This window comes from Lolium perenne, chromosome 5 (genome assembly GCF_019359855.2).
Source record: "Lolium perenne isolate Kyuss_39 chromosome 5, Kyuss_2.0, whole genome shotgun sequence".
Classification (NCBI taxonomy): domain Eukaryota; kingdom Viridiplantae; phylum Streptophyta; class Magnoliopsida; order Poales; family Poaceae; genus Lolium; species Lolium perenne.
The window spans coordinates 46,489,987-46,634,165 of NC_067248.2; the positions used below are offsets into that span (position 1 = coordinate 46,489,987).

Genomic DNA, 144,179 nt, shown 5'->3' on the forward strand with positions numbered 1-144,179 from the left:
CCAACCTCATCGAACTGGATGGGGTCGTCCAAGATCTCCTCAGGATACGCGTGCTTAACTAACTCGATACGCGTGTTCTCATGGAACCACTCGAGGTAGTTGTTGAAAGCGGCGAAGTTGTGAGGCACAATCTGCTCAGGGCCAGCATTCTGTGCCGCTTGCAAACAGTGTTGGAAGCAATTTGCGATGTGGCCGCTATGATGGACTGGCCAATTTGTGATCTTCCTCTGCCGCTGCCTATCAAGCCTGCAAGAATCAACAAGTTAGTTTGTACCTCTTCTATCAAGAATCTTCCATCGCATGATTCCAGAAATTTACCTATGAAGCGCCTTGTCCGTGTCTTGCCACTGAGGTGGGCACTCCTGATACAGCCCAAACTGTCTCATCACTCTTTGCGGCTGGTGGTGTTCAACAAGCCACATGCATATGAGTGGGCAGCGCATACGCCAGAACCGCGCCTCCTCCGTGCACTTGTGGTTGAGGTCAGTCATCGACGCGCCAATACGGTAGTAGCTACCATATGGCTCCCATTCCACCTGCAGCATACAAATATCTCAGAATTTAGAACATGCCAGTAGAATCAATGAAAACTAGGATTGCAAAAGAGTGATCGGTTACCTGCTCAGCGGTAAGAGTGTCCAACTCCGCAGTGTACTGCATGTACATGATCTTTAGATCGCCCGCCATCTCCGAGACATTGTCCCAAAGGTATGCCCAAGTGGGCTCCCGATCAGGAAAGTGAGGGTGATGAGGCCATGGCCTCTCGTTGAGTACCCTAGGCCGCCCAACTGATAGGCGGTCCCAGCTCCATACGGAAAGTAGGAGCATGCATCCACCAATACCACTGCTCCCAGACCTGCGACAAGCTTCGTCCAACTGCGCACATAAGACATTTGGTTAGTACTTTGTCTAGCACACTACTATAGGAAAATAGTACATAGAGCAAATCATCACCTGCCGGTAGAGGTAAGCAAGTGCCGCTGTTCCCCAACTCCACCGGTTATCCAACACCGTAAGCACCTTCAGCCAACACCAATGGGCCAGCTTCCCCCCACTGTCAGGAAAGAGAGTCCTCGAAATCATGTACCATAAGTACACGCGGGCGTACGTCCTCCGAGTGTCCTCGTCGGCCTCTTCCGGGCATTCTCCAAAGTTAGTCCTGATCCATTCGAAAGACGCGCCGGCGGGAGCTCTCTTCTTTGGTTCTGTTGGCAGCGGAGGAGCCATGCCAATAAGCACCTGCATCTGCTCGCGCCACCCATCAGAAGCTGTGTTCATACACAGTGGCTCGCCCTGAATAGGTAGTCCAAGGATCATGGAAACATCCTGGAGAGTAGGGGCCATCTCGCCGGCCCTCAAGTGGAAGGTGTGAGTCTCCGGCCTCCACCGGTCGACAAGGGCGGTGAGTGCCGAGGGGTTCATGAGTGGCCCCCCACGGCTTACAAGGGATATGAACGGCATAAGACCGGTAGGCCGGATGAACTCCGTGTACCTCTCGTCATACGGTATATCCGTTGTGCCATGGTAACAAATCTTCAAAGGGTGAAGATCCGTTCCCCTCTCCGTCATATGAACAGCCCGGTGCACCTTGTCGTACTCTTCATCCAGAAGCCACACCATCCTACATGTTTACACAAATACAACATATTATGAGCCATTCATACCAAATATGAGCAACACATACATGAGAATATATCCAAATAAGCCATCACACATACATTCCTAACAAATATGAGTTATTCCATCAAGAATACTAGGCATATGTAACACATTTGAATGCATTTGCTAGGCAAATATTAGGCATTTCAACACATACATACATAGAATTTGAACAAATCTAGGGTTCATATCCAAATCCACTAACATATCTAGGGTTCCTACACATACACATTCAACACATACATACCCATTTCAACACATACATAGCCATTTCAAACATCTTTGGTTCAAACACAACCAACATTTCAACACATACATACATAGGATTTCAACACATACATGTAAAATTTCATATCTAGGGTTCCAACAAATCTTTGGTTCAACACACATATACTACAATGTAGATTCCACCAACATAAATTTCTACATATCCAAATCCAAGAAATCTACCAAATCTAGGGTTCATACCCAAATCTACCAAATCCACCAACACTATTGGATGAATCGGAGGGAATCGAAGGGGAATACCTTGAGGAATGGAGGAGGAAGGAGTTGGCCGGATAGATCTGATGATTCCTTGGTTGATTTGGTGGGGGGGGGCGAAGGGGAGGCGTGCGGCGGCGGCGGTTGGGGAGGAGAAGGAGAGAGGAAGAGAAAGAAGAAAGAAGGGTCGGGCTGGGCGCGGGCGCGGGCGCCACACTTAAGTGGATGTGTGGCGCCCGTGGCATCGGCGCCACACAGGCTAGTGTGGCGCCCGTGGCATCGGCGCCACACATCGAGCCTCGCAAAACGGCTAAGTCCCAGAGGAATTGTCTCACTGTATGTTTTGGGGGATTACAAGTGCATGTGTGGCGCCGTTGGGAGGGGCGCCACACATGATGCCACGTCGGATGGGCGCACCAGCTCAGCGGCGAGGGGGCCACGTCGGCTGGGTCAGTGGCGCCGGCAGGAGGGGAGCCACATGGGCATGTGTGGCGCTCGTGTGGGGGGCGCCACACAAAAGGGTTAGATTGGTGAAATAGTTTCGCCGGAGGGTCATTCTGTGCTTTCCTTTCACTTTTGGGTTATTTTTGTGTAAATCGTCATTCTTTTTAGACCCGATTTTTAAAAATTATTTTAGTTTTTTATGAAATTTTAATATTTTTAAATTTGAACATTTTCAGATTGGAACAATTTTCAAATTGGAACAAATTTTGAACATTTTTGAGAATGGACAGTTTTTTTTCAAAAATTCGATTTTTCCCAAAATTTGAACGTTTTTCGAAAATGAACATATTTTAAATTTCAACATTTTTTCGATTATGAACATTTTTCGGATATGATTTTTTTTAGCTTTGAACAATTTTCGTTTTGAACGCTTTCCAAAATTTGGAATTTTTCAAATTTAAACTTTTTCAAATTCGAACTATTTTCAAATTTGAAATTTTTCGAGTTTGAACAAAAATAAAAATAAACAGATAAGAAAGAAAACTAAAAAGAAAACAGAAAAAAGGAAAAAAACAAAAACAAAAACAGAAAACAAAAACGAAAACAAAAAAAAGGAGAAAATGGGTCCGGCCGTGCGATGCCTGGTAGGTACCGACTTAGTCGGTGTATAGGATTTCCGGGCCAAGACTGCCATACACTCGCCTGGGATGCAGATGTCTCGCCAATCCACCACGCAACTTCGCATGGCCTTTGTAAGCGGCAAAGCATCAGTCATTATCAAAGTGCCTTGTCGACAAAATATGGTCTTTAACAAACAAATGCACCATATACCTAGTCATGCAATTATTTCAACGCCCACGATAAAGTATGCTCGTACATGTTTGCTGTATGTTGAAGTGCTCATGAACATAGTCTCGAAAAGGAAGCGTTCATGAGGATCTTTAAGAGTAGAGAAGTCATGCACGAAAGAAAACACACCTTTTGGAGATTTACACAACTTTTGGAGATTTTCTCTGAAGTTATGCAGCCCAATACGAAATGAACACGATCTTCTTTTGGAACCTTTATCTCTGATGTCTGAAGTATCCTCTGTCGGTCTTTTCTTTCCGCAATCAGTTCCCCAATCCAACAGCTTATCTCCATCAGAACTGCAGACTCCAGATTAGCCAGGAAACCTGCACGTGAAAAAGCATCATCATTCCATCTTGCGGCACAAAATCAGACAGCAAGACTTCTCAGTTATTAGGCAAGTAACTACTGAAAGTTACTGCCCAACGTTGTGAAGGAGATGTCAGTGTCATGCCAAAAGATACCAGCCATGCTAGAAAGATACCGGCTAATGTGGACACGAGATTGAGTTAGCATCAAAGTATGAATATCATGGAGGCAGGCCTGATAATTCCATTTTTTTGCTGGCACTTCATGCCAACCACTCTCTGTACTTTGGCTGTTTGGCAGCACCAAACATGCACGTCGCCACCTGATGTCTCGTTCCTCGCCTTCTTTCCCATACTTCTAGACCTATGTGAGGTATCATTCAGGACGCCATAGGTGTGCTGTTGTGACCAAACATGATCAAAAGTAGGAACCCTTTTCTCATGGCTGCATGCATCTCTGCTATCATCATCACCCTCAGTGCGATGCATGATGAGTCACCAATCCAGTAGAAGAGATGGCAGACAACAGTGATCAACCATCACAGGGAACTGCAAGGGGAAGCATGGCTTTTAGGGCTAGGAGATATGGTTAATCCTCTTCATGTGCTCCCTGAGAAGCTTGTGCTAATTTACCACATGTGAATGGGCTGGTTTCGAATACAGATGTCTAATCAGTTTGGGGAGCTTGTGTGGCCAGGTTGTAGTTCCTCCCTTCACCCTGAAGAAAGGAATATCTGAATAAATAGGATTTCTCGTCGTCACATTCAGATTTTGTACTATTGGATACCTTGAATGAGCTCAGCATAGCACTTGCAGTTCCTGGAAACAAGTCATGTGTTCCAGTTTTAGGCCAGAGAAAAAGCAGTGATCAGGAACAAGGTTAGGACCAAATAGAAACAGGGGGAGAGTGGACAAAGGAAGGAACAAGATACCAATGGGTCCCTGGTAAATTATGCTTGGAAAAAATGCACATAGATCTGCATATCTGACGGAAAGCGACGCATGTTGGTACTGCCCCCTGCAGATATGGTTAACTACGTGGGAGGAAGCTAGGTGCCTCTCCTTTTCTATCTTGATCAAGTTGACTCAGTATCAAATTGCAAGCTCTATCCATCCCAATAAAAGCATCCCGATGCTAACATCATCATCAACACACTTGCGCAAACAGAGGAAAACTAGATGGCAAGAACTCAGCTTCCATCTCCCACAAAAGACTACCTAAAAAGTACAGGCGGACCTCTTCCGGTGCACTTGTGACAGCAACAGTCTCCCACTAAAGCAAACAAATGTGATGATGCCTAACAAGCTAACAGCATATGGCCACAGCAATTTCTACAGGTATATGTATATAACTCAATTATTGGCTCTTGAAGGGATAACATGATGCATAAAACAATACTATTGGCCTCACCGTTCTGACTCAATTTGTCATGTTAGTTCTCACTTTTCAGATCAGGTAACAGAGGTGCAAAAAGGATGTATGTTTTTACCAGCACTATCTTTGAATAAGAAACTCTTCAAACAGTCATAAGATCAGCTGCTGGCGCCTATTGATATTGCTTCTTGTGAGTTCTGACCTAACCATCATGCTTTTAGTGCAAGTAGTTAATTTACAGAGAAAAAAGGTAGCTATAGTACAGATATGGGGTAAATGAAAAGATTGTACACAACTACCAGTACAACAGTATCTGTCAAACAGTGTTCACAAGTCAATAATATAGGATTACTTCTTATGGCCTAACCTAACCAACATTCTAGAGCCTGGAACTGTGGGCTTTCCTGAATAGACTCAACCACAATCCTAACAAGATTCATGACTTTCTTATTAATGTAGAATCGCTATCATCACCCCACCTGCCAAATAGTCAAATGGTGCCTGTGCCAGGCATGCTTGCAAATGGAAGAAAGCTTGTCATGGAAACTTCATGCCTTGTACTGTGATTCTTGTTCTCTTTTAGAAAAAGAGTAGGAGTACACACAGCAGCAACATATATGGTGTGAAACTAGATATCAAATCACCAAGGAAAGTACAGGAAAAATGACAGAAGCATGCATTGCCTTGTATTGCCCCCTGGAGTATGTAGCATCTCTTAGTATATATGAATGGGCCAGGTAGGAAAGAAGAGATATAATCAAATAAAGATAGATATCCACTAACTCCAGACAAAGTTCGTTACCTCCTGATTCCGCACAAGGGCCTCTCCACAAGCCTCAATTATTAGCCCAAAATATTCCCTGCACCTCCCAACCTAGTCCCCCTTTATAAGGCAAACTGCAAACTGGAAGAGATGCACCAAACATGAGCTGCAAACAAACCTAGAGAGAGAACCAGGAGAAAATTCATGGTAGGAGATGGAGCAAGCAGACGAAGCATCATCAGTGAACAAGGAGAGCCCAGAGAGGCTTACCATCGACCAGGAAGACGGCGCGGCATGGCTGAGCCTCACGCTAGGCACGAATGGGTCACCAGAGGAGGCAGCAAACTGCTCGGAGCCTGACCCTGATCCCAAGCCTTCTGCCCCACACAAGGTCTTCTCATGTAACTTTTGCATGCGAAAGTTCTTCAGCTCACAGGCGCTGGGTGGCCACCAGAACGCCCACAAGCGGGAGCGCAGCGCTGCCAAGCGCTCCTACCATGCACAGAGGATGGTGATGGGCCTTCCTCTTGAGGCACATGCCGTCTTTGTGCAATCCCTGAGAGTTAACCAGAGTTCAGTGATTCAGAAGTCAAGCCAACAAGCACAGATCAGGACGACGCCGAGGTTTCATGAAGGAGGGATGACCTGGGAAACAGTTCCCTGCGAGGAGGTGCAAAATTCCATATGGCCAGGAAGCTTCAGATCAAGAACACAACCTTCAGACCAACCATCAGAGCAAAGTAAGATAGACTTGAACCTCAGGCTTTGATAGATTGATGTATCAACTTTGACCACTACAGAAGTCCACGTCGAGTTTGACCTTCTGAATAAATGGTTTGAAGAAGTGATCAATTAAGTTCATCTCGCCATCAGAATCAGTGAAAAGCATTGATGGTACTGAACTCTGAAGATACGATTGTTCTTTTTGAATTCATGGTGACATTGCTGCAATATTTTTGTAGCAAGATACTTAATATGATTATGTTTAGCCTAGTTGACACCGCTGTGAAGGAATCCACGGATTTTTGTACTTACTAGAAGCAGCATATATATTGTCATCATCATATTACAAGCTCTGTAAATTCTTGTTTAACCTGCCTAAGTGAAGCTCCGATAAAAACATACCTTGGAGTGTATAATAGATTTTTTTGATAAAGTGGAGTAATATAATAGACAGGTGGAGAAATATTAGTTCTCATACAGATAAACCAAATAGTTAAGAAAATCTCAGGAAAATGTGCAAACTAACACATAGTTAAGTGAAGCTCTGATAAAAGAAAGTTGCGAATTTAACATAAACCCCTGAAGCTGGAAAATGCAGTTGACAGCAGTAAGTTCATCTAACTTAGCTTATGTTGTACTCGTATATAAATTCCTCCGAGCAAATGTGGCATCTAAATTACTCCCTCCCTGGAATACAGGGCATATTTTGCCTTGAACTTTGACCAAGGAAACATTGAAAAGGACTAAACTGCCCCAAAATTATTATCACTGAAGTACTGCATTTAAGGCATGCATGTAGGGAACACAAAGTATACCTAGATATTCTTTAGGCATGCAGAGGGAATAGCACACTTCTTTTGCATTGGAGTATGAAATACACCTTGTATTTCTAAACTAGGGAGTCGCCTAGAGCATAGTATTGCACACAAAGACATTAGCAAAAATAAACACATTTAATCATTTATAACAAAGAAAAGCAATATCAGGAGCTCTCAATTGCATCAATTGCCATCAGAGAGGAAGTATCTTGCAAGGCATTGCACTGTTGATATTGGTACTCCAGGTCTTGATGCATACTGTGAATGGAAAGCAAGTTCAGAATTTCTTATACAGCTATACCTAGAAACAAGTGACCATCAACAAACTAATCATGCATATCTCTTCTCAGCCCATATGGTGAGACAAAGGTCCAAAGCAATCTATACCAGCAAAATCTTATTTTTCAGAGATCAAATCAACAGACACTGCTTAAGTAATATTACATTGTCAAAAATCACCATGAAAGCATATGACGGTACTGAACTCTGAAGATACTATTTATTTATTTTTTGAATTCTTGCTGACATTACTGCAATATTTTTGTAACCAGATACTTAATATGATCATATTTAGTCTAGTGGACACCATCGTTTAGGAATCCACTGATTTTTTTAACTTGCTAGAAGCAGCATATATAATGGCTCGTCAGTCATCCTCATATTACATGCTTTGTAAGTTCTTGTTACGTTAACATGTGATAACCTGGAGTAGATAGTGGTTGGATAGAGAAAATACTAATTCTCAAGCAGATCAAAATAAATAGCTAAGAAAATCTCAGGAAAATGTGCAAACTAGCACAAAGCTAAGTGAAGCTCTGATAAAAAATAAGTCTCAAATTTAACAGAGAACACTGAAGCTACAAAGTGCAGTTGACAACAGCAAGTTCATCTAACATTAACTTATGTTGTGTTGTAGAGTAGTATATAAATACCTCAGAACAAATATGGCATTTAAATTACTCCCTCCCTGAAATACAGTGCATATTTTAGCTTGCACTTTGAAAACATTGAGAATGGCTAAAATTCACTAGAATTATTGTTACTACAATCAATGCATGTATGTAGGGAACAAGTAAACCTAGATATTCTCTAGGGGTAGTGGGGTACAGAGCAAATAGCACACTCTTTGCACCAGAATATGAAATACACCTTCTATTTCCAAACCAGGGAGTTGTCACAGTATTGCATACAGTATTAGTAGTTGTGACTATTCATAAGAATGATATTATCAAGAATAATCATATGTAATCATTTATCACAGAGAAAAAAACAATACCAGGAAGTCTCAGCTGTGTCAGTTGCCATCAGAGAAGAATCAAGGTATCTTGCAATGCATTGCACTGTGTATATTGGTAGTCCAGTCAGATGCATATGATAAACGTAAAGCATGTTCAGAGCTTCTTATACAGCTATAGGCAGAAATAAGTGACCATCAACATACTAATCGTAGATATCTCTTCACAGCACATTCCGGTACAAAGGTCCAAAGCAATCTATAACAGCACAACATTATTTTTGGGGCATCCAATAAACCGAATCTGCTTGAGTAAGGTTATATTGTCAAAAATCCATCTGATAATTTTGAAAACTGAACAAACAAGCAGACATAACACATTACCTCGGTATCAAATTAAAATACTCTAAGAAGATAACTTTATTCACCAGGCTGATGAACACCAAAGTTACATATGAAATCTTCTTCTTCGAAAAGGGGGTAGACTCCCAACCTCTGCATCAATAGATGCACACAACCATTCACCTGGAATCATCTGGCTTGTTTATTACTCAGTATGTACTTTTAGTGCTACACAGAAGAATTTCTTTGGTGTGCTGGCCAATTTATGTCATTCAGAAGTTAACACCACATAGGCATGAAATGGTTTTATCATTCACAGGTGATGTCTCAGACCTCTAGGGTTTTGATTCAACAAGAATCATCACACTAGTAGAGAATCAAGGCAAGTTAAACAGCAAAAAATAAGCAGCATGCCAAGTATGATTACTTGTGCAAGCTATGTTACTTAGGCCCATTTTCAAATACAGCCCCTTAAGAGAAAGGTGGAATATTGTAAGTGCACTGCTTGGTAACAGATCAAAACAAAAAAGAATCAGCAAAGGCAATGGATCAGCATATATCAAACATTACAAATATGTTGCCAAAAAGATCCAAGGCACAATATTCTAAGATATGATACAGAGGTACAATTCTACAAACAAGAAAATGCCTAATCTCCTACTTGTGATTGACTAGCTCCTAGACAAACTCGAAAAGCTCCTGCCTAGGCTTTGAAACCTCCAGCATCCTAACTTGACTGAGAACTTGCTCTGAAACTGTAAACTGTCCCTTATCCACATGAGGTCGAGATGAGCTCTTATTATCTTTACAGTGGAGCAGTCCAAGAACAGCTACTCTGTTAAGTCTTGGAAGTATGATGCAGGGATCTCCACAGGAGGGAGCAACGTTGACACAGATTTGAACTGTTCCAAATGATTTCAGAATTAGACCAACACTACCAGCAAAACAAATGTCAGAGGAAGAATACATAACTGTAGGAGTTGAGCATACCCTGTGTTGCTTATACTTGTCCCGAATCGCCGACAAGTATGGACCCTTTCTATTGAGTTGCAGTTCGTGTATGGCTATGATGCAGTCCTTGAGTTCTGATGGCTTGTAGCCTGTCAGTTTCTGCATTTCCTTGCTCTGCAGCCACATTAGCATAGGATAGTTTGTTTCAGCCTTTGAGAAGTTGAAATATCAAAAGCAACATTCTAAGCTTTGAGGATCTACTTCGCTGCTCTTACCCAAGGATTATTGTCAGGTGCAATGGTCAGCCTGGCAAGAAAAATCGATGAAGCGGCAACTACTGATGGCAAGAAGCGGAGACAGCTGTAGTCCAGAAGACTCAGCTCAGCCAGATAGCTACCCAGGAACTCGAGTTGCAAGCTGGAGCGCTGTAACAAGCATGGAAGAATAACTTCAGGTGTCGGTATAGTACACTGGATGCAATGGAGGAAAAATTAAGTCGAATGGGCACGAATTTGAAGGATTGGCAGTCACCTTTTTGTCTTCTGGGCTAGATTTCGTGAACCGCCTGAAATTAGCGAAACAAGGGGAACAAAGATTCGGTTAGTTGCAGATTCAGAATGGGCAGAGATTGTGAACTTTTTTGGGGGCTGAGTGTATGGCACCACCTGAGGAACGTCTTGATGGTGGGGCTGCCAATCTCGAAGTCGAGGAGCTTGAGTATGTCGCTCTCCATGGTGAGTAGCTCCAGCCTGGTGTAGGTGTTGTCGGTGATGTAGCAGAAGTCCTCCACATGCGGCGGGCTGATCTCCTCGTACTTCCTGCGAGCGGCCTCAATCCTCAGAATCCTCTTAATAATAAACTAAATGCTGTGGAGGCAATGGTAGCGAACGGATGGGGGGTCGGTTGCGCTTGCTTACGCAGCGATGAGCATGGCGGCTACGCCGAGTAGCTGCAGCCGCTTGCGGCCGAGCTGGTTGGCGGAGAGGAACCGGTCGACGTACGCCACGGTGAGGTAGAGCGTGTCCGCGACGAGCTTGTACTCCTCGGCGACCTCGACGAGCCAGTCGACGAGGATGGCGCGCATGTTGGGCGTGACGTCCGCCTGCACCGCCTCGATGTAGTCCGCCGCCGGCCGGCGCGCCGGGTCCACCTGCACCCCGCGGTAGAGGAAACCATCATCAGATCGGCTGCGTTAGAGGACCCAGCGCCAGCGCATCGAACCGCACTGCGGGAAATGGGGATCGTGTTTCGGGAGTAGTGGGGTAGTAGTACCTCCATAGTGCGGAGGTAGGTGTAGATGTCGGAGGCGTAGGACCCACAGAGCGGGGAGTCGTCGTCGTCTCCGCCGCCGCCGCTGCTGGCGGAGGCGGGCGGCGAGGCGGGTGCGCATCTAATGTCGTCGGCGGGCTTGGCGGGGTGCGGCGGCGAGGGGAGGGCCGCGGCGTTGGAGAGGGCGATGGGGAGCTCGCTGAGCGCCACCCGCTTGCGCTTGGCGCCGCCGGAGGGGCCCCCGGAGACGGCGGAGGCGGCGCGCTTGGCGGCGGCGCGGGTGAGGCGGGGCCCCGAGGCCGCGAGGGGGGCCGCGTTCTCCTTGTCGGCCATCGTCGGCGCTGCGCTTGGCTCCCCGGGGCGGGCGCGCGGTAGGTAGGGTTTGGGATCCGGAGGCGGGGACGGCGAGGGAGGAGGAGCTCGGCGGCGGCGGTTATGTAGAGAGGATTGGAGATTGGAATGGAGGAATGGGAGGGAAGGTGGCCGCCAAATCGCGCGAATTCGAACGCGGGGAGAAGAATGCCGCGCTGCGCTGCGGTGGTTTTGCTTGGGCAGCTCGAGTCGGGTTTCGTTTTGGTTTTGCTTGGGCAGATTGGGGAATTTTGGAACGAGTGGAGCGCACGTGGGGAACAGTCGGGCGGTAAAAAGTTTTAAAATAATCCGGAAATCCCGCGGCGCGCCAGTCGCCCGCGTCCGCGTGTCGCTCCAAAATTCAACCTGGGCCTACCCAGTTCCCGCACGAAGCCCGCACTCAAAACATCAAGTCAGTACCACGTCGAAAATATACGCTTTTAGAGTACCAAGGCCTACAAAATAATATTACCTCTACATCTATAAATAATAGATATCACAATTTATCTAAATTTAGATGTATCTAGACACTCTTTAGTGTATTCATAGATCCGAATTTAGATGCATCTTCGACACTTTTATGGACAACGGGAGTACTTCGTAGGTAGCAGCTTATAGGACTAGTTTTTACTATTATTTGCATTGTTTTATCATTGTTTATGTATTTTTAGATAGTTTTCGAGACTTTCCTACAAAGTTCTTTTTAGTGGCATTTAATTTTTTGGGAGGCAGAAAACATCTTTTTTCGTATTTTGTTGTTTCAAGGACCTTCTAAACATAAATAAATCTGAGAAAAATTACCACCGAAATTTTTCATCGGGAGAAGGACTGACAACTTTGAAGTCACGCGAGGGGGGGGGGGGCACGAGGGTCGAAAGGGCCTAGGTGGCGTTGCCAGACCTATAGGTCGCGCCACCCATACTCTTGGCGCCTCGAGCATCGCCTCGGCCCTCCCTTTTTGTGGACACCTCTGTTTTGATAGAAAACATACGTAATATTTTTCCCACGATCTACAGAGGCAGCGAAGGCGAAAGTCCTCTCCAATTCCGGGAGAGGGCAGATCATGCTGCTCTAAGGCCTCCGGAGAGGGGGAATCGAAGCCATCGTCATCACCACTCCTCCTTCGCATAGGGGGGGCATCTCCATCAACATCGCCATCGGCAAGGCGGTAGGAAGGGACGGAATGACAGAAACCGTTTTACAATTCTTTGAGTTGCGATAGGAGGATTTATATCAGGACCTTAGAACTAACTATTGTGGTCGGAAATTTATGTCTTAATGATTCCAGGGTTTGTGCGGTGATCCAGCATACCACTGCATGGTGTAGCATGCAAGTCGTTGACATAACACCAATAAAACATTGTTCCACTAGTATTACATCCCTCCGAGTGGTAAACAGAAACATATGCGAGTCCAATGTATGTCTATAAAAGTACACACTAACTGTTTACAGAAGATCAACACAGCCTCCTACTTTACAGTGAGGGAAAACTACGAATAAAGCTTCAAAAGAACAAGTCGTAGTCTAACTTATTACTAACTCTAGCTCTAGAGATACTTGGCTTGCTATAGAACTCTAGATACTTAGGTGCTAAGAATTAGGAAAATGATTGCCTTCAATTACTAGTCTAGGTTTCCACCCTAGTTGATGTAGGAGTTGACTCCATTGACTTCATCGATTGGGTTCCCCATCTGATTGTAGTTGACTCCTTTCTTTTCGAGTTTCACGGTAGTTTCTTCTTTGATGACTTTAAATCTAAGCAAAGAGTTCAAAGAAGGGTGAGTACAAGCGTACTCAACAAGTTCGTTATAGGGAAATAGGTGTTTAATGCGCTAGCTACAGCCACAGACCAGAAAGTCATAGGCAATATTTTTGTAAACATTTCTTCAAAAGGTTGCTTTTATTCTGAAAAACTATTTTCGTCACAGGTTTACCAGAACTTCATGGAGTTCCTTTCCTGCCGCGTTCGCGGTTCCTTCCTAAAACAGGGAGTGACAGGTCACAATTAAATACACTCTGCAGAGGTATGTTACTTTACTCATAAGAGATCTTATCCTTGTTGCCAACCGGGCACGTTATTCCCGTCCACACTTTCTTGGTGTGAGACCCAGTATAAGATCCAAGTCAATCGTTGTCCTTCTCCGCGACCCCACATACCCACCCTCTTGTATTCAGCGGGTCTTCGATCACTCGATCCATGACCATGATACAATCCATCATAGACGGTACATCTCCCTTCATCCAGGTGGATGGGGAGATTAGGTCCATCCCAAACTACTGTGTGTTCACCAACAAACAACCATGCTCTATCAAGTCTGTTGATATGCGACAGGAAAAAGGTATAGCTAACTTCTCCAACCCATTAAAGATCCTATGGTTAACCGTTTAACACGTAATATACGACGCTAGAATCATTGGACGACATTTGTTGTTAATCCTAGGTGAATACCTTTCCCAGTTGATGGAACCTCCACCATCATCTCAAACCATGGTTCCATTTCCCACCACATAGTCATATTCATAATTGTAAAAAATAATATTTTGATTTTTAATGCAGGAGTGATAAGTATATTATTTTGCAAATATTTTGATAAACATAATCAAATGCCATGAGCAAGTGATGACTTGCCTTTCTTGACTGCAACATTATGCAGGTAAAAGCTTCCATACGTGATAACTCCAAATTCTGAAATATCATCATCGTTCGGTAAGGATGATGTTTAAATAACTAGCAAAGATGCTATAATGCATAGTATGAGATGTAATTGCTCTAAGCGTAACCTACCCCCGATGATTTAGGATTCATGAGTTGTAACGAATTCTTTAGTGTGTGTTGTACTTTAGAGATGGTTTCACAAACAAGGTTCTTATATTAGGGTTTGGTTCACTTGGTATCATATACAAATGGTATAGTGCATCACGACAATTATACTAACACACAATGGAATAGTAGTTCGCATAATCTTAATATGTAAATAGCAGTTATCAGTTTTAAGTCATCTAAGACATGGTTAATGATTATTTGTTATTTACTTCAAAAGAATAACTTTTGAAGAACATGTTTCTTAATAAAGAATAATTATAACAATTAGGGTTGTTGAGTTCTAGGGTTTACTATTCCTTTGCAATGGTTCCACTAAGTAGGTATTAGATGGGTCTTAAACAAGATGGTTTCATAATCATGTAGTAGTTTCATGATTTAGTTAAGCATGAGCAAATAAAGTGAATCACTACTTAGGGTTGCTAGTTTAGTTGATCCAGGTGGTGTGATACTAAGTAGTGATGGTTAAGGGTGATAATATGAAAGCAACAAATTAGGGTCCACCATTAGGTGGTACTAGTTGGTTATATAAGGTCTTATGCAAAATGAAGACATGTAATCATAACTCTATTTGCATATGAACTGGTATTATCTTACTAGATCATGAGCATGCATTATTTTTCTTATTATGGATTTATGAGTAAGGATGAAGTTCATATGATTAAACTTTATAGGATCCTAGGGTTTTAGAGTTTCACAAGGAATATTGAAGTTAGGGTTTAATGCATGGTGGAATTAGGGTTTCCTATTTCTTATTAATTTTAAAGTAATAACTTGTTGACTAAAAGGTTGAAGTGAATAAATAACTTTTGAGTACAAAGTAATATTAAGTTTCGTGTAAGTAAATAAAACACAAGTAAAAATAAAATGAGTAAAACTACATGAAATAAAGTAACTAAGTAAAAGTTGTAAAGGGGTTGATTGTTTTTGGTGTTTTAGATGCAAATAAGAAAAGTAAATATTTTTGTATTTTTGGATTAAAATAATGTAGCAAATAGAAAATAAGATAAAATCGACATAAAGGTGTTTCTTATGATAAAAAGTGGATATGGGTTCGTGGGTTCACTTGACTATTCTCTTTTTTAAGTTGTGGCAGATAAAAAGTAAATCATCAATGAGATATGAGGATGCAAAATAATAATATGAGTAAGATAAGAATTCATATGGGCATCACGTGCTAACATAGAGATGATGCAACACATCTCTCTTATACTCCACAAGAAAGGGAAAACTCATGCAATCTTGTACTAAGAATTAATAGAGTATAGCCATAAGTATTTTGAAATGATGTTTGAATATCAAATATACTACCCTGACCAAACAAGATCATCACTATTGTCGCGTGATGAACATAGCACATGCATTCACTTTATCCCAAGTGAGGTAGCAAACTAAAATGCAAAACCATAATAGATCATGAATTTATTATCACTATACAATCATTAAAACTACGCTACTCCATCTAATACACACATCACCCCGCACACGCTCTTACATAGATGTTGGATCAGAACAAATACTTAAGAAAGGGTACATAATATGCATCTATCAATACATCTTACAAATAATACGATCAGATATCATAGCATAATATCATAGAATAAAGATCCACCACATCGGTATTACAAAATATGGCCATAATCATGTGAGGCTGCTCATATGGCACTAAGAACTATGAAGAACATGAGAGAAATAGATCAAACTAGTGCCACGAACTCATAGCCCAGAGGTGTACTACTCTCCCTTGATCATGGTGATGATGATGATGAAGACGTTGGAGAAGGTGGAGATCCCTCCGGTGGTGATCCCGACGGAGTTTCCCCCTCCAATCTTCTTTGTTGCAGCCTTCGTTTTCGTGTTTCTGTCTTTCTGCGGCGCTCTCATCCCGAGAACACTTCAGGGCCATAGATAGTGATTTTTATGTCAAAATGCTTCGGTGGGCGAAAAGATCACGCGATTTGGACGATCGACTGCCGAAAGAGCACAGGTGGCGCGCCCTACATGTTTGGTCGAGCCACCTGATGTCTTTTGGGCCTCAGGCCCATCCAGGTGTGCTTCCAGGTCCCTGATATGTTGCAAACGTATCTGTAATTTTTGATGTCCCATGCTTGTTTTACGAAAAATTTATATGGTTTGCTTACACTTCCTTGCACTTTTATACATTTTACGGTACTAACCTATTGATAAGATACCACAGTACCAGTTCCCTCTTTCTGTTGTTTTGTATTTCAGAAAAGTTGTACATGAAATATTCTCGGAATTGGACGAAACAAAAGCCGAAGTTGCTATTTTACCGAAATGAAGACGGAGTCTAGAGGAGAGACGGAGGGGGCTAGGAGCCAGCCAGACCAACCCTAGGTGTGGCCTGGCCTTGGCCCACGCCTAGGGGTGGTGTGGGCCCACCTAGCGCCCACCGACCTTGCCCTTCCGCCTATAAATTGCCTCCGACGCGAAAACCCTAAAACATCCAGCCTCCGTCCACGAAAAGTTCTGTCGCCGCTGTCATCGTCCAGACAAGTTTCGGGGGTCAGAAGTTCCTGTTCCGGCACCCTGCCGGGACGGGGATTGACCCCCAGAGCCATCTCCATTGACTCCACCGCCTCCACTTTAACTCCATGATGGTTCGTGAGTAGTTCGCCCCTGGACTACGGGCTCTCGTCTGTAGCTAGTTGGTACTCTCTCTCCCATGTACTTCAATACAATGATCTCATGAGCTGCCTTACATGATTGGGATCCATATGAATTGGTGTTGTCTTTGTTTGGATCCGATAAATTGTGGAATTGTGATCATATTTTTCATCATATTATCATACTACTGTTATTTAAGCTTGCATGCTCTCCGGTACTTGTAGTTACCCTGATCAAGTAGTTGTCTGTATCTCCAAGAGGGAGTATTTATGCTCGATAGTGGGTTCATGCATGTAGTTTCTAGAAGAGTGATAATAACTTCTAAGATTGTAGATGTGTTGTGGCTACTAGGGATAAAATAACAATGTTTTGTCTAAGGATAATTTTATTGTTTACTTTACACACATTGCTTAATGTGATAATCTGCTGCTTGCAACTTAATACTGGAAGGGGTTCGGATGATAACCTGAAGGTGGAGTATTAGTCATAGATGCAGTTAGATTACGGTCTATGTATTATTTTGTAATGCCCAATTAAATACTACAATAACATTTATCTTATCATAGTATGCATTGTCATGCCCTCACAGTAATCAATTTCCCAACTGTAGTTTGTTCACCCAATACATATTATTTGTAGAGTTACCACTAGTGTACATAGCTGGGAACTCCGGTCCTTCTGTTATCATCATTGCTTTACAGTCAACTCCGCACTGGAATATTTTCCGGTGCCATATCCTCTGTGCTACTGCTGCTATGTTACTATTGTCATTGCTCTCATATTAATGTTGCTTTCACATCACCCCTGTTACTAGTGCTTTTCCAGGTGCAGCTGAATTGACAACTCCGCTGTTAAGACTTATAAGTATTCTTTACCTCCCCTTGTGTCGAATCAATAAATTTGGGTTCACTTCCCTCGAAAATTGTTGCGATCCCCTATACTTGTGGGTCATCAAGAGTATTTTCTGGTGTCGTTGCCGGGGAGGCATAGCTCTACTCATAAGTTCACCTGGAAGTACACTTTACCTGTCTCTCTGTTTTTATTTTATTTTGTCTTGTCTACTTTATTTGTTCTTAGTTTATTTCTGTTTAGTGATGTTTTGTTTAGTTTTCTTTCGTCTAGTTTATTTTTGCGTTGTTTTATTTTTCTTATATACCCGAAAATCCATAAAATTTGAAAAACAGAAAATCTAAAAAATTGTTGCTATGGAAGAACCTGCTAGAAGATCTATGGAACTATTTATAAAGTATAGAGAATCATATAAGGGTAAAGTCATGAGAGGCGTGTTACAAAAGTTGGATCTAATTGCTAAAATTTTGCTTAAACGCCATTATATAAATTGTTGCTCTGAACAGGAGACTAAACATCTTAGATTCCAATGTGGCTTTATTAAAGAAGTTTTAATTGTGAACTATCATTGGAATAATTATATTCATCTTTGGTTTGAAGAAGTAGAACAATTTGTCTTATTTATGGGAGCTTCTGAAATAGAATCCTTCATGTCTAAAAATTATGAAACCTATGTCGCTTGTAAAGACCTTACAGATATGGTCTCTTCTTTCCTTGATTATTGCATAGAATTTTTTAGCAATAATTGTTATATCATTGATTATAAAGAGAGACTCATTCATGCACAAGAACGTATCCACATTTTGCAGGAACCTGTGGAAGAGAGAATTGTTGAACCTAAAAGATCATTAGATGAAGAAGAGGAGGAGAGTGATGTACAAAAGGAGGAAGAATGGATTAGCTACCCATGCCTACCTTCTAATTAGAGTAACTCTTTATCCCTTACATTATTTGATTGTCCCCCATGCTTACCAAAGGAGGATGAATGTTATGTTCATGTGGATTCTCTTGAAATTTTTACTATGCGTAAAACTTGTGATAATAATTATGCTCATGTTATCTATGATAATCCATGCTATTTTGATAAATCTTATGATAATCCTTTATTTGTGCCTAATTTTGAAATGCATGGTACTAAAAAGTTTTGCTTAGAAAATATTTATGATAAATCTCTAGATGATGTTCCTATATTGGTTGATAATATTTATTGCACTAGTATTGAAAATAAGATTGGAGGGGTCTTGACTTTATCTTGGAGCCCCATACCTCTTAAGAATGATCAATCATATTGTTATAAAGTTGCTAAAAATGGGTTTGAATGATTTAATCCCACTATTTTTGAGCTTGATAAATTTTTTGTGTTTGTAGATCATGAAAAGCATGCTGTATGTGATAGTTATATTGTTGAGTTTATTCATGATTCTACTGAAAATTATTATGAGAGATGAAAATATGGTTTTATAAGTTTTCATGGTACTAAAACAACTCTCTATATGCTGAAAGTTTTGAAGGTACTCTTGTTTTATCTTTCTATGCTTGTCACTTTATTCTTTGTGAATTTGTTTGTATACAAGATTCCTATGCATAGGAAGTGGGTTAGACTTTTTTTTATTTGCTTCTTGATGCTCTCTTTTACTTCAATTCATATTTCTTACGTGAGCATCCTCTCAAATTACCGAGCCTAGTTAAAAGGCATTAACCAAAAAAGCGCTTATGGAAGACAACCCATTGTTTTATTTCTATAATTTTTCTTCTATGTTGAGTCTTTAAAGTTTTTACCTCTGTAATAACATATTCTTATTATTTTATCTTGTTTTTGTGCCAAGAATATCCTCTAATAGGAAGAAAGTAAGATTTGGGGAATCTGTTGTCCTGAAACAGATTATGTGATGTCACCATAAAAATTCGTACGAACAGCCAGCGTGGCATTTTGAGCTGCCATTTTTTGTGCATATGCCCCGGGTTATTATCTAACTTTCGTTAGTTAAATACTTTTCGATCTGAACAACAGAAGATTTTCACAAAAACCGATCTTTACCTGTTGTTCTGTTTTGACAGATTTCTATCACCATTTGCATTTGCTTCTTGATCTCTTTCTTATTTTTTGAGTTCTTTTGAGAGAAAGAGCTTTTTCAAATAAATTGCTACAATAGATAAATGTTTTAATGGATGTTTGACTTATATTATAACTGAACCAAGTGGATTTGTTATTTTGATTATATTAATGATGCTAATGAGAATTGTGTGAAGTTTCGTGTGAAGGAAGTTTTCAAGTGTAGGGAGAGAAGAATGATGTGATGAAATGAATGATGGACAAAAGCTCAAGCTTGGGGATGTCCATGTCACCCCAGGAAATATCCAATAGGTACAAGCATCAAAGCTTGGGGATGCCCAAGGTATCCCCTTCTTCATCAACAAAAATATCAGGTCATCTTTCAAGACACTATATTTTTATTGCTTCATATGTTATGTGTTGATCTTGGAGCGTCTTTGTTTGAGTTTTTAGTTTTATTTTGTTTTGTTTACTTTATCATATGGTTGGACCCCAACATATTTCTTTTGGAGAGAGACACGCTCCGTTTTCATTGCATATAACACTCTAGTTTTCACTCTGATTGTTCTGCGGGTGTTCTAATTTGCTAGTACTGCGTTTAGCTCTTGTTCTTTCACTCGAATTATATTTAGAGCTCGTTAGTATTCTTTATTTATGTATGATTAGCTCTCTGGTATATATTAATTTTCATCTCCGAGAGCTATTTCAATTAAGTTGATTGGTGTTGGAGATGAGTAAAATGTTTCACGCCTATAGTGATGAAAAAAGAAGCTTGTTTAGACTGTGGCATAAACTTTAGCATGTGATGTTGGATGTTATTCTCATCATATGCTTAGTAATTATTGTTGTAGCATTACTTGTCTCAAATATCTGAGAGTGCTTAATGCGCCATTGAAAGAATCATGTGTTGTTTCCATCATACAAAAATATAGTATTGTGGTATTCTCCTTTGATGTTGTTATTGGGTCGACTTGGCACATGCTTGCACCATGTTATGACTACAAACCAGTCACCTAAATCCTCTATGATCATTTAGTTTTCGACTTGTAATATCACTTTATGCTTTGATTAATAATATTTTGTCGCTATGCATAATTATGGTCATTATTGCTCTCTTAGTTGGTCGATCCCAATCTTTTGCTAGCCTTCGCATGTACTGAGTATGAGCTTTACTCTGCATCCAACTACCGAAAATCAAAGTTGCCAATTCTGTCCACCATACCTACCTATATGTGGTATTTCACCGTCACTCCAAAGTAAATTGCTTGTGTGCTATCTTTAGACCTTCAAAATTATTACATATGTTGTGCTTTGTTTTAGCTCATGAGGAAGTATTGAATGGTTTATTGTCTTTTCATGACTTCACACCTTGACTAACAAGCATAATGTGCTAAAGTCCTTAATATTGCAAAAAGTGTAGGATAACGTTGCATAGAAAACAAAAAATTTCCTACCGCGAGAACGCAATCCAAGCCAAGATGCAATCTAGAAGACGGGAGCAACGAGGGGATGATCAATTCTCACCCTTGAAGAGTTCCAAAGCCTACAAGATGAGGCTCTTGTTGCTGCGGTAGACGATCACTTGCCGCTTGCAAAAGCGCGTAGAAGATCTTGATCACGGCGCCACAATTGGGCAGCACCTCCGTACTCGGTCACACGTTCGGTGTTGATGAAGACGACGTCCTTCTCCCCGTTCCAGCGGGCAGCAGAAGTAGTAGCTCCTCCTTGAATCCGGCAGCACGACGGCGTGGTGGCGGTGGCGATGGAGAACTCCGGCGGAGCTTCGCTAAGCTTTGCGGGAGAGGTGGAGGAGAGGGGGCGGCTAGGGTTTGGGAGAGGGAGAGGTGGCCGACCACTTGAGGGGGTGCGGCCACAATGGCTTTGGTGTGGCCGGCCCCCTCCCCTTGCTCCTCATTATATAGGTGGAACCCCCAAGAGTTGGTCTACAAGTCTTCGAATAAGACCCCAACCCAAAATTTCCATGTAGTAGGGAAACCTACCCAAGGTGGGACTCCCACCCAAGTGGGATTCCCACCTTCCCATGGGGGGAGGTGGCCGGCCACCTTAGGTGGAGTCCACCTGGGACTCCACCCCTAGGGTTGGCCGGCCATGGGTGGTGGAGTCCTTTTGGGACTCCGCCTTCCAAAGTGATTTCTTCCGAACTTTTCTAGAACCTTCTAGAACCTTCCACAAATGCACCGGATCATTTCCAAACTTGGAATATGACTTCCTATATATGAATCTTATTCTCCGGACCATTCCGGAAGTCCTCGTGATGTCCGGGATCCCATCCGAGACTTCGAACAATACTTCGAACTCCATTTCATATTCAAGTTCTACCATTTCAACATCAAACCTTAAGTGTGTCACCCTACGGTTCGTGAACTATGTGGACATGGTTGAGTACTCTCTCCGACCAATAGCCAATAGCGGGATCTGGAGATCCATAATAGCTCCCACATATTCAACGATGACTTAAGTGATCGAATGAACCATTCACATACGATACCAATTCCCTTTGTCACGCGATATTTTACTTGTCCGAGGTTTGATCATCGGTATCACTCTATACCTTGTTCAACCTCGTCTCCTGACAAGTACTCTTTACTCGTACCATGGTATGTGGTCTCTTATGAACTTATTCATATGCTTGCAAGACATTAGACGACATTCCACCGAGAGGGCCCAGAGTATATCTATCCGTCATCGGGATGGACAAATCCCACTGTTGATCCATATGCCTCAACTCATACTTTCCGGATACTTAATCCCACCTTTATAACCACCCATTTACGCAGTGGCGTTTGATGTAATCAAAGTACCTTTCTGGTATAAGTGATTTACATGATCTCATGGTCATAAGGACTAGGTAACTATGTATCGAAAGCTTATAGCAAATAACTTAATGACGTGATCTTATGCTACGCTTAATTGGGTGTGTCCATTACATCATTCATATAATGACATAACCTTGTTATTAATAACATCCAATGTTCATGATCATGAAACTATGATCATCTATTAATCAACAAGCTAGTTATACAAGAGGCTTACTAGGGACTCCTTGTTGTTCACATAACACACATGTATCAATGTTTCGGTTAATACAATTATAGCATGGTATGTAAACATTATCATAAACACAAAGATATATTATAATAACCATTTTATTATTGCCTCTTGGGCATATCTCCAACAGTCTCCCACTTGCACTAGAGTCAATAATCTAGTTTATATTTGTAAAGATATAACACCTTGGCTTTCCGGTGCTTTATCATGTATTGCTCACGGAAGAGGTTTTAGTCAGCGGATCTGACACGCTCAGAAACGTATGTATTTTGTAATTCAGTTGCGTCTCAACGCATCACTCATTTTCCAAATGAGTTGGCATTAAATATGTTTGGTCTTCTGGTGGAACCTTAATTCCGTAGTCTGAAATATGTCACTAATATTGTCACACACAATATAGCTTCAAAGTTCTGACACTATCCGAACTACACCAAGTTCTCAAAGAACTTCTTGACTTAACATCATTATTCATTGTCAAAACAATGACATACTCTGCCTTCGTTTGTAGAATCCGTCACAATATTTAGAATTCTTCTAAATCTAGCATAGACAACTTCTAGCTCATTGTGCTACCTTTTAAACAACACTTAGTCTAATTTGAGATTGAAGTATTATTTTATATGTGACAAAACAAATATCGGTGCAACACCTTACAGCGATTTGTTTGTCATTTTTACATACAAAACTATATATATATATCCTTGGTTCTTCTAAAGCACTCAAGGATATTCTTACTGTTATCCAATGATCATCATATGAATCATTCTGATATATGCTCATAACACTTTAGAGCACAGGACATCTGATTTTGTACATATTATTCGTGATCTAAAATCACTCATGTGTTTTTACTCGTCGAGTGTCAAATACACTCAAGTCTTGTGAAACCTTCACATGAAAAGAACACCTTCTTAATATTTCTATATTGAACTACTTCAATATCCATTCTATGTACTTTAACTTAAACTTATTATGTGTTTCAATCTATCTTCATAGATCTTGACACTAAATAGGTTTTAGTTCATACCCTTTTCATTGAAATTAATTCTCAATGAAACCTTTTATAATCAAGCATATAATTACATCATTTATAACCAACTATATGTCATCTACATAAAGTATTATAAATATGTCTCAGCGCTCCCACTTAATTTTTTGCAAATGCAAGCCTCTTCATCGCCTCTGATGAAATAAAAAACTCTTTGATTATTTCATCTGGTGAAGATTCCAACTCCGCGATACTCACTTCATCCAATTGAAGTTTGTATACCTATCTAGTATTCCATGGACCAGCAAATCTCTTGGTTGTATCTTGTATACACCTTTAATACACACTTCTGTTAAGTAATGTATTTTGCCATCCTACTACCATATCTCATAAAAGAAATATGTACCGATTTACTAGAATAATCCACATAGACTATAAGCATTGCTACGTAAGATCTTATCTTATCGTAGTCAACTCTTTGAACTTTGTTGTAAACAACTTTTCAACAAGTCAAGCTTCTTCAAGGATATTTCATCCAAGTCCATCAATTTTATAGATCCATTTATTTTCAAAAATTATTCATCTATCTTGGATTTCATGGCGCATAGCCATTTTAACGGAGTTAGGGCTCATCATAACTTCTTTGTATGTAGTTGATTTATCATTGTTCAAAAAAACAATCCTTTGTCCACAAATCATTTATTTGATCACAAAGCAAAACATACCTACAAGGTTCAATAGGTACTTTGATCTCCATGGCTAAAACACTTTGTAGTCATGGGAGCCATGATCGTCGTGACTGCTTCCGAAACCAATTCCGATGCTGCGCTACTCTGATCATTATGCTCAGGTTCATAAACCTTATCAATTTCTATTGTCCTCCCACTCAAAAACTTCACTAGAAACAATTTCTTGGAAATAAATAAGAAACATCGACAAACACTTTTGTCTTTGTATCCATAGTGAAAAGAATTCCCAATCAATACTTTGGGATAACAAACAAAGACATTCAACCGATTTTGGTTGTAAACTTATTTACTTATGCTATGCATACCAAATTTTAAGAAAGGACTATCAGGGTTCATGCCCATGCCATAACTCATATGGTGTCATTTCAACGGATCATGATGATGCTCTATTCAGTGTAAAAGCGGTAGTCACTAAAGCATAATCCACAAAAATATAATGGCGTCATAATATTTTATCTCATCATTAATCCAACAAGGTATGGATACATCTCTCAGATACTTCATCATCGATATGATACTCCAAGAAATGTGAGTTGTAGAACAATTTCATAACTCTCTTAGATGTTCGCTAAAACTAGTAATTCAAATATTTCCACTATGATCCAATCATAGATATTTGAATTTTCTATTACGATGATTTCCACTTCATGCTGAAATTTATTTGAATCCATTCAAATGTTTCAAACTTCTTCCTTATCGAATATATCCACATATATATACTCAATTCATTGTTGGAAGTTTTCATGAAGTAGAAGAATCTTCCGCACACAACTATGCCTAGTGAACCACATACATCATCATGTATGTTTTCACTAAGTTAGTTGCCCGTTCAACTGTTGGCCTATGAACGATATTTTAGTCATTCTCTTTTAGAAAAGATTTGCAAGCGCCAAATGATTCAAAAATCAAATGACTCCAAAAATCCATTTGCATGGAGTTCCTTCATGCGTTCTTCTCTAACATGACCTAAATGGCGGTTCCACAAATAAGTGGAATTCAAATCATTTGCCTTATGGCATTTTAGCGTCAGTATTATGTGTGTGTGTTTCACCATTAAGATTTATAATAACTTATCCATCGTACATGGAGTAATGTCATAATTTGAACAACTCATTGTTTTCATTTGACTAGAGCAAAATAACAATTATTAAGTTCTTTATTATAAATTCTAAGGGCTAGGTAGAATGCCAACGACAAACATGATAACACTTTATTATGTTCCAGACGTGCATTATTACCATATTCCTTATTAGTCACTTAGGCCATCGTATTCTTGTATTGCGTTGTATTGTATGACATCTCATACCAACCAACCTGGTACAAATACCCAAGAATTTCTTTATGTGATCAAACAAGGAATACATCCATAACATGTATATCATTTATATACACCTGAGCTAGACTTTCTAGTCTTTTCTTTCTTTCTGCCAAAAAATCTTTTGTAGTTTCTCTTTTAGCTTTCCTCATTCTCAGAAAACACTTCACCTTCAATAACTTCTAGGTTTGTTGGTTAAATACCAATAACCTTGAGGTTCTTACTTTGAAGTTGATCATCATATGACAAGTGTTTCAGATTTCACTATTAGTAACTTTGTAATATGATGAACAATTTCACTCATAATTTTATCCATTATTTCATGACGACTTTCCGAGACCATGTCTGTACATGCTAGGCTCGTAAAGTTTAACCTCAGTATTCGCAAGTGCAAATCTGGCTTGTACCCGTTGTAAGCTCACGTAGAATCTATACCTCAGTATTTGAAACGACGAGTCTTAGCAACGGTGCATACTAAGGATGATTACTTCATGGATGTAAGAATATCGTTAGTGCCCCAATAGTTGGAGGATTGGGACGCCTTGCGTCTTCAACCTTCATACATTCCCATAAAATTTATGAGTTTATGTAGTCTCACCAAATTATATTCTGTTATCTTGCAATAAGGTCTTAGATATCAAATATATCTCATACCTTGATTATTTCTGAAAACTAAATTTCCAGCTCCTTACTTTTCCAACAGATTTCAAGTTTCACGGAGACAAGATAACTTTAGGTACTAATTGAAACCATAGTTCTTTGAATCAACAATGTGAGGTTTACTAAAAGTTTGCAATAGGACTTAATCATTTCTTGATTCTTTAACAATACGGTACCAGTCCGTAAAGTTTATAGTCAGATTTTAACAGTATTTCTATCTCAATTACAAGAGTAGCGCATGGTAGAAAACGGATGCCAATACTACAAAATTAATTCAAAATACTACTCAGACTATGTTTATGATAATTAGTTCATGTTTTAATCTAATTACTAATGAACTCCCACTTAATACAACATCCCTCATAGTTGTTAAGTGGTACACGATCCAAATTCACTACACCAAAACCGATCATCACGTGAGATGATGTAGCTTCAATGGTGAACATCAACATGTTGATCATATCATCCATATGACTCGTGTTCAACCTTTCGGTTTCCGTTGTCCCGAGGCCATGTCTGTACATGCTAGGCTCGTCAAGCAAACCCAAGTATTCCGCGTGTGCAACATGGCTTACACCCGTTGTTTGTGAACGTTGAGTCTATCACATCCGATCATCACGAGATGCTTCGAAACGACAAACTGTTGCAACGGTGCATACGAGGGGAGAACACTTTATTATCTTGATATTAATGTGAGGGATCATCTTATAATGCTACCGTCGCGTTCTAAGCAAAATAAGATGCATAAAGGATTAACATCACATGCAATTCATATGTGATATGATATGACCCTTTAGTCTTTGCGCCTTCGATCTTCATCTCCAAAGCACGGACATGATCTCCATCATCAACGGGCATGATCTCCATCATCGTTGGCGTAGCGTCAAGGTCCATGGCGCCGTCTTCATGGTTGTTCACATCATGTAGCAACTATTACAACTACTTTGAAATACTACTCAACATGAAATTTAAAGACAACCATAAGGCTCCTGCCGGTTGCCACAATACAATAATGATCATCTCATACATATTCATCATCACATCATGGCCATATCACATCACCAAACCCTGCAAAAACAAGTTAGACGTCTCTAATTTGGTTTGCATATTTTACGTGGTTTAGGGTTTTCGAGAGAGATCTAATCTACCTACGAACATGAACCACAACGGTGATACTAGTGTTGTCAATAGAAGAGTAAATTGAATCTTCACTATAGTGGGAGAGACAGACACCCGCAAAGCCACTTATGCAATACAAGTTGCATGTCGAGCGTGGAGCAAATCTCATGAACGCGGTCATGTAAAGTTAGCCCGAGCCGCTTCATCCCACTATGCCACAAAGATGCAAAGTACTCAAACTAAAGATAACATAAGCATCAACGCCCACAAACCATTGTGTTCTACTCGTGCAACCATCTATGCATAGACACGGCTCTGATACCACTCTAGGATAACGTTGCATAGAAAACAAAAAAATTCCTACCGCGAGAACGCAATCCAAGCCAAGATGCAATCTAGAAGACGGGAGCAACGAGGGGATGATCAAGTCTCACCCTTGAAGAGTTCCAAAGCCTACAAGATGAGGCTCTTGTTGCTGCAGTAGACGATCACTTGCCGCTTGCAAAAGCGCGTAGAAGATCTTGATCACGGCGCCACAATTGGGCAGCACCTCCGTACTCGGTCACACGTTCGGTGTTGATGAAGACGACGTCCTTCTCCCCGTTCCAGCGGGCAGCGGAAGTAGTAGCTCCTCCTTGAATCCGGCAGCACGACGGCGTGGTGGCGGTGGCGATGGAGAACTCCGGCGGAGCTTCGCTAAGCTTTGCGGGAGAGGTGGAGGAGAGGGGGCGGCTAGGGTTTGGGAGAGGGAGAGGTGGCCGGCCACTTGAGGGGGTGCGGCCACAATGGCTTTGGTGTGGCCGGCCCCCTCCCCTTGCTCCTCATTATATAGGTGGAACCCCCAAGAGTTGGTCTACAAGTCTTCGAATAAGACCCCAACCCAAAATTTCCATGTAGTAGGGAAACCTACCCAAGGTGGGACTCCCACCCAAGTGGGATTCCCACCTTCCCATGGGGGGAGGTGGCCGGCCACCTTAGGTGGAGTCCACCTGGGACTCCACCCCTAGGGTTGGCCGGCCATGGGTGGTGGAGTCCTTTCGGGACTCCGCCTTCCAAAGTGATTTCTTCCGGACTTTTCTAGAACCTTCTAGAACCTTCCATAAATGCACCAGATCATTTCCAAACTTGGAATATGAATTCCTATATATGAATCTTATTCTCCGGACCATTCCAAAACTCCTCGTGATGTCCGGGATCCCATCCGAGACTTCGAACAATACTTCGAACTCCATTCCATATTCAAGTTCTACCATTTCAACATCAAACCTTAAGTGTGTCACCCTACGGTTCGTGAACTATGTGGACATGGTTGAGTACTCTCTCCGACCAATAGCCAATAGCGGGATCTGGAGATCCATAATGGCTCCCACATATTCAACGATGACTTTAGTGATCGAATGAACCATTCACATACGATACCAATTCCCTTTGTCACGCGATATTTTACTTGTCCGAGGTTTGATCATCGGTATCACTCTATACCTTGTTCAACCTCGTCTCCTGACAAGTACTCTTTACTCGTACCGTGGTATGTGGTCTCTTATGAACTTATTCATATGCTTGCAAGACATTAGACGATATTCCACCGAGAGGGCCCAGAGTATATCTATCCGTCATCGGAATGGACAAATCCCACTGTTGATCCATATGCCTCAACTCATACTTTCCGGATACTTAATCCCACCTTTATAACCACCCATTTACGCAGTGGCGTTTGATGTAATCAAAGTACCTTTCTGGTATAAGTGATTTACATGATCTCATGGTCATAAGGACTAGGTAACTATGTATCGAAAGCTTATAGCAAATAACTTAATGACGTGATCTTATGCTACGCTTAATTGGGTGTGTCCATTACATCATTCATATAATGACATAACCTTGTTATTAATAACATCTAATGTTCATGATCATGAAACTATGATCATCTATTAATCAACAAGCTAGTTATACAAGAGGCTTACTAGGGACTCCTTGTTGTTCACATAACACACATGTATCAATGTTTCGGTTAATACAATTATAGCATGGTATGTAAACATTATCATAAACACAAAGATATATTATAATAACCATTTTATTATTGCCTCTTGGGCATATCTCCAACAAAAAGAGCAAGGCAACCGTGTGACCATCCCAAATAAAATATAAAATAAATAAATAAATAAATAATGCTTTGCACATTATGTACTGGAGAGATCCTAAATAATGGTGTGCATGGAGAACTACATGGGAGCTGCTCTTGAGGTCAGTATATGAAAGGATGATAGATTGTTTGATGCCATTCGTTGACATAGACATGCATACCTCTCAAAAAATATTTTTTCAACATTCCTATTGCATTCAAAATAAAAAGCTCTAGCACATGAGTAATCTTGCTTCCCTCTGCGCAGGACCTTTCTTTAACTTTTATGTTGAGTCTTCATCTTCTTACTTTATGCACCACTAAGAGAGCATAGTTGTCATTCTAAGTATAATGTGCATAGTCCCAAAATTTATTATTGATTGATTCATAATTATGACTATTGTTTGTTCTCAAATTATTTGTATCTAGTCACCCTCTAAACTTTAAAGGTATCCTGACATTTATGTTTTGCTCTTCATAAAGGACAAGCTGAATACCACTTTGCTATGTTTTATCTATGCCCATAAACAAACAGTTGCTTTCGGTGCATTATTATTCATGATCTTTTATTTGAGTTACTTCTCTTGCTATAACATAGTTGCTACGCTCTATTGTTAGAATTATATCTATCATGCCTATGTTTAGAGTACTTTGATCCTAGCTCACAACACTTTTACAATAACTTGATCACGATTGTTTTGGCTTCATGTCACGTAAAAAATTATTTTTGTTATCACTTACCTACTCGAGGACGAGCAGGAGTTAAACTTGGGGATGCTGATACGTTGAAAACGTATCTATAATTTTTTATGCTCCATGCTTGTTTTACACTAATTTTATATGTTTTTCTTACACTTTGTTGCACTTTTATACATTTTCCGGCACTAACCTATTGACAAGATGCCACAGTGACAGTTCCCTGTTTTCTGTTGTTTTGTATTTCAGAAAAGTTATACAAGAAATATTCTCGGAATTGGACCAAACAAAAGGCGAAGTTGCTATTTTATTGAAGTGAAGACGGAGTCCAGAGGAGGGACGGAGGGGGGCCAGGAGCCGGCCAGACCATCCCTAGGCACGGCTTGGTCTTGGCCCGTGCCTAGGGTTGGTGTGGGCCCACCTGGGGCCCACCGGCCCACGAAAAAGTGGCATCACCATGGGGCGTCACGGAAGCTCTGTCATTGATTCTTTTATAGTGATGGAATACAAATTTTTTGTCACGAAAGATTGAGCTTCGGTGACGACCCTTACACCGTCACCTAAGATGGGTTATCGGTGATGGACGGGTTTCTATCACCTAAAATAGGAAAAAAAATCATTATTTACCATACTTGATGATAAAAGAGAGTGGATTCGGTGATCAGGTGGGTACGTGTGCATGCGTTTATTACCGTCGGATGTATGCCAAGGCCGTTGGATGGGCTGACAGTCGGTTAACGTCCGTTTGTGCATTTTGTGTTGTTGTCAGCGACGTGTCATTTCCTGGCTGGGATGAGTTGGTGATTTGGCGCTGGGTAAAAATGTGAGTCAGATCGCTACAGACAAGACGCATGGGTCGTGTTGGAATCCCAATCCCCCACCGCCAGACCTAGACCAAGTCCTCCGCCGCCGCCCGCACCTCTCTGCTCAGGGCACCGACGCCTCAATCCCGCATCTCTTCCCTGCACCCACCTCTCTCTCTCTCCCTTACCGACGAGGCCCCGACAAGCTCCAACCTGCCTCCGTCCCTTTCCCGGCGACAACCCGACGAGCTCCACGGACACCTGCGGCGGCTGCTCGCAAAGCAGCTAAGACGATGGCGCGCTGTGGTGGTGTGAGAACGACGGAGAAGCATGGATGATTATGGTGGCCAGTTAAGGATGGACGGCGCCGCCCCTCGACTTCCTCTGCGTGCCAGACATCATTCTCGGTCGGCGAGGCGCCGTCCGCGCGTTGGGCCGCCTCTCAACTCCCTGTTGAGCCACTCGTCGGCAGTAGGTCGCGGTGTCCCCCACCTCCTTCCGTGCCCTGAGCGGCGCGAGGGCAGAGGTCAGGCGCGGTGGGCTCGCCGGCCGTGGGGGACAGGGGCTCAGCAATCTCCCCAATCCCATCATCTCCCGTCCTTTACCAATCTCATCAATCCCATCACGAGCGGAATCGAGCACCACCAATGCTACCTTGATCGATTTCGTATAGGTGAAGTACGACGCTGGAGACGAACGCGGAGGAGGAGGCAGGGACGCAGCTGGCCATGGAGGCGGGCGCGCGCGCTCGCGCTGGAGGCAGACATGCGGAGCGACGGCCGTGACTCGCCGAGGGGAGCCACCTCGCCGCCGGCGTGGGCTCCGATTGGGCGCGCCAGGTCGGAGTGACGCGGACGGCCTCATCCTAGTGCTGGTGGCCTCCTCCTGGAACCTAGCGGCGGGGCTCTGATTTCTGTGGTAGTTTCAAAGATAGAGAGATTGAGTGGTCGAGAGTGCCTCACGGGAGCGGCGGAGGAGATAATACGATGATGGTTTGTTTTGACACGATGCTTTTCCTATTCCTAATTTTGAGGCGTCGTACGGGGCGTGTTCACGGACAACTAACGCCGTCGGACACGTGGCAGTCTGTTACCGCGTGCTCACGTACCCCTCTAGTCACCAGGCTTCATCCGGATGATAAAATATGCCATCACAAAAAATGTACCATCACTCGGATTCTAGCAGGTGGGACCCACGATGTGGTCCCACGTTGCTAACGTGGCTGCTGGCAGGTGGGTCCAACTACAGTGACGTGGCAGCCAGTAGTTGGGACCCACGACGAGGATATGACATCTGCATGTGGGTCTCGTGATGCTTACGTGGCATTAGGTGGGACTAGTTCGGAACAACCATGTGGGCTTGACTGGGCCATGGCCTGGTGAGTAGGGCCAAAATTGGGCAGATCTGTATTGTGGCCAGACTGGGCAAGGGCCCATCCAGTTCAGCCCAATACAGTGAATGCCCAGGGAGAATTTAGCCCGTAAAATAGAACGAATTGATATCATCTTTGGGCTGGCCCGCCCAAAACTTTCGTTGCAGGTAAGCAAGTGGGTCGTCACAACTTTTGGTTTCACATTTCAATTTTTAATAAATTTGAAATTTCGCTTAAAATATGAAACAAAATTAAATGGAAAAGTATTTGAAATGGCAGAAAAATGATAAATTTGCATTTAATCACACAAACTTTAGAATTCTGGCACACTGAAATTGTTGTATCACAAAATATAATGACAAAAAGAATGAAAAAAATGAACACAAAATATTGAAACTTTTGTTTTCACATTTCAATTTTTAATAAATTTGAAGTTGCACTTAAAATACGAAACAAATTTATGTTCCTACTCTTGCATACTTCCCCTCATCTCGCGTTGAACCCATTCAATTGCATTTGACGATTTTTTACTCTTGACTTGATAGATTTTCTTCTAACTCACGGATGCGACCAACTGAGACGGTAGACCTCTTGAAGATCCACCACATAGGAATTACATATATGACCATAATCATGTTGGGAACCTCATATGGTACTAGATCTATGAAGAACAAGACCGGGAGAGATCAAGCTACTGCCACAAACCCATAATCCAGAGGTGGACTACTCTCCCTTCATCATGGTGATGATGGTGGAGAAGTTGGAGAAGGTGGAGATCCCTGGGCGGCTCCGGCGAAGTTTTCCCTCCAATCTTTGCTGGTTCTGGCTATGTATTGGTGTTTCTACGACGCTCTCGTCGAGGAAGCCTCGTGAAGTCCTTTTTATAGGGTTTTTAGGTCAAACAGAGTCCGTGGGCAAAAGAATGAAGCGAATTAGACGATCGAGTGCGAAAAGAGCATAGGTGGTGCACACCCTAGCTGGGCGTGCCACCATGCCTCTTTCGGTCCTCCTGGTGACAAGAGATTAACTTATCAATGCCTATGTATTGTAGACTAGGGTTTATTTAGAAGTAGAGGGCAAGTAGATCTCGAAGGTTTCAGCCTAAAAGTACTCGACGATTATGAAAACTAGGGTTGTGTGGAACAATGAATCGATGCTTTCTTTGTCCCTCGACTCCCCCTTATATAGGAGGAGGAGCCGAGGGATTCGTAATATACGAGTTTACAGAGTCCGGGAGGGTTTCTAACTCGTCCCGTAAAATTACAAGTCTATATTTTCTAATACAACTCTAACTTTCCTTAGTACCAACTTGGGCTTCCAATCTTCATATTCTTCGACTTGTGGGCCTTTGGTAAACCCCGGTGACATGGGCATACCCTTCGGGTACCCATTATTAGTATACCTGGCTCGGCCCAATATGGAGAAGACCCAATATGGAGAAGGCCCAACAAGGCAACCCGAAGAAGTAGTCGACTAGGACTCTTGTAAAACCCTAGGCTGGTTGCATATATAAAGCTAGCCAGGGCACCCGAAATAAGGAGGAGAACAGATAGATAGAATAGGGACAACATAGATCCGCCTATGGCGACACCCTGTAAACATACATATGATATTATACTGGATTGCTAGCAGCACGTAGGGATTAGGCACACGACATACCCAGCTTCGGGTCCCCTCGGTGGAGGATCCCTTGCGTAACTTCTTGTCGACATTCCTTGTCTTTGTAGAATCATCCAGTTCTAGCTTCTCTTCCTCCTCTTCCTGAAGGTGGAGAAGTCGAAGAACGGGTTGTTGTCACCGACGACAACCAGGGTACTTCTCGCCCTGAGAGTGAAGTTGTGGGTTCTCACAAATTTGCGGCTTCCTCTGAAAAAGAAGTTGATTCTGAAGCCACCGAGTCGGCACACTCCCTCCCGTCTGCTGTTTCTCCAGGGAACAAAAGAAAAAGGGACGAAGTTGCCGATTCCGGCACCTCCAAATCCGACGCACCTCCTGCCGAAGAAGTTGTTCCTACTGAAGAAAGGACAACTTTCAATCCTTACGAAGATGCCCTTGTCAGCTCGTAAGTTCTTGTTGCTCTTTGTTATTTGCTCTCGATATTTTGTTTATGTTGTTTCTTATATTGTCGACTAATTATTGCAGTGGTGACGAGGATGAAAATCCACCTATTGACGCGGCTGCTCGAACGAGTACGTCTCGTACTGTAGTTGTCTCTGAAGCTCAACCTGACGGGGATGAAACCTCACCTCCTCATCACGAGATCATCACACCCGTTGTATGCACATGTAGAGTCTATCACACCCGATCATCACGAGATGCTTCCAAACGACAAGTCTTAGCAACGGTGCATACTAAGGATGAACACTTTATTATCTTGATATTTAGTGAGAGGGATCATCTTATAATGCTACCGTCGCGATCTAAGCAAAATAAGATGCATAAAAGGATTAACATCACATGCAGTTCATAATGTGTGATATGATATGGCATTTCTTCTTTGTGCTTTTGATCTCCATCTCCAAAGCACGGACATGATCTCCATCATCACCAGCATGGCGTCAAGGTCAGTGGCGCCGCTTCATGGTTGTCCATCACTTATAGCTACTATAACAACTACTTGAAATAAAGCTATTACATGATGAATAGACACGCAGGTCTTTAACAAAAATTAAAGACAACCATTAGGCTCCTGCCGGTTGCCATAATACAATAATGAACATCTCATACATCAAATATAATCATCATCACATCATGGCCATATCACATCACCAAACCCTGCAAAAACAAGTTAGACGCATCTAATTTGGTTTGCATATTTTACGTGGTTTAGGGTTTTCGAGTAAGATCCAATCTACCTACGAACATGAACCACAACGGTGATACTAGTGTTGACAATAGAAGTGCAAATTACAATCTTCACTATGGTGGGAGAGACAGACACCCGCAAAGCCACTTATGCAATACAAGTTGCATGTCAAGCGTGGAGCAAGTCTCATGAGACGCGGTCATGTAAAGTTAGCCCGGGCCGCTTCATCCCACCATGCCGCAAGAAGCAAAGTACACAAACTAAAGCAACAAGAGCATCACCGCCCACAAAACCATTGTGTTCTACTCGTGCAACAGATCTATGCATAGACATGGCTCTGATACCACTGATGGGGTTCGTAGCATAGAAAACAAAAAAATTCCTACCGCAAAGACGAATAAATCCAAGATCTAATCTATGGAACACCCAAGATCTAATCTACAAGATCGAAGCAACGAGATGGAGATGAGACTAACCCTCGAAGATTCCAAAGCCTACGAGATTAATCTCGTTGTTGGTGTAGACGATCGTCCCCGGTGCTGCAATCCGGCAGCACTTCCGTACTCGGTCACGCGTACGGTGTCGATGAAGCTCCTTCCTCTCCCGTTCCAGCGGGCAGCGGAGGTGTGGTAGATCTCCTCCAAGTTCCAGCAGCACGACGGCGTGGTGGTGGTAGTGGAGGAAGAAAACTGCAGGGCTTCGCCTAAGCCGGAGCAGCGTATGGTGGAGGGAGAGGCGGCCAGAGGAGGAGGCAATGGATGGGGGGTGTGGCCGGCCACCCCCTCCCCTCTTTATATAGGGGGCCAGACGGCCAAGGTGGCCCCCTTCCCATCTAGGGTTGGGGGGGGGGGGGGCGGCGGCCAAGAGGGGGGAGAGGGCTTTCCCCTCCCCCAAGTTGATCCCCCCTAGGGAAACCCTAGGGGTTGGCCGGCCTGGGCCTTGAGGGCCATGTGCCCCTGGCCCATTAGGCCAGGGAGCATCCCCTCGGCCCATGCTAGGCCTCCTAGGTCGTGGGCCCCATGATGGACCCCTCCGGAACCTTCTAGAACCTTCCAGTCAACCACCGGAAAAATCCCGAACTTTTCCGAAACCCAGAAATCGACTTCCCTTATATGAATCTTATTCTCCGGACTATTCCGGGCCTCCTCGTGACATCCTGGATCACATCCGAGACTCCGAACAACCTTCGTCTCCATACCATATTCAAATCTACTTATGCGACATCGAACCTTAAGCGCGTCACCCTACGGTTCGCGAACTATGCAGACATGGTCGAGACTCCTCTCCGAGCAATAACCATTAGCGGGATCTGGAGATCCATAATGGCTCCCACATATTCAACGATGACTTAGTGATCGATTGAACCATTTACATACGATGTCAATTCCCTTTGTCACACGATATTTTACTTATCCGAGGTTTGATCATCGGTATCTCCATACCTTGTTCAACCTCGTTACTGACAAGTACTCTTTACTCGTACCGCGGTATGTCATCCCTTATGATCAAATCATATGCTTGCAAGCTAATCAGACGACATTCCACCGAGAGGGCCCAGAGTATATCTATCCGTCATCAGGATGGACAAATCCCACTATTGATCCATATGCCTCAACTCACACTTTCCAAATACTTAATCCCATCTTTATAACCACCCATTTACGCAATGGCGTTTGATGTAATCAAAGTACCCTTCCGGTGTAAGTGATTTACATGATCTCATGGTCGAAGGACTAAGACAACTATGTATCGAAAGCTTATAGCAAATTGAACTCAATGACTTGATCTTATGCTACGCTCATTTGGGTGTGTGTCCATTATATCATTCAACCAATGACATAACCTTGTTATTAATAACATCCAATGTTCATGATCACGAAACCATGATCATCCATTAATCAACAAGCTAGTTATACAAGAGGCTTACTAGGGACTCCTTGTTGTTTACATAACACACATGTATCAATGTTTCAGTTAATACAATTATAGCATGGTATGCAAACATTTATCATAAACATAAAGATATTATAATAACCACTTTATTATTACCTCTTGGGCATATCTCCAGCAGTCTCCCACTTGCACTAGAGTCAATAATCTAGATTACATTGTAAGGTACCTAACACCCATAGCATTCTAGTGTTGGTCATGCTTTGCCCTAGGGAGAGCTTTAGTCAACGGATCTGCAACATTCAGATCTGTGTGTACTTTGCAAATCTCTACTTCACAATCTTCGATGTACTCGCAAATCGAATGAAAACGCAGCTTGATATGCTTCAGCTTCTTGTGTGACCATGGTTCCTTTGCATTGGCGATGGCACCCGTGTTGTCACAATAAATGACTAACGGGTCCAATGCACTAGGAACCACACCAAGCTCAACAATGAACCTCTTCATCCATACCACTTCCGATGAAGCCTCTGAAGCCGCTATATATTCAGATTCTGTTGAAGATTTCGCCACCGTGCACTGCTTGGAACTGCTCCAGCTTACTGCTGCACCATTCAATAGAAACACGTACCCAGACTGAGACTTAGAGTCATCAGGATCGGTGTTCCAACTTGCATCGGTGTAACTGGTTACAACGAGCTCTTGGTCACCGCCATAACAAAGAAACATATCCTTAGTTCTTTTCAAGTACTTCAGGATATTCTTGACCGCTGTCCAGTGTTCCATTCCTGGATCACTTTGATATCTGCTAGTCAAACTAACAGCATGTGCGATATCCGGTCTAGTACACAACATGGCATACATGAGAGAGCCTACTGCCGAAGCATAGGGGATCTTGCTCATCCTCTCTCTTTCATCTGCCGTAGCTGGACCTTGAGTCTTACTCAAGACCTTACCTGGCAACATAGGCAAGAACCCTTTCTTGCTTTCATCCATTCTAAACTTCTTTAGAATCTTGTCCAGGTATGTACTCTGTGAAAGGCCTATTAGGCGTCTTGATCTATCTCTATAAATCTTGATGCCTAAAATGTATGCTGCTTCACCAAGGTCTTTCATTGAAAAACACTTATTCAAATAACCTTTAACACTGCTTAATAGTTCTATATCATTCCCAATCAATAATATGTCATCTACATATAATATCAGGAACGCTACAGAGCTCCCACTCACTTTCTTGTAAATACAGGCCTCACCATGAGTCCGTATAAAACCGAAGTCTTTGATCACTCTATCAAAGCGTAGGTTCCAACTCCGGGATGCTTGCTTCAGTCCATAAATGGAGCGCTGAAGTTTGCATACCTTGTCAGCATTTTCAGGATCGACAAAACCTTTGGGTTGTACCATATACAACTCTTCCTCAATATCACCATTGAGGAACGCCGTTTTGACATCCATCTGCCAAATTTCATAATCGAAAAATGCAGCTATTGCTAACAAAATCCTCACAGACTTTAGCTTCGCTACAGGTGAGAAAGTCTCATCGTAGTCAACTCCTTGAATTTGTCGGAAACCCTTTGCGACAAGTCGAGCTTTATAGACAGTAATATTACCATCAGCATCTGTTTTCCTCTTGAAGATCCATTTATTCTCGACAGCCTTGCGGCTATCAGGTAAGTCTACCAAAGTCCATACTTTGTTATCATACATGGATCCCATTTCGGATTTCATGGCTTCTTGCCATTTGTTGGAATCTGGGCTCATCATTGCTTCTTCATACGTCGCAGGGTCCTCATCATTGTTGTCCACAATCATGACATTTAGACAAGGATCATACCAATCAGGAGTGGTACGTTCCCTCGTCGATCTGCGAGGTTCAGTAGCTTCCTCGTTCGAAGTTTCATGATCATCATCATTCGCTTCCTCTCCTATCGGTGTAGGTTGCGCAGGAACTTCTTCCGACACTGCGCTACTCTGATCTATGAGAGAAGGTTCATTAACCTCGTCGAGTTCTACTTTCCTTCCAGTCACTTCTTTAGTGAGAAACTCCTTCTCAAGAAAGGATCCGTTCTTGGCAACAAAGATTTTGCCTTCGGATCTGTGATAGAAAGTGTACCCAATTGTTTCTTTAGGGTATCCTATGAAGACGCATTTCTCCGCTTTGGGTTCTAGCTTATCAGGTTGTAACTTCTTTACATAAGCTTCGCAACCCCAAACTTTAAGGAACGACAGCTTAGGTTTCTTCCCAAACCATAATTCATACGGTGTCGTTTCAACGGATTTAGATGGTGCCCTATTTAAAGTGAATGCGGCTGTCTCTAATGCATAACCCCAAAACGACAACGGCAAATCGGTAAGAGACATCATAGATCGAACCATATCTAAGAGAGTTCGATTATGACGTTCGGACACACCATTGCGCTGTGGTGTTCCCGGTGGAGTCAACTGTGAAAGTATTCCACATTTCTTTAAATGCATGCCAAACTCATAACTCAGATATTCGCCTCCACGATCTGAACGCAGAAACTTAATCTTCTTGTTACGTTGATTTTCTACTTCACTTTGGAATTCCTTGAACTTCTCAAAAGTCTCGGACTTATGTTTCATAAAGTAAATATATCCATATCTACTCAGATCATCCGTGAAGGTTAGAACATAACGATAACCACCGCGCGATGCTACACTCATTGGTCCGCACACATCGGTATGTATGATTTCCAATAAGTCTGTAGCTCGCTCCATTGTACCAGAAAATGGAGTCTTAGTCATTTTTCCCATTAGACATGCCTCGCATCTGTCAAGTGACTCAAAGTCAAGTGACTCAAGAAGTCCATCGGAATGGAGTTTCTTCATGCGCTTCACTCCAATATGACCAAGACGACAGTGCCACATATAAGTAGAATTATCATTCAATTTAATTCGCTTAGCATCAATGTTATGAACATGTGTATCACTACTATCGAGATTTAACAAGAATAAACCATTCGACTCAGGTGCATGGCCATAAAAGACATTACTCATATAAATCGAACAACCATTATTCTCAGACTTAAACGAATAACCGTCTTGCATTAAACAAGATCCAGATATAATGTTCATGCTCAACGCAGGTACCAAATAACAATTATTAAGGTTTAAAACTAATCCCGAATGTAGATGTAGAGGGAGCGTGCCGACGGCGATCACAACGACTTTGGATCCATTTCCAACGCGCATCGTCACCTCGTCTCTTGCCAGGCTTCGTCTATTTCGCAGTTCCTGTTTCGAGTTACAAATGTGAGCAACCAAACCAGTATCAAATACCCAGGCACTACTACGAGAACCAGTAAGATAGACATCAATAACATGTATATCAAATATACCTTTCTTTTTGACGTGGCCGCTCTTCAGATCGGCCAAGTATTTGGAGCAATTGCGCTTCCAGTGCCCCTTCCGCTGGCAGTAATAGCACACAGTCTCAGGTTTAGGACCAGCCTTAGGCTTCTCAGGATGCGATGCAACTTTCTTGCCGCCCTTCTTGAAGTTACCATTGTTAGGCTTGCCCTGCTTTTTGAAACTGGTGGTCTTGTTGACCATCAACACTTGGTTCTCCTTCTTAATCTCTACTTCAGCAGACTTCAGCATGGAAAAGAGTTCAGGTAAATCTTTATTCATGTTCTGCATGTTGTAGTTCATCAGGAAGTTCTTGTAACTTGGTGGCAGTGATTGAAGGACACGATGAATATCCAGCTGGTTAGGGATCATCATCCCCAAGTCACTGAGCTTCTTCGCATGTCCGGACATGGCGAACATGTGCTCACTAACGGAGCTGCCCTCTTCCATCATGCAGCTAAAGAACTGCTTCGAGGCCTCATAGCTCTCCACGGCCGCATGAGTCTCAAAGATAAGTTTGAGCTCACGCATCATCTCATAGGGGTCGTGGTGCTCAAAACGCTTTTGGAGCTCTGCCTCTAAGCTGCACAAGATGGCACACTGAACTTCGGAGTACCGAGTTGCCCGAGTCTCATAAACATTCTTTATGTCCTCGGACACTGCAGGAGGTGGTGGGGGACCTAGCGGTGCATCGAGCACATATTGCAGGCTTCCACCAGTGAGGAAAATCCTCACATGACGGAACCAAATCGGTGAAGTTGCTACCATTGCCCTTAAGCTTTTCTTTCTCTAGGAACTGGTTAAAATTGATGGAGGGGGCGCCATGATCTACAACATATTTGCAAAGAGTTTAGACTAAGTTTATGATAAATTGAGTTCAATTTTAATTCTGAAATTAACTAGGTGAACTCCCACTTAAAACAACATCCCTCGCATTGTCTTAGTGATTACACGAACCAAATCCACTACACCAAGTCCGATCTTCACGAGAAAAGATGTAGCTTTAAAGGCGAACACTCAAAGTGTTCATCATATCATTCATATGACTCATGCTCTACCTTTCGGTACCCCGTGTTCCGAGACCATGTCTGTACATGCTAGGCTCGTCAAGGCAACCTTGGTATCCGCGTGTGCAAATCTGGCTTGCACCCGTTGTATGCACATGTAGGGTCTATCACACCCGATCATCACGAGATGCTTCGAAACGACAAGTCTTAGCAACGGTGCATACTAAGGATGAACACTTTATTATCTTGATATTTAGTGAGAGGGATCATCTTATAATGCTACCGTCGCGATCTAAGCAAAATAAGATGCATAAAAGGATTAACATCACATGCAATTCATAATGTGTGATATGATATGGCCTTTCTTCTTTGTGCTTTTGATCTCCATCTCCAAAGCACGGACATGATCTCCATCATCACCAGCATGGCGTCAAGGTCAGTGGCGCCGCTTCATGGTTGTCCATCACTTATAGCTACTATAACAACTACTTGAAATAAAGCTACTACATGATGAATAGACACGCAGGTCTTTAACAAAAATTAAAGACAACCATTAGGCTCCTGCCGGTTGCCATAATACAATAATGAACATCTCATACATCAAATATAATCATCATCACATCATGGCCATATCACATCACCAAACCCTGCAAAAACAAGTTAGACGCCTCTAATTTGGTTTGCATATTTTACGTGGTTTAGGGTTTTTGAGTAAGATCCAATCTACCTACGAACATGAACCACAACGGTGATACTAGTATTGACAATAGAAGTGCAAATTACAATCTTCACTATGGTGGGAGAGACAGACACCCGCAAAGCCACTTATGCAATACAAGTTGCATGTCAAGCGTGGAGCAAGTCTCATGAGACGCGGTCATGTAAAGTTAGCCCGGGCCGCTTCATCCCACCATGCCGCAAGAAGCAAAGTACACAAACTAAAGCAACAAGAGCATCACCGCCCACAAAACCATTGTGTTCTACTCGTGCAACAGATCTATGCATAGACATGGCTCTGATACCACTGATGGGGTTCGTAGCATAGAAAACAAAAAATTTCCTACCGCAAAGACGAATAAATCCAAGATCTAATCTATGGAACACCCAAGATCTAATCTACAAGATCGAAGCAACGAGATGGAGATGAGACTAACCCTCGAAGATTCCAAAGCCTACGAGATTAATCTCGTTGTTGGTGTAGACGATCGTCCCGTGCCGCAATCCGGCAAAGACTTCCGTACTCGGTCGCGCGTACGGTGTCGATGAAGCTCCTTCCTCTCCCGTTCCAGCGGGCAGCGGAGGTGTGGTAGATCTCCTCCAAGTTCCAGTAGCACGACGGCGTGGTGGTGGTAGTGGAGGAAGAAAACTGCAGGGCTTCGCCTAAGCCGGAGCAGCGTATGGTGGAGGGAGAGGCGGCCAGAGGAGGAGGCAATGGATGGGGGGTGTGGCCGGCCACCCCCTCCCCTCTTTATATAGGGGCCAGATGGCCAAGGTGGCCCCCTTCCCATCTAGGGTTGGGGGGGGCGGCGGCCAAGAGGGGGGAGAGGGCTTTCCCCTTCCCCAAGTTGATCCCCCCTAGGGAAACCCTAGGGGTTGGCCGGCCTGGGCCTTGAGGGCCATGTGCCCCTGGCCCATTAGGCCAGGGAGCATCCCCTCGGCCCATGCTAGGCCTCCTAAGTCGTGGGCCCCATGATGGACCCCTCCGGAACCTTCTAGAACCTTCCAGTCAACCACCGGAAAAATCCCGAACTTTTCCGAAACCCAGAAATCGACTTCCCTTATATGAATCTTATTCTCCGGACTATTCCGGGCCTCCTCGTGACATCCTGGATCACATCCGAGACTCCGAACAACCTTCGTCTCCATACCATATTCAAATCTACTTATGCGACATCGAACCTTAAGCGCGTCACCCTACGGTTCGCGAACTATGCAGACATGGTCGAGACTCCTCTCCGAGCAATAACCATTAGCGGGATCTGGAGATCCATAATGGCTCCCACATATTCAACGATGACTTAGTGATCGATTGAACCATTTACATACGATGTCAATTCCCTTTGTCACACGATATTTTACTTATCCGAGGTTTGATCATCGGTATCTCCATACCTTGTTCAACCTCGTTACTGACAAGTACTCTTTACTCGTACCGCGGTATGTCATCCCTTATGATCAAATCATATGCTTGCAAGCTAATCAGACGACATTCCACCGAGAGGGCCCAGAGTATATCTATCCGTCATCAGGATGGACAAATCCCACTATTGATCCATATGCCTCAACTCACACTTTCCAAATACTTAATCCCATCTTTATAACCACCCATTTACGCAATGGCGTTTGATGTAATCAAAGTACCCTTCCGGTGTAAGTGATTTACATGATCTCATGGTCGAAGGACTAAGACAACTATGTATCGAAAGCTTATAGCAAATTGAACTCAATGACTTGATCTTATGCTACGCTCATTTGGGTGTGTGTCCATTATATCATTCAACCAATGACATAACCTTGTTATTAATAACATCCAATGTTCATGATCACGAAACCATGATCATCCATTAATCAACAAGCTAGTTATACAAGAGGCTTACTAGGGACTCCTTGTTGTTTACATAACACACATGTATCAATGTTTCAGTTAATACAATTATAGCATGGTATGCAAACATTTATCATAAACATAAAGATATTATAATAACCACTTTATTATTGCCTCTTGGGCATATCTCCAACAAAGAGAGCTAGGGTCGAGCCAGCCAAAGAGCCTACCCTGTTAATTGGTGGTTCCACAACTCCTTCAATGGATGCTGTAAGTTTTCTCTTCTTATTTCAATGCTTTCAACTCTCCTTTGTTTTTTGCTTCTCCTTTGCTTGTTGCTGTCGAATTTTTCACTTCCTATATTGATTTCTTTTTCTCTGTTTTTCTTTTTAGCCTTTGATGAAGGAGTTTATCCGTCTCGGTACCCAATTCATCGGGTACCGTGACCATGCTAAAAAGCTTGAAGGTACTATTTCTGCTGCTTCTTCTGCTGAAAAAACTCTCCATCATTGTTTTGTCATGACATTCGTTACTGCCAATTGTTTTGCCAGCCAATCTTGCGGAAGCTAACAAACGTGCTGATACTCTTGCTCTTAAATTGGAGCAAAGCGAAAAAACTCGCAAGAAAGCTGAATCAAATGCCGCCGTTGTCGAAGATCTTCGAAAAATACTTCACGACGCGGAAACTTCTTTAAGTGACAACATAGCTCAGCAGTCTGCTCGTGAAGATGAAATCTTCACTCGTTTGGAGTCGCAGAGTCGACGTTTTGTTAGTAAGTACTCAGATCATTGCCATTTCTTTGGGTCATCACATTCTTCCTGATTCGCTTTTTTGACAAGCTTCCTTTTGCTCATTTAGGGAGAACGCAACAAGATTATGATCTAGAAAATCCTGAAGGTGATCGCCTTCTCGACGCGCTCTCCCTTCTTGAGATTCATGGAGATGAGGCACGCCAAGGCCTTACTGACGCTAAAGTAGTTCTGTCACGGTTTTTCCCTACTTCTTCGTGAAGAAAGAAAAACCAGAGACTTTTACTGCTCTCGCCAAGGGCTTCAAATCCGAAGAAGATCTTGGCCCCAGTCTTCGACAAGAAGGCCCGAAGATTGGTGTTGAAGGCACCATAGCCTTGGTTCCTGACAGCCAACAGGATATTGACTGGGCGAAAGTTGGCGATGTAAAAGAGATGGAGACGAAGAAGTGGCAGTCTTTGATTAGGTCTGCCAAACCAAACTCAAAGAAAATTCTTGCCTTCCTTGGATGCAAGCCAACTCCAGCTCCCAGTTCATCGAAGCCGAAGGTCAAGTAGATCACCTTGTCTCTTTTTTTGTTTTGTTTTTTCTTTTGATGCTGTCGCCATAATAGCTTTGGTGACAACTACCCTACTAGTTCAGTAAGAACCCTATTTTGTAATAGCCATGTAAATATCTAACCTTATTAATGAAAAGCTATGTTGCCGAGTTATTGATATCGAAGTATTTTTTTCCAGTTGATTTTTGACAACTATACCGTGGTGCCTTCCTCGACTGCTTTGCCTGCTGCATCTTGCTCGAAAAAAATCCTTCGCTAATGAGTTTGTTGGAGGTTCTTCGAGTGCTGCACAGAATGAAGAATTGAACGAACTCCATCGACAACTGCAGTCGATGAAAAAACAAGTTCTCGTGATTATGGAACAGTCTCGAAGATCATCTGAAAATGAAAAACGTGCTGTTCAACAAGCTCAAGAAGCCATAGCGTTGGAGGAAACTGCAGTTGCTGAGGCTACTGAAGCTACACGCAGAGAGAATCATATGCTTGAACTGAAGAATGACTCTAGCTTGGATATGACGGGTACGCTCCGCAAAATTTGGTCATATGTTAGTTTAACCTTACTATCTTTTATTCCTTGCTGATGTTTCCGGTGAAACAGGTTCTTTTTTGGATACCGCTGCCGAAGATCAGCGTGTTGAAGCCCGAACCAATGTGCTTGTCAAAATTGCTCGTCAGCATGGTTCCAATTTCTGGGTTACTCCTGAGCGTACTCGCCAAATCGTCAGATTTCAAGATCGCGCGAGTCAGGTCCGCGATTTTCTCGATTTCTGCACAAGAACATTGTCTCTAGTTTATAGTACCATGTTTCCCCGCAACAAGATACCAGAATTTCTTCCTGCTCTGATGGAAAAATTCCGAGACGCCCCTCGTATTCATGAATTTGTGCGGGCTCAACTATCTGCTGGGGCAAGATTCGCCATGATTATGATACAGATCTGCTACCCGAAGTTAGACCTGACTCAAATTATCACCAAGTGTCTGGCCAGGCAAGCGAAGCGGAAGAGGAATATCGACAAAATCGACGATATTGTTCGCCCTGTAGCAGAAGAGATGATGGACGAGCTTCTTCGTATGGATGCTGAATTCTTTGTGAAGGGTAGCTATGCTGAACATAGAACTGGTGCTGCAAACAACGATAGTATAAACATAGATGATATACTAGGTAGCAACTGAAATTTTATTTTTTCCTTGTCGAATTTTTCTTGATGGTATATTGTATAATCTATATTGCAAAGCCCCCGAGCCTTTGGCCGGTGCTCAAATTATTTTTACTCCACAATGAAGTTACTATTTTGCGAGAGATCATATATATTTTGTTACCACGGGTTATGAGCCCCCGAGATTGTCGACGAAAAAAGATGTATATCACTAATATCTTTTACTATATTGCAGCACTGCGAGCCCGCCTCATTAAAAACCTTTTCAGCCCCACTCGGTGCCCTGAAAAGGAAAAGAGTGCGTCTGAAAACTCGCGGGCGTTTCAGTACATTGTATTTTTACAAAGGAGGACTATATTTCGACTCTAAGCGTAGAACCGCCTGAGTTGCGCCACGTTCCAGGGATTTGGCTCAGCAACCCCTGTCTTCTTGTCCTTTATCCTGTATGCTCCTCCTTCGATTACTTCTGTGATGATGTAAGGGCCAAGCCACGGCGACTCGAGTTTCTCATGACTTTTTTGCGTGAGCTGAAGGACTAAGTCGCCGACCTGAAAAGATCTCGGTCGCAGACGTCGACTGTGGTAGTTTTTCAGGTCTTGCTGGTACTTAGTGACTCGTGATAACACTTCGTCTCGAGCTTCATCGAGTGCATCGACATCATCCTCCAATGCTTTTCTTGAAGCCTCTTCGTCATATTCCGTAACTCTTGGAGAATCATGCTCTATTTCTATCGGCAGTACTGCCTCAGCTCCATGGACCAAGAAAAATGGAGTTTCCTGTGTCGCCGTATTTGGTGTTGTTCGAATATTCCATAACACATTGGGCAACTCTTCTGGCCAAGTATGTCGATCTTTTTCCAATGGTGCTAGCAAGCGCTTCTTGATACCATTGCAGATAATGCCATTGGCTTTCTCGACTTGACTATTGGTCTGCGGGTGCGCAACTGATGCAAAGAGTAGTTTGATGCCTACCTCTGTACAATATGCCTTGAATTCTTTGGATGTAAAATTACTACTATTGTCTGTCCATCGCGTTTACCTCTCATGAGGTCCAAGTGCTCTAGAAGCTTATTGACATCCCCAAAGTCCTAGCTCCATTTAACTTTGTTTAGGTCATTAAAAGCTAAAAAATACACAAAAGAGGGTTTTTTGTCGTGCACACAGTTGTAACCATAATAAAGGAGATCATTGTTAAAGCCCCAAAAATCAATATAAAATATGGATATAATATCATATATGTTGCAAATATTTGGAAATACGGTCAACAAACTACAAAGTTCATGAATGCATTTTACATGCATCAGCGCACGTGCGCATCTTCGAGCAAGCGCACCGCCACGACGTGCTCTTCCGCCGCAACCCGCGCTCCCCGCGTGCCTCGGCATCCTCCTGTCGCAACCCACACTCCACCGCGGCGCGCATGACGATGAGGTGGGGTCATCCTCGGCAACGATGCTGGTCCTCGTTCTGGCATGTATCCTGTGCTCCCGCCGATCGAGGTCGACTCGGGCACCGACGAGGACGAGGAAGGCACCTGAGGGTGCGCCACCTCGCCATGGCATGTCGCATCTCCCTCATGGCGGTCGTCACCGACATGTGGGATAAGGCCAAGCGGGCCCGTCCCGCCGCCGACTAGGAGGAGCGCAACGTGCCTAGGGCCAAGCGTACGTCCATTCGCTCGGAGATGGTGAGGCACAACTTCGTCATCGTGGACTACTCCGACTACTCGATGGACCTCTTGATGAGGACAACGACCACGATGAGGAGTGAATCTCCACCTCCCGTCACCGCCCCCCAAATCCTAGTGATGGTAGTATAAATTCCGGGCTAGCTAATGTAGTTTTTACAAAACTTTAGTTCCCCTTTTGTAAAAATCTTGTAATAAACTCGGATGCACTGGTTTAAATATCTCGCGCCAAAATCAACGAAATCGTGCTTACGGTTTTTGGATGAAGAATCTGTTTCGTCGCTTCTGTTTTTCGCGCCCAAAATGTGGTTCAACCGGATAAGGTATCTTTTTAGCATCACAAATTTTCCGACTTATCTCTCTAACATTTCCCTAACATTGAATCACTGAAATGTGTGGCCCACTAAATGCGGGACCCGGCTGTCAATGACCCGGAGTGAGGACACGCAAAGTCAGAAAATCACATTCTCGCATTCTCCTTTTAGAGATGCTCTTAGAAAAGCAAGTTTATTTTTTCCTTAATAGCCGAGTTAGTTTGTCACTGCCCACTTCCTTGTGTTATCCACTCGACTGAGATCGCTCCGGCGACCTTGCTCCCGAGAAACCAAGCCGCCGTCGCCTCCTTCGACCATGCGAGAGGGTCTCCGGCCGCGGCGCCAGCCACCTCTACCCTCGATGGGTAAGCCGCGCGGACCTGCTACTTCAAAGAAGAGGAAGGTGTCGCTGCCGCCACCGGCCGCGACAGCGGGAGCGCCAGATCTGCCGAATCCTAGGTCGACGGAGAGACCGCCGGCCGCCGGAGCGGGCGAAGACCGCATCAGCCACCTCGACGACGACAACCTCCGCCACATCGTTTCCCTCCTCCCCATCAAGGACGGCGCCCGCACCCAGGCCCTCGCGTCCCGCTGGCGCAACCTCTGGCGCACCGCCCCTCTCAACCTCGACTACCGCGAGTTCCCTACCGTCTCCCCCCGCATCCGCATCATCTCCGACATCCTCTCCTTACACCCGGGACCCGGCCGCTGCTTCCGCGTCGATCCCTTCTACCTCCACGTCCCGGAAGCCACCGTCGACGCCTGGCTCCGGTCCGCCGCTCTGGACAATCTGCAGGAGCTCTACATCGGGTCTCTTACAGAAATCGAGCCGCTGCCGGCGTCCGCCTTCCGCTTCTCGGCCACCCTCCTTGTTGCCACCTTCAGACATTGCACACTCCCTGACGACATCGTCCAAGGGCTTCACTTCCCCCTGCTTAAGCAGCTCGGACTTGAGACCGTCACCATCAGCGAGCTCGCGCTGCACAACTTGATTGCCGCAAACGCACCTGCTCTCGAATGCTTGCTCATCAACAAATGCGTCGGCCTCCGTCGCGTCCGGATCATCTCCCTTAGCCTTACAAGCATCGGTGTCCGTCCTGAACAGTATAACCCCTTGTTTGAGGAACTCGTCATCGAGAATGCCCCATGTCTTCAAAGGTTGCTCCACCTTGAGTTTGCCACTGGTATCCGTGTAACCGTACTCTCCGCGCCTAAACTCGAGACCTTGGGCTGCCTTTCTGATATCACCCTGCCTACACTAGGGGAAGTCAACAGCGGCATTACTAGAGAGTTTTCTAACCCGGATCAGGATCGCCTCCCCAAGTTCGTGTTCGGCTCCACAGTTATTCAGGTACCTTACTGAAGCTTCTCAGTTCCGTTGCATTTCACCTTTGCTGTTCTGCAATTGGCTCTAAATATTTCTTTCATTCTTGATAAAGGGATCACGTGTCGATAAGCTGACAACAGCGGTGCGCACAGTCAAGATCTTGGCTATTCGTATGGGAATTCTTAGTCTCGATAGAGTTATCGAGTTGATGAGTTGCTTTCCATCCTTGGAGAAGCTCTACATTCAGGTGATGATTCGTTGTCCACTACTCATTTTTGATCTACTTACTAATCTGAAATGGTGATGTTACATTTCTCCATCTTCTGCTTCAGGCAGAGTCTGAAGGGGAAAACAATGTGTGTCATCCAAAACACAAGAATTTCATCAGACGGTTTGATATCCGTGTAAAGACGATAGCATTGGAATGTTATGAGGGCTATAAGTCTGAAGTCGACTTTGCCAAATTCTTTGTACTGAACGCAAAAGCCCTGGAGTGGATGACATTTCACATTCACCCTGATCTTAACAGGGAGGAGTTTTTTTCAGAACAGACGAGAAAGCTTCAGCTGGAGAAAAAGGCTTCCAAAGCTGCTCAGTTTCAATTCAGATTCACTAGATGTGTCCGCAATGTTGAGACTATACATGATGTGCGTCATTTGGATTTAACTGATCCATTCACATGTTGATAGTGAAGCCCGCTTTGGTCCATTTGGAGCTTTTCTTGCCAAAAAGACATGTTCGAAATATTGAGGACTGATCATCAATGGTAGCTACATCAAAAGTCCAGACAGCATAACTTCTGGAGGTGCTTTGTCAGATTGAGCATCATAACTGAAAATTTTAGCATGGCCGTGTTTGTATGTTGTAGCATCACACCAGTATTTTCCTGCAAGTTCAGCCTTACTAAACATGTTGCTGAATTGATCATCAAGATATTAGTATTGCTCTACTGTGATGAATAGTCATAACATTATGCAGATCTTTTGGCAGATGGAAACCATCTTGTCCATGCGCTGTTTCATCACAGGTGACAAAACATATGAAATTACTAGGCAACAAATCTGTCGTGTTCTACAACATTAATCCATTTCACCGATTGGTATGTCCATTAGTTTAGTCTTCTGTGTGGTCCTTTGTTGCAAGCTTTGGTCAGTATAAACATTGAGAAGATGAAGTAGATGTAGATGGGTAATCCTGCTGCCTCCTTTGATTCCTTGCTTTACTCTGTACTGTGCTTAAAAAGGGGCAGATCTTTATTTTTGCTATTTAGTTGACCACATTTAAAATGCAAGATTGTTGAATAGCACTGCAACTACAGAGTTTGCATAGTCTGTAGTGTTCTTTCTAATCTGAAATTTCAGTGCTCTTGCATCGCATCTTGATACAGTGGATTTTAGCTGCGTAGCAGTGGAATTTTGCTCTTAGCTATGGACTATAATTGGATGAATGTTGGATTCTACAGAACTTCAGATTTTAGACTAATGTAGTACGGTGTGGTTCTAGTTATTTGTATTCCTTCTAATTCTAGTGTTTTTTTAATATACTTTGTGATTCTAGCTCATCATGCTACTAAGACTAGTCACAATTTGAGTATAATAAGTAGTATCATGCATGCCATGTTGGTAAAATCTAATGTGGCTCAATAATTAATGAGGTGAGAGATGAGAGTGGTACGGAGTATCATAATATGTTATCGTATCACGTAAAACTAGAAAACTTAATGACAAACACATCATCATGTACACAAATTTGCATTGAGATTCTACAAAACATTAAATATGATGATACTATGACATTATGCGGCCCATTGTGACTACTCTAATGTTTTAACGGTGGCTAGTACTATGTCTTAGCTATAGGCCCCCCCAATGGTCGGCCCCCCTCAACGAATCCAGAAGGTATTAGCTGCTGCTGTTTTGCTAATGGCCGTAGATAATTGTTTGATTAGTCTAAAGCCTACTTAAGTCTGCGTAGCCTCATGTCCTGAAGTTCAGGCCAACGTGGTGCGTGGCCTGTAATTATATCGTTCTTTTGCGTAGATCAAGCATCGTACTGGCCGTCGCTCGGCAAGAGATCGATCTAGTTTTGCATCTGCCGCCGCTAGCCGCCCACACGCGCCAAAACACTTTCGTGGTGCAAGCACCTAGTTCTCAGCTCGATCTTGCGATTAGTTCATCAAGTGTTGTCGCCGGCCACATGGAGTCGTCGTGGTAGTTCCAGCCAGACCGCCGGACCAACGAGACCGCCGGACCATCGATTCCCGTAAGTATTACATCCAATTACCTATCAAGCACTCAATCCTAAAGCCAATCCAGTATATACTGTTACCGCTGCTACTATTTGTTAGGATTTTCATAGATCACAACGAGCTTGGATTACAACTCTACTCTGGTTGCTGAAGAGGCCATGTTTTTTCTACTGTCATGTATCTTTAGTTTAATCATTTTATGGCTGAAGATGAAGAGGAAAATACCACCAATGATAATAAGTTTCTTTGAGAAATCCTTCACCATCTTTGAAGAGAAATTGTGTGATACCTAGTGAAGTTTTATTTCTTGTGTGATTTTTTGGTGGGAGATTTTTTTCCGTCCCCCTATGGTCAAATCCTGGCTCCGCCCCTGGCAATGATGCCAAATTTATAACTGTCTGAGTTCTCTTTGCAAGTACTCCCTTCGGTCTCTTTTAATTGATTTGGATTTAGTACGACTTTATACTAAATCTGAGTCAATTAAATAAGACGGGAGGGAGTACTATCTATCCGACAATAGTTTTATTTTCAGTTACTCTGTAAGTAGTAGCAATCACAGTGTGTGCCTTGCACTTGCCTGCCTCTTTGCTGTTGCGTTCGTCTTGGACGGTGGAAATAAATCGAATTGTTGTTAATAAATGTAACTATATCTGAATTGAACCATATCAGTTAAATGACTCCTCCTGCAGTGTCATCCTTCGCTGGTAATCGAAGGGTGCGAGTTTTTTTTCTCTAATGTCAATGAATACCTTCGAAGAAAGGAAAATGCATCAGGTTTACTCTGTAATCTACGAACGCCTAGCACTGGCCAAAAACGCGACGCTATTGGTCCTGGTCTCACGGAGTAGTGCTACAGCTACGGGATCATTTTTCCGTATGAGCAATTCCGTAGGTCTGGGATTACCGCACGGAGTAACCTCGAGGCCTTAGGCGGCGGACATTGTACAGTTAAGATGATTCTATCCTTAATATGTGCCACGACGAGCCATTCTCGCTGACGGTGGCTCGCGCGCTCTCTCTGCCAGCTCCTCTACCCAGGCCCTCATCTTCTCCCGCCGGCCGCCGCTCTCCGCCCTCCATGAACTCGGCCGCCGCCGGCACTATGTCTGCGTCCTCCACCCTCTCGCGCCGAACGCCGCCACCTCGGTGACCAGCCGCTCGTTGATGAACTGCTCGAACACCGCCGGCCGCCGCGGCCTCCAGCACGGAGTTCCACCTGCAGTGCGTCACGGACACGGCCACGGACGGATGCGCCAGCACCGCCAGCTTCCGCGCACGACCATGCCGCGGCCGGCGACGCGCTGTTCCTTCCCACCCCTCCGGTGTGTCTGAGTCGCCGGCGCGGACCACCCACAGGAACGTCTGGTTGGATGCCTCCAGCCCCAGCGCAAGCTCGCGGACCTGGCGCGCCGAGAAGTGGGCCCAGCTTCCGAAGCAGACGAACACCACCGACCGGCCCGGCTTGGTGGACAGCCACCGCAGGCAGTCCATTTCACCGTCACCGCCGCGGTGCACGGCTGACCGGGATGGCTCGCCGACGGGGCCGACGAACTAGGCGCATCGCGCGTCGACGCGGCTGAAATCCTCGCAGTAGGGCCTCTCCAGGTCGACGAAGGTGTTGACGACGGCCCCAAAGCCGGCGAGCTGGGCCGCCTTGATCCGGTCCCACAACATGGCGAGGTGGTCTTCCTGGACGAGGAACTCCAGGAGCTCCGACGCCCGGATGGCGATCATCCCGGGCATCCCCGGCACGGACACCGCCAGACTCGCGGCGCCGCCGGCCTGGTCGCCTGGACGATGTCGGAGCGGAGGGTGGCGAGGTTATTCATGGCGAGCTGCGGGAAGACGCCGACGGGGTGGAAGGTGAGGCGCGGAACGCCGATCTCGGAAGCGACGTCCGTGGTCCGCCAGAAGGGCGCGTCAGCGACGATGGCGTCGGGGCCGTGCTCCCGGAGCAGCTCCTCGTGGATGGGCTGCGCCAGGTCCACGGCGTGGTGCACGCGCCAGGCCCCGTGCGTGCGCAGGTGCGTCGCCGATCGAGGCACTCCACGCCGGTCGCCAGCCCCACGTCCGGGAACGGGTAGAGAAGCAGGCGCACCGCGTGGCGCGTGACCGTCGTGGCGATCAGCGCCGCGTTTGCCGGCGTGACCACCATCGTGGCGTCAACCTCCCCCGGCCGCGCGACCACCATGCGGCACGCCGGGTCGGTCATCGGGATGAGGTGCCCCCGCGCGAAGAAGGACAGGAAGAACACCCGCAACGGCCCGTCGCCGGCGCCCACACCCGCCATGGAGTTGAGTGGCAAGTGGCAACTGCTCTGTGCGGGCGAGATTTCACAGGTTCGTCAGTGGCTTTTACATGGAAAACTGATCGATGCATGGCTCGTATCTCCCGCGCGCGGCGGCATTGGACTGTTGTGGAAGTAGGGCATGTACAGTAACTGTTATGAACCTACCTAGTGCTACTAGAAAGAAGACACTCAGAGACAAAGAGAAGGAGGTCGAGGCTAGCGGCACAGAAGAGCAGAAGGTTCAGGTGCATCGACCAACTGAACGCCAAGTTCAGCGGTCCAGATTGGACCACGTGAAGCCATCCAAGGAAGCAGAGGAAGCCGCGTTGTCGCCAGCTGGAGCGGGTTCCGACCCTTCCATGTTATCTCCTGGCCGAGTGCCTCCCTGTACGTTTGCTTTTGGAAGCCTTGTAACCGAAGAACTCTTTCCTCCACCTCTTGCTTCTGTTCCCCACCCCTTCTCTGAAACTCCCCCCTTGCTGATACTTGTATCCATGAATTCCTGAGACAAATTGTGAGAATCTGGTGAAGTAATAGAGGTGCATCCAGGTACTTAACATTTGGTATCAGATTCCAGCAGGTTTCCCAGTTGCTGTACCGACAAGCTTTTAAGATTAGACAAACTAGTTCAGTGGCAGGCTCATCGATGGAGGGGTGGCTGAAGGAGGCATTCCCAGCGCACCAGCTTTGATAATCTCATGCACCATATGCTCGCTTACAAGCCAGATATTGATCCTACTTTCTTTAGTACTCGCTTCATTGATGGTCTACACAATGCGATTAAAGCTGTTGTCCTTATACAACAACCACAAAACTTGGAGACTGTTGTTTCGTTCGCCCTTTTGCAGGAGGAGATCAGCGAAGATTGTTATCAGTCAGCGCCCCTCGGCAAGTCTGTCTCATTTTCGCGCGTCAACTCTAAAGCGCTGACATCTGCTATGTCTCTGAACAATAACAACAACAATTTCAAGCAACGTCATGGTAACACATCAGAGGATAAAAAGGTGCAGGATCCACCTAGGCAAGCATCCAGCGCTCTGAAATTTCAAGCTCTGAAAAATTACAGGAATGCTATGAACCTCTGTTTCAAATGTGGTGAAAAATATAGCCCACAACATCAGTGCGCAGCCACTGTGCAACTGCATCTTGTCGAGGAACTGTTGGAAATGCTTGATGGCTCTCAAAGTCCGGAATCATATACTACTGCAGCTGACGATGCTATCATATAGCCACAGAGGGATGGCTTCACTGGTCCAATCTGGACCGCTGAACTTGGCGTTCAGTTAGCGCTCCCTTCTCGACCGACGCACCTGAACCTTCTGCTCTTCTGTGCCGCTAGCCTCGACCTCCTTCTCTTTGTCTCTGAGTGTCTTCTTTCTAGTAGCACTAGGCAGGTTCATAACATCCTCCTCTTCTTGAGAGCCTGCTTGTCCCCAAGCAGGAGCGCCCGGAAACCGACGACGGAGGTCCTGCAAATTTTCCCAGGTAGCTAAAGTGTCAGGCATACCAGCAGAGGATGATCCCAAGGTTCGCGCCCTTCGAGCCACTATCTTCTCCGGCAGTTGCAGGTCCGGCGGGTCGGGAGGTAGAGTGGAATCAATCACTCTATCAGATGGAACACACTTTTTAAGTTGAGAGACATGAATTACAGGGTGAATCATGCTCGATGGTGGCAACTTCAACTTGTATGCAACAGTGCCTATCTTCTCCAGGATGTCAAAAGGCCCATAGAATTTAAAGCCAATTTATGATTTGCACGGTGGTGGACAGATGACTGCAAGTAAGGTTGTAATTTCAGGTACACTTTCTCGCCAACAGCAAACACTCGTTCAGATTTCCCTTTGTCAGCCTGATGTTTCATGCGTTGTTGGACTCGTTCTAAATGGCTTTGCAGCATTTTAGTCATTGTATCCCTCTCCTTAAGCCAAACTTCCAGTTGAGGAATAGCACATGATTCCACCCTATCAATCCCGAGGGTTCAAGGAGAGTGACCATACAACACTTCAAAGGGACTTTTCTTCAAGCTAGAATGGTAGCTAGTGTTGTACCAAAATTCAGCAAGGTGCAGCCATTGGACCCACTTAGTCTGACAGGAATGCACGAAACATCGCAAGTATCCTTCCATGCATTGATTAACACGTTCTGTTTGTCCATCTGTTTGGGGGTGCCTTGCCGAGCTCATACATAGTTGTAGGGATACGTTGCATAGAAAACAAAAAATTTCCTACCGCGAGAACGCAATCCAAGCCAAGATGCAATCTAGAAGACGGTAGCAACGAGGGGATGATCGAGACTCACCCTTGAAGATTTCCAAAGCCTATAAGAGTAGGCTCTTATTGCTGCGGTAGACGATCACTTGCCGCTTGCAAAAGCGCGTAGAAGATCTTGATCACGGTGCCACGATCGGGCAGCACCTCCGTACTCGGTCACACGTTCGGTGTTGATGAAGACGACGTCCTTCTCCCCGTTCCAGCGGGCAGCGGAAGTAGTAGCTTCTCCTTGAATCCGGCAGCACGACGGCGTGGTGGCGGTGGTGGTGGAGAACTCCGGCGGAGCTTCGCTAAGCGTGCGGGAGCGTTGGAGGAGAGAGGGGGCGGCTAGGGTTTGGGAGGGGGTGGCCGGCCACTAAGGGGGTGCGGCCAGGCTGTGGTCTTAGGGTGGTCGGGCCCCTCCCCTTGGCCCCTCATTATATAGGTGGAAGCCCCAAGTGTTGGACTACAAGTCTTCGAATAAGACCCGAACCCAAAACCTTCCATGTGATAGGGAAACCTACCCAAGGTGGGAATCCCACTTGGGGTGGGATTCCCCCCTTCCATGTGGGGGGGTGGCCGGCCCCCTTGGTGGAGACCAAGGTGGACTCCCCCCTCCTAGGGTTGGCCGTCCATGGGAGGTGGAGTCCCTCCGGGACTCCTCCTTCCTTAGTGATTTCTTCCGGACTTTTCTAGAACCTTCTAGAACCTTCCGTACAAACTTCCGGATCATTTTAAATCTTATAAAATGACTTCCTATATATGAATCTTATTCTCCGGACCATTCCGGAACTCCTCGTGATGTCCGGGATCCCATCCGGGATTTCGAACAAAACTTCGAACTCCATTCCATATTCAAGATTTACCATTTCAACATCAAACCTTAAGTGTGTCACCCTACGGTTCGCGAACTATGCGGACATGGTTGAGTACTCTCTCCGACCAATAACCAATAGCGGGATCTGGAGATCCATAATGGCTCCCACATATTCAACGATGACTTTAGTGATCGAATGAACCATTCACATACGATACCAATTCCCTTTGTCACGCGATATTTTACTTGTCCGAGGTTTGATCATTGCTATCACTCTATACCTTGTTCAACCTCGTCTCCTGACAAGTACTCTTTACTCGTACCGTGGTATGTGGTCTCTTATGAACTTATTCATATGCTTGCAAGACATTAGACGACATTCCACCGAGAGGGCCCAGAGTATATCTATCCGTCATCGGGATGGACAAATCCCACTGTTGATCCATATGCCTCAACTCATACTTTCCGGATACTTAATCCCACCTTTATAACCACCCATTTACGCAATGGCGTTTTATGTAATCAAAGTACCTTTCCGGTATAAGTGATTTATATGATCTCATGGTCATAAGGACTAGGTAACTATGTATCGAAAGCTTATAGCAAATAACTTAATGACGTGATCTTATGCTACGCTTAATTGGGTGTGTCCATTACATCATTCATATAATGATATAACCTTCTTATTAATAACATCCAATGTTCATGATTATGAAACTAATCATCTATTAATCAACAAGCTAGTTAAGAGGCATACTAGGGACTCTTTGTTGTTTACATATCACACATGTATCAATGTTTCGGTTAATACAATTATAGCATGGTATATAAACATTTATCATAAACATAAAGATATATAATAACCACTTTTATTATTGCCTCTTGGGCATATCTCCAACAATAGTTGTGTGTCTGACAGCCGAAACAACTCCTGCCAAATCTTACTTGTAAAGACTGGGTCACGATCAGATACAATTGCAGACGGGAGAGAGTGAAGCTTAAACACCTCCTTCATGTATGTTGTTGCAACTGACAAAGCTGTGTAAGGGTGAGAAAGAGGTACAAAATGTGCGTATGGAGAAAACTTGTCAATAATGACCATGATACAGTTGAATCCAGCTGATTTGGGCAGTCCCTCAACCAAGTCCATCGATACCACTTCCCAAGCACCAGCAGGAACTTTTAATGGTTGTAACAATCCTGGGTAAGCAACTCTCTCCGATTTGGGTTGCTGACAAATGGAACAACTGCTAACCCAATTTTGAATGAACTTTTTCATACCAGGCCAAGAGAACAACTGCTTGATACCATGGTAGGTAACATAGAACCCAGAGTGTCCACCTATCGCGCTGTCATGTAAGGCTTGAGTAATTCTGGATTGTAGTTCAGCATTGTTGCCGATCCATACTCGATTGTTGTATCGAATGATACCATCTCGGAGAGTAAACTGTTGGAACTCTGGCACCACAGCCAATTTGGTTAACAACTTGCCTGCCCGATTGTCTGACTGGTATCCAGTCACCACTTCTTCCAACCACATTGGTTTGCATTCCACCATGGCCATCAAACTAGCCTCTCATGAGACGGGTGTCTTGACAAGGCATCAGCCACTCTGTTTTCAACACCTTTTTTGTAAATAATTTTGAATTGCAAACCAAGCAATTTAGTCAACGCTTTGTGCTGCCAGGGAGTTGTCAATCTTTGCTCTGTCAGATTAACCAGGCTGCGCTGATCAGTTTTAATATAAAACTCTGCATGCTGCAAATAAGAACGCCATTTCTTGACTGCCAATAGGATAACGAGACACTCCTTCTCGTACGTTGACATGGCTTGTTGCTTAGGACCGAGAGCTTTGCTCAAGAAAGCTAAGGGATGGCCATCCTGCATGAGAACTGCTCCGATACCTTTACCACTAGCATGAGTCTCCACGATAAATTTCTTTGAGAAATCTGGTAAGGCTAACACTGGAGCAGAGATAAAAGCTTTCTTTAATGCCTGAAATGACGCCTCTGCCTCGGAAGTCCAGATGTACTGCACCCCTTTCCTCAATAATTCTGTCAAGGCTTTGCTAATAATGCCATAACCTCTCACAAATTTGCGATAGTACCCTGCCATGCCCAAGAAACTCCTCATCTGCTTCACATTCTGTGGAGATTGCCATTTAACAATTGGAGCGATTTTGAGTGGATCAGTTGCAGTAGTATATGATTCCGGAGACAAAGAGAAGGAGGTCGAGGCTAGCAGCACAGAAGAGCAGAAGGTTCAGGTGTGTCGATCGAGAAGGGAGCGCCAACTGAACGCCAAGTTCAGCGGTCCAGATTGGACCAGTGAAGCCATCCAAGGAAGCAGGGAAAGCCGCGTTGTCGCCAGCTGGAGCGGGTTCCGACCCTTCTATGCTATCTCCTGGCCGAGTGCCTCCCTGTACGTTTGCTTTTGGAAGCCTTGTAACCGAAGAACTCTTTCCTCCACCTCTTGCTTCTGTTCCCCACCCCTTCTCTGAAACTCCCCCCTTGCTGATACTTGTATCCATGAATTCCTGAGATAAATTGTGAGAATCTGGTGAAGTAATAGAGGTGCATCCAGGTACTTAGCAGTAACAGTAGTGTCCAGTCTGTAATACTCCCTCCTAGCCATAATATTGTAGTATATTGGTTTCCGCGAAATTCAATCTCAACTAACTTTGACCAATATTATTGAGAAAAATATCTATATATACAACCGATACCCTACGTATACTTCACACTGAATCTAACAATATTGATTTGATATTGTAGATGTTGATTTTTTTCATAAATTTGATCAAAGTTTGCATGGTTTAACTTTGGAAAAAAATATTATAGACACTATATTTTGGCATAGAAGGGTTAGGTTCCACGTCTGATTTTTCTGTTAAGCAGTTGTATGTTTAGCAGTTGTATGGAGTGTCGTCGGTATAGCTACCGCACCCGATTCCACAAATCTCGGACATAATAAAAGCTAACTGCTTCACTACTCGTAATTAGAGGAGGTGTAGCAAATACTACCTCCATCCCAAGACTTAAGGCTTATATTTTTTTTAAAAGTCAAACGAAGTAAAGTTAGACCAAATTTTTAGAAAAATATATGAACAAATATAATATTTTGTAGATACCATATGAAAATATATTTCATTATCTATCTAATGATATTGATTTTCTACTTTTTCATGTTAATGATTTTTGATAGAAACTTGGTCAAATTTGACATAATTTAACTTTCTGAAAAAAATAGGCCATAAGCCTTGAGATGGAGGTAGTAGACAACATTGAACTAGCGAGGCAGGATCTAGATAAGTGTAATTTCCAACATCACTATTGATGTTACAAACGAGATCTCTCGTTGACAAAGAACCGAATATCAGTTATTTAGACGATGCTATCTCCATTGAGGCGGAGAAATAAAAAAAGATGGCAACCAAAATGCGGAGTACTATGCTAACCTAATCTACTGAAAAGGCTATTTTTTTTATTAAAAGCTTTCCACATGCTGGGCCGCCCCACGTTCCTGCAGCGTCGTGGGCATCTACTTGAACTTTGTGGTTGGTTTGCGTTGGCGTATCTTATCTTTGACCTCAGGTAGTCGTCCTGATCTCCCAAAGTATGCTTGCAGATGCATGCAACACGCACTAGGTAGCAAGTTTGTAGATGCTTCATATACCGACGTTATGATCTCCCAAGAAGACACGACGGCAGCGGCTCAAGCCTCAAGGTAGCACAGCCGAATGGAGTCGCTTTTCTCATTATCTCTGATTCGGAAAGAAAGGCTGTTTTTCAAATACTTCGAAAATACCACAGTTTGAGGGATACTCAAGTAATAATACCACAGTTTTTAGTCATCACGAAACACATCAAAGTATCTAAAACTGTGGTATTTCCGAAACTGAAGTATTCTCGGAATACTTCAAAAATACACAGCTACCAAACGGAGGCTAACTCTAAGCAACTTGCATTCTGGATGGACAAAAAACATCTATGCGACTGAACCTTTTTGGGAACGCCCTTCAAGTCACAAAATAGGAATAACCAATGCGATTCAACTATATACAGTACGATACAACCACAGAATTATAGATAACCAAACTTTACAGATGACAAAGGAGTCACATAGGTCGATTGCTAGACAAACTACCCGAACATATGCACAGAAGGAAGCGAAAAGAAACACCACCCGGTAACTTCACGGGACTACCGGGCACTCCACAGGCAACTCGAGCATCGCAAGCTTTTGTGGCGACAGAGAACAGGAGCTCACATACCCTGGTTCGCAGATCCTCTCTTTCCTGTGTAAGCGGCAACAGGTGATATGGAACAGCCAGACTGTTTCCATGCTCGCAGGGAGACGACAACCGACCGGCAAAAGTTTCATAATGCTAGGCATGGCAATTGCCACCACACAAATCACAACCTCGCGTCACTAGACACTGCCAGGAGCTGGGAAAGCTCTAACCGGCGCTCAAGGCCTCGGATGTAGTGGCCCAGCAACATACACCTGAAAACAGCCATTGCACGCACAGATAATCAGAGTTCAGCCTCCGAGTATCAATAAGCAGCACAGGAAAAGAAACCTATCAATCCACTAATATTACCAGAACAGGAGACGCGCAAGATGATCCCGAGGAATGGATATAAGGGGCTGAAATGGGAGAGACACATCCTCCACGAGTTCAGCACGGTCATCATCCCCCTTTCCATAATTTAGGGTTCCACCAATGATGTTCTCCGATGGTGGAGGGGGCTTTGCATGCATCTTAGGGGAGAGAGTTGCTAGAAGACCATGCACCACGGAATGAATAGCTTCTTGCACACCGGGGCAGGAAGGTTCTGAGAGTTCAATAACCTGTAAAAGTAGTTAGTAGCTCAAATCAGACACAAATAGGTACCCTGGATCATGAGAAACTTATCTAGTTTTGTTGGATATTATTGATTTGTTCAACTAAGTGCCCCACCAGAAGAACTTAATAGATATGTACAAACAAGAGGAAACATGGTACTGCTGGATGAAAATGTTCAAAAAGGTTCAAGACAGAACAAACCGTGTCAGGTGATAATGATCTCAAGTAGTTTAGCAACTCATTTTTGTCTTCTCCGCTAAACTGTTGCATTTGCAAGGAGGAATTTTTCCTCTTGAGTTCATGTAACTCCTGAAAGATTGAAAATAGAATAAGCATCCAATGAAATTCTCCAGCAACGGTCAAAAGGTGGAAGATTAAGTCAAAAATATTACTCGGATATGTGAACTAATTATGGAAATGGGACTAATTTGTCAACAAAGAACGTAAGATGACCTCGGATATTACAGAAACTAGCTTATCTTGCACCAGGTAGACATTCTGACACAAAAGGTAATTTTGAAAAAATGCCACATGGCTCTGACCATAGTAGGTCTGTGAACTTCGATAGCTAATATGCAGGAAAACAGAACAACCATCTAACCGTGACTCCGTGAGGAGTCTATTACTCCCTCTGTTTCACTATATGTATCCTCAGTCCACCATACAGTAACTGAGAAATTACCATGCTCATTACTGTTATAATAAAATACAATCATTTAGCCATTCCAAAGCAAATTAATAGTAGTCCAGAGTGGAATCAATACAATAGCTACACTCTCGAGTTCCCCAAAGAAAAGCCCTTTTGAAACAGAGTATTCCAAGGCTGAGCACAAACATAGTGAAAATAATGGAGTAACAACCATCTGGGATTGTAAAATCAGGTATGTGATAGATGCTACCTTTTCCATGGAATCCAAGCGAGATTGCAATTGGAGAATATGTTCTTTTGCTTGAGCGTTTAAGTTCTCTAGTCCACCGATATTTTCCGGTAATAATTGGGCATCCCTATTTTCTGATTCATTGGCCAATTCACCATCTTCTGACAATCCCATAACAGCCATAGGTCCTCCCAGATCAAGTTCACTGTGACTATGTTCATTGTTGTATCTTTCGCTGCATTCAGTCTCATCATCAGACAACTCTAGTGTTCTTTCAAGAGAGAGCCTGTATTCAGCGTTGCACAAAGTGTACCTGAACAAGAATAAAGTAACTTTATCACGTCCATGGGTAGGCAATGCTAACCAAATTCACATATAAGCATGGTAAAATAACCAGGAGGCAGGAGCTGGTTCAGATTTTCTGTAATAGTGAAAGTAAGTGAATAAAACAAAGTGTTCGATATCACTAAAACAACCACCTAATGGTGTTTCCTGAACGTTAATGTAACAAAACTTATAAGTTTATCACATGAAAGGAAGTTGATCACCATGGAGATTAGTGTTTCAAGCTGAAATCTGAATAATCAAGTTTAGGTCGCAACTTGTTTCGCCTGTGGTTTTTAGAATCATGAAGAGAAAAAAAGAAGCCTTTTGACAGCAAGTGGAAGGGCACGGAAGACATCAAGGAACATTTGCACATTATATGTGACAAATGCCTAAGTAGACAAGACAAAAGTTGTGCCAACACTAAATCATTTAGGCAGAGAAACTATGCAAGAAGAATCACATATTTCAAAGTTCGCACTTTGCAGCCTCAGAACATGCTTCCACATGTCACATATTATGTGAATCACAGTGCAGCAAAGTGTCCTAACAACTGTTAAAATTACAGTCACTAGTGACACCACATATCGATTTCCTATGCGTAGATATGCAATCAACGCTACAGCAGTCTACCAGAGTACCAGCGTATGACTAACGGCACGCTCTTCCAGCCCACCTCACATAATGAGCTGACCTACATACCACATCAAGCCATTTCCTACTTGTACATGCACACAATTTCAAAAGGCGATCATACCAAATGGGCCTCCTTTTGACCAGCCAAAACAAATTCAACTGTAAAAAGGTGGAGCAGTATGATACAGAAGAAGAAAAGCATACCCTGTCATTATTGAAGATATCACCAGCTTGAAGAAGGGATCCCAAAGGGCCTCCACGACAACGCTGAACTGATCGGACGGGAGCAGACCCAGCATGCCTGAAACAGTCCTCTTCATCGCGTCCACGGTTTCGGGAGGAACGTCTCTCTGGACTACGCTTAGATCCAGAGGCTCCACATCTTTTATCAAGTTCCACAGTGAAGATTCCTGCAAACAATACAATAGCGTCATGAGGATGAACAGTATTAAAAGATGAACACGAGAATCTATTTCTTTGTCAGTGAAAGCTAAGCGACTTCCTCACATCTCAATCCACATGTAATAAGTCGAATTCTCATAATTCCAGCTGATCTCCACGAGTTTTTGGTAAATTTATGTTAAATACTAGATTTTTCCTCAAACAGATAGGCGGAAATATGTTTTATAACTAACTAAAACGGACGAATAAACAGGCGCTTGATGGAGGAGCACCGGCGCTCACCTCGGGGAAGCCGTGGAGATGCCTGCCGCGCGCGTGGAGCTCATCAGGCGACGCCGCCGAGGAGGCCGCCGCGACCACCACCCCGAGCCGCCTGCGCCGGACGCCGCCCGCGGCTACGGAGGCCGGAGGGTGGACACGGGCCCGCCTCCCGGCCCCGGGCACGGACAGGGACGCCCCGTGCGGCGGCGCGCGGATGCCGGCGGAGATCGGCATGCGGGGGGCCGTCGCCGGCGGCGGAGTATCTGGCGAAAGTTTGGTGCTTGGTTGGTGGTGGTGGTGCCTAGCTGGACCCAGGATAAGCGCCAGGCCGGTGTCACTGGCGAGTGGGCCCCGCCGAGGCGTAACTCGTGGACACGGTCACGTTTGGCCTCGCGTGGACCGTCGCGTCACGTTCACCATGTCTGTCGTCTACTGTGTGCGCAGGTTCAGTTCCCGTGTACCGCGCAGGGCTGGGCTGCTGTCAGGTCAGCACATGGGTGAACGCGCCGTTTACTCAAAAATATTTTCTATACCTCGCACAAAGTATATACGGGGTATTTTTCTAGAGACAGGGGGTACAAGATAAGATACACGTTGACACGCACATAATACTCGAGCACACATATCAGTGAGATTCGAGATTAACAAAGTGGAACTACATGTTGAATATATAAACCCCACTAACCAGCCAATTTATGATTAGTTATCATGAAATGATTTTTTTGAGAAATAAATTACTCCTACTACACTATCTAAAGTGAGAGGTTGAGGAATACAGTGCACTCGAACAACCAGGTTTTTGGTCGAGGTAATTTAATTCTTCTGTAATTTTCATGTACTTTGCCATCTTGATGGCTTTTCCTTCTTCTTAATATACACATGCAGCTCTCCTGCATGCTTCGAAAAAGAATGTTCTAACTTCTTCTAGTAGAAACGTTATGTGTTTTGGCACCTTTCCCTTTTTTTCCGCATGAACATCGAAAAACATGAGTTTTTTTTTGCTTTGAGAAGTAGAGCAACAATTACAACGATATATCCTATATGTGCTCTGTGAACAGAAAAGTCTTATCTACAAAGAAAAAGATTACAATCTCATCGAGCTACCCACCCACTCCTACACTCTTTCGAGCTATATATGTTGGTAGTTGTTGAAGAACTCGTCGTTGCACAAAATAGCTCAAGGGTAGAGGTCAAATTGCCAATGCCCAGAAGCGAGAATAGAAGAGAGCAAACGAATAGTCTAAGTAGATAAAACCAAAACTATGGATCATATTTGCTTTGCCACTTCAAAAGTTAAGTAACTCGTCATTTATTGACTCTTTGCTCTTCAAATGGTTGACATGACTGATTGCTCAATACGTTCCTCTAGAGCATGATCACATACTCAGGTTCCACATTTATTGTCGCACGCAATTGGAAGGAGTCATGCTTCAAACTTTTTTTGATGGTTTTCATAGCCTCTCTATACGAGGGAAGCGAACAAGTCAAACGATGATGATGTAGGGCGCTAAAAGCCGATTATTGCTTGTTTAATGTCCATTAAGATCATATGATCTCCCTCCCCTAGAGGAGTATCATCTACTTCATGTTGGACCAAAGGAGACTAGCAAGGGCAACACTCAAAATGGACGGTGTTCCGGTAACATCTAGAGTCCAAGCATTTACAATCAAATTAGCATCCCACACAAGATGGATATACACATCACTTAATTATCCAAAAATAATAAACAAGTCTAGAGAAAATAGACTTTATGATATTTTAGTCGATATGGTTGTTTGGTAGTATCAAGATCGTCTGCATCTTCTTGATCCTACACCTTGTATTTATAGAAACACTTTAAGACCATGCATGAAACACATGAACTTAAAATGTAAGATAGAAGAAACACATGAATTGAGACATGTATCCTGGAATCCTTATAAGTGTCATTTGGATGTCACATGGAAAAACTATGAATTAGCACATTCTATAGGAATTTTATGGGATATAAGATTCCTATTCCATTATCCCAAATGGCACTATAGTAATACTATCATCCAAAACTACTTGGGGTCTCGCTCATTCGCAAGACTTGTGATCGCTCATTCGCATATACTCATCAATGAGATCACTTGACGCTCCATATGCAATCATGCGAATAGTTGGAATTTTTTTGGTATAGGGTGAAGCCTAACTTACAAGAGGTATCGAACTTACATGTGAAGTAGGGGTCGTAGCCCCTCTCACCTTGTAGATTATCCAAGAACATGTCTCTTGACATGTGATAGCAGCACCCGAATAGGTGCTCCATAAAGACTGGATTGGTGGGATGGAAATATTCCCTGAAGAGCCTGTAGTGACTAGCTTCGCGATTGCTCTTGATATTGCCCTTGTGTGGATTTGTCGAGCCTTGTGCACATGCCTTTGTCTATCAGTGTGCTCATGGATGAGGGATGCCGCAAAAACCATGAATTCCGAAGAGTCGTCCGACTCATCGTCCGACGAGGTGTCGACTACGTTCTTGTAGAAGATCTCGATCGACCTAGTGAGGTCCATATGCGTGCAACACAGATGGGTCAGTGACCAATATCGTAGGCTCAGATGACCGAAAATAGTCCAAGGCTCTTACCTCAAACTCTTTCGCGCAAATGGCCGAACAACTCCTGGGCGTCAAAGTCGGTGGGCAGGTTTGAGCCGGCGGGAGGTAGCCAGGGACCTGTCCTGGTGCCTAAAAGTGCGCACTAGGACGTCGGCACAAATCGTGAACTCTGGAGAGTAGCGCCCCGAACAAAAGGTATAGGTAATGACGAAAGAAAAGGATGGCGGAGTGGCGGCAGGATTGCGCCGCGGAGGGACGTGCGTGAGTGGGTGACTACTGTCGGGGTTTCGTGTCTCGAGAGGAGCACGGGTACCTCGACAACACCCTTAATAAGGTTATTGAGCACTGGGGCTAAGAGCACCGCTCCAAGATTCGCAAAGCCACGACGACGTAGGAGAGAAGCGACGACGACATGACAGAGAGACACACGGAGTTACCCAGGTTCAGGGCCCTCGTGGAGAGGTAACACCCCTACATCATGCCTTCTCCGGTATTGACAGCTCGTGAAGCACCAAGATGGTTTTACAAGGTTCTAGTTGAAGAAGTTGTGTCTAATCTGGAGAGCTCTAGCTCGGAGGAGAAAGTAGATCTAATCTAGGGTCTGGAAGAGGATCCCCTCTTCAGGCAGCTCCCCTCCTTTTATAGATGCACATGTCCTCCTCCCTACGGAAACTTGGGGGAGGGGTTGCAACAGATGTGTGGAAGGAGAGGGACAGTTGTCCCCTAGTGCACATATGGTCGTGGTCCACGCCCTGGACAGGGCACTGGCCCACAGGAGTGGTTGTGAACCGATGTCGACACCCCATGCATCACTGCACAGTCCACAGCGAACCTTTTGGAAAGGAGCAAGTGCCTTGCCCACTTTATGCAGGGGCGTGTCAGGCCCTTCCTTATCTTCTAGCATGGATGGCGTGATCGTCTCCCGCCACGACGTGTGTCATGCCTTCCGTCATCATCCTTGTCTTCATCTTCACGTGGTATGTCTTCAGCTCTTCTGGAAACGCCAAGTGTCGACTTCCTCACGAGGGGCCTCACGCCCTCACCTCTTGAAGCCGTGTAACTTTGTGGATGGAGAAATCCCTCGTGATGTGTAGATGGGCCGCTGCATTTGCCCAACAGCAGGTGGACCGTGGTTCCCAGGTGCCACTACACCGACAACTACTGGCTTGGTGCCACTGGCGGGCGAGTCGTGGAGGGTGACACATGCGGGTGAGCCTTGGAGGGTGACACACGCCGACGCGCTTGCTATATGCGCCGACGCGCTGTTAACCTAAATTTAGACCGCTAAGAGCAAGTACAATAGAGTCTAGTCAGCTAACTATAAGATATTAAATAATATATTTTAGATGACTTGAAGGAGAGAGAAGAAGAGAGAAGGAAGGTGGGCTCTTAGGGTATCCATGTATTAGTAAAGTACTTCGTTCTTAAAGCAATAGCTAGCTCTTGCACGTGCTCCTAGGCACTTTGCGAGAGTGAAAGGTGGACCATATATTAGTAAAGTACTTCGTTCTTAAAGCCAACTACTTATTATACATGTTAGGCTAGCCATAGTGCTAGTATCTTAGCTAGTACTATATCATACTTCCCAGCCCCACCAAAAATACTGATGTAGCAGGTAATTATGAATGAGAGAGAAGATTAGAGTATTATAGGTAGATAATGTATCATAGCGCACATCACGAGAAAAGTTAGTATCAAATAAATCTTGTACACAAATTTGTATTGGGATTCTACAAATCAATCAATATAGCAAAACTATGATACTAGTCTATGATACTATGCATTATGGATCTAGTATCATACAAAAGTATCATATACATGATACTACTATATGATATTACCCACTATGGCCAGCCTTAGCTATATGGTGACTACAAATGACATAACATCTTGTTATAGCCAGCAGTTGGCTATATTATTAAAATTGCTCTAATGGGTATCCATGTACCGGCGGCGCTGCTCAAGTCAGACCATTGGGCAAACGTTTTGATGTCGGGCTGTCCACGCAAACAAAGAAAAGAGAAATGCGCCATTTGTTTACGTCAGACCACGGAATATGCCTTGACCGGCACCGCATGGCTGGTCTGTCTAATGTTCAAACTCCATAGATACGAGTGAGTTTCGTGAGAAACGATCAATGCCTCGGCTAACACCTAATCCCCGTGACCGTGAGGAAGGGAAACATCATCACAAACTCGTGGAAGAGTCGTGTGAAACAAATTATGGATTAAGTAAACACGTAATTAAGCTGTGTTGGTTTAGCACGTGAGCTTTGTGAACTGTGACGGTGAGTTGATCGTCTGGGTCAAACGTGTAGGAAGGTACGTGGTAGCTGCTTGTTGGCTATCCAGCTGCTTGCTAGTTTGGATTCGTCAACGGCGCATTTTGTTTTGTTCGTGATATGTCAAAGCCTAGCTTAAATTCCTTTTTATACAGGAAAAGATATACTTCATTAATTAGCTAGTGCTGACCAACGAAGCAGGTTCATGGATCATTACCTGCCATCACATTGACAATAGTCACAAAACAAAACAACAACAAAAGATGATATAATTTCCAGTTGGCTGACGTAATCGTAATTTAAAAACCAAACATAGATTAGTCATGGTTTAAGAGGACTACTCCTTCAATCATACATAGTCAGGACATTGGGGCACGAGTTTGACTTTGTTAATCTTAAAGCACCTGGACTCCACACATTTTTGTACACATATGCATGTTTACGTTGTATATATTTTGAATGTTTTGATAGATGACTTGGCCGATGCTAAGAATATTTAATCGATGATGGCCAAGATGTGCAGTGGTGTAAACTCAGTGATCATAACTGCGCCATATCTAGTTCGAGTGGAAGGATGGCGTCTTTAACGGAAAAGACGCTTCCCCTTGGGTAGTAGCAGGTAGAATCAAAGAGGCTTGTAAGGAGTGGAAGTTGTGTGGTGGAGGCATGTTAGCTAGAGTAATCCCGTAGTCGAGTGAGATGGAGTTCGTCGAGCGACCTTTTGTGGAGCGGATGACACGTAATTCCACATTTCTTTCTTCTTAATATATGGACCCGCAGATTTTCTGCGAGCTCTGGAAACAAGAAAATCTAATCAAATGATTGAGATTCATACAAATATATACAAAAATTAAGTAAGAGGATAATTATGAATGACGACTCAGCTAGCATTTTCAAGTTAGCTACTCCTTCTGTTTCATAATCCTTATCGTGATTTTAATTCATATATTTAAACTAAAATCACCACAGAAATTATAAAAAGGAAGGAGTACAAAACATGAACATATCAATACCTGCACCAACAACTGTCACTGGTGGTGGGTGCGTACTGACCTGGGAACGATCGAAACGGAACAGGCATCCGTTCGTTCGTTTCCCCACAACCGTGCCCCAGCCCCCAGCCTCCCAATCCGCCCCCTTTTAAGCTAAGCACCATCCATCAGGTGAGGTGATCCGTGATCCAGCCGCCAAGAGCAACTGCAACCTTTGCAACCACATGCACTTGGTAGATACCATGTAAATTGGCCTCCTGATATCTTGTCTGCGTTTGCCACAAACAAACCAGGCAGCCACAGCCTCTGGCATCTCTGCGACGATTTCTTCGCTAAAAACCTATAAACCTGTAAACATCATGTACTACGTAGTAGTAGAATCTCTTGTCAGTTGTCCCTCTCATTAGTAGTGCGTGCGTGCCATTTGGCTTTTGTGCAGAGCACAGGATGCTCGTCTTCTCCTCGCCGCACGCCGGCCATCCATCTTAATTAGGGTTTTCTTTATCTTTCAGAAGAACTGTTAGGATTTCATTATTCTGTACTCATATTCCATAGACCATAGGTAGGGTTAACAGGAACATGGGACGTTTTATTTTCGTTTGAAACAGAGCATGGGCTAGAGATGTGACGAGTCTCATGTTCTTTACTCCCTCCGTCTCATAATATAAAAATATTAAAGCCAATATACTTATATATTAGCAGTAATAATTTAACCAGGGTGTAGGTGAGAGTCGGAGAGTGTCGGAGTGAGAGATAATTGCATATTGCTACCACAATTGAGGCTAGGGCTTCAAAAAACTACCACTTTTCCGGTTAGTTGTAAAAAACTACCACTTTTGCGTCTAATTGCTTCAGAAAACTATCAATTGTGTGTAACACTCGGTTTGGTCCAATTTAATCATGTTTCTGACAGAGATAGCCCACCATTTGATCAAGTTTTCTATCTGAATGACATGGTGGGCCATCTCTGTCAAAAACTTGATCAAGTGGCCAAACCGATTGTTACACAGAACTGGTAGTTTTTTGAAACCATTAAACGCAAAAGTGGTAGTTTTTTGCAGTTGACCTGAAAAGTGGTAGTTTTCTGAAGCCCTAGCCGCAATTGTGGTAGCAATATGCAATTTTCTCGTCGGAGTGATGATAAAGAAATTCATATCATTTCTACTTTTTTGCGTGACTAAATTCACTTTAGATAGGAATTTGAAGTAAAATGCATCCATTTTCCAAAGAGATTAGTGGCTAACTAGGGGAAAAGTCCGGTTTGAACATGGGTGCATGTGAACTCAGGTTGGAAATGCATTTTCCAAATGTTAAAAAATTCTGAAATAAAAATAACCGGGTACATACGCATGTTCCATGTGTGCGTAGAAAGTTTTCGCGGAGAAACCACTTTTTTATTTCAGAATCTAAAAAAATCAAAATACGTCACATATATACTATACTGCTATATAGCCCTGCAAAATTTCACTTTTTTGCCGAGACAAAATAAAAAGTTTTTTCGTCACGAAACTCATGTCCAGGGCACATATTTGAGATCATCTGGGAAATCATTTTGTGTTTTGATTTTTAAAACATGTTTTGACATCACAAACGGGACTTTTCAAAAAGTGGGTTCACATGCCCCCATGTTCCATATATGCAGTCTCCTAGCTAGGTCCAAACAAGCTTCGAGTGGGTCACAACAGATGATTATATCCATCAAACAAAGCGGTTCTATGCGGCACCAGTTTCACGTTTAGAGCGGAATGTCGAGCTATGGATTGCTATATCTAGTTTGCACTCTCCTAGTGGCTAGGGTTTTCAACACATGGAATCGCAAGGTAACCTTTTGGCAACCTACGTATCTACTTGAAGCAGTCGTTAGTTTGAACACATAAAACTTGTGATCCCATCAAACACTAACCCTAGTTCTACAAGAATCCAATCCGTGTTCTTAGTACCATTACTTCAAAGATAAACTCGCGCAAGAATACAACAAACATAACACATCCAACCTAACCGATTCTATGGCGAACACGATATGGAAGTCTAGATATGGTAGCCAAAGCTAAGAGGTAGTCTTGATCGTGTTGCCACATACAAGTATTTACAATCCCACATGTACCTAAATATTCGATTCGTCGGTGTCTAAAATGCAATAGAAAATGTATAATTGAAGTTTCTACGAAATACAAATCTCACAATACATTTGTGTATGACATATATAGTATTATTCATTCTTTATCAAAATTAAGATCAAGTTTAGATTTAAAATTCGAGAGGATCTTACAAAGGCGAGAAGAAAGAAGTATTGCATTTTATTAGCTAATTACTTCCCGAGATAGTGATTTTGAATATCAAGCTCCAAGAATAATTCTATTTGTATAATACTAAAAGAGCATCTAACCTCCCGAGATGTGGCATTATTGTATGTAAGAAATTTCTATCGGTAGATACTCGCACGGTACTACTTAAAAAAAAACTCCTTTACTAATTTACAAGATAATATGATGGATAGCTGTATCTATAAAGTTCATGTTGATGTAACCTTGGCATGCGAGATACTTACGTGACGGCTCAGTAACATGATCAGCAAACCGCAGTAGCAATCGGACTAGGATTATACCAACCTACTATAAAACGGCCCAAAAAAGAGTCGATACTGTGAAAGTCATCAGGAAGCATCCGGTTGGAGAGCCCCTGTCACGTGCTCACCACGTGCCTCTCCAAATCGCCGCACGCACCTCACCTCACCGCCCGCGGCCGGCGAGCGTAACTCGCAAACAAACGCATCTCGATGGCCGCCCACGCCGGCGCCGGCACCGCCGACGCGGCCCGGGCCGACGACGAGGCGCGCGCCCTCCTCCCCGCCTCGGCGCCCGTGGCCGGCCACGACGAGGAGGACGAGGACCTGGAGGAGCGCGCGTTCGAGGCGTCCGAGAAGGTCATCGTGTCCCTCTCCTCGGACGACGCCGACGCCGACCTGGAGGCGCAGCTCGCCTCCTCCTCGGGCTCCCCGCCCTTCTCGTGGCGGAAGCTCTGGCTCTACACGGGGCCCGGCTTCCTGATGAGCATCGCCTTCCTCGACCCGGGCAACCTCGAGGGGGACCTCCAGGCCGGCGCCGCCGCCGGGGACACGCTGCTCTGGCTCCTCATGTGGGCCACCGCCATGGGCCTCCTCGTGCAGCTCCTCGCCGCGCGCCTCGGGGTCGCCACCGGCCGGCACCTCGCCGAGCTCTGCCGCGACGAGTACCCCGACTGGGCGCGACGCGCGCTCTGGCTCATGGCCGAGGTCGCCATGGTCGGCGCTGACATCCAGGAGGTCATCGGCAGCGCGATCGCCATCAAGATCCTCAGCAGGGGGTACCTGCCGCTTTGGGCCGGCGTCGTCATCACTGCCTTGGACTGGTCAGTTTGGAATTTCGCTGATTGGTTGGTGAATTTTTAATTTGCAATTGGTGTAATTTGATTGGGGGGTGCTGGATCGCAAGATAGTTCCAAATTAAGTTACTTTCTTTTGTCTAAATAATCAGCACTAGAGATTTTCCAAAAGACCAGAAAAGGGAAAGGTTTCAGATTTTTGTCCTAGTTGTTGTTAGTGACATTTGGGTGAGATTTTGGTGTTAGATCTCAGCTAGTTATGGACTTACTGAGTTACTGTTAAAGTAGAGATTTTAGTTAGCACTAGCAGTAGAGATTTTCCAAAAGGATCAGAACAGGGAAAGGTTTCAGATTTTAGTCCTAGTTAGTTATGAACTTACTGTTAACTTTTATCTTAGTGTCACATCAGCTTAGACTCTGGCACGAATAGGTGCTGGTTTGGTGTAGATTTGATTGTAAACCATAATGTGTGCTTTGCTTTAACTTTCAGTTATAGGAATGTCTCATCTCTTTTGTTCAGACTGTACTATCAGTGAAGTGACAGTTTACTTTGATTTTCTTTTAGTTCATGATGCTCTATCAGATATGAGGGCTGCAGAGTTTTTCCTGCTTTGAAACAAGAATTCACAAAGCTTGATTTTTCTTGAACAATGATGTGTGCTCCCTTTAACTTTCAGTTATACAAATGTTTGTTCTCTTTTGTTAGGGCTGTAGCATCAGCGAAGTCACAGTACACTTGATCTTCTTTTAGTTCATGATTCTGTATGAGATATGAGGGTTTGGGGTTGCAGATATTTACCTGCCTTCACGCAAGAATTCACGAAGTTATTTTATCCAACACTGATCTGAATACCCGTCATTTTGAATTTGCAAAGTTTTCAACACATTTAAAATTGCATTTTAATTGTTTTTAAGTAGCTACTGGAAAATTTGGAATTCTTAGCCAGCAAAGTGAAAAAAAGACTCTTGAAAGTTTTTCATGTTATTTTCTGGACTTTGGTTTTTGTTGCCAAGTTCGGTTTTTTGAAATATTAATAAAAAGGAAACAAAACATGAATCACAGGAAGTCTGGCACCCCCTGGTTTCTCTTAAGAAATTAAAATAACGTTAGTGTTTAGGGATTGTTTCTAGTATACAAATTGAACTTGTACTATGAACTATTCATATTTTCTGACTATGACTAACTTGTGTATGTGACGTTTCCTCCCAACTTGAGATTTCCATGTTAGATTTTGTTCTCCAAATCGGTTTTGTACATTTTCTGAGATATTGTGGGTTCATGGCAGGAGTGCCCTTTATGATTTTTTTGTTTGACCCTAGCGAGTGCAAAGCAAAGGTTTGTACTGGCTTTTAAGTGTCGTATTTGTGCTGCTGACGTCTGTGTACTATATTCAATTTTACAAGAGTTAGATGTTTAGCAACCTTGTATCCACTGTAGGGTTGTTAAGCACTACTTAAAATTCATGCTTTGATGCTATTTTTCTGCTTTCTACAAAAGTTAGAGATGCTGTGATATTAATTTTTCTTCTGTTTTGTACCATAGTTTTCTAGATGGTCCTTGCACTTTTCTCAAAATCGTCACAAACTCACAATTGACCAATCATGAAATCTGTTGTCTATAATATTAGAAGCTACATTGTCTTGTGTTTTTCACCTTGATGGGGCTAGCCTCCTTATACTTTACATGCTTAGTTGAGTGCCACTAGTATGTTTCTTAATAGTCAAAGACATGAAAGCAATGTAGCTATTGCTATTTCAATCATCCACTAACCCCGTGTTTTTTTTCAGCTTCATTTTTCTTTCTCTTGAAAACTACGGAGTGAGGAAATTGGAGGCCGTATTTGCCGTTTTGATTGCAACAATGGCCGTTTCCTTTGCATGGATGTTCACTGATACCAAGCCCAATGGAAAGGACCTGCTAGTCGGTAAGGATCTCACTGATCAACTGTTTATGCTTAAAATTTTCCTCATCCTCTCTTACCCACTGATCATACATAATTTTATCAACAGGTATTTTGGTTCCCAAACTGAGCTCTAAGACAATAAGACAAGCGGTCGGGGTTGTTGGCTGTGTTATTATGCCACACAACGTCTTCCTACATTCAGCGCTTGTGCAGTCTAGAAAAATAGATCCAAAGAAGGAATACCAAGTTCGTGAAGCATTGAGATACTACTCAATAGAGTCAACGGTGGCATTGGCTATATCCTTCATGATAAATCTTTTTGTCACAACTGTTTTCGCTAAAGGATTCTATGGCACTAAAGAAGCTGGCAGTGTTGGTCTTGAAAATGCTGGGCAGTACCTACAGGAAAAGTTTGGTGGAGGGTTTTTACCTATCCTCTACATTTGGGGAATTGGGCTATTAGCGGCCGGGCAGAGCAGCACAATAACAGGAACTTATGCTGGACAGTTTATAATGGGTGGATTTCTGAATCTTAAGTTAAAGAAATGGCTGAGGGCGCTGATAACCAGAAGCTTTGCAATCGTGCCAACTATAGTTGTGGCTCTGTTCTTTGATTCGTCTGATGCACTGGATGTTCTAAACGCGTGGCTCAATGTGCTTCAGTCCATTCAGATCCCTTTTGCATTGATTCCTCTGATAACCTTGGTTTCCAAGGAGCAAGTCATGGGCGTCTTTAAAATAGGCCATAAGATGCAAGTAAGTCTTCATCCTTTTTTTTCTTCCATAATTATTGACCTTTTTTCTTATGGCAGTCATATCTTGCTGTAAAATGCCCACCAAGTGAGTAGTGTTGTTGCAGGGATTGTTGTTTTAATTTAGTATTCTTACATACATGACACTGTTCTTACCGAGTTATGTCATTTCTATGCAGGCTGTAACCTGGACAGTGGCTGCACTGCTGATCACGATCAATGGCTATCTATTGTTGGATTTCTTCTCATCTGAAATACGAGGCCCATTGTATGGATCAGTCCTCTGCTTGGCAGTACTTGCCTACGCTGCTTTTGTACTGTATCTCATTCTGCGGGGCACAGAGATCTCCAACAAGATCATTGTAGCGATACGCAAGAGGCTGTCATGACACCTGTAGCCAAAATTTTGCCCTTTTACACAGCCTTTAACCTCTCAAACCTATAGAATGGGTCCCAGAACAGAGACCGGAGATCTCACTGTACAGTGACATACGTTCGTTGAAACGGATGGACCCAATCCTCTGATAAATTTGTTGTAGTGCTCTGACTTCATCCTGGAGGAGGGAAAACAGATAAGTGAACTGACGGTGCCGCTGAACAGCTATGCAATCATTCCTTGTTTTTTTTGTGTAATTTTTTGTGGCGAACTAAAGCATAGAGAGGAATAGAAAAAAAAGACTAGAAGCAGAAGAAAGCAATGTAATTTTATTCTTGATCTGTACATGAAACTGTTACAATCTGGACAGTGAATATTGATCATCCAATCCTCTCTGTCGTTGTCTGTATGCCGCCGTGATAAATTCTGGTGCTGGTACCTTTTGGTGCTGGGTTTTTGTTATGCTTTTTCTTAAAACTAATTGTTATTCGCGGAAAGAAATGCAAAGGTTTTGTGTGTCCCTGAAGAAAGAAAAGAAAGAAGATACTTTGATGCTGGTTCCTGGTGGGAAATTTGTTCCTAAGCATGTGCTGGTTTTGGATGGGGATGATGAACAGAATGAATACCCTAATGCGTGTGGTCCTTTTCGTTGGTAGGTATCAGAGAAAAGTGCGGTCAGGTGTGCATTGACTATGAACAGCGTCAGAGCACAAAATTCTCACCCAAGGGCCACTTCTCATGGAGAACCGCTGTCATCCGTAACAGCAAACGAATAGTAGAACTGAAACCAAGGGAACAGTACAGGAACAAAATTCTCTCTTCGTGGTGGTGACGTTCTCTGTGACTAACCCGCAGTACCAGGCGCAAAAGTCGAACAGCTAGATGAGTCAAGACATTTTGGTTTTCCCCTTTGACCTTAGCTGCCTAGGCTGAGCAGATAACTCTTGTCACATGTAGGCTGCCAGCAAGCCGAGCTTCAGCAAGCCTGCCGTAGGCTGTTAGCAAAACATTCACACAAACAGGTGTGTGCGTTTATGCAGAAATCTCCTGAAAAGACTGTTATAGCTTCAGTTTAGTATTTTCCTTTTTTCTTAACTTATTTCCCCGTCTGGCTTTGAAGAGTTAGTTGCGAGTGAAGAATCTAGGGAGGTAGATGGTTGAGGTTTGAGTACCTGTACTGGGCCACATTGGACGCTCATATTGGCCCATTTCTATCAGTTGCTCACACAACACACAACGTTTTTTTTTCTTCAGGATAGTGAGCTGGTCTGCTTTTTGGGACGTCCTCGCAACACCTTGTAACTCGGGCCGTTTTTGCGTCAAGGCTAGCTTGTTCCCATGACCTACTGGCTCGGCCGTGAAATAATCTACCGTCTACTCTCTTCCATCCCTTGCACTCCTTTCGCCTATAAAAAAACTTTTAAATTTTGTCTAGATACAAAATTATATAAACATGTTTTAGCTTTGAATTCATCCCTATCTAGAAAAAATAGCGAAGCTTTTTTAGAAACGAAGGGAGTACTTGTTTCTAAAAAACGCTTTGCAACTTTATCTACATACAAAGGTATATAGAGATATTTTAGATGTAGATTCATCTGTATCTAGAAAAAGTTATAAAACTTTTTTTTAATGGGAAGTACTAAATCGAGACGTCTCCGTCCACCTGGAAAAGTTGCCCTATTCACCGCCTTCTTCCTGCGTCCCTGTCCACCTGGAAAAATGCCAATGCCCAGGTCACTCGTCACGTGAGTGTCTAGGTTCTAACATACGTCTGAAGTGTCAAATAGGGATTGATTAGTGCCAAACATGCTTTTATAAGTGGTTCGGTCGTGCTTCATATCATCTTCCCCTCCCTCATGGTATAACGACTAGCGATGCAGGGGGGGCAAAAAGCTCAAAAATTCTACTATAAGCCATTTTTTCTTCACTAATTTTCTAAAAGCTGGGGGGCGGTGGGGGGGGGGGGCAAAAAGCTCAAAAATTCTACTATAAGCCATTTTTTCTTCACTAATTTTCTAAAAATTTGCGGTGCCCCCGATTTGTATATAGCTATGGCAGTACCGACTAGGGTGTTAAGGTGAGATCCCGGTGGAATTTCACTTGTAGTGTATTTTACTTTTCTTAATACAAAAGTTTTGTGTCAAAATTTTGCAGTAGAAAAATCATAATGCGCTAAGTGGGATTTAGGATCCCACTTGTCACCTTAGCCTGAACTGGACACATATACGCTAAATCCAAAAGCTTATCTGCCGAGAAAACATGGTCAAATATATTGCAGCGCTGCTGGCCACCAGCTAGGTTACTACTTTGTTTTGGTCGATGCTTAGTTGCTTACTATTACTGTCTTTTGGTTAGCCTTGGACCCCGTCTTCTGTGGCACTGAACCCTTTTTGGTCAAACGCAGGCATGGCGACACACCCATGCCACCGAACACAAGAGACAATGCTCACATGTAAGAAGATACAAGACATCCTGCATTAAGCTAGTCGCCATGGTAGCTGAGAGTCGATCACATTCGCTAGCCGCTGCATGCATGCAGTGCTAATTTGGCCTTTTTACGGCCCTGCACTGCGGCCTGTTGCCGTCGGCGCGCAGCCCGTGGACGGGAGCTCAAGTAACAACTCTAATTAAACAATTGATTTGGCGCTTGCTTATGCTGGGAATCTGCGATCGATAACGGCTTGCAGAGCAGCAGGGCGCAGGTCGCAAATTTGACCTCATTTGACCCGAGGAGAACTACGAGTATTATAGAATCTGATCTCTAGCCTCTAGGGTTGGACGTCAATGAGGATGGAACCAAAAGTTATTCAGCAGATCCATCGGTGTGCGTGTGGCTTCGAAGCTAACTCGGTGCCAATGCCTATTCCAAAAATACTTGCCACCGAGCTGCACAGCTTCAGCTCCATACCTGTTGACGTTGCCACCAAATCTAAAGATCAGATTTTAGAATAGTTTTGGTCTGGACTTTTTTTCTGTCACCAGGTACTATTTGTCAAAAAAAAAAAATACTTCATGCAGGTGCAGCTCCAGTTTGGCGTCTTGTTAAAATTGTGATCACAAAGCAGTACAAGGCAGAGAAAATTCTTCGTAGAATTAAATTGCAGAGCAAAAGACATAAACTGATAGCACCTGATAAATTTCTTGTACGCGAGAGTCAAAAGACCAACATACAAATCTGAACTAGCACTCCTGTTGCAGATTGTTTTCACGTGAAAAAGTAGCAGATCAGCTGCACGTGAACAACAGATCGCCTTTTGATACCTTGCCCGAGAACTTGATCGGTCGATCCGTTGATCGATCTAGACGTGTTGTTGCAGTTGCTTTGGCTGGACGGGAAGTAGTACTGCCCGCAGATTGATTTTCTCCTCGCTCATCCTGTTAAAAGTGTTTGAGGGAACCGTACTTGGATCTCGTATGGGTTGCGTGTTATATAGGGGTATAGGAGTACATGGTTTCGTATTCAATACACATCTATGTATGGTATACGTATTACATATTATAACCTGATATTACAACTCTAACAGCCCCCCTTAATCTAAACCTGCAGACAGGTTAAGATTACGCTTGAACTCATCAAGTTTCTTGACCGGAAGAACTTTTGTAAAACCATCTGCCACTTGATCATTGCTTGAGACAAACCGAACGGCCAGCTGATTTCTAGCAACTCGCTCTCTTACAAAATGAAAATCAATCTCAATATGTTTGGTGCGAGCATGAAACACTAGATTAACAGACAAAAATGTAGCTCCCAGATTATCACACCAAAGAGTTGGCTTCTGCCGCAATTTAACTCCAAGTTCCATAAGAAGGGCTTCTACCCAAATCAGTTCTGCTGTAGCATTTGCTAAAGCTTTGTACTCAGCATCAGTACTGGACCTAGACACAGTAGCTTGTTTCCTGGCACTCCATGAAACCAAATTTGGACCCACAAAGATAGCAAAACCACCCGTGGAGCGTCTGTCATCAATATCACCTGCCCAATCCGCATCAGAGAAAGCACTGAGAAAAGTGGAGGTTGATGAAGTAAATGTAATCCCCAGCTTTATTGTACTCTTGACATATCTAAGAATGCGTTTCGCAGCTGTCCAATGTTCAGTAGTTGGAGCATGAAGATATTGACAAATTTTGTTAACAGAAAATGCCAAATCCGGACGAGTCAGAGTCAAGTATTGCAGCGCTCCAACAATACTCCTAAACTGTGTGCAATCTTCAGTGCCAAGGGGTGTACCACTTGTGAGGGACAATTGTTCTGAGGTGGACAATGGTGTAGGAGCTGACTTACAAAGGCGCATACCAACCTTGTCAAGCAATTCTGTAGCATATTTTTCTTGTGTCAAGAGAAGGCCATCATTCACCCGTTTAACCTCAATACCAAGGAAGAAATGCAAGTCACCAAGATCCTTGATGGCAAAGTTCTTGTTCAAATCTTTAAGAAGAGCAGATATGGCATAGCTAGAGGAACTAGTAACTATAATGTCATCAACATAAACCAGAACAAATATAGTGATACCTGACTTGTGAAACAGGAACAATGAAGTATCTGTCTTTGAGGGTGTAAAACCAAGAGCACACAGCTTAGAACTCAACTTTGCATACCAGGCACGAGGAGCTTGTTTCAGCCCATACAATGCCTTATCCAGCTTGCAGACATAATGTGGTGTAGTGGAGTCCTCAAAACCAGGTGGCTGCCTCATATAGACCTCCTCTTCCAGAACACCATGAAGAAACGCGTTCTTGACATCTAGCTGCCTAAGGTGCCAACCTCTAGAAACAGCAATAGATAAAACAATCCTGACAGTGGCAATTTTAACTACAGGACTGAATGTGTCCTCATAATCAATGCCATACCTTTGCTTGAACCCTTTAGCAACTAATCTTGCTTTGTATCTATCAATGGTGCCATCAGCTCTCCTTTTAACACGATATACCCATTTACAGTCAATCAAATTTTTGTTGCTGCTTGGGGGAACAAGACGCCAGGTTTGATTTGCTAACAATGCACTGTACTCCTCCTTCATAGCTTGATGCCACTTTGAATCACCAAGAGCTTCAGAGAGAGATGATGGTTCACCTGTAGCTGAAAACATGCCATACCGAACTGTACCATCAGTATATTTTTTGGGTTGTCTAATACCTTGTTGAAGTCTGGTGCGAACACCAGAGGGAGGTGCAGTAGGAACTGCCCCACCGCGACCAGGCACAGAAGATCCGCCCGATATGTGGTCATCATTAGAAGGATCGGCAGCAGCAGCCCCAGGCGGGAACAGGCCGCCAGATGGCGCGCCTTGATTCGAAGGAGGCGTGTGTGCGCCACTGTCGTCTGCGGCGGGCGAAGAACGACCGCCAGATGGCGCGCCCGCACGGGGCGACGGCGTGTGCTCGCCACGCGAGGAGCCAGCAGAGCCGCGGCTCCCGAGGGCGGGAGAATCTGCCTCGAACAGAGGCGTTTCGGGATCAGCGTGAGCAGGGGAATGTTCCCCAGAATCTGCCACCAAATCTTCATCAATTTCCGCACCATTTTCGTCATGTTCTGACTGAGAGGCATTGTCATTTTCTTGAGGAATTTGAACAGGGCGGTGCAGCAGATTGTCATCAACTTGTTCAGCAACCTGTGGAGTATTAGTGATAGGCACAATAGGCACATGATCATTAACATTAGAGGCACCCTCATGAGGAGATGTCGTGGATGATGGAAGAAGGAGCAATTCTTTGCGAAGAAGTGGACCAGCATTAGGGTGGAGGGACGCAAAGGGAAAAACGTTTTCATCAAACACGACATCACGAGAAATATATACACGGCCAGTGGCCATGTCAAGGCATTTAACACCCTTGTGGCGAGGACTATAGCCAAGAAACACACATCGTGTAGAGCGGAAAGCTAGCTTCCTATTGTTATATGGGCGAAGGTTAGGCCAGCACGCACACCCAAAAACACGAAGAGCATCATAGTTGGGTTTGATATGAAGAAGGCGTTCAGCTGGTGTTTCAAGGTCAATAACCTTACTAGGAAGCAAATTAATGAGAAATGTGGCAGTGAGAAAGGCTTCATCCCAGTATTTGAGTGGCATGGATGCATTGGCAAGTAAAGCTAAGCCAACTTCAACTATGTGGCGGTGTTTTCGTTCTGCAGATCCATTTTGCTGATGAGCATGATGACAGGAGACATGATGGGTGATGCCAATTGTTTGAAACAAGGCATTAAGCTTCTCATACTCACCTCCCCAATCAGTTTGCATAGTAACAATTTTCCTATCAAACTTACGTTCAACATATTGCTGAAAATTAAGAAAGACTTGCTCTTAAGCAAATAAATCCAAGTGAATTTGCTAAAATCATCAATAAAGCTTACATAATATGAATTTTTCCCAGCAGAGAGGGGAGCAGGACCCCATACATCAGAGAATATTTGTTCCAAAGGAACAGTGGATCGACTACTAGACGTAGGGTATGGTAGCTGATGACTCTTGGCCAACTGACAAGAATCACATACATATGGGGTACTCTCTGGGGTGTAAGCTATTTTATTTTGCCTAAGAACTTGTTGAACCACGAATGAAGAGGGATGTCCTAAGCGGCGATGCCATGTAGAGGATGACGGCTTTATTGTGATGTATGCATGCTTGGAAGACACACTGGATGTGGGCATCAAGGGATAGAGGCCACCATAGCAGGGACCCCTAAACAGAACGCGTCGAGTTGCCTGGTCCTTGATCACAAAAAAGAAAGGATGGAACTCAATGAAAACATGATTATCAAGAGTGAATCGATGAACGGATAGAAGATTTTTTGATGCACTAGGAACATGCAATATGGAATTGAGATTAAAAGATGCATGAGGGGTGCGCAATTGTGAATGACCAATATGACTTATGTGCATACCTGTGCCTTCAGCAGTGCGAACTTGATCTTGTCCAGTGTAGTTGTCATGAGTAGAGAGCTTCTTCAGCTCCCCAGTTATGTGATCTGTGGCGCCTGTGTCATAGTACCAATTTGTGTCCACGCCATGAGATGCAAAGTTTGCATCCTTGCCTGCATTGCGGTCTCCATTGTCACGGTCACGACGATCATCACCATAACGCCACCAGCACTCCTTGGCTGGATGCCCATGTATGTCACAGATCTGACATGTGGTGTCCACGTAGCGTGTAGGCTGACGGCGGGGGCGCCCATTGTCACGCCCATTGTCACGTCGATCCTGATTACCACCCTGATAGCCGCCACGGTGGCCACCACCACCACCACGGCGATCTCCATTGTCACGGCCACGCCCATCATCAGTACGGCGAGGAGGACGATCATCACGCCAACGGTCCTGGCCACGGTCATCTCGCCAGCGGTCCTGGCCACGATCATCACGTCCACGGGAGGGAGTGCCACCTCCACGACGGGCCAGATTTGCAGACGATGTGAAGCTGGTGTTGTCTTCATCTTTGTGCAGGTGATCAAAGGCTTGAACTTGATTGAACAGGTCAGACAAGGTGGTGTTGGGGTTGGCGCGAACGGCAGTGATCAAGTTGCGGTAGGCGCTGCCCAGATTTGTCAGGACATACCCGACTAGCTCATCATCATCAAGAGGTTTACCCGCAGCAGCGAGTTCCTGGGCAATGCCTTTCATCTTGGAGAAATACTTGTCGGCGGACATGTCATTTTTCTTGGTTTCAACAAGAGCAGTCCGCAGGTGTTGGATCCGTGACTTCGAGGAGACAGAAACATGGGCATTGATTGCTTCCCAAACCTCAGCAGATGACTCCAGTCCGACGACATGTGCCAGAACGTCCGGAGACAGGGAGTTGAGGAGCCAGCGAAGGACTTGCTGGTCGCGGGCGATCCAGGTCATGTATGCAGGATTCGTCATTGTGACCGCTTTGTTGTTCTCATCTTCGGTCTCGAGCATCTTGACAGGAGCCTTGTCCTTGCCTTCGACAAGGTCGAGAACGCACGCGCCACGGAGGGCGGGGACGACCAACGCCTTCCAGATAAGAGCGTTTTCTCGAGTCAGGAGTTGTGTGGGGGGAGCCCCAAGGGCTGCAGCGAGCGTTGTGGCAGAGGACGAGGACGCCATCTGCAGATCGTGATCGCGACGGTGGCACAGGAGATGTGCGACGGCGGCGGCTTGACGTAGATCGTAGGTTTTTGTTTGTTTAGGGTTTGGTTTTGGCGGCGGCGGCTACGGAAGCGGCGGCGGCGAGATGTCTTGGGCTTTTTTGTGTAGGACGTGTATGGGCGGCGACAGCAGATGATCTGCAGTGGCGGCAAGGCTTGATGTAGCGGCGGCGGCGGCGGCTGATCTTCAGCGGCGGCGGCGGCGGTGTCTTGGCAACTAGGTCATGGAAGAGGTAGCTCTGATACCATGTTAAAAGTGTTTGAGGGAACCGTACTTGGATCTCGTACGGGTTGCGTGTTATATAGGGGTATAGGAGTACATGGTTTCGTATCCAATACACATCTATGTATGGTATACGTATTACATATTATAACCTGATATTACAACTCGAACACATCCATGCCAGAAGCAGACTCCAATACGGCAGGAGGAAAAAGATCGGAACGCGGGAAGAAAGTGCAGACACGAGAGCGCCTGTGGTAGATCGGCGCGGCGGAATTCGTTGCCGTGGCATGCGATTTGATCGAGGAACTCACGATCCCGAGAGGCGGCGCACGGAACGCCACGGAACAACCTCAATCTTGTAAATCCAATCTCACGAACCATAGCATCTGAAACTGCATGATGCCGCACGACGGCGGCTGTTGATCCAATAACAACGCGGTGCTGCCCGAGGAGCATAATGGAGAAATCTGCTAGGGCAGCGAATCAATCTTGAAAACTTGTGCTCTGATACTGCTTGTTACAAAATCGCGCAATAAAATTAGATCAAACAAAGAACAAGAACACAGATTTTTACGTGGAAAATCCAAACATGAAAAACCACGAAACGCACGGCGGCACTCTCACTATAATTGGAGGGAGTATTACAATACACGAGAGGACAAACCCTCGATCTATGTGCTATCAATATGTTGTATCTCTCTCATCTATTCTATGACTACCCTGAAGTATATATGGGGGCAAACAACTCTCTTTCTTGGCGGACACGAAATAGAGTTATATATGTGCTACGCCTAGCACGGTTGACACGTCGTAGTCCATTAGAACTCCTTTCATAGTACAACAGGTAAATAGATTTCGGATCATATTCAACAATACACCACATGTATTGTGCCATTGAAGCCTCGTCTCGCAATTAGAAAGGCCGGATGGTCGAGCGTTCTGCTGGTGGGAGAAAGACCCTTCTTCCTCCTTGTCGGTATGATTTGTTGCTGCTGTTCTTCTTCTTCCTCGACGCTGATGCTGGAGGGAGTTCCTGGTTTGCCTGGGCAGATGGCCCGGCCGTGGTGCTGGACCGGTTGGTTGACTCGAGTTCCCATCCTTTCGGAAGGGACACTTTTCGCGGTACTCAAAGCCAAAGATGGCGACGGCTGCTGCAGGCGTGTTGGATTGGTGTCCATGCCTTATCGGCGCTGGTGTCAAGGAAGGAGGAAGCAGCGTGGTGGCAATTGTACCATGGTCGAAGATGATGACCTGCTTGCGCTTGGTTGTAGTTCTTTCTGCTGCAGGGGTCTTCTCTCAAGATTATGGGATGATGACACAGGGCTCCGGAGATCTTCATGGGTTATGGTGGTCTTAGGATATTCTAGGTGTTCTTGGTCCTTTGTGTTTGTGTCACTCTGTGCTTGTAAGGGTCAACAACTTTGTATCTTTCCGTGATATGAATGCAGAGAAATGCTCAAAAAAAGAAAGAAAGGCCGGACACAAGGTAATTAGTTTATGCTCATGTAATTCTATATTAACTACCTCCGTGATGTTTACTTGATTAATTTCTCTTGATTTAGGAGCAACCGTCAACGACCTGAATACTTGGACTGTGCCTACGGCTCCTTCCTCGCCTACAGCTACAGCGCCTCCACCTCCCCCACCCGCACCACCAAGCACACCAACATGCTCCAGATTATCTCGACTCCTCTAATTGATGTGTCAAATAGGCTAATTATGTTTTAGGTGTTTCTTGCAAAGATCACAAGGAGACATGGTGCTCTGTGCAAAACAAAATGCAACTTGTGGTTCTATGCAAAAAAGTCACCAACATCTGATGTTAGAGCAAGTCCAGCAGGAACCACAAAGCTCCCCCGATAGGAAATATATATAAGGGAGAAGGAGGGGGAAAAAGGTCTCCAGCAGGTCCCCTACAGCCGCCCCCAGCAATTCGCTTCCCCTACCGAGAGTCTGAGACCCCTTCCCCCCCTACACATCGGGGTGGTGGAGGCGTCCCCTATCCGTCCTCCTTCCACCACGCGCTCCACCAGGTACGTCGCTACCTTCTTCTCCTTCGATTCCGCTTGAAATCAAGCGCGAATCGACCTCCACATCGGTCATGGTGGGGAGAGGGGAGAGGAGAGGCTGGGGCGGTAGATCAGGTGGAGATAGAGCTCAAGGACGGTGATGAAGGAGCAGGGAGGGTGTAACATCCCAAGTTTTAACAATAATGAGATCAAGAGAGAGATCAATTACTCAAAATTTGCAACAAACAAAAACTTTTTATATACATATGGTGTCACATACAAGTTCATGCATATGAGTGATTTTCTTTGGTGCATTTGCCATGATGAGTGTTGATATGATTATCACTTGCTAATAAACCCTAATATATGATCATCACACCCCTCTTTGAGAAAAATAAAAGAAATACCAAAGTGGATCTAAAACCCTCTCATACACATAGGTCAAATATGCAAATCATCACCAAAGGCCACCATGGCTTGATCTTTTGTTTCTAAAATGCTTATATAACTCAAACAAACCTAATTGCATCAAAGAAACCAAAATTAAATCAAATTTGAACTCAAAACCATCTCACATGTGATGATGGTCACTTGTGCACTTTTTAACCTGATCCCCTCTTTACCCCTCTGGTTAAATCATTTCTTAAACCAAACTTGGTCAACCAAAGCCATGTCATCCAAGACCATATCAAGGTGATGAACTTTCATGTTGACCACCCTGGCTAGAGTTGACTAGGTTGACCAGTAAAGGTGTGACAAGTGAGGACTTTAAATCAATGTGAAGATCATGCCTAATTTGATTTTTTGCAAACTACCTTAATTTTGACCACCACCACCACCCCTCTACTGCAAATAATATATAAATCAAACCCTCCAAATTTCATCCAAAAATTCCAAAATTTGGTTCTTGCGGCCATTTGGTCGAACAGGTGGTGTGCATGAGTCTGCCAACTCCCTCCATTGCAAAATCCATCAGGTTTTGGCCTCCACCATCACCCCTAAGTCATCCCCAGTACCCCTCTGTACTCACCAAGCATTGCCAAGCGAAATGGACAAGAAAAGGTACCCCTGATCATCACCAAATTGACCAAGGCATGCCATGCCGTGGCATGGCATGACCTCACTCATGCTTCCCCTCTCTCTGGCCAACTGCACCGTGCCAAACCATGTCCAACAAGCTCCCCTCGCTCACCTGATCGTGCCAGACACCGGCCTCGACGAAATGGTGCACCACACGCGCCAGGCCGTGCACGCCCAGAGGCGCCCAGACATGCACGCGCACGACAGAGCGTGCAAGGGCACGCTCCAGAACGCGCCGGCCACGTCGTCGCGCCATCGCCTCCGTTGACCCCTGCCTCTTCTCTCTGCGCCACCAGCTTCACAACGTCACCAGCAACCGCAAGGACACGCCCACTGGCCCGCGGGAACCCTGTGCACGACGCCACCGTCGACGCTATCCGCCGCGGTACTGCGAGCTTCGGTCATGCGCTCGTCCTCGTCTCGCCCTCGTTTTCACCGCAATCAGGCCCAGCGTGACCGCACCGACGTCGCCCACACACGAGCGTCAGCGCCAGGCCACCAGCTCCCCTGTAGACGCGTCGTCGTCGATGAGCTCATCGCCTCGCCACGGCCACCTCCAGACGCTATAAAAGGAGACCTCCCCGTGCCTCACTCTCCACACCAAACTTGCTCCCCTCCCTCTCCTCAAGCTCCTCGACCTCACCCCTTGCTCAATTAGCCACCGCCGCCGTCCAATTTCATCGCCGGAGCCCGTGGAGGTGCTGAGAAGCTCGCCGCCGTTGCAGCGCACCCCAGGCGACGCCACTGCTACCAGGAGGTTCCTCGTCGTCGACAACGTCGCAGCGCACCCCTCCGACGATCGCCGGAGCTCCGACGTGCTCTCCGACCCCCTACCTGCGCGGCCCGTAAGCCCCCTTCTCGCCGGAGACGACGACGCTTGTCGTCCGTTCGATCTCGTTCTGATCCTACGGCTCACACTCCCCATACCGTTTCGCTGTTCTAAACCCACTGACGCGTGGACCCCACGCTGTCAGGCGGCCCGTTGCGTGGACGCGCTACTGGGCCGGCCCACTTTCCTTCTTCGCTGCTTAGCCCGTTAACGTTTCCCGCCAGCCCATTAAATTCAAATGTTGATTTTCGAATTTTGTTAATTACTCTCAGATGCTGTTTTCAAATTTAAATAGAATAAAATCTACCAAACCAAATTTGACAAATTTTATATATTTGGAAACCTTGTGAAAATATCTACAAAACTACACTGGTCCCAACCATAGATTATTTGTAGAATAAATCTGATAAAATAAACAAGGCAGGGCATTTTTACACTTCAATTAATTATTAAAAATCAAATAAAAATGCTTTTAAGTTGAAACCAACTCTCAAAAATCATATTTAAATATATCTATCTGAATATGTAAAAATATTGCATAATTGTTTGTATGATCATGGCCTTGTTTAAAAATTTGGCCCTATGGCTAGTTCTAGTGCATTTTAAATCAATCTATTATTTATTAATATGTATGAGAACCTCTCTCTCATTTAAATCTTGTCTCAACTAAGTTAATATGAGGAAGAGACCATGGTCAATTTAAACCTCATATTAAATTAGTTGATGATATTAAATTATTAATCATGGGTTATTAAAACACATGAGGTGATGTACCTCATTTAAATCTTTTTCCCAAATAGTGATTATGAAGAGGTTGACCTTGGTCAACCTAGGTCATATGATATTAATTGAGGAAATTAAATCTTAATAAGACTTAATAAGGGGAAATTATTTTCTCTCAAGAAATAAATAGAAATACAAATCTATATTTATAATAAGAAGAAATTATTTTGTAAGAATAATAACTAAATCAACTCACATAATAAGCATATGGTTATGATAGCTTAGTAAGAGTGATTCATGTGTGTGCTTAGCTTAGTATTTGAGTTGTGTGGTGATTGCGTGTATTATACTCGTATTTAGACGCTAGTACCGAGGAGTACGCCGAGGAGGAGGAGGTCTACACTCAAGGAGAGGAAGATCACTTTGACCAGTACAACAACCAAGGCAAGCTAATACCCTTGCAAAGTGCAAAGCTCCCAAGAGCAAAGCACCCCACCATTCTACTTATTTTTACTAAGCCTATCCCAGTTTTTATTACAAGTTTGCTTTCAAGTGTATTACTTTATTTTATCCAAGTACTTTTTGATTCATGATTCACTTGATCTAGAGTAGAACAATATCATCAAAGTTAGGCTATGGCAAGCAAGCTAAGTTAGCACCCCTCATGATTAGTGGCTAGTGCTAAATCACTAAAATTGACTACTCTAGATGGGAACATTGTGAAATGAGAATATGAATGGTGAAATTATGAAAGGAATTGTGAAGGTGATTATGACCAAGAGAAGATGGTGATTTTTGATAAAAATCTAATGTTGGTTTGGATGCGATACCTTTCCAATATTGAGTACCCCCACAATACCTGATTATGGGTAAGGCTTAACTAGAAGTTTATGTATCCTAGTATGGGTTCCCTCTGAACACACATCATAGGGGTTATGCCGAGGCTGCCTACGTTGTTGAGAAATGATGTGAATTGAGGTGAATTGTACGGCCAAGCCCTGTGCAGTTTCCAGGTTGACAGTTGGTCTTCACTGGGAGGCCAAGCTCATAGGGAGAGGTGCTCATACTAGGGTTAGTAAATGAAAGGTTATGGTTGATGATCCGCATACTGTGATACGATAATTCGGGGAAATCCCGACGGATGAAATCAAATGTTGTGGCACAAGTGTGCAACCTCTGCAGAGTGTAAACCTATTCGAATAGCCGTGTCCACGGTTACGGACGGTTGGAAAGGCCATCTAGTTTCCAGTATTAGAATCTGAAAATATGAATGGTGAATGATGAATAATGGTGAATCACAACTGAGTTGTGGGAATGACACTAATGTTCCCACTTAAGTGAGTTAATGTATGAATGGTCTACATGAAATGCTTATAAACTAAAATTGGCTTTATGCAAATAAAACTAGAGCTTAGCACCCTTTTACTAAAATAGATAGTGATTAATTTAATATTAGTTTGCGAGTACTTTAAAGTACTCACGGCTGTGTCCCTGGCTATTCAAATGGCCAGAATATGAAGAAGAGCAACAGTATGAGGATGACGGTCAGCAGGACGTCTACAACAACTAGGAGTCGCCAGACGTCAAGCGTTGGCCTGTGGAAATAGATAGTCCACTCCTATTACGCTTCCGCTACTATGTTGTCCGTTGATCAATAGATCAACTATTTGTGTAATATTGGATCATGTGATCCCCTTTTGTAAGACAATGATGGTTTGTAATGAATGATGACTTATGGTATCAACTGTTATGTCTCGCAACAACAATATTCTTGGGATTGCGATGAATGACATAATAGGCATCCGGACTTAAAAATCCGGGTGTTGACAAGTTGGTATCAGAGCCATTGTTTGACCTTAGGAGACCCTAGTTTAGAATAGACGTTCTGAAAAATTTAGTTTCTAAAACAAATAAAGTGAATACTTGGAAAAACTTACTCATTTGCTTCTCTACAAGATCTTTTCAAAAAAAATGATGACCATGCTCCTCCTTTTAATCCATCTAAAATTTTGGCCACACTTGTTCACATCTCTAACTTACTCATCCATTTCACTTTCAGATGGATCCCTACGTCCAGACGGAGTCCTACGAGCTGGGAAACAGAGGAAGTCTGGTGTTTGAGCGCGACTTGTACCTGGTGTCCGAGAAGCTCGAACGCCCACCTCCCCAGTTCCACGGAGTCCGGATCCACAACACCCCCACCGGGGAGCAGCAGTGGATGATCACCGCTGACTTGAAGGGAAGCCCGGAGCCTCCCATCTCGGAGAGGATCCTTTTCTCCTTCAAGGCATACAGCTGGGTGGACGGTCTTGCTCACGCCCTTCAGGAGGGACTTGCTCGGGTGTGCGGACAGAACATCGCCGCACTCCGGGGAAGCCGCTTCGCCCACTTCGCGAGGCACGACACCATGGGAGAGCCCATGGCACTCTCTTCGCACCCGGTGCTCAAGATTCATGTGGAGCATTTGGACTTTATGCTTCATGAGACCCGGAAGGACCTGGAGCTGACGCGTGTCCACGCCCACCGTGCCCAGATGGCTTTGGCTCATCATGCCGACGCCATCAGGATGCTCGCCAAGGACCGCAAGTCACTCCGCCTAAAGCGCGCCAAGAAGGAGGCCACTATCAACCGTCTTCGCGAGAAGATCCGCACTTTGGAGGTGACTGTCCGGACCCAGCAGGACCAGATCCAGGAGATGGAGGAGGATGGAGAAGACATCCAGGGAGGCGAGGACTTCCTGAGTAACGACAACGACTTTGAGGATGATGAGTTCACTGATGAGGAGGACTACGCGTTTCTGGAGTCCGAGGAGGATGGGATCATTCCCATCGATGTGGATGAAGACGATGAGGAGTAGTTGCACTAGCTTCACTTACGTAGGTGTGAGTTGTATCCCGCACCATGTATCGTAGTTTGTGGAAGAAGGGTTCTTAAAACCCCTAGTGTTTTAATCTGTAATGTGTGACGTATTGTGAATAAATAAAATGTGTGTTATGTTCATCATAAAAATATTTCAAGTTTTAAGTTTAAACTTAACTTAAAATAAGCCATAGAAATTCCCTCTCATCTCATGATCTATCTATCTGTTCAGATGGCCCCTCCGAACCGCAACCAGGATGCAATGCTACAATTACTGCAAACTCTGTTGGCTGACCGAGAAGATGAAAGGGCTGAAAGGCAAGCCAACATAGCAGCACTGCAGCAGATCGCCAATCAGGGCCATGGAAACCATGATCATCCTGGATCCAAACTTAAGAATTTCCAAAACACCAACCCACCTATCTTCAGCAAAACGGAAGAACCCTTAGATGCAGATGATTGGATGCAAACGATGGAAAACAACTTGGAGGTAGCCGGAGTAGATGAAAATGAGAAGGTGCTGTTTGCTATGCACTACCTAGCCGGACCAGCAAGAGCTTGGTGGACAAGCGCCCGCGCATTAAATACCGGACAAATGATGACTTGGGCTGATTTCAAGCTCAAGTTTAGCAAGTATCATGTGCCACCAGGTTTGATCAAGAAAATGAGGGATGAATTCAGGGAACTGAAGCAAGGAAGAATGTCGGTGGTAGAATACCGCGACAGGTTCCTCACCTTGTCAAGGTACGCCCCCGATGAAACCGACACCACCGAGAAAAGAAAGGAGAGATTCCTCAACGGTCTGCACGATGAGATGCAGACAGTCTTAGTCAACATCCCCTTCGCTGACCTAGAAGCCCTCGTGGACTCTGCCATCCAGATGTAAGGCAAACTGCACCAGGCAAATGAAAACCGCAAACGCCGCATGATGAATCAAAGTGGGCCCAGCAATACCCCCCGGTTTCGCCCCAGCTCAAGCGGTGGTTTCAACCCCCGCAACACCAAGCCCCAAAACCAGATGTCGTGCCCCGGTTTTCAGAACCGGAGCGGAGGAAACCCAAGGCCAGGAGGCCCCCACCACAACAACAACTATGTACACCACAACAGCAACTTCAACCGCGCCCCGCCGCGAACCTCCAACCACAACCATAACAACAACAACACCAACACTGCACCCAGGACAGGAAGCAATGCCATCCCCGTTGCAACCAAGGACAAGTCCACAATCACCTGCTATGAATGTGGAGTTGTGGGACACTTCTCCAATGAGTGCCCCAAAAGGCTGGCCAAGCTCGCCGGCAACACCTCTGCACCAGCTCAGCAGTAGCGCCGTGTCTCCACCGGCAAGAAGTTCGCCCCCAACAACCTGAACAACCGCGGAGGTCGCCTCTACCACATGAACGCCGAGGAAGCCCAGGAAGCACCAGATGTGGTGCTGGGTATGTTCTCTGTTAACTCAATACCAGCAAGAGTGTTGTTTGATTCAGGAGCATCGCATTCATTTGTTACCGAAGATTTTGTGAGCACTAGTAAGATTCAACCCATCAGCTTGAAACATGTCATGATAGTTCAAATACCTGGATCAACCACTAAAGCTAGAAAATTTTGCAAAGAAGTACCCATAAGAATTCAAGAAATAGTGTTTTTCGCAAACTTAATTGTTCTGGGAACAAAAGGATTGGAAGTAGTACTGGGTATGGATTGGATGGCGAAACATCATGGATTGATAGACTGCGCTAAGAAGGCCATCACCATGACTAGTAGCACCGGAATAACCATAGAACATGTGTCTGAGAAACTACCCAGAAATTTCACCTGCAACCAAAGTGTAGCCAAACCCACTCTGGATCAGATCAGGGTCGTCTGTCGATACGCTGATGTGTTTCCGGATGATCTACCCGGTATGCCCCCGGATCGGGATATCGAGTTTATCATCGAGTTAATCCCTGGAACCGGACCTATAGCCCAGAGAGCCTATAGAATGAACCCAACAGAGTTAGTAGAGCTGAAGAAGCAACTGGATGATATGTTGTTCAAGGGTCTGATTCGACCAAGTGCGTCGCCTTGGAGATCACCAGTTTTGTTTGTGGATAAGAAGGATGGTGCCAACCGGTTATGTACGGATTACCGTAAACTTAACGATGTCACCATCAAAAAAAATTCCCCTTGCCAAAGATAGAAGACCTGTTTGACCAGTTGACGGGTGCCACAGTGTTCTCTAAGATTGATCTTAGGACTGGTTACCATCAGCTGAAGATCCGTGCATCGGATATCCCCGAAGACTGCCTTTACCACCAGATATGGGTTGTATGAATACAATGTCATGTCATTTGGATTAACCAATGCCCCTGCCTACTTCATGAACCTCATGAATAAGATTTTCATGAACTTCCTGGATAATTTTGTCGTTGTCTTCATCGACGACATCCTTATCTACTCCAAAACCGAAGAGGAACACGAGCAACATTTGGAGGTTATCCTAGAAACCCTTAGACATCACAAGTTGTACGCCAAGTTCAGCAAGTGCGAGTTTTGGTTGAAAGAGGTTGGATTCCTGGGACACATCTTGTCTGCAGGAGGAATTGCTGTAGACCCAGCCAAAATCAAAACTGTTGAAGAATGGAAAACCCCAACCACCCAGACCGAGGTCCGTGCATTTCTTGGACTAGCCGGATATTACCGCAGATTTGTTGAGGGGTTCTCAAGCATTGCCAGGCCAATGACACAACTCCTGAAGAAAGATAAGAAGTTTGAATGGACTGATAAATGTGAAGCCAGCTTCCAGCAACTTAAGACCAGACTAACCACAGCCCCCATCCTAATCATGCCGGACATCACCAAGCCCTTTGATGTCTATTGTGACGCATCTAAGATTGGTCTTGGATGTGTGTTGATGCAAGAAGGAAAGGTGATATCTTATCTGTCCCGGCAGTTGAAGCAGCATGAGCAAAACTACCCAACCCATGACCTAGAACTTGCAGCCGTAGTGTTAGCATTGAAAGTTTGGCGTCATTACCTCATGGGTAACCGATGCGAGATCTATTCAGATCACAAGAGCCTGAAGTATATCTTCACACAGAAAGAGCTGAATATGAGGCAAAGAAGATGGTTAGAACTGATCAAGGACTATGATATGGAGATCCACTATCACCCCGGCAAGGCCAACGTGGTAGCGGATGCTTTGAGTAGACAGCCGTGTCAGCTGAACTCCATGATAGCAGCCGAACAACCTAGCCTGCATGAAGAGTTTGAACAGTTTAGGTTGGAGCTAGTTAGTGAAGGATACCTAGCCAGCATAGAACTGCAACCTACTTTGATTGGTCAAATCAAGGAAGCCCAGAAGGGAAATGCAAGCATTGACGGAATCAAGAGTCAAATGGCAGCAGGAAAGGCACCGGGATTCACAGAAGATGAAGAAGGAGTACTTTGGTACAACGGTCGCCTATGTGTGCCGTCAGACTCAGAATTGAAGCAAGTCATACTGCAGGAGGCCCACGACACTTTATACTCTATCCACCCCGGAGGTACCAAGATGTACCAAGATTTGAAGGAACAATTTTGGTGGCATGGAATGAAGCGAGAAATCGGGAGCTACATAGCTAAGTGTGATATCTGTCAGAGAGTCAAGGCAGAACATCAACGACCCGCCGGACTGTTGCAACCCTTACAGATTCCGGAATGGAAGTGGGACTCAGTCGGAATGGACTTTATCACCGGATTGCCCAAATCTAGTAGAGGAAATGATTCTATTTGGGTAGTGGTAGACAGATTAACCAAGGTAGCCCATTTTATCCCTGTCAAAACCACTTATCAAGGCCCCAAGCTAGCAGAGTTGTACATCTCAAGAATAGTCGCCCTGCACGGAACACCGAAGTCAATAGTGTCAGATAGAGGATCGCAGTTCACCTCAAGATTCTGGCAGAAAGTACATGAAGGACTTGGAACCCGGCTGAATTTTAGCACCGCTTATCACCCCCAGACTGACGGACAGACTGAAAGAGTCAACCAGATACTCGAGGACATGCTCAGAGCCTGTGTACTGGAATATGGATCCAAGTGGGAAGACTGTTTGCCTTACGCAGAATTCTCGTACAACAACAGTTATCAAGCCAGCTTACAGATGGCCCCCTTTGAAGCCATGTACGGAAGAAAGTGCCGTACCCCTCTGAATTGGTCGAAAGTCGGAGAAAGCCAAGTCTTTGGACCGGATGTTCTTCGAGAAGCCGAAGAGAAGGTGCACAAGATTCGCGAGTACCTCAAGACTGCGCAATCAAGACAGAAGAGCTACGCCGACAAGAGACGCCGAGAGATGACATTCGAGATTGGAGATTTTGTTTATCTCAAGGTGTCACCCCTCAAAGGAATGCAGAGATTCCAGGTGAAAGGAAAGCTCACGCCCCGATATGTCGGACCCTTCAAAGTTCTGAGCCGCCGAGGAGAAGTATCTTATCAACTGGAACTACCGGAAGAAATGGCGGCTGTGCACAATGTGTTTCATATCTCACTGCTCCGTAAGTGCCTTGAAGTACCGGAGAAGACTGAAGTGTTCAAGAATATTGATCACAGATCGGTGGACATCAACTCAGACTTGACGTATCGCGAAGTGCCCATTCGCATTCTGGAAGAAGCATACAGAACCACCCGCACCAGGAGTATCAAATTCCTGAAGATTCAGTGGAGCAATCACACTGAAGAAGAAGCCACCTGGGAGCGAGAAGAAGACATGAAGAAGGAATACCCAGATCTCTTTAGTACCTAGTTTTCTTTAAGATCTCGGGACGAGATCTTTTGTAAGGGGGAAGGGTTTGTAACATCCCAAGTTTTAACAATAATGAGATCAAGAGAGAGATCAATTACTCAAAATTTGCAACAAACAAAAACTTTTTATATACATATGGTGTCACATACAAGTTCATGCATATGAGTGATTTTCTTTGGTGCATTTGCCATGATGAGTGTTGATATGATTATCACTTGCTAATAAACCCTAATATATGATCATCACACCCCTCTTTGAGAAAAATAAAAGAAATACCAAAGTGGATCTAAAACCCTCTCATACACATAGGTCAAATATGCAAATCATCACCAAAGGCCACCATGGCTTGATCTTTTGTTTCTAAAATGCTTATATAACTCAAACAAACCTAATTGCATCAAAGAAACCAAAATTAAATCAAATTTGAACTCAAAACCATCTCACATGTGATGATGGTCACTTGTGCACTTTTTAACCTGATCCCCTCTTTACCCCTCTGGTTAAATCATTTCTTAAACCAAACTTGGTCAACCAAAGCCATGTCATCCAAGACCATATCAAGGTGATGAACTTTCATGTTGACCACCCTGGCTAGAGTTGACTAGGTTGACCAGTAAAGGTGTGACAAGTGAGGACTTTAAATCAATGTGAAGATCATGCCTAATTTGATTTTTTGCAAACTACCTTAATTTTGACCACCACCACCACCCCTCTACTGCAAATAATATATAAATCAAACCCTCCAAATTTCATCCAAAAATTTCAAAATTTGGTTCTTGCGGCCATTTGGTCGAACAGGTGGTGTGCATGAGTCTGCCAACTCCCTCCATTGCAAAATCCATCAGGTTTTGGCCTCCACCATCACCCCTAAGTCATCCCCAGTACCCCTCTGTACTCACCAAGCATTGCCAAGCGAAATGGACAAGAAAAGGTACCCCTGATCATCACCAAATTGACCAAGGCATGCCATGCCGTGGCATGGCATGACCTCACTCATGCTTCCCCTCTCTCTGGCCAACTGCACCGTGCCAAACCATGTCCAACAAGCTCCCCTCGCTCACCTGATCGTGCCAGACACCGGCCTCGACGAAATGGTGCACCACACGCGCCAGGCCGTGCACGCCCAGAGGCGCCCAGACATGCACGCGCACGACAGAGCGTGCAAGGGCACGCTCCAGAACGCGCCGGCCACGTCGTCGCGCCATCGCCTCCATTGACCCCTGCCTCTTCTCTCTGCGCCACCAGCTTCACAACATCACCAGCAACCGCAAGGACACGCCCACTGGCCCGCGGGAACCCTGTGCACGACGCCACCGTCGACGCCATCCGCCGCGGTACTGCGAGCTTCGGTCATGCGCTCGTCCTCGTCTCGCCCTCGTTTTCACCGCAATCAGGCCCAGCGTGACCGCACCGACGTCGCCCACACACGAGCGTCAGCGCCAGGCCACCAGCTCCCCTGTAGACGCGTCGTCGTCGATGAGCTCATCGCCTCGCCACGGCCACCTCCAGACGCTATAAAAGGAGACCTCCCCGTGCCTCACTCTCCACACCAAACTTGCTCCCCTCCCTCTCCTCAAGCTCCTCGACCTCACCCCTTGCTCAATTAGCCACCGCCGCCATCCAATTTCATCGCCGGAGCCTGTGGAGGTGCTGAGAAGCTCGCCGCCGTTGCAGCGCACCCCAGGCGACGCCACTGCTACCAGGAGGTTCCTCGTTGTCGACAACGTCGCAGCGCACCCCTCCGACGATCGCCGGAGCTCCGACGTGCTCTCCGAACCCCTACCTGCGCCGCCCGTAAGCCCCCTTCTCGCCGGAGACGACGACGCTTGTCGTCCGTTCGATCTCGTTCTGATCCTACGGCTCACACTCCCCATACCGTTTCGCTGTTCTAAACCCACTGACGCATGGACCCCACGCTGTCAGGCGGCCCGTTGCGTGGACGCGCTACTGGGCCGGCCCACTTTCCTTCTTCGCTGCTTAGCCCGTTAACGTTTCCCGCCAGCCCATTAAATTCAAATGTTGATTTTCGAATTTTGTTAATTACTCTCAGATGCTGTTTTCAAATTTAAATAGAATAAAATCTACCAAACCAAATTTGACAAATTTTATATATTTGGAAACCTTGTGAAAATATCTACAAAACTACACTGGTCCCAACCATAGATTATTTGTAGAATAAATCTGATAAAATAAACAAGGCAGGGCATTTTTCCACTTCAATTAATTATTAAAAATCAAATAAAAATGCTTTTAAGTTGAAACCAACTCTCAAAAATCATATTTCAATATATCTATCTGAATATGTAAAAATATTGCATAATTGTTTGTATGATCATGGCCTTGTTTAAAAATTTGGCCCTATGGCTAGTTCTAGTGCATTTTAAATCAATCTATTATTTATTAATATGTATGAGAGCCTCTCTCTCATTTAAATCTTGTCTCAACTAAGTTAATATGAGGAAGAGACCATGGTCAATTTAAACCTCATATTAAATTAGTTGATGATATTAAATTATTAATCATGGGTTATTAAAACACATGAGGTGATGTACCTCATTTAAATCTTTTTTCCAAATAGTGATTATGAAGAGGTTGACCTTGGTCAACCTAGGTCATATGATATTAATTGAGGAAATTAAATCTTAATAAGACTTAATAAGGGGAAATTATTTTCTCTCAAGAAATAACGGAAATACTTTTGTACACCCACGCATGGGTGTGGGTGTTTCTATCACCGTTCATTTATTCCTCGAGATTCGTGCCCACCATGGAAGAGAGAAAGATTCCTTTCTCTCTCCTGTTTTTATCCGAATCTTAAAGCACAATGAACGGTGACGGAAACACCCACACCCATGCGTGGGTGTACAAAATCCACTCTCAAGAAATAAATAGAAATACAAATCTATATTTATAATAAGAAGAAATTATTTTGTAAGAATAATAACTAAATCAACTCACATAATAAGAATATGGTTATGATAGCTTAGTAAGAGTGATTCATGTGTGTGCTTAGCTTAGTATTTGAGTTGTGTGGTGATTGCGTGTATTATACTCGTATTTAGACGCTAGTACCGAGGAGTACGCCGAGGAGGAGGAGGTCTACACTCAAGGAGAGGAAGATCACTTTGACCAGTACAACAACCAAGGCAAGCTAATACCCTTGCAAAGTGCAAAGCTCCCAAGAGCAAAGCACCCCACCATTCTACTTATTTTTACTAAGCCTATCCCAGTTTTTATTACAAGTTTGCTTTCAAGTGTATTACTTTACTTTATCCAAGTACTTTTTGATTCATGATTCACTTGATCTAGAGTAGAACAATATCATCAAAGTTAGGCTATGGCAAGCAAGCTAAGTTAGCACCCCTCATGATTAGTGGCTAGTGCTAAATAACTAAAATTGACTACTCTAGATGGGAACATTGTGAAATGAGAATATGAATGGTGAAATTATGAAAGGAATTGTGAAGGTGATTATGACCAAGAGAAGTTAGTGATTTTTGATAAAAATCTAATGTTGGTTTGGATGCGATACCTTTCCAATATTGAGTACCCCCACAATACCTGATTATGGGTAAGGCTTAACTAGAAGTTTATGTATCCTAGTATGGGTTCCCTCTTAACACACATCATAGGGGTTATGCCGAGGCTGCCTCCGTTGTTGAGAAATGATGTGAATTGAGGTGAATTGTACGGCCAAGCCCTGTGCAGTTCCCAGATTGACAGTTGGTCTTCACTGGAAGGCCAAGCTCATAGGGAGAGGTGCTCATACTAGGGTTAGTAAATGAAAGGTTATGGTTGATGATCCGCGTACTGTGATACGATGATTCGGGGAAATCCCGACGGATGAAATCAAATGTTGTGGCACAAGTGTGCAACCTCTGCAGAGTGTAAACCTATTCGAATAGCCGTGTCCACGGTTACGGACGGTTGGAAAGGCCATCTAGTTTCCAGTATTAGAATCTGAAAATATGAATGGTGAATGATGAATAATGGTGAATCACAACTGAGTTGTGGGAATGACACTAATGTTCCCACTTAAGTGAGTTAATGTATGAATGGTCTACATGAAATGCTTATAAACTAAAATTGGCTTTATGCAAATAAAACTAGAGCTTAGCACCCTTTTACTAAAATAGATAGTGATTACTTTAATATTAGTTTGCGAGTAATTTAAAGTACTCACGGCTGTGTCCCTGGCTATTCAAATGGCCAGAATATGAAGAAGAGCAACAGTATGAAGATGACGGTCAGCAGGACGTCTACAACAACTAGGAATCGCCTGACGTCAAGCGTTGGCCTGTGGAAATAGATAGTCCACTCCTATTACGCTTCCGCTACTATGTTGTCCGTTGATCAATAGATCAACTATTTGTGTAATATTGGATCATGTGATCCCCTTTTGTAAGACAATGATGGTTTGTAATGAATGATGACTTATGGTATCAACTGTTATGTCTCGCAACAACAATATTCCTGGGATTGCGATGAATGACATAATAGGCATCCGGACTTAAAAATCCGGGTGTTGACAGAGGGACCGCTCTTCGCCGGCGGTTGAGGAGCAGGGCGCGGCTGCGCTTGTGGAGGGAGTGGTGGGGCTTGGGGGCCGTTGGTGAAGGAAGTCCAGATCGACAGTGTTGTTGTAAACTAGTACTAGAATATTGATTGCAAATTTTGTTAATGTTTGATCTCAAATTGATGTCTAATTTCTGTCAAAGTGATATAGGGAAGAAAACATAAGGGAGCTGCTGGAGATGCACATAATATAGGGAGAGAATCTTTATAGGGGAAGCCCCTACATGGAGTGTCGAGGGTGCTCCTCGGCAATGCCCTCCGATAGGGGCTTAGGGTTGATGGAATCCTGCAAGCTGACACGAGACATCGGTACACAGACAAGTGGGGAGAGCGATTTACCCAGGTTCGGGGCCCTCGATGAGGTAAAACCCTTACGTCCTGCCTGTCTGTTCTTGATTATGAAGATAATGGGTTACAATGGGATGCCGAATAGTTCGGCTGAGATCTCGTCGAGATGGCTAAGTACTAGGGTAACCTAGGTCTAAGCTTCTGTTGGCTAAGTTTGCTAAGATTGATTGTGTCCTCGACAGCCCCCCTCCTGGCCTTTATATAGGAGGCCAGGTCTCGAGAGGCCTAATCGAGTACGAGTAGGTTTACAATAGATCTATTTCCAACCTTTCCTTGTTCGGCTTCTTCCGTATCTTGTACTTCAAGTAATCCTCCGCCGCACCGTCCTAGTGGCCCATCTTACCATCGGGTACCTTCATGGGCCTCCATCTGGACCGTATAGGGTAGTGCAATATTGGTTACCCGGAGGGTAATGCCCACGTCAGTAGCCCCGAGTGTCTAGCCGAACATAGTTCGGGTAGAGACTGAAGCATGTCTTCTTCCGAAGCTCTTCTCCTTGATCATTCTTGCTTTTCTTCTGTCTGCATTATTCTCTCTTATCGGGTGCGCGTCAGCGCTCCCGATGGGAGTAACCCCCGAGTCTAGGTACGGATGACTGCAATCCGTGCGTAGACTCAAGTTGTACCACTCGAACGTCTTCTACCAAAGTTTTTCCTGCAAGTCTTTGTAGGTCATCCGATATATTTTCCTTATGCAAGGGATAATGAATAACGTGCCCAACTTTTGTTGGTTAACTGCCGAAGGCAAAACAACGTTACCCTGCACAGAATCAAGTCCCTGGGCATGATCTGGAGTGCGAAAAAAGTTCTGTCGGGTGCGCATCAGCGCTCCCGATGGGAGTAGCTCCCGAGTCTGGGCGCGGGCGCTTGTGTCTGGGCGCAGACTTCCAGTTAAATTTTTTCCTTTGAGTCCTCATTCTGTCGGGTGCGCGTCCAGCGCTCCCGATGGGAGTAGCCCCCGAGTCTGAGTGCAGATGCTTGTGATCTACGCTTAGACTCAAATTGACCATCCGATAGCTTTTTATTCCTTCATATGCAATGATTCCACATGACGTCATTGATGACGTTTTTCTGACACCTCAATTCTGACTGATAAGACGCGACCCGCCGACCCTTTCTCCGAGCAATTCCTGCTCCTCTTACACAATTATCGAGGCACCTTCTCGATTTCTGCAACCATTTACTGAAGAACAAGGTCCACTAGCAGTACGAGACCTTCCTTAAGTTTTCCAAAGGATAGAAATCCCTAAACTTCTCCTCCACTCGTTACAACATCCTTTCCTCGTTCTTCCGCTTCTCCCTTTCGCAACTGCTGCGCCGCCACCACTGCTTTCCAATTTCTCCCAGATCTCGCGATGGTGAAAAAGAAGAACCCTAGCGCCGCCGCCAGCTCCACGAGCGGTGGCACCGCCGCCAAATCTTCATCGATTCTTCCGAAGGAGGGCCCCCCAAACGCTCCTCCCCCAGCTCCGGCGCCGCCGGCGCCACCAGGCTCAGTAGCCAGACCCGGGGATTGGGTAGCATCGACCGTCACCAAGCATGACGAGAAAAGATCCCGAAGTCTGGGATTGATCTCCTCCGACGAGGGGAATGTAATCTTTCCAGGTGCGATTTCTCGACCTAATCCCCCTGCTGGCTTTTTCGTGATGTTCTTGTCGTTCTTGTACCAGGGTCTTTCGCTTCCCGTTCACAAATTCCTCCTCCATCTCTTGCGAACTTACAAGATCCAACTGTGGCAACTCACTCCCAACTCCATCCTCCACGTTGCTGTGTTTATCACCCTTTGCGAAGCATATCTGGGCATCGAGCCTCATTTTGGGTTGTGGAAAAAGATCTTCTATGTGAAGAGATACAGCAGCAGTAATGGATTCTTTGTCACCGGAGGAGTGGGATTTGTAGCTCGTTCGGATGTGAACTACTTCAATTTTCCAATGAGGGAGTCCGTGCAAGGGTGGAGATTGAAGTGGTTTTACGTCAAGGACACCTCGTCACCCGAATTTCAGCTTCCTTGCTTTGTCAACGTCCTTGAAGCCAAACCTAAGAATTCCTGGAAGAATATTTTATCTCCCGATGAAAAAGTAGCAGCCGATGAATTATTTGACAGATTTCTTCGGATCAAGGAAGCCGATGGCCAAACCATGGTCGGCACAGAGATAGCGGCGGTGTTCCTGAAACGTCGAGTCCAACCAGTCATGGCCAGAGTTCGCCCGATGTGGTTGTACTCAGGTCCAAAAGATGAGACCAGAATTAACGCTGCCGAATTGTCAGAAAAGGAACTGCTCGATGAAGTCCGTCGCCTCACTTTCTTTAGCCAAGAAGATTTGATCCCATTGGTGTCTTCGTATACTCCTTTTGATGCCGAACATCCACCGCCAGAGGTAACTCCCCTTCTCAAATTCTTATCACGCTACTATTTACTTAGTCGTCAAAATTACGACTGTTCTCATCTGCCTTTCCTTCGACAGACTCCTGTAGCTTCCGGGGACTTGCACAACTCGCCAAACGATGTTTCTGAGGGAAGAGGCTCTTCAGAGCCTGTTGATTCCCACATCATCGAACATACAAGCCCGAAAAGTGGTCACGATGATCCGATAGACTCAGAAACCGTTCATACCAGTCTCCCTCCATCAGCCGATGACACTTGCAACACAGAGGGATCAATGCGTGATGATGACGCTGATCATGATGCCTTTGTTAATGCAGCTGCGGAGGAAACCGGGGCTCCGCTCATGAAGAGATCAATCGGCGGCTTTGCCGATGAAGATGATCTTCTTGACATGTAAGTGTTCTACTATATTCTGCTCCTTTGTTTTTCTCGCATTTTCCTTATAACTTTGGTTGATCAATCCTTCTCGCAGTGACGAAGCTTTCGTTGAACCTCCGCCTAAGAGGGTCAGATCCGATGCTGCTTCTCCGGCTGCCGCAGCTTCCGAAGCTTCGGTTCCTAAAGCAGCTCCCGCATTTCAAGCGTCGACTGCTTCCTCCCTTTCCAAAGGGAAAGATACTCCTGCTGCCGCCACAGCTCCTCCTTCTGTAAGTCCTTCTCAAATGTAACATGAATCTTCTGGAGTGTGTTTTGCCTAATGATTGTTGTAAAACATTCTTTTTCTTTAAGGATCTGAGAGGTGTGATATCCTCTCTAAAAGCCTTCGCCTCTCAATTTACTTCTCTGGAGGCAAACAAAGTTCGGCTGCAGGAGGAAGCTAAGTCTTCTTCTTCAAAGTTAGATGGCGCCATCAAAAAGGCTGCCATAGCTCGCCAGGAGGTCGACTCCTTGAAAGAGGAGCTAAACAAGCTGAAAGAGAAGCTGAAGGAGGAGGAATTTCGGTCAGTAGAAAAGGATGAACTCCTTCGTCAGTCTGCTTTGGCTTTGCTTGGTAAACTCTTTCATACATCTCTTGTTGATTCTTATTCTTATGAATCCATTCCTTTATCAATGATTTTTTCCAATTCGCTTTCTTGCAGAGGCCGCCAGTATCCCTGCCACTGCCTTGGACAGAGTTCCAAATAACTCCCCGGCAAATGGTGTGTCAATGTCAACACCCGGATTTTTTAAGTCCAGATGCCTATTATGTCATACATCGCAATCCCAGGAATATTGTTGTTGCGAGACATAACAGTTGAATACCATAGAGTCATCATTTATTACAACACATAATGTCTTACACCATATATTACATTATTCAATATTACACAAATAGTTGATCTAAATGATCAACTAACATAGGTAACTAGCGGAAGCGTCGTAGTAGGTGGAACTATCTATCCACAGGCCAACGCTTGACGTTAGAAGCATCCTAGTTCTGGTAGACGTCTTGTTGACCGTCATCCTCGTACTGTTGCTCCTCTTCATAGTCTGGCATTGGAATAGCCAGGGACACAGCCATGAGTACTTAAGTACTCGCAAACTAACACTAATGTAAATAATTATCAACATTAATGGTTGCTAAGCTCTAGGTTTATTTGCATAAAGCCAAGTTTATTTTGTAAGTATTTAGTAAAGATGCTTGAATCTCTAGACTAACTCAAGTGGGAACATTAGTGTCATTCCCACCACCTCAGTGGTGTTTTTCAACAAATCAAGTCACCGTTCAAAATCATCATTCCTTTTTAAGACAAGTTCTGACAACGGAACAGTATGGCCTTTCCAATCGTCCGTAACCGTGGACACGGCTATTCGAATAGGTTTAACACTCTGCAGAGGTTGTACTCTTGTGCCACAACTTTTGATTACATCCGTCGGGATAACCCCGAATCATCGTAACTCAGTACGCGGATCATCAACCATAACCTTCCACTTAGATAACCTAGTATAGGCACCTCTCCCCATGAGCTTGGCCTCCCGGTGAAAACAAACCGTCAACCCGGGAACTGCACAGGGCTTGGGTCGTACATTCACCTCATATTCACATCATTTCACTTTAGACGGAGGCAGCCTCGGCATAACCCCTATGATGCTTGTTTAGAGGGAACCCATACTAAACTACATAAGCTTCTAGTTAAGCCCTACCCATAATCAGGTATTGTGGGGGTACTTGTATAATTGGAAGGGTATCGCATCTGAACCCAATCATCAGTTTTCACAAACCTTCACCAAGTCATTCACTTCTCTTTCACTTTCAAATTCTTTCAAAGTCACTTCATTTCACCTTGTTCCCATCTAGAGTAGTCAATTTTATTTATTTGGCAATAGCATCTAGTCATGAGGGGGTGCTATCTAGCTTGATTTGCTTATGCTAACCTTGACACTCTTGTTCTATTCTAAACCAAGTGAAACATGAATCAAAAGTGCTTTGAAATACAATACTTGAAATAAAATCAAGGTAAAACATGGGATAGGATCCTTAAGCATAAAGTAATATGTAATGGTGCCTTGCTCATGAAGAGCTTTGCATTAAAGTGGCTTGCAAGAGTATTAGCTTGCCTTGGTTGGGATAGGAGTCAAAGTTCTCCTCCTCCTCCGGGTTGTAGCCTTCCTCCTCCGGGTATTCCTCGAGACTAGCGTCTATATACGAATACAAGGTATAACGATCACTACACACAAACTTAGGTGCTAAGCTAATCACACACCAAATTGCACACAAGTATATGCTAACATCACACTTTATTATAATGGTGATTTAAAAAATAATTTCCTCTCATTATAATTATTTATTAAGATTTCTCTTTAATGTCTTGGAGGAGATAATTCCCTCTCATTAAAATTTATGAAGATTTAATCTCTTCAAATAATAATAAGGTATGAGTATTAGTTGACCAAGGTCAACACTTCATATCTATTATTTGAGAGGGAAAATTTAAATGAGGGCTATACCTCATGCATTTTAATATTATCATGCTCATGATTTAATTTCTCTAAGTAATCAAGCATGAGGTTTATTAGACCAAAGTCAGTACCTCTATTTGAATTACTTAAGATCACAATTTAAATGAGAGCATAGCTCTCATACTATTTACTAATTAATTTGTATGGGTTAAATGGACTAGGAATGGCTCCATAGCCATTATTTAATTCGAGTCCATGATCATGCAAAACAACTATACTATATTTTTGCATAAACAATTAGAGGGTATCAATTGTGATTTATGAGAGTTGGAATCAACTTAAAATCATTTATAGATAATTTTTAATATTTATTTGAAGTTGGAAAAGGCTCTGCCTTGGTATTTTTATCACTTAAATTCTACAAATAATTTGGAGGTGAGGCCAGTGGCATTGTTTAGATAATTTCCTAAGCTTTCTAAATATATAAAATTTACTAAATTTGGTTCAGTGGATTTTGTTGTATTTAAATTTGAAAAAGCATCTGCAAGGGTATTTGATTTAAACAGAAAAATAGAATTTGAATTTCTGGGCTTGGCGGGAAGGCTAGATGGGCTAAACGGGCGAAAAAGACTTGGGCCGGCCCAGCGGCGTGTCGCCCACGCGCGGGCCGCCTGACATGGTGGGCTCCACCAGTCAGTCTCACTTAAAACCCGAAACGGTATGGATTAATGGGGTGCGTTGGATCAGAACGCGATCGTGCGGTGCACGATCATCGTCTTCTCCGGCGAGAGGCCGAGGTTCTGGCGGCGAGACTAGGGGGTCGGAGGGCGTACCGGTGTTCCCGCGAGGTTCTGGAGGGTGCGAGGCGGTGTTGTCGACGGTGAGGAAGCGTCGGGTAGCAGTGGCGAGGCTCGGGGCGGCGTGAATCGACGACGGTGATCTGCGGACTCCGGCGAGCTTCGGCTTCAAATTGGAGCAGCTCCGGCGATGATTTGGTGTGTGGTTTGGTCGAGGCGAAGCAGTGAGGTGAGGCGATCGTGGTGGTGTGAAGGAGAAGGCCGCGGGAGGTCTCTATTTATAGAGGGGAGAGGGTGCTGTGGGTGCCGTGGGTGGTCGTCGACGGCGTGGCCTCTCCGGTGCTCGAAGGGGCAAGCGGAGAACAGCACTCGATTGGCGACGGCATGGCGAGGCTCTGGGTACAGCGAAAGCGTCCAGGGGACGATGGGACGGCTCGGGCGCTTGATGATCATGCCACGGTACCCGCGGCATGGCTTCGACGGTGGCGACGGCGACAGGTCCTCCGGCGATGCTCGAGTGTGGCTAGCGCGTAGAGGTACTGGTGGCGATGCTCGGTGCAGGGAATGGGCGATAGGCAGGGGCGCGAGCGTTGGTACGGCGCCATGCTCTGGCGCGTCCAGTGCGCGCTCACCGCGTGCACTGGCATGCCGTGGCATGTCCTGGGCGCGCATGGGCACGCTTGGTGCGGCCAATGCCGTGCCTTGGCGACTTTGGGCCGTGCTGGGTGATGATCGTCATGTACTGGGCTAGCTCCTAGACATGGTGATCGATCAAGGGGAGAGCCAGAGAGAGAGAGAGCTTGGTGGCCGGCATGGGCATGGCATGGTGTAGTTTAGGGTTTCTCCTCCCTTCAAACAGCACGGGCAAGGACTGGCAATGATGCAGGGGTACTAGAGGGGTAATGATCATCAAGATTCACCAAGGGTTCAGTGGAAAATCTGCTGGATATTGCAAGGTTTGATCAATTCTGTTTTGTGCCTGCCAAGTGCTCGACAGAATGGCCGCAAGAGAAAAATATTTGAAATTTGAAATTCTTTTTGGTGGAGCTCATTCATATAAATAATGTGATCTAATGATGGTGGTGGTAGTCATTTTAGTGCTGGTTTGCAAAGTTTCCAAAAAGTGCTCATCTTCACATTGTTTCAAAGTCTCTTCTTGTCAAACCTATACTGGTCAACCTGGTCAACTTTAACAGTGGTGGTCAACTTAAAAAGTGTTCACTTTGACTTGGTCTTGGATGAGGTGCAAAGAGTTAAGGTGGTTTAGTTTAAGAATTTTCCAAACCAGGGGTGTAAAGAGGGCAACATTTTATAATTGGCCAATTTGACCATTATCATATGTATGTACAATTTGAATTTTCCTTTGATTTGAATCTAGTTTCTTCTATGCATTTATGTTTGTTTTTGTTATATAAGAGTTTTACAAGCATTGGATCAAGCCTTGGTGGCCTTGGTTGAAGATTTGAAATATTGGCTTAATGTGTATGTGAGGGTTTTTGGTTATTTGGCATTTCTTGAATTTCTCTCAACTTGAGATGATATGATCATGGTTTAGGGTTTAAGTACCATTGATCCATACTATTACACTCATCATGGCAATTGCACACCAAAAACACATACTATGCATGAGACTATATATAGCACTATATGAGTAAATAAAGTTTTTGTTTGTTGTAAAAATTGAGTATTTGAAATCCCTCTTTCTTTATTTATTGTTGAAAACTTGAGGTGTTACAGTCAATGGCTCTCGCCTCCCACCAGCTTACCCAGGAGCTTCTTAACAAGGGAAAGGGTGCCTTGGCGCGGATGCATTCGATGATTTTTCCCAAGGTCAAGCAGGAGAAGACTCTGGGGCAACTGATTGATGCCTTCGCGGTTGACACCAAGGAAACTATTGAGGTATTCAAGCGTACCTCACGTACCTATGGTGCCCTCCTTGCCTTCCAACTTATGATGGGTTACGACTTTAAGGCTGACATTGAAGAAATGACTAAGGAGCTGCCAAAAGAAAAAGATGGGCGATCTGTTGACTTGAGCGCTTTTACTGTGTCTGCCCGCACTTGTGCTCGCCAGCTCCTTGAACTAGTTTCGTCAGAAAAGACATCGGCTGGCCCCAGCCTATCTACTCAGACCCAAGCTCCTTGATTGTTGTAACAATTTTATCCTCGGGCTGATGTGAAACATTATTCTGTTGCAAAACCTTATGTTTGTAATGAACTTCGTGCTGGCAATGTTGCTGGCACACCTTTATCATAACTTCTTTTACTTGCACTTCTCCTGATAGGAATTACTTGTATTTCTCCCGATGGGAGTTGCGTTGGATGCTCAATTTGACCATATCCGTCACCCTTTTTAATGATGTTTCCTGCAGGTTTTCCCGGTGCCTTCATTTGTCGACGACTCTTCGGGCGTTCTTCTCGAAGGTGATCGGATCCAGCGGATGAAGGATCGGATCGCCCGGATGGAAAAGGATCTGCGCGACACTTACGCCTTAGCTGCTATTGTCAATAAGAAGAGTGAAATTGCAGCTGACGTGGAGCGATACGCTCTTACTGAGCTGCATAAAGCTACCGAGAGTTTGAACTGTAAGTTCCTTGATCCCTGTGCCATTTTGACGACAACGCCTTATCTGATCCTTTACTTATTCCTTTGCCAGTCATAGCTCTAAACCGTGCGGAAGAAAACAAACGGATTTACGAGCGTGTGCATGCGTTAACCCATCTGTCCTCAGCCGAAGAGATTTTCTGGCGGGAGCACTCAAAGGCTTCGGCTGTCGCGCAATTTCAAGATCGGGTTCAGCAGGTCCACCACTTTTTTGACAAGTGCTACAAGGCTATGAGGGTGGTTTGGAAAACGATGTTTCCTTTGAACGCGGTTCCCCCCACGCGCGCAAGTTTTTGCAGGAGCCAGGTTTACACTTGCCCTTGTACTTGCCCGTTATTCCTCAGCAGGTTTGCTGTCGATTGCCAACGAGACCGGAGACTTGGAGGCACTGTATCCGAAGGTATTGTTGCCTGCCAACATAATTGTTGACAGACTTGAAGAAGACTCAAAGGTACCTAAAGAAAAAGGAACTCCGCAGGGGTAATTTCAGGGATTGAATGTTTGTTTTGTAAGTAGATAATTTGGCTACTTTATCCAAGTGTTTGGATTATGTAATGATGCCTTTTCATTCGGTAGATACATGCATATGTATTTTTATCGTGCTAATGCCGTTGGCAAGTTTTGACTGAGCGAATCTGAGTTGCTCGTTTAAATGTATGTGTATTGGTTTGTTAGCAAATCTTTTGAGTGATCAGTTCGTGTTGCAGGTTTTGCTAAACCTGTTGTATGCGCAACTTTGCTTTCAACCGTTTTATGTTTCGACAGGCACTCCCGAATATTTCGGGTGTAGTGGTTCTGCCGATGAGCCCGTTGTTCCTTGATATTTCCATAAGTAAAATATCGAACGTGGGTTGTATTTACATGTATTTCCGAACTCTTGCTATTTTCGGCACTCGTAGAGGCATCTATAGCGGAGGAGAAGGTAAATGTCTTTTAGCACTCGAAGAGGCTTTTTTGGAGCACGATCCTCGTACTACGTTTGCGTAGCGATGGGGCTTAGAAGTTCGTGATCACTGCAATGCTTTAACAAAGAATGGAAGCTTAAGTTCTTATTAATAAAGTAAGCACGAGGCTAGAGGGAGAAAAAAGGGAGGCCCTGTATAAAATAAGGGGAAAAAGGAAAATAAAGGCTGATAAATTTCTTAATCAAGGAAGGGGCTCTTCTCTTCTCCTGGCTTCTTCACCACGTTAGTGGTAGCTGCAGCATTGCTGGTTTCATCAGGAGAGTGCTGTCAATGATCCGCATGACCTCGAGAAGCTCCCCCTCCGCGGCCGTGGAGAGACGGGGCTGCAGATCCAGCCCTCCAGCGGCCACGGTGGCCACCGTGGCATGGCGGCGCGTGCAGTGGGAGAAGAGCGCGTGGAGGCGGTCGGCGAGGGGCAGGCCATGCCGCCACTTGTCCAACCAGAAGGATGTGGAGACACCATCAGCAACCTCTACCCGAGTAATAGCTCAGTAGAGCGGGAGGCACTTGTCGACGATCCGCTCCAAGAAGGAGGGGGCCTTGGAGGTTTCCCCCAAGTCACGACGTGTAACAGAGAAGAACCAACTCTTCCACGGCAGGGGGTTAGGTAGGTGTAGATTATGAATAAAGTTTAGCAGCAAACACCTCTTCTGCGATTAGACAACGAGCACCAGAGCAGGTATCCTTTCCGGTCCAGAAGAAAGCACGGCGTCTCTTGTCAATCCTGTCAATAACCCCACGAGGAAGCAAGTACGAGCACATGTAGTACGTAGCAAGATTATTCAAAACAGAGTTACACAAAACAAGGCTGCCCCCAGCGGATAAAAGGTTCGCGCGCCAACCAGAACGACGACGGTCAAAAGAGCGGACAAGGGGATCGAAAGCCGAAGCGGGAAGCTTAGTGGGAGAAAGAGGGAGTCCAAGATAGGGCTGCGGGAAGGAAGATATGGGGCAACCTAACGTCGCGGCCATGGTCGTAGCCTCCTCGGAAGAAACATTCATGGGTACGAAGCAGGATTTATGAAAGTTAATCGCTAGGCCAGTGGCTGTTGCAAAAACATCCAAAACCCTCTTAAGGGTAGCAGCCGCAGATGGAGTAGCTTTGCACATGATAAGAGTGTCATCCGCATATTGCAGAACGGGGCAAGCGGTAAAAGCCGAGAGGGGGTGCGCCAGCTCCCCGTTGCCCCAGGCCCGGCGGATGAGACGTTGGAGAACATCAGCGACGATGATGAAGAGATACGGGGAGAGAGGGTCACCCTGCCGAAGGCCATTACGACACTTGATCCAGTCTCCCGGAACACCATTTAGCAGGACCACAGTGAGGCCGGAACGGAGGATACGCTCCATCCAGAAGCACCACCGATCATCGAACCCACGTGTACGGAGGACTCATAATAGGTTAGATCGCACCAAGCTATATTCTTTTTATTCCAAGGCGCTCTTATGTGCTATTTCCTCTCGAGTGGGGAGCACGCGACCCGGACGAATGGAACCTGGGTGCGCGCGCACCCGTTTACGAAAAGTTCAAAATAATGCTATTTAAAAGTTTTAAAAAAATGTGAAGTAAAATTTTGCATGTATATACTATGTTGATACTTACTCGTATGTGTTTTCACGGAAAAATACGTTTGTATGTGACCTACACAAAAATGACAAAATGCAAATTCCTATTCCTATGAATAGTACAAAGTCCTGTTCACTATTCTCATTTGGACATTTTGTCATTTTTATGCAGGCCACACACAATGGTATTTTTTCGTGAAAACTTACACGAGTAAGTATCAACATAATATGTACGTGCAAAATTTTACTTCACATTTTTTTGAAAAATTTTAAATAACATTTTTTGAACTTTTCGTAAACGGGTGCGCGCGCACCCAGGTTCCATTCGTCCGGGTCGCGTGCTCTCGAAATGGTGAATGGAACCTGGTACGCACAGATTCGCTTATTTAAAAAGTTCAAAATAATGCTATTTAAAAGTTTCAAAAAAATGTGAAGTAAAATTTTGCATGTATATACTATGTTGATACTTACTCGTGTGTGTTTTCACGGAAAAATACCATTATATGTGACCTACACAAAAATGACAAAATGCAAATTCCTATTCCTGTGAATAGTACAAAGTCCTGTTCACTATTCTCATTTGGACATTTTGTCATTTTAATGCAGGCCACACACAATGGTATTTTTTCGTGAAAACTTACACGAGTAAGTATCAACATAATATGTACGTGCAAAATTTTACTTCACATTTTTTTGAAAAATTTTAAATAACATTTTTTGAACTTTTCGTAAACGGGTGCGCGCGCACCCAGGTTCCATTCGTCCGGGTCGTACGTGCTCCGCTCTATTCTACTCGTTCTCGACGCAGCTTTGCCCAAGAAAAAAATGAGCTTACCGCGAACAGAGCATCTAGCTAGTCAGTGCAATCAGCATAGTACATGGTATGGTAATGGATAAGATGGATTAGATGAGGGTATCGAATAATTACCCATCTCTTTCCAAAACAAGATTGGATAATTTTTTTTGGGATGGATGTGAATTTGGGTATGGATCACAGTTATCCAACGGCAGCCTGCCCTGCTGGTACCTCTGCCTCCGCCAATACATGAAAGACTTGCCCGTCGATCATCTGAGCAGAGCTATGCTCACGAAAGCAAAAATATGTGTCTCGATTGCAATTGGCAACTACCTCACCTGTAGATGTGCACGTCGTACGGCCTGGTAGTTTTGCTGATTTGGTGAAGCCTCTTCATATTAACAGTTTTAACCAAGCCGGATTGCTAACTCCCGGTTAGCCGGGAACTAAGTTAGAGTCCGATCAACTCGATGGTCGTTAGATTTGCATCGTGATTCGTGCATACGAGAATTGCACATGGACATGTAATTGCGTATGCATGTGCAATTGCATATCCTTTTGCCCTAGTTACACGTAAATTACACATGAAACCAGATTGACCGGAAATTAAGCTAATTCCCGGTCGACCGGAAATTAGCCGCGTCCTTAACCAAAACTGTGATACATGGTACTTCATAGTAGCATTACGAGTACTCCACGATCTCCAATTTTATCAGCTGATGAATGTTGCTATGGATCAGGCTGGCACCATAGATATGTCCTTCCCGTCGTTCTCCGGAGCTGCTAGAGGACGCTGACTTCCCTTGACGGAATGCCGGTTGACCATCCTCCACAAGGATGCCAACTTTGTTCGCTGAAACACCGACCGACCATCCTCCACCGAGGACACTAACTTCACCGGAACTCCGTTCATCTGTGCTCCTCCCTAGGTGCTTAGCTGTACATTCTGTTGTTGCTTATTTTTCTGCCAGGCTGATGTCTTAAACCATGGTTGCTGTTTATGGTTGTAAAATCACACCATTGATAGGATAAGCATAAGAAGTTGATTGAAAAAAAAGGTAAGATTCAACTTACACGCAATAGAATAGTTAGGAATTATTCCTGCTTGATCAAGGATGAGTTTATTTGAATCATATCATTCGTGTGGACCAGATCCAGAGAGGTAAGGTGTTGGGAACTACCTTTTGATATGCAGTTTTATTTTTCTTGAGTGCAACTTTACTATTGAGGTGAAACATGCAATGTCATACTTCACCATGTACAACGCGGCCGCTTAGGCCAGGCGCTAGGAAAAAGTTCCCGGCCGTTTTCCCGAATTGCCATCCTATACTGGGATTTGGCCTAGCATCGATGCAAAGTTATGCGCCGAGCGCTCCACTTTTTTTCCTTATCGTACAGAACGATTTTCCCAGGAGAACCGCTATCCGCATGCAGGAAAGAAAAAGAGTGGCGCCTCAGATTAGCGCCTAGCGTTGGAGCTCGGGACTGTTAGGTTGATTTTTTCCGGAAATTGAATCTTTTTAGCAACACAAGCACCTGCTCAGGCGTCTAGCACTGTACATGCCCTTACAGAACTAATGCCACCGCAAGACAACATCCTATAAAAATGCCACCGCACAACAACATCCTTAAAAAAGTCACCGCGCACACCAAAGAACACACAGCCTATAAACCAGCCTGAGCCAACGCCCGGATCTCAAAAGCAGAAAAAAGGCATACCCCGAAAATGGATTGATCCAGTAGGAGCAGAGGTGACGCTACCGGCCACCCCTATAAAAACGGAGCCCTGCTATGCGTACGATAAATTTCGTCTGATTCCTGTACGATGGGACTTACCACACGCGGGCAACTAGTGGTTTGGCTTTGGGCTTACTACTACTTCGGATGGGAAAGAAAATACCTGATCTATTATCCCATGAAGACAAAATAAATCTTCAATAAGCGTTGGCTTTCTTCCAAGGCGATGCAGAGAGAGCAGCGCGCCGAGGCGAGGAAGCAACTGAGAGCGGCGCAGAGGAAGCAGCGCGCCGAGGCGAGGAGGCTGGAGGATAGGGCACAGAGGAATCCCTGGGTCGAGGTCAAGCTGACGAAGAAGGTAGCGGCGGCGGCGAGGAAGGACCGGAAGACGAAGTAAGTTAGGGTTAGATAATAAAATAAATGTATTATTTAATATTATGTAAATATTAGGATGTCCACTAAATTTGGCCTGCAACTATATTGCGTTTAAGGCCCAAACCTATCTTCCCATGGTAGCTATTTTGGCCAACATCGTCGCATTTCAGTTCATTTTCCTCGACTGTGTCGCACAGGAGCTATTCACCCGTCCTCGTCGCATCAAACATGTTACATTGACGCTCTTCAATATTGCCATCGACTGCTTTTCGAAAAGAAGATTGAGCCAGTTGTAAAGCGTCAATGCTAGACGATATCTAGGCTACCTTGAGAAACACTATTTGCCGATGTTGAGACCGTGTTTGCGCTGCTCGTCCCGGAAGTCCACCGGTTTGCCGCCACCGGCGCTGCCATGAGATGCTGGAACGGGTTTGCCGGCGGAGCAATGTCCATCTCTCCTTCGAGCATCTTCACCACCAGGCCCATTGGCGGCCTCGCCTCCGGCTGTTGCTGCACGCACCAGAAGGCCACCTTGCACATCCTCTCCACCGTCTCTAATTTGTCCTGACCGTCCTCGCCGTCACAACCCTCCACGATCTCAGTAAGCACGCCGCTCTCGTACTTTGTCCACGCCACCTTGGGGAACCACTGCTGGCTCTCCGGCGCGGCGTCGTCGAAATTCCTCCTCCGGCCGAGGATCTCGAACAGGAGGATGCCGAAGCTGTAGACGTCGCACTTCTCGGTGGCGCCGGCCTGCATCCACATCTCCGGCGCCGCGTACCCGGGTGTGCCGCGCATCCCGGAGACGGTCATGTGCGTGTCCGCCCGGTTCAGCAGCCGCGCGAGGCCGAAGTCGGCCACCTTCGGGGTGAGGCCGCCGTCGAGGAGCACGTTGCCGGGCTTGATGTCGTAGTGCACGATCTTCTGCTGGCACTCCTCGTGGAGGTACCGGAGCCCCCTCGCGATGCCGACGGCCATGGCGTGCAGCGTGGTGAAGCCGACCATGTGATGGCGGCTCCGGTCCAACAGGTAGGAGTCGAGCGCGCCGTGCTCCATGTACTCGTACACCAGCGCGCGCATGTCGGCGTCGTAGCAGAAGCCGAAGAGCCTGACGAGGTTTATGTGGTGCGTCCTCCCGATGGTTCCCACCTCCGCCATGAATTGCTCCTGCGAGGTCCTGTCGTCGTGGCCGGCGTGGAGGCGCTTGACGGCGACCATGAGGCCGTTGGGGAGCATGCCCTTGTAGACGGCACCGAACCCACCGGCTCCGAGCCGAGCCGAGTAGTTGTTGGTGAAGCCGGAGAGCTGCTGCGGGGTGAACCGGATGGGCTTCTCGCCGGCGATCTCGTTGAGGAACCTCTCGACGGTGGCGTCTCTTATCTGCGAGTCCGGAACCACGGCGTACAGCGCCGTACTCGCCGCGGCTGCCGGCGGGGCGCTCGTGTTGATATTGATTGCGGGGAAGCCGTTCTTCTTGAAGTATCTGCAAACGAAGTAGACTATGGCGACGGTTGCCAAGATGCTCAGAACCGACACAACTGCATCAGTAATCAGGAGAGTCAGAGTACATACATAAGATCAAAACTTGGAGAAATACACATAAACAAATCATCTTTTATTCTTGCTAGCTAGTGTTGGAACCGCACCGGCGATGATGATATTGTTGGATTTGGCGGAGTCGGATATTTTATTCATTTGATTGATAAAAGCGTCTGGTGGTTGTTGGAAACCATTCTCGAAACCAGCTGACATATTGATGAAACGGTTTTGGGGGTATGAAGAGATGGAGAAGAAACGAGATTGGGCCAAAAAATATGCAATGATAATTCTACAGATTTTACCTCGAACCTGAATTTATAGGAAAATTCCATGGCTACGACGGAGACGCGGTTTCCTTGGCTAAGAGCCTACTCCTGAGACGCGGTTTTGTTCTACTCCATACAAAAAGTATGACTCATTTAACACGGCGAAGACCCTTAAGAAGGACGTATACTTCATTTCCGTTTCCAACAGAATATGCTCTCCCGTTTCCTTTGTTGTTTTCGTTTTGAATAGTATCTCGTCTCCATTCCAAAAAATATTTTTCCTTTTTTCGCTCCATTTACTTTCTCCACGGAAACAATTGGAACATTTTCTTTCCATTTCCCCCCTACTAAGTTTTCTAGTCTAGGCGTGCCTAGCTGAAAATTGTTAGATTTTACCCCCTTTTAAAACCTAAGCACAATATGAACCAGATCTAGAAATGTTTCACAAAGGCCAGTACCGGGCTTCTCCGGGGGGGTTATTCCACGGATCCCCGCCTTCCCTGTCGACACGTGTCCATTGGTTTTAGCTCAATGTCGCTTTTGGTCCATTGTAGCTAAAAATATCCCTTTTTTGCTTCATTGAAGTAAAAAAGTATTCGATTAAAAATAAGAAGAAAACGACGCCAGAGATCTCGTGGCAAAATATTGTGCTATTGTAGCAAACCCGATCTCGTTAGAGATATCAACGGACACCTCGTCGAAGACCTCGTAGCAAAATATTTATACTACAGTAGCGAAACCGCAGAACAATTGTAGTAAAAAAAAGATCGTAGCATCATTGCGGTTCTGGGAGGTCACCAATGAGATCCGTGTAGCACTGTTGCTTGCTACTTGCAGCACCAGAGTTGAACGGTGGTAGCACCCGCACGCTTCATTGGTAGCACTCGGGCTCTTCATTGGTAGCATAATTGCTAACGAAAGGTAGCAACGCCAAAGACGGACGGTAGCACCGATCTCTTCCCATATGGTAGCATCAACGCGCACCACTTGTAGCAACACCCTATAGACTCGTAGCATCGCCCGTGATGACGCGTCTCACTTGCAACTAGCACCACCAACATCTCTCGCGAGTTCTTGATCACCAGCTCCACCACCTCCACTGGCAACACCTCCACCGGCAGGACCTCAATCTCTAGCTCCACCACAGGTGCGGGCAGCACCACCACCATTGGAGAGATCTTGAATCGATCTTGTGGCTTGAGACGATGCCCATTGGTAGATAACAAAGTGAACGGAGCTGGAGGAGGCATCCATGTGCAACGACGACCACGAACCACACAACATCATCTCATGTGCGCTCGTGGGACCCCAAATCCAGTTAGGCTTGCGAAGTGGAGGGTGTGGAGGGCGATACACATCTTAACGAGGTAGTGCCGGTGGCCAGGTGCCTCGTGCTGATGAAGGTGGCGGCATGCGGCGGGTGAGTTCACATAGGTGGATGACAAGGTGACATGTCCTCATGTGGCGACGCGGCGTGCTCACGGAAATGGAAGGCGAAGGCCTGGTGAGCTCGCGGGGGCTGAGGCCTGATACGTCCAAAACGTATCTACTTTCCCGAACACTTTTGCTATTGTTTTGCCTCTAATTTGTGTATTTTGAATACAACTAACACGGACTAACGCTGTTTTCAGCAGAATTGCTCTGGTGTCTCGTTTTTGTGCAGAAATTCAACTTTCAGGAAAATCCTCAGAATTTATGTCAAAGGGCTTATTTTTCCAGAAGAATCACGGAGCCAGGAGGGCAGGCCTGGGGGAGGCCCAGGCCCCCCAGACACTAGGCCGGCACGGCCTGGGAGGGGGGCGCGCCGCCCTAGTGTGTGGCCGCCTCGGCTAGCCTCTGACGCCCCCCTTCGGACTACTTAAGGGTTTCGATCTAAAAACGCGAGACGGGAAGTCGAAGTCGCCAGAAACCATCCAGTACGTCGCCACCGTCGCGAAACTCCGTCTCGGGACCAGAAACTCCGTTCTGGCACTCCGCCGGGACGGGGAATTGGAGGGGATCATCGCCGCCATCACCACCGACGCCTCTCCATCGACCAGCCATGTTTCCCCCATCCATGTGTGAGTAATTCCCCCGCTTTAGGCTGAAGGGGATGGTAGGGATTGGATGAGATTGATCATGTAATAGTCACAAGATTGTTAGGGCATGGTGCCTAGTATCCGTAGATGTTACTTTTATGATATTGTTGCAACTTGTTATGCTTAATGCTTGTCACTAGGGCCCGAGTGCCATGATATCAGATCTGAACATGTTATTGTTTCATCATGATATGCATTGTTTTATGATCTTACCTGCAAGTTTTAGCTCAATGTCGCTTTTGGTCCATTGTAGCTAAAAATATCCCTTTTTTGCTTCATTGAAGTAAAAAAGTATTCGATTAAAAATAAGAAGAAAACGACGCCAGAGATCTCGTGGCAAAATATTGTGCTATTGTAGCAAACCCGATGTCGAGGGTGCTCCTCGGCAATGCCCTCCGATAGGGGCTTAGGGTTGATGGAATCCTGCAAGCTGACACGAGACATCGGTACACAGACAAGCGGGGAGAGCGATTTACCCAGGTTCGGGGCCCTCGATGAGGTAAAACCCTTACGTCCTGCCTGTCTGTTCTTTGATGATGATGAAAACAGTTTACAATGGGGTGCCGAATAGTTCGGCTGAGATCTCACCGAGATGCTAGTTGCTAGGGTAACCTAGTTCTAAACTTCTGCTGGCTATCGTTACTAAGATTGATTGTGTCCTTCGGCAGCCCCTCTCCTGGCCTTTATATAGGAGGCCAGGTCTCAAGGGTCCTAACCGAGGACGACTAGGTTTACAATAGTTTAGATCCAATCTTTCCTTGTTTGTTCGCTTCCTCGTCTTGCCCATCAAGGAATCTTCTGATGCACCGACCTAGTGGCCCATCTCGCCCTCTGGTAGCTTCATGGGCCTCCAACTTGTCAATACCAGATAGGGCAATACTGGTTACCCGAAGGGTAATGCCCACGTCAGTAGCCCCCGAGTGTCTAGCCGAAAATAATTCGGGTAGAGACTAATGCATGTTTTCTCCTGACATTCTTCTCCTTCATTGCTCTTGTTCACCGTGATTATGCTTCATCTCCTTCTTATCGGGTGCGCATCAGCGCTCCCGATGGGAGTAGCCCTCGAGTCTAGGTACGGATGCTTGCAGTCCGTGCATAGACTCAAGTTGTACTACTCAAATACTTTCCTCTGCCGAGGTCTTCATAAATCATCCGATATTTTTTCTTTATGCAAAGGATAATGAGTAACGTGCCCAACTGTTGTTTGGTTAACTGCCGATGGCAAAACACCGTTACCCTACAGAATCAAGTCCCCGGGCATGATCCTAGAGTGCAAAAAGTTTCTATCAGGTATGCATCACGAGCTCCCGATGGGAGTAACAGCCCCCGAGTATCTGGGTGCGAGCGCTTTGCAACCGAGTGCTGACTCAAACTTTCTTTCTTCGACTGCTCATTCTGTCGAGTCCTCATTTTATCGGGTGCGCGTCAGCGCTCCCGATGGGAGTAGCCCCAGAGTCTAGGTACGGATGCTTGCAATCCGTGCATAGACTCAAGTCTTTCATCCGATGACTTTTTACGCTTCCTTCGAATGCTTTCAAATCATGACGTCGTTGATGACGTGTAACTGCTGTAGGTTGATTTGACGGGTCCATCATGACGAGCTAGTCCTAGCCCTGTCCAATCAATGTTTTAGGGCTTGACCGTGTAACGACCGAGGTGGTTCCTCGATTCTCGCGCAATCGTGGGCGTAGTGGGCCGTCAGTTCTTTCCCTTCCTTAAGCGCCACGTGCTTACTCTAGCTTTTCCTCAAAGTTCCCAATTTTCTCCACAGTTATCGCAGCATCTCCTTGATGGCGTGTAACTCACACGTTCGTTGGGAACCCCAAGAGGAAGGTATGATGCGCACAGCAGCAAGTTTTGCCTCAGAAAGAAACCAAGGTTTATCGAACCAGGAGGAGCCAAGAAGCACGTTGAAGGTTGATGGTGGCGAAATGTGATGCGGCGCAACACCAGGGATTCCGGCGCCAACGTGGAACCTGCACAACACAACCCAAGTACTTTGCCCCAACGAAACAGTGAGGTTGTCAATCTCACCGGCTTGCTGTAACAAAGGATTAACCGTATTGTGTGGAAGATGATTGTTTGCAAGAAAACAGTAAAACAAGTATTGCAGTAGATTGTATGCTATGTAAAGAATAGGACCGGGGTCCACAGTTCACTAGAGGTGTCTCTCCCATAAGATAAAAGCATGTTGGGTGAACAAATTACAGTCGGGCAATTGACAAATAGAGAAGGGCATAACAATGCATATACATGATATGATAAATATAGTGACATTTAATCCGGGCATTACGACAAAGTACATAGACCGCCATCCAACTACATCTATGCCTAAAAAGTCCACCTTCAAGTTATCATCCGAACCCCATTCAGTATTAAGTTGCAAAGCAACAGACAATTGCATTAAGTATGGTGCGTAATGTAATCGACAACTACATCCTTAGACATAGAATCAATGTTTTATCCCTAGTGGCAACAACACATCACAACCTTAGAACTTTCTGTCACTGTCCCAGGTGTCAATGAAGGCATGAACCCACTATCGAGCATAAATACTCCCTCTTGGAGTTAAGAGTAAAAACTTGGCCAGAGCCTCTACTAATAACGGAGAGCATGCAAGATCATAAACAACACATAAACAATAGATTGATAATCACCATAACATAGTATTCTCTATCCATCGGATCCCGACAAACACAACATATAGTATTACAGATAGATGATCTTGATCATGTTAGGCAGCTCACAAGATCCAACAATGAAGCACAATTAGGAGAAGACGACCGACCCATAGTCCAGGGGTGAACTACTCACTCATCACTCCGGAGGCGATCATGGCGATGAAGAGTCCTCCGGGAGATGAATCCCCTCTCCGGCAGGGCGCCGGAGGCGATCTCCTGAATCCCCCGAGATGGGATTCGCGGCGGCGGCGTCTCTGGAAGGTTTTCCGTATCGTGGCTCTCGGTACTGGGGGTTTCGCGACGGAGGCTATAAGTAGGCGAAAGGGCAGGTCAAGAGGCGGCACGAGGGGCCCAGGGGACAGGGTGGCGCGGCCAGGGCCTGGGCCGCGCCGCCCTATCACCTGGCCACCTCGTGGCCCCACTTCGACTCCCCTTCGGTCTTTTGGAAGCTTCGTGCAAAAATAGGACCCTGGGCGGTGATTTCGTCCAATTCCGAGAATATTTCCTTACTAGGATTTCTGAAACCAAAAACAGCAGAAAACAGCAACTGGCTCTTCGGCATCTTGTTAATAGGTTAGTTCCAGAAAATGCGTAAATACGACAAATAATGTGCATAAAACATGTAGGTATCATCAATAAAGTAGCATGGAACATAAGAAATTATCGATACGTTGGAGACGTATCAGCATCCCCAAGCTTAGTTCTGCTCGTCCCGAGCAGGTAAAACGATAACAAAGATAATTTCTGAAGTGATATGCCATCATAATCTTGATCATACTATTTGTAAACATATGTAATGAATGCAGCGATCAAAACAATGGTAATGACATGAGTAAACAAGTGAATCATAAAGCAAAGACTTTTCATGAATAGTACTTCAAGACAAGCATCAATAAGTCTTGCATAAGAGTTAACTCATAAAGCAATAAATCAAAGTAAAGGTATTGAAGCAACACAAAGGAAGATTAAGTTTCAGCTGTTGCTTTCAACTTATAACATGTATATCTCATGGATAGTGTCAACATAAAGTAATATAACAAGTGCAATATGCAAGTATGTAGGAATCAATGCACAGTTCACACAAGTGTTTGCTTCTTAAGGTGGAGAGAGATAGGTAAACTGACTCAACAATAAAAGTAAAAGAAAGGTCCTTCAAAGAGGAAAGCATCGATTGCTGTATTTGTGCTAGAGCTTTTATTTTGAAAACATGAAACAATTTTGTCAACGGTAGTAATAAAGCATATGAGTTATGTAAATTATATCTTACAAGTTGCAAGCCTCATGCATAGTATACTAATAGTGCCCGCACCTTGTCCTACTTAGCTTGGACTACCGGATCTTTGCAATGCCATGTTTCAACCAAGTGTCACAAAGGGGTACCTCCATGCCGCCTGTACAAAGGTCTAAGGAGAAAGCTCGCATTTTGGATTTCTCGCTTTTGATTATTCTCAACTTAGACATCCATACCGGGACAACATGGACAACAGATAATGGACTCCTCTTTAATGCATAGGCATGTAGCAACAATTATTATTCTCATATGAGATTGAGGATATATGTCCAAAACTGAAACTTCAACCATGATTCATGGCTTTAGTTAGCGGCCCAATGTTCTTCTCTAACAATTTGCATGCTCAAATCATTAAGGTGATAGATCCTTCAGACAAGACGGACATGCATAGCAACTCACATGATATTCAACAATAGTTGATGGCGTTCCCCAGAAGCATGGTTATCGCACAACAAGCAACTTAATAAAAGATAAAGTGCATAAGTACATATTCAATACTACGATAGTTTTTAAGGCTATTTTGTCCCATGAGCTATATATTGCAAAGGTGAATGATGGAATTTTAAAGGTAGCACTCAAGCAATTTACTTTGGAATGGCGGAGAAATACCATGTAGTAGGTAGGTATAGTGGACACAAATGGCATAGTAGTTGGCTCAAGGATTTTGGATGCATGAGAAGTATTCCCTCTCGATACAAGGTTTAGGCTAGCAAGGTTATTTGAAGCAAACTCAAGGATGAACCGGTGCAGCAAAACTCACATAAAATACATATTGTAAACATTATAAGACTCTACACCGTCTTCCTTGTTGTTCAAAACTCAATACTAGATATTATCTAGACCTTAGAGAGACCAAATATGCAAATCAAATTTTAGCAAGCTCTATGTATTTCTTCATTAATGGGTGCAAAGTATATGATGCAAGAGCTTAAACATGAGCACAACAATTGCCAAGTATCACATTATCCAAGACATTTTAGAATTACTACATGTAGCATTTTCCAATTCCAACCATATAACAATTTAACGAAGAAGAAACTTCGCCTTGAACATTATGAGTAAAGCCTAAGGACATATTTGTCCATATGCAACAGCAGAGCATGTCTCTCTCCCACAAAGTGAATGCTAGGATCCATTTTATTCAAACAAAAACAAAAACAAAAACAAACCGACGCTCCAAGTAAAGAACACAAGATGTGATTGAATAAAAATATAGTTTCAGGGGAGGAACCTGATGATGTTGTCGATGAAGAAGGGGATGCCTTGGGCATCCCCAAGCTTAGACGCTTGAGTCTTCTTAAAATATGCAGGGGTGAACCACGGGGGCATCCCCAAGCTTAGAGCTTTCACACCTCTTGATCATAGTATATCATACTCCTCTCTTGACCCTTGAAAACTTCCTTCACACCAAACTTCAAGCAAACTCATTAGAGGGTTAGTGCATAATTAATAATTCTCATATTCAGAGGTGACACAAACATTCTTTACACTTCTGGACATTGCACAAAGCTACTGGACATTAATGGATCAAAGAAATTCATCCAACATAGCAAAAGAGGCAATGCGAAATAAAAGGCAGAATCTGTCAAAAACAGAACAGTTCGTAAAGACGAATTTTAAAGTGGCACCAGACTTGCTCAAATGGAAAAACTTAAAACTAATGAAAGTTGCGTACATATCTGAGGATCACGCTCGTAAATTGGCAGATTTTTTCGAATTTTCTACAGAGACTTGTGCCCAGATTCGTGACAGACAGCAATGTTGTTTCTGCGCAGCGATCCCAAATATAACATCAACTTTAACATAGAAACTTTACTTGGCACAAAAACATGATAAGGAGAGGTTGCTACAGTAGTAAACAACTTCCAAGACTCAAATATAAAACAAAGTACTGTAGTAAAAACATGGGTTGTCTCCCATAAGTGCTTTTCTTTAACGCCTTTCAGCTAGGCGCAGAAAGTGCAAATCAAGTAACATCGAGAGTAGAAGCATCAACATCATAACTTGTTCTAATAATAGAATCAAAAGGCAACTTCATTCTCTTTCTAGGGAAGTGTTCCATACCTTTCTTGAGAGGAATTGATATTTAATATTACCTTCCCTCATATCAATAACAGCACTAACAGTTCGAAGAAAAGGTCTTCCCAACACAATAGGACAAGATGCATTGCATTCGATATCCAAGACAACAAAATCAACGGGGACAAGGTTATTGTTAACCGTAATGCGCACATTATCAATCCTCGCCAAAGGTTTCTTTTTAACATTATCGGCAAGATTAACATCCAAATAACAATTCTTCAATGGTGGCAAGTCAAGCATATCATAAATCTTTTTAGGCATAACAGAAATACTTGCACCAAGATCACATAAAGCATTACATTCAAAGTCATTGAATTTCATTTTAATGATGGGCTCCCAACCATCTTCTAACTTTCTAGGAATAGAAGTTTCAAGTTTTAGTTTCTCTTCTCTAGCTTTTATGAGAGCATTTGTAATATGTTTTGTAAAGGCTAAATTTATAGCACTAGCATTAGGACTTTTAGCAAGTTTTTGTAAGAACTTTATAACTTCAGAGATGTGGCAATCATCAAAATCTAAATCATTATGAGCTACAGCAATGGGATCATTGTTCCCAAGGTTGGAAAAAATTTCAGCAGTTTTATCACAAGCAGTTTCAGCAGTTTTAGCAATTTCAGGCAGTTTTGTACGCTTTGCACTAGGAGTAGAAACATTACCAACACCAATTATTTTACCATTGATAGTAGGAGGTGCAGCAACATGTGAATCATTATCATTACTAATGGTGGTAATAGTCCAAACTTTAGCTACATTATTCTCTTTAGCTAGTTTTTCATTTTCTTCTCTATCCCACCTAGCACGCAATTCAGCCATTAATCTTATATTCTCATTAATTCTAACTTGGATGGAATTTGCTGTAGTAGTAATCTTATTATCAATATCATTATTAGGCATCAATTTTAAAAGATTAACATCAGAGGCAAGTCTATCAACTCTAGAAGCAATAATATCAATTTTATCAAGCTTTTCGTCAACAGATTTGTTAAAAGCAGTTTGTGTACTAATAAATTCTTTAAGCATAGCTTCAAGACCAGAGGGTACACTCCTATTATTATTGTAAGAATTCCCATAAGAATTACCATAACCATTACCATTAGCAGAAGGATATGGCCTATAGTTATTACCAGAGTTGTTCCTATAAGCATTGTTGTTGAAATTATTATTTTTAATGAAATTCACATCAACATTTTCTTCTTGAGCAACCAATGAAGCTAAAGGAACATTATTTGGATCAACATTAGATCTACCATTCACAAGCATAGACATAATCACATCAATCTTATCACTCAAGGAAGAGGTTTCTTCAACAGAATTTACCTTCTTACCTTGTGGAGCTCTTTCCGTGTGCCATTCAGAGTAATTTATCATCATATCATCAAGAAGCTTTGTAGCCGCCCCCAAAGTGATGGACATAAAGGTACCTCCAGCAGCTGAATCCAATAAATTCCTAGAAGAAAAATTTAGTCCTGCATAGAAGGTTTGGATGATCATCCAAGTAGTCAGTCCATGGGTTGGGCAATTCTTTACCAAAGTTTTCATTCTCTCCCATGCTTGAGCAACATGTTCAGTATCTAATTGCTTAAAATTCATTATGCTACTTCTCAAAGATATAATTTTAGCGGGAGGATAATATCTACCAATAAAAGCATCCTTACATTTAGTCCATGAATCAATACTATTCTTAGGCAAAGATAGCAACCAATCTTTAGCTCTTCCTCTTAATGAGAAAGGAAACACTTTCAATTTAATAATATCACCATCTACATCCTTATACTTTTGCATTTCACAAAGTTCAACAAAATTATTAAGATGGGCAGCAGCATCATCAGAACTAACACCAGAAAATTGATCTCTCATAACCAGGTTCAGTAAAGCAGGTTTAATTTCAAGGAATTCTGCTGTAGTAGCAGGTGGAGCAATAGGTGTGCATAGGAAATCATTATTATTTGCATTTGTGAAGTCACACAACTTAGTATTTTCAGGGGTATTCATTTTAGCAACAGTAAATAAAGCAAACTAGATAAAGTAAATGCAAGTAACTAATTTTTTTGTGTTTTTGATATAGAGAGCAAGACAGTAAGTAAAGTAAAACTAGCAACTAATTTTTTTGTGTTTTGTTTAGGTGCAGCAAACAAAGTAGTAAATAAAATAAAGCAAGACAAAAACAAAGTAAAGAGATTGAGAAGTGGAGACTCCCCTTGCAGCGTGTCTTGATCTCCCCGGCAACGGTGCCAGAAAAGAGCTTGATGGCGTGTAACTCACACGTTCGTTGGGAACCCCAAGAGGAAGGTATGATGCGCACAGCAGCAAGTTTTCCCTCAGAAAGAAACCAAGGTTTATCGAACCAGGAGGAGCCAAGAAGCACGTTGAAGGTTGATGGTGGCGAAATGTGATGCGGCGCAACACCAGGGATTCCGGCGCCAACGTGGAACCTGCACAACACAACCCAAGTACTTTGCCCCAACGAAACAGTGAGGTTGTCAATCTCACCGGCTTGCTGTAACAAAGGATTAACCATATTGTGTGGAAGATGATTGTTTGCAAGAAAACAGTAAAACAAGTATTGCAGTAGATTGTATGCTATGTAAAGAATAGGACCGGGGTCCACAGTTCACTAGAGGTGTCTCTCCCATAAGATAAAAGCATGTTGGGTGAACAAATTACAGTCGGGCAATTGACAAATAGAGAAGGGCATAACAATGCATATACATGATATGATAAATATAGTGAGATTTAATCCGGGCATTACGACAAAGTACATAGACCGCCATCCAACTGCATCTATGCCTAAAAAGTCCACCTTCAGGTTATCATCCGAACCCCATTCAGTATTAAGTTGCAAAGCAACAGACAATTGCATTAAGTATGGTGCGTAATGTAATCGACAACTACATCCTTAGACATAGAATCAATGTTTTATCCCTAGTGGCAACAGCACATCACAACCTTAGAACTTTCTCGTCACCGTCCTGTGTCAATGAAGGCATGAACCCACTATCGAGCATAAATACTCGCTCTGGTAGTTATGATTAATAACTTGGCGTCAGCCTCTACTAATAACGGAGAGCATGCAAGATCATAAACAACACATAAACAATAGATTGATAATCACCATAACATAGTATTCTCTATCCATCGGATCCCGACAAACACAACATATAGTATTACAGATAGATGATCTTGATCATGTTAGGCAGCTCACAAGATCCAACAATGAAGCACAATTAGGAGAAGACGACCATCTAGCTACTGCTATGGACCCATAGTCCAGGGGTGAACTACTCACTCATCACTCCGGAGGCGATCATGGCGATGAAGAGTCCTCCGGGAGATGAATCCCCTCTCCAGCAGGGTGCCGGAGGCGATCTCCTGAATCCCCCGAGATGGGATTCGCGGCGGCGGCGTCTCTGGAAGGTTTTCCGTATCGTGGCTCTCGGTACTGGGGGTTTCGCGACGAAGGCTATAAGTAGGCGAATGGGCAGGTCAAGAGGCGGCACGAGGGGCCCAGGGGACAGGGTGGCGCGGCCAGGGCCTGGGCCGCGCCGCCCTATCACCTGGCCACCTCGTGGCCCCACTTCGACTCCCCTTCGGTCTTCTGGAAGCTTCGTGCAAAATTAGGACCCTGGGCGGTGATTTCGTCCAATTCCGAGAATATTTCCTTACTAGGATTTCTGAAACCAAAAACAGCAGAAAACAGCAACTGGCTCTTCGGCATCTTGTTAATAGGTTAGTTCCAGAAAATGCGTAAATACGACAAATAATGTGCATAAAACATGTAGGTATCATCAATAAAGTAGCATGGAACATAAGAAATTATCGATACGTTGGAGACGTATCACTCCTCATTCTCCCTCTTCTTCCTTCTTTCGCCATTGTTGCGCCGCCGCCACAGCTTCAATCTTCCTCAGATCTCGCGATGGTGAAGAAGAGGAATACCACCGCCGCTGCTAGCTCCACCAGCGAGGGCGCCGCCGCCAAGTCCTCCTCTTCCCTTTCGAAGGAGAGCGCTCCGAACGCCTCTCTCCCAGCTCCGGCGCCGCCAGCGCCGTCGGGCTCGATAGTCAAACCTGGGGATTGGGTGGCTTCAACCGTCACCAAGTGTGATGAAAAGAGGTCTCGAAGCTTAGGATTGATACCCTCCAACGCGGGAGATGTGATTCTTCCAGGTGCGATCTCTCGGCCTGATCCTCCTGCTGGATTTTCTGTGATATTCTTATCTTTTCTTCATCGAGGCCTTTCGCTCCCCACTCATGGATTCCTCCTCCATCTCTTGCGGACGTATGAAATTCAATTATGGCAACTTACCCCCAATTCAATCCTCCATGTTGCTGTGTTCATCACCCTTTGCGAGGCGTTCTTGGGTATTGAACCTCATTTCGGGCTGTGGAAGAAGATCTTCTATGTGAAAAGATACAGCAGTAGTAATGGATACTTTGTCACTGGAGGAGTAGGTTTTGTTGCTCGCTCAGAAGTTAATTACTTTAATTTCCCAATGAGAGAGTCCGTGCAAGGATGGAGGTTGAAATGGTTTTACGTTAGAGATTCTTCGTCACCCGAATGTCGACTCCCCTGCTATGCCGACGTTTCTGAAGCCAAGCCCAAGGACTCTTGGAAGAACATCCTCTCATCCGACGAAAGGGCCTCAACCGAAGAATTGTTTGCCAAATTCCTTCGAATCAAAGAAGCTGAAGGCCAAACTATGATTGTTACGGAGGTGGCAGCAGTTTTCCTGAAGCGCCGAATCCAACCAGTCATGGCCAGAGTTCACCCGATGGGGTTGTACTCAGGTCCCAAGGACGAGACCAGGATTAATGCCGCCGATCTATCAGAAAAAGAGTTGCTTGATGAAGTTCGTCGTCTTACTTCCTTCAACCAGGAAGATTCGATTCCGCTGATCTCTTCTTATGCTCTCCTTGACGTTGATCACCCACCATCAGGGGTACTTTCCCTTTTTCACGTCTCTTATTATAGTTCCTTGCTTAGTCGACATGACTATCTTTGTTCTTACTTGTCATTCTTCTTTGCCAGATCCCTATGGCTTCTGAAAATACACATGATTCACCGGATGATACTTCTGAGGGGAAAGGCTCCTCAATCCCCATAGATTCTCATACCATCGATCGAACAGGTTTAGAGGATAATCATAATGATCCAATGAATCTTGAAGTTGCCCATGCTGATCTTCCCTCCTCAGCCGATGACACTTGTATCGCAGATGGATCAGTGCGCAACATCAACGCTGATCGTGATACTTTTGTTGATGCAGCTGCGGATGGGGTCAAAGCTTCTCCTGCGAAGAGATCAACCGGCGGCTTTGCCGATGAAGATGATCTCTTCGACATGTAAGTAGTTCCCTCCTTAAAGTTATACTGTGCCTTTTTTTACCTTTCATACTCCTGTTATAATCACAGTCGACGGTTTACTTTTGCAGTGACGAAGGCTTTGTCGAGCCTCCCCTTAAAAAGGCCAAGTCTGATGCCGTTTCGCCGGTCGTGGTAGCTTCCGAAGCTTCGGCTCCTAAGGCTGCCCCCATGGCTCAAGCATCGACTGCGTCTTCCCTCTCTAAAGGGAAAGATATTTCTCAAACTGCTGCTACTGCGGCTCCTTTTTCTGTATGTCCTCTTCTGATCTTAATACGAATTTCTTGGAGCGTGCCTTGTTTAATTGTTTTTTTTTTCTTTCTTTCTTAAGGACCTGCGTGGCGTTATCTCTTCTCTGGAGATTTTCGCCTCCCGATTCACCTCTCTAGAAGCTGACAAAGTTCGGCTACAAAAGGAAGTCGAATCTTCCTCCTCAAAACTGGATGGCGCAGTCAAGATAGCTGTTGCGGCTCGCCAAGAGATTGATTCTCTGAAGGAGGAGCTGGCCAGGATGAAAGGGAAGCTGAAGGAGGAGGAAGCATCCAGGCTGGTGGCTGAGGCTCGAGCAGCCGAAAAAGGATGAAGTCCTTCGCCAATCTTCTTTGGCCTTGCTTGGTAATCTTCAACATACTTTTGTCGGAAGACGTTCTTAAGGATTTAAACTTTATGTCAATGACTGAATTTCTTCATTCCTTTCTTATTGCAGAGGCAGCAAACGTCCCTGTCGATGCCCTAGAAAGGGTTCCAAATAACTCCCCAGCGAACGCTGTGTCAACGATTCTCGTTTCTCACCAGCTTACACAAGAGCTTCTCGTGAAGGGGAAGAGTGTTCTGGCGCAGATACACTCGATGATCTTCCCCAAGATCAAGCAAGAAAAAACCCTAGGACAGCTGATCGATACCTTCGCGGTTGACACCAAGGAAGCCATTGAGGTATTCAAGCGTACATCGCGCACTTTTGGTGCTGTCCTTGCCTTCCAGCTTATGATGGGTTACGGCTTTAAGGGTGACATTGAGGAAATGACTAAAGGGCTTCCAAAAGGGCAAGACGGGCAGTCTGTTGATTTGAGCACCTTTAAGGCGTCTGCTCTTACTTGTGCCCTTCCGCTCCTTGAACTGGTTTCATCAAGGAAATCATCGACTGGCCCTAGTTCATCGACTCAAACTCAGCTTCCTTGATTCTTGTAACAAACTTGTGTCTTGAGCCGATGCAAGACATTGCTCTGCCGTCAAACTCATGCTTTGTAATAAACTTCGTGCTATCATTGTTGTAGGCACACTTTTGCTTATGATATCATTTTCTTGCACTTCTCCCGATGGGAGTTATTTTGGACGTTGGGTTGTACCATATCCATTACTTTTTCATAACCAGCACTTTCTGCAGGTCTTCCCAGTACCCTCGTTCGCAGACGACTCGTCGGGTGCGCTTCCTGAAAACGATCGAATCCAGCGTATGAAAGATCGAATGACGCAGATGGAGAAGGATTTACGCAGCACTTATGCCTTAGCTGCCATCATCAATAAAAAGAGCGAGACTGCAGCCAGCGTGGAGCGGTACATTCTTGGCGAGCTGCATAAGGCTACCGAAAGTTTAAACTGTAAGTTTCTTGATCCCTTTGCCTGCTTGCTAGCAACTTCTTGTCCGAGTCTTTTACTGATTCTTTTGGCAATCATAGCATTGAACCCTGCGGAAGAGAACAAGTAGATACACGAGTGGGTGCGCGCTTTGACTCAGCTGTCCTCATCCAAAGAAATTTTCTGGCGGGACCATTCGAAGACCTCGGCTGTCGTCAAATTCCAGGATCGAGTGCAACAGGTCCACCGGTTCTTCGACAAGTGCTACAATGCCATGAGGGTAGTTTGGAAAACAATGTTTCCTTTGAATGCAGTTCCCCCTACCCTTTTGACTTTGATGTCTGAATTTGGAAGTGCCAAGAAAGTCCGGGAGCTAGTAAGATCTCAAGTCCTTGCAGGGGCCAAATGCACGCTTGCCCTTGTGCTTGCTTGTTATCCTTCAGTTCACTTGCAGTCTATTGCCAGCGCAACTGGTGATTTCGAGGAGCTGTACCCGAAGGTTTTGGCTCCTGCTCATGTAATTGTTGACAGGCTTGAGGAGATGTCAGAGGTACCTGAGGAAAAAGGAAACTCCGCAAGGGTGATATAAAGGTGTAAGGTTACTTTTGTAAATTGTATCGGCTAATTCATCCGAGTATTCGGGTTTTTTGGGCCAAAAACTTCTTATCTGGTTGGTACATGAATGTGTACTTTCACCATGCCGTTGGCAAATATTTAAAGGGACGAAGCTTAATTGCCCGTTGGATGTATGAGTATTAGTTGGTTAGCAAATCATTATGAGTGATCAGCTCGTGTTGCAGGTTTTGCTAAACCTGTTGTATGCGCAACTTTGCTTTCAACCGTTTGTAAATTTCGACAGTCATTCCCGAATTTTTCGGGTGTAATGATTCTGCCGATGAGCCCGTTGCTCTTTGATATTTCCATAAGTGAAATATCGAGCGTGGGTTGTGTGTAAGTTTTTCCAAACTCTTGCTTTCTTCGGCACTCGTAGAGGCATCTAAAGCAGAGGGAAAGGTGACGTCGTTTTAGCACTCGTAGAGGCTTTTTTGGAGCACGATCTTCTGCCCTGTACTATGTTTGCATAGTGATGGGGTTTAGAAGTTTGTAGTTACTGCAATGCTTAACAAGAATCGAAGCTTTAAGTTCTTATTAATAAAGTAAGCACGATGCTAGAGGGCGAAAAGAGGAAGGCCCTGTTTATAATGAAAGAAAAAACATAGTAAAGGCTAGTAAACTGCTTAGGCAAGGAAGGGGTTCTTCTCTTCTTCTGGCTTCCTCACCGCGTTAGTAGTTGCAGCAGCGTTGCTGGTTTCATCAAGTGTTTGAGCGGTGATTGCCATCGTTTTGCTGTCTACTAGGCCATCTGTGCCGTCAACTGCCGAGCCCTTTGCTGCCGAAGCTTCTGCTGCAGAAGCCTCAGCTGCCGATGCTTCAGCTGCCGATGCTTTAAGGGCGAGAGCGGCTGGCTTCTTCTTGGTTCCCCTGCCATCTTTTTCTTCCTTAATCTCCCGTAAGGACAGCTTAGGCGGAGGGCCGACAATTTCTCGCTGTGGCCCAAACTTTGCAGCAATCCTCTGGAAGTTGTGATCACAATTGTCCGAGCGTGAAAAACTTCCATAGACTGTGATGTTTGTCCCATTGTTCCCAGGCATTTTCAGCTTGAGGTATGCATAATGCAGCACAGCCATGAACTTGGCATAAGCTGGTCTCCCGAGTATAGCGTGATACTGTGATTCCCAGTTCACTACTTCAAACTCGATTTTCTCCTTCCTGAAATTATCAGCTCTACCAAAGATAACATTCAGGTAAGCTTTTCCAAGAGAGTGGCCCGGTGCGGTTGGGAGGATCCCGTGGAAGCAGGTGTCTATTTCTTCCAGCATGCTCATGGTGATCCCCATACTCCTGATTGTGTCGACGAATATCAGGTTTAGCCCGCTTCCGCCATCCATAAATACTTTGCTCATCTTGAACCCCCCAATTTGTGCTTCGACTACCAGGGCAGCATGTCCTGGTTTTGGTATGGTCATCGGATGATCTGCTCGGCTGAACGTAATGCTCTGAGAAGACCAGTCGACGTACTCGGGGATGTTTGCCATGATGCTTTCTGCCAAATTGATCTCTCGGGTGAGCTTCTTCATCTCTCTTCTTGAAACACCTGTCCTGTGGATCATGCTCATCTGCCCACGTGGTGGTGGGAATGCCTCGTTGGGTTGAGCCTGCTGTACTTGATGCTGCGGTGGAAGTGGGGGTGGTGGTGGTAGCTGTTGCTGGCCTGACTGCTGGATGAGTTTGTGCATGTCAAGGAACTGCCGACAGTCCCTGAGCAGGTGACTCGACTTCGTTTTGCCATCTTTGGAGTCAACATACGAATGCAGGTAACAAGGGGCGTTGACCTTCTCGGCGTAGGGTAGTTCGGGAGTCCTCTGCTGTCGTGGTTTATAATTACCACGGTTCCCAGAGTTGTTCCGGTTACCATCGTGCCTGTCGTCTCGATCGTCTTGCCAATCGGCATACCCTGCTGCTACCAGATTGTTATCATCGTAGTTGCGGTTTTTCCTCCTCTTGTGACGATCCCTTCGGCCACCCGAGTCGTGCTTCGGCTGGTCATCGTCTTCATCATCACTGCGCTGTCGTGGCCTTCGTACGTTGTCTTCACCATCAGCCCAGCTGTTGGCAATTTCCATTAACTTGGTTATGGTTTTTGGCTTTTTGCGCCCGAGTTCTTCTATGTAACTTTCCCGCTGGACGCCGTCGCTGAAAGCGTCGATTGCTCTGTCGACAGATACGTCTTCAGCAGCATTCAAAAGCTTTGTGAATCTCTCGATATACGAACGCATCGACTCCTTCTGCTTCTGCCGACAACTTCGTAGTTCTTCGATTCCAACGGGCCTCTTGTATGTTGCTTGGAAGTTGGCGACGAAGGCGTCTACTAGGTCGTCCCATGATTTGACAGAACCTTTCGGCAGCCCCCGTAGCCAGGCCCGTGCTGAATCCTTCAAGTAAAGTTGTAAGCATTGCATTGCCGCTATCTGGTTTCCTTTGTGCAAGATCACTGTCTGCAGGTAGTCGTCTATCCAAGATCTTGGTTCTTGCTGCCCATCGTACTTGGCAGCGTCGGTAGGGGTAGGCTTAAACTTTTTAGGCGGCATTGCTTCGCGTATCTTGTAACTTAGACAGTCGGCTCCTCTGAGCTCGCCGTCGTACTCCTGGTCTTCATCCGAAGAATCGCTATCGTCGTCTTTCCTAGTGGCGCGTCGTCGCCTTGCTTTGTCGATCCTGCTCTGGGTGATCTCGTCCCGAGCATCTCTTGCATGATGTTTTGACCCACTGCCTTGGACCATAGTTTTTTCCTTCTGCGGGACCAGGTTGTTTCCTAATATCGCGAGACTTTCGAGAGCACCTCGGTGAGCTTGAGCCATAGATCCTTCGGGGCGCTGATTGATGAGGTAAGCGGCGAGGTTGGCCGTTGCTGCTGCAACGGTTTTTGGCCGTGGCATGCCCGCGGTATCCGTGGTCATAAAGGATTTAGTCAGATTCAATGTTATCTCTCTGGCATCATCTTCTGAAAGCCTGGACATCCTCGATCGATGCTTGCTCGCTCCCTGAGTGTTTCGGGAGGCGCTTCCTTGCGAACCCCTTCGCCTTTCACTGGATCGATCTGCCGCAGATAGGCGCCTTTCGAGGGTGACTTGTTCTTTCGACAAGTGCTCTCGGTTTTTCTCCAGTATGGAGCGGTAAGCATTGAGGGTTCCGACCGAAGTCCCTGCGGGGAGCGGTGTGTTGTTGAGTACTGCTGCCCTTGCTGCCGCCCACTCCTCGTCCGCGATGGTATAATCACTATCGCGGTTGCTGGCGCTGTTCTCAAAACTCGCCCTTCTGCTGGAGCGGGGGGTATGGTCCTCGTCTCCTCTGCGCCTTGTGTTCCCTATGTTGTTGGCGACATAGACCTGATGGCGTGCCGCCCTTTGGGTGGTTCGCTGGATGGTGCTGTCGATACTATCTTCTCCCGACGAATACTGGGCGTTGCAGATGAACGGCGTGTCGGTGGATCCCAGTCCGTGCCTGGTGTCGCAGTTCAGGCAATAGTACGAGGTCAGTTTCGAAGACGAGGAGTCGTCCGACCCTACTGACATAGAGGATACTGAACGAGGAGCTGATGGCACGGGGGAGCACGTTGATCCCGTCAGGTCAACCGACAGATCGAGTGAAAACGATGCGCTTGAACTCGTCGATCCGGAAGCGGGGGATTCCAGCAGTTGAAGGATTCCTTCTGCGTTGACGTTGTAGTGGACGCTGCCGAAGGTCATCTCCATGTTCCCTTGTAGATCCGAAAAGTTTGAACGGGAGGACTCGCTGTGTGGAGTAAACTCGTAGGAGCCGAATCGAATCGGACTTCCCAGGATGGGTGACGATGGTGCCGACGAAGTTGATGATGAAGTTGCTGGCGAATTTGCTGGCGAAGTTGCCGGCGAGTTTGCCGATGAAGCTGCTGATGTCATGATCGGATCTGCCGATGCCCTGCCTTGCGCCGACAGGCTTCCCACAGACGGCGCCAATTATCGAGGGTGCTCCTCGGCAATGCCCTCCGATAGGGGCTTAGGGTTGATGGAATCCTGCAAGCTGACACGAGACATCGGTACACAGACAAGCGGGGAGAGCGATTTACCCAGGTTCGGGGCCCTCGATGAGGTAAAACCCTTACGTCCTGCCTGTCTGTTCTTTGATGATGATGAAAACAGTTTACAATGGGGTGCCGAATAGTTCGGCTGAGATCTCGCCGAGATGCTAGTTGCTAGGGTAACCTAGTTCTAAACTTCTGCTGGCTATCGTTACTAAGATTGATTGTGTCCTTCGGCAACCCTTCTCCTGGCCTTTATATAGGAGGCCATGTCTCAAGGGTCCTAACCGAGGACGACTAGGTTTACAATAGTTTAGATCCAATCTTTCCTTGTTTGTTCGCTTCCTCGTCTTGCCCATCAAGGAATCTTCTGATGCACCGACCTAGTGGCCCATCTCGCCTTCTGGTAGCTTCATGGGCCTCCAACTTGTCAATACCAGATAGGGCAATACTGGTTACCCGAAGGGTAATGCCCACGTCACCCGATCTCGTTAGAGATATCAACGGACACCTCGTCGAAGACCTCGTAGCAAAATATTTATACTACAGTAGCAAAACCGCAGAACAATTGTAGTAAAAAAAAGATCGTAGCATCATTGCGGTTCTGGGAGGTCGCCAATGAGATCCGTGTAGCACTGTTGCTTGCTACTTGCAGCACCAGAGTTGAACGGTGGTAGCACCCGCACGCTTCATTGGTAGCACTCAGGCTCTTCATTGGTAGCATAATTGCTAACGAAAGGTAGCAACGCCAAAGACGGACGGTAGCACCAATCTCTTCCCATATGGTAGCATCAACGCGCACCACTTGTAGCAACACCCTATAGAAGAGGCAAGTCGAGCAGAACCAGAGACGTCAGAGGTTTTTGATGATTTGGGAAATCCATACGTCGATCCCGCTGATCTTAGAAGAGGCCTAGGCACTAAATATGTCGGGTCTTCACCTCGCGACAGAGTTCAACTCCCGCAAGCAGCGTGGGACAGGGCCGCAAGAGCCATGGATGGTTCAGAACCAATGACCACCACTGCTACTGCACAAGAATTACAAGCCTATCAATATAGACTTGCTCGTGTGAGTAGGGAGCTGGAAAAAGAGACATCATCTCTGAATAGAAGAAAAGAGGCAGCCTCCGCATCAAGTAGGCGTCGAGCAGAGCTCAGTCGATAATCAGGAACTTCGGCAGACAGTCACAGAGAAGCTCGGAGGAGGGCCAGATCTCGGCTGCAAAATATACCTGAAGCAGAGAGAGGCAACATAATTCAAAACCTCGACATGTCCTTCATGTCAATTGATACAAGGGGGAATATCATCCCAAAAACACCAGAAGCTGGATACATGGCAACGCAAGCTTATATCCTTGCGTCTAGACCACCCCCTGGGGACCCGAGAGAAGCATTGTTTAATATGGCAATGGCTAGAGTTGGAGTTATGGGAACAGCGTTTGCGGCTACACCTCCCGAAGGAACTCCAAGACAAAATAGTCCACGACCCACGACAGCAGTGGAAGATCCCCCAAGGACAAGTGGAGCAAAAGATACGACAGCACAAGCAAGGGTGGATAGAGCGCGACAAGAAAGAAGAGAACATCGGCAGTCACCAGAAGTCGCCGATGAAGATATGTGCGGGTTACCGTGCTTTACGAGACGAGTTCGAAAAACTCGAGTCCCGAAAGGGTTTAAGTTACCCGAAAATTTCAAGAAATTCGACGGTTTACAAGATCCCGAGGATTGGCTCGTTGATTACCTCGAGATGGTGAAGTTGGTGGGCGGAACTAGAGCAACAGCCATGCAAAGTATCCAAGTACACTTGAGCGGTGCCGCGCGATCTTGGATAAAGAAGCTTCCCCCAGGTTCCATCGACAGCTGGGATAGTTTCGAGGATATCTTCGTAAAGAACTTCCGATCCACCTGCAAGAAACCCGCGTCATTGGAAGAGCTAAGGGCGTGCAGGCAGAAACACGACGAATCGATGAGAAAATATATACAGAGGTGGAACATTATTAAAAACTCGGCAGAGGATATATCTGACGAGAGAGCAATAGACGCGTTCGTGGCAGGAATTCGACGAGGAGATTTCGTCGAGGACTTAGGGAGAACCAACCCTAAGACAATATCAGCACTGATGGAGATAGCAAACAAGTGGGCAGATGGAGAAGACGCGATATACAACAAGCGACATAGGTCGCCAGAGGAGGATCGCGGTCGAAATTTTCAAAATAGAAGGCGATTTTCTCGCCAGTCTTACAATAATGATGCTCCTGGCCACATATCGGCTGGTTTCCGAGGAAATCCTGCGGGAAATAGTCGAGATGATTACCAAATGAGTAATGAGCAGCAAAGCAACTCGAGAGGTGATTTCCGTGGTAACAGGCAAAATAGTGGACCAAGGTTCCAAAGACCTTATGTGTCTCCCGAAGAAATGATGAACGGGCCCTGTCAGATGCACTTCTATCTCGACAATAATGGAAAGAGACAGTCAGGTCATCTCCAGAAAGATTGTCGCAATTTTCAAGCAATGTTGCGAGCCGCAGGGATAGCCAATGCCCAAGCAATGAATAGAAACCCCCAAGGGCCAAGGAGTGAGATTCACCTCCCACCTCCTCCGGCAATTACGGACGAAAATCGGCACCAGCTCAGAATAGCGGCAGCACCACATCCACCTCCATATGTTGACCCCAACTCCAATGGTACGGTCTCGATGATTCAGAAAGCTAGGCCATCTAACAGGGCGCAGAAGGTAATCTCACGGCAAGTGTTCATGGCAGAGAAGATGCCTCCACCAACAGTTGAGTACCTAAATTGGTCAGGGCAAGACATTGGCTTCACAATTGCGGATCATCCGCAGCAAGTTCCTCGACCAGGACAATCTGCACTCATCTTACCCGCAGTAATTGCTGGTTTTGATGTGTCGAGAGTTTTTATAGATGGTGGCAGCAGTTTAAACCTTATGTACGCAGATACATTGAGGAAGATGAACATATCCCTGGCAAATCTAAAACCAACTGACACACGTTTCCATGGGATCACGCCAGAGAAGCCAAGTTATCCGCTGGGCAAGATCAATCTCGACGTTCAGTTTGGGACCCGAGAGAATTATAGGATAGAGAATTTGGAGTTTGAAGTTGTGGATTTCCCGTCGCAATATCACGCCTTGTTGGGACGACCAGCATATGCCAGGTTTATGGCGGTACCTCACTACACGTACTTGTTATGGAGGTTGCCTGGACCTAAGGGACCAATCACAATTAAGGGCAGTTTCGCACTAGCTGATAAGTGCGACAGAGATTTTCATCGACTATCAGAAACCTTCGGGATGCAAGCAGAATATATGACGCCAAGGCTCACTGATTATGATGTGCTGCCAGATACAGGGAGATCACTCAGGGAACCAACCTTTAATACTGCCAAGGATTCAAAGGAGGTGCAGATCCACCCGACAGACCCAAAGAAAACGACATCCATTGCAGCAAACATGGATCTCGCATATATAGGAAAGCGCGCTCGTCGAGTTCCTCCGTGAGCACTGGAAAATCTTCGCATGGTGTCCAGCCGACATGCCAGGAGTACCCAGGGAACTTGCCGAGCACCACCTCAACTTGGATCCTCTCGCGAGACCAATCAAACAACCTTTGCGGCGTTTTTCGGAACCAAACCGCAAAGCTATGCTATCAAAAATAGATCGACTCAAAGATGCTGGTTTTATTAAAGAGATATCTACAGAAGCCACGTGGGTAGCTAACCCAGTGATGGTGCCGAAGAAAAACACGAAAGTCCTTCGCATGTGTGTCGACTTTACGTGTCTCAAGAAACACTGTCCTAAGGATCACTTTCCCCTCCCAAGGATCTATCAAATCATCGACTCCACGGCAGGATGTGAACGTCTTTCCTTCTTGGACGCGTACTCTGGTTATAACCAGATCATATTAAAAGAATATGATGAAGCAAAGACAGTGTTCATAACACCTTACGGCGTGTTCTGCTATAGAACAATGCCTTTTGGCTTGAAAAACGCGGGAGCAACATATCAGCGGATGATGCAGAAGTGCCTTGCGACACAGATTGGAAAAAACGTACAAGTTTATATTGATGATGTCGTGATAACATCGAAAAAGGGGACAACACTGATCGAAGATTTGAAAGAAACCTTCGACAACCTCGACAAGTTCTGCCTTAAACTAAACCCGACAAAGTGCTCTTTTGGTGTTCCTGCGGGAGAACTTCTCGGGTTCCTAGTATCAGCAAGAGGGATTGAAGCCAATCCAGAGAAAATACAGGCCATCGTAACTATGAGGAAGCCGACAAAGTTGAAAGAAATACAACAGCTGACAGGGCGAGTCGCAGCTTTAAGCAGATTCGTCGCCAGGCTGGGAGAAAAAGCGCTGCCGTTCTATGCATTGATCAAACAAGGAGAGAAATTTCAATGGAACGAGGAAGCAGATAGGGCTTTCGAGAATCTCAAGCGCACAATTTCGACACCACCAATCTTGGTGGCGCCTAAAGAGAAGGAACCCCTCAAGTGGTTAGCACGGCCCTGGTAGTAGAGAGGGAGGAAGAAGGAAAGCTCCATGGAGTACAGCGGCCAGTATATTTTATCAGTGAAGTACTGTCGCCCTCAAAACAGCGGTACCCCCAATACCAGAAGTTGGCATATGGAGTATTTACGACAGCAAGAAAATTGCGACACTATTTTTCGGCGCACACGATAATAGTGGTCAATGAAGCTCCTCTGTCAAATATACTAAACAACCCAGAAGCTACGGGCCGTGTCTCCCTTTGGGGAATCGAGCTTTCCCCTCGGGACATCACGTATGAAAAAAGAAAAGCAATAAAGTCACAAATCCTACCAGATTTCATTGCAGAGTGGATGGAGCTACAAAACACAGGGCCTCCAGATTTATCGAGAACCTGGACTATGAACTTTGATGGGTCCAAAAGGTTAGAAGGCGCTGGAGCAGGCGTAATACTAGTATCACCTGAAGGCGACAAATTGAAGTATGTCTAACAATGAAGCAGAATATGAGGCTCTCATACACGGGATGAAGATGGCGAAAGCCTGCGGTGCAACTCGACTAAAAATCTTTGGCGACTCACAGTTGGTAGCACAGCAGGTCATGAATCAATGTGACGCAGTTAACGAGAGTATGATAGCATACAAGGAGATGTACAATGAGCTAGAAAAGCCGTTTGATGGATGCGAGGTAAACCACATCAGCAGGTTAAGCAATGACAAAGCCGATGTTCTTGCAAACATCGAGTCTCAATGTCTCGCTATCCCTCCAGGCGTGTATTGGGAAGAAATAAGCGAGAGATCAACGAAGCCAATAAAAACAAAGAAGAAGGAAGAAAAACCTTCGGGCGTCACTAAAGAATCATTGGAAGAAGAAGAAGAAGAGGAACAGGAGCTAGTCATGATGGTGCAAATTCCATGGATGCAGGCGTACATATCATACATCTTACGAAAAACAATACCCGACGATCCAGTTGAAGCAAGGCGAGTAATCAGACGATCTAAAGCTTTTACTGTGATAAAAGGGGAGTTGTACAAGCGAAGTATTTCGGGTGTGCTAAAGAGATGCGTCACACCCGAAGAAGGAAGGATCATCCTGAAAGATGTACCCGAAGGAATATGTGGGCATCACGCAAGTAGCCGA

At 44.8% G+C, this 144,179-nt stretch overlaps 7 protein-coding genes and 1 pseudogene across 8 annotated transcripts; 3 read left to right on the plus strand and 5 right to left on the minus strand.

Annotated features, from left to right (window-relative positions):
• Positions 1 to 5,914: 5,914 nt before the first annotated feature.
• LOC127298451 (zinc finger protein 7) lies at positions 5,915 to 7,003 on the plus strand. The gene has a single exon (XM_051328296.2). The coding sequence runs from the start codon at positions 6,096 to 6,098 to the stop codon at positions 6,648 to 6,650; it is 555 nt and encodes a 184-aa protein (XP_051184256.1). The 5' UTR covers positions 5,915 to 6,095; the 3' UTR covers positions 6,651 to 7,003.
• A 2,504-nt stretch (positions 7,004 to 9,507) lies between these two features.
• Positions 9,508 to 11,768, minus strand: LOC127298449 (cyclin-A3-2). The gene is made up of 7 exons (XM_051328294.2): positions 11,222 to 11,768; positions 10,867 to 11,099; positions 10,615 to 10,767; positions 10,481 to 10,514; positions 10,225 to 10,374; positions 9,989 to 10,123; positions 9,508 to 9,900 (listed from the first exon to the last, which is right to left on the minus strand). The coding sequence occupies exons 1-7, from the start codon at positions 11,549 to 11,551 to the stop codon at positions 9,829 to 9,831; spliced, it is 1,107 nt and encodes a 368-aa protein (XP_051184254.1). The 5' UTR covers positions 11,552 to 11,768; the 3' UTR covers positions 9,508 to 9,828.
• A 36,099-nt stretch (positions 11,769 to 47,867) lies between these two features.
• On the minus strand, positions 47,868 to 54,765 carry LOC127298936 (probable UDP-glucosyl transferase 73B6; annotated as a pseudogene).
• On the plus strand, positions 49,109 to 51,224 carry LOC127298448 (putative F-box/FBD/LRR-repeat protein At4g00315). 2 transcript variants are annotated; one of them, XM_051328293.2, is made up of 3 exons: positions 49,109 to 50,251; positions 50,340 to 50,474; positions 50,564 to 50,775. In XM_051328293.2, exons 1-3 carry the CDS (start codon positions 49,217 to 49,219, stop codon positions 50,633 to 50,635), a joined length of 1,242 nt encoding a protein of 413 aa, XP_051184253.1. In that variant the 5' UTR covers positions 49,109 to 49,216; the 3' UTR covers positions 50,636 to 50,775. The 2 variants fall into 2 exon arrangements, with proteins under 2 accessions (XP_051184253.1, XP_051184252.1); XM_051328292.2 differs by having other exon boundaries at positions 49,111 to 50,251; positions 50,560 to 51,224.
• A 7,056-nt stretch (positions 54,766 to 61,821) lies between the features above and the next one.
• On the minus strand, positions 61,822 to 65,447 carry LOC127298447 (uncharacterized). The gene is made up of 6 exons (XM_051328291.1): positions 65,203 to 65,447; positions 64,723 to 64,928; positions 63,580 to 63,871; positions 62,882 to 62,989; positions 62,435 to 62,685; positions 61,822 to 62,337 (listed from the first exon to the last, which is right to left on the minus strand). The coding sequence occupies exons 1-6, from the start codon at positions 65,413 to 65,415 to the stop codon at positions 62,247 to 62,249; spliced, it is 1,161 nt and encodes a 386-aa protein (XP_051184251.1). The 5' UTR covers positions 65,416 to 65,447; the 3' UTR covers positions 61,822 to 62,246.
• Positions 65,448 to 73,701: 8,254 nt separating this feature from the next.
• LOC127298445 (metal transporter Nramp6) lies at positions 73,702 to 77,819 on the plus strand. The gene is made up of 4 exons (XM_051328290.2): positions 73,702 to 74,420; positions 76,182 to 76,318; positions 76,404 to 77,053; positions 77,229 to 77,819. Exons 1-4 carry the CDS (start codon positions 73,810 to 73,812, stop codon positions 77,436 to 77,438), a joined length of 1,608 nt encoding a protein of 535 aa, XP_051184250.1. The 5' UTR covers positions 73,702 to 73,809; the 3' UTR covers positions 77,439 to 77,819.
• Positions 77,820 to 80,955: 3,136 nt separating this feature from the next.
• On the minus strand, positions 80,956 to 85,487 carry LOC139831476 (uncharacterized). Its single transcript, XM_071820757.1, has 8 exons — positions 84,305 to 85,487; positions 83,208 to 83,266; positions 82,560 to 83,034; positions 82,421 to 82,502; positions 82,188 to 82,336; positions 81,936 to 82,130; positions 81,708 to 81,851; positions 80,956 to 81,398 (listed from the first exon to the last, which is right to left on the minus strand). The coding sequence occupies exons 1-8, from the start codon at positions 85,485 to 85,487 to the stop codon at positions 80,956 to 80,958; spliced, it is 2,730 nt and encodes a 909-aa protein (XP_071676858.1).
• Positions 85,488 to 117,277: 31,790 nt separating this feature from the next.
• LOC127298444 (G-type lectin S-receptor-like serine/threonine-protein kinase At1g34300) lies at positions 117,278 to 118,899 on the minus strand. Its single transcript, XM_051328289.2, has 2 exons — positions 118,688 to 118,899; positions 117,278 to 118,579 (listed from the first exon to the last, which is right to left on the minus strand). Exons 1-2 carry the CDS (start codon positions 118,791 to 118,793, stop codon positions 117,348 to 117,350), a joined length of 1,338 nt encoding a protein of 445 aa, XP_051184249.1. The 5' UTR covers positions 118,794 to 118,899; the 3' UTR covers positions 117,278 to 117,347.
• Between the last annotated feature and the right edge of the window lie 25,280 nt (positions 118,900 to 144,179).

Excerpts from the sequence above, each read along its gene's own strand:
- LOC127298451 (XM_051328296.2), top strand. The coding sequence starts at position 6,096 with ATGGAGCAAGCAGACGAAGCATCATCAGTGAACAAGGAGAGCCCAGAG.
- LOC127298449 (XM_051328294.2), bottom strand. The coding sequence starts at position 11,551 with ATGGCCGACAAGGAGAACGCGGCCCCCCTCGCGGCCTCGGGGCCCCGC. Across the intron at positions 11,100-11,221 it reads CCTACCTCCGCACTATGGAG|GTGGACCCGGCGCGCCGGCC; the intron begins GTACTACTACCC and ends CGCGGGGTGCAG. Across the intron at positions 10,768-10,866 it reads GCCGCCATGCTCATCGCTGC|GAAGTACGAGGAGATCAGCC; the intron begins GTAAGCAAGCGC and ends GGCCGCTCGCAG.
- LOC127298448 (XM_051328292.2), top strand. The coding sequence starts at position 49,217 with ATGCGAGAGGGTCTCCGGCCGCGGCGCCAGCCACCTCTACCCTCGATG. Across the intron at positions 50,252-50,339 it reads TCGGCTCCACAGTTATTCAG|GGATCACGTGTCGATAAGCT; the intron begins GTACCTTACTGA and ends TTCTTGATAAAG. Across the intron at positions 50,475-50,559 it reads TGGAGAAGCTCTACATTCAG|GCAGAGTCTGAAGGGGAAAA; the intron begins GTGATGATTCGT and ends CTTCTGCTTCAG.
- LOC127298447 (XM_051328291.1), bottom strand. The coding sequence starts at position 65,415 with ATGCCGATCTCCGCCGGCATCCGCGCGCCGCCGCACGGGGCGTCCCTG. Across the intron at positions 64,929-65,202 it reads ATCTCCACGGCTTCCCCGAG|GAATCTTCACTGTGGAACTT; the intron begins GTGAGCGCCGGT and ends TATTGTTTGCAG. Across the intron at positions 62,990-63,579 it reads GCTTGGATTCCATGGAAAAG|GAGTTACATGAACTCAAGAG; the intron begins GTAGCATCTATC and ends TCAATCTTTCAG.
- LOC127298445 (XM_051328290.2), top strand. The coding sequence starts at position 73,810 with ATGGCCGCCCACGCCGGCGCCGGCACCGCCGACGCGGCCCGGGCCGAC. Across the intron at positions 74,421-76,181 it reads GTCATCACTGCCTTGGACTG|CTTCATTTTTCTTTCTCTTG; the intron begins GTCAGTTTGGAA and ends GTTTTTTTTCAG. Across the intron at positions 77,054-77,228 it reads AAATAGGCCATAAGATGCAA|GCTGTAACCTGGACAGTGGC; the intron begins GTAAGTCTTCAT and ends ATTTCTATGCAG.
- LOC139831476 (XM_071820757.1), bottom strand. The coding sequence starts at position 85,487 with ATGGCGTCCTCGTCCTCTGCCACAACGCTCGCTGCAGCCCTTGGGGCT. Across the intron at positions 82,337-82,420 it reads AAGGAGGAGTACAGTGCATT|GAGAGCTGATGGCACCATTG; the intron begins GTTAGCAAATCA and ends TCGTGTTAAAAG. Across the intron at positions 81,852-81,935 it reads GTTCCTGTTTCACAAGTCAG|ATTTGAACAAGAACTTTGCC; the intron begins GTATCACTATAT and ends CTCTTCTTAAAG.
- LOC127298444 (XM_051328289.2), bottom strand. The coding sequence starts at position 118,793 with ATGTCAGCTGGTTTCGAGAATGGTTTCCAACAACCACCAGACGCTTTT. Across the intron at positions 118,580-118,687 it reads CAACAATATCATCATCGCCG|TTGTGTCGGTTCTGAGCATC; the intron begins GTGCGGTTCCAA and ends TTACTGATGCAG.